The 144179-nt window shown below is 43.7% G+C and overlaps 1 pseudogene; it reads right to left on the bottom strand.

Moving 5' to 3' along the window:
- Positions 1-117091: 117091 nt before the first annotated feature.
- On the bottom strand, positions 117092-118528 carry LOC146775997 (KRAB domain-containing protein 2 pseudogene; annotated as a pseudogene).
- Between the last annotated feature and the right edge of the window lie 25651 nt (positions 118529-144179).

Genomic DNA, 144179 nt, shown 5'->3' with positions numbered 1-144179 from the left:
ATATGGAGGGGAAGGGGAAGACCATGAGGAAGAGGTGCAAACAAAAAGGAAAGCAAAGACTAAATAGGAGAATGAGCCGCAAGAAATGTTGGCCTAACAGGTAACCCGACATTTCAATCATGTTTTAGTTAATTATCAACCGCTCTTTACGCTGCCTATCTCCAGAAGAAGACTCCTTGCTTGGGGTTATCATTTTGTCCCACCACCGACTGGAATCATGTAGATACCCGGATTGACCTCTTTCTTTATGTGAGGAACCTTAAACTTATGAAGCTACATCAAATGCGTTACAAACAAGCTGAGACCAACAGCATCAACAATCGGCAACAAGCTATAAATTCTATGGCAATGTTTTCAGTGGAAGATGCAAATTCCATTATAAGTATCCATGAATTAGAGAACAATTTTGAAGCAACCAATGAAGAGGGTAATATCCTCACTAACCTAGGATTTGTTGTGAATTCAACTTGTAAATGTGGCTTGAAAATAAAATCACGGTATAATCCTAATATACAACATGATAACATTGAGGCATTCCACTCAGTTATGATCCAGGAACTAGTACGTCTAAGGGGCCATCAGAATTACAATATGAGAGACAACTTAACCAAGAACCAACAGACTGCCTTAAATTAACTGCTCGTGGATTACTCCATAGTTTTAAAACCCTCTGATAAGGGGGGGAATGTCATCTTAATGGATGCAAAAGACTACAAATCTGAAACTATGAGACAACTGAATGACTCCAGTTGCTATGAAAGTATCACATGGCAAAGATATGAAAATACCATCACCAGATACCACGAGATGCTTAATAACTGGTGGAACGCAGATCTCTTAGATGCCGACGAACTCAGTTTTCTCAAGAATGACAATCCTCATGTTCCATGTCTATACCTTTTGCCAAAGGTACACAAACATGGAACTAAACCACCGGGGAGACCAATTGTCTCCTCAAATAGGGAACTTCTTGAAAACACCTCTAACTTCCTGGATTACTTTCTGGCACCATATGTCAAGGATCTTAGGTCATACTGCCAAGACAGCACCGATTTCCTCAAATGTATCCATATCGAATGGGAGAAGGATTACCAACTTATAACATTGGACGTTTGTTCTTTGTATAATTGTATCAACCAGGATCAAGGGGTAGAAGTCTGCCGATACCATCTAGGCAGAAGGCCAATTGACCTGTATGACCATACTGTAATGTTGAAACTGATGATGAAATATTGCCTAAATGAAAATATTTTTTTGTTTGACAAGGTGTTATATCGCCAGAAATCCGGTAATGCCATGGGCACCTGCTTCGCCCCCAGCCTGGTGAACTTGTTCCTAGGTTGGTGGGGAGAGCAGGTGGTCTGGCAGTGTTTACTAATCATATACCATTATGGTTAAGATATATTGATGACCTTTTTATCATCTGGGATGGCGAGAAAGAACAAGCCCTGAGGTTAATTTAGTCTTTATCAGGTAATAATATTAATCTCAGCTTCACACACAAAATAAGTCAAACCACATGTGATTTCTTAGATATACGCATCACAGTACAAGAAAACAAACTAGTTACGAGCTTATTCAGAAAAGAGACTGCCGGCAACACCACAGTACATGCTCGTAGTCATCACATCACCTCTCTCCTCAATAGTATCCCTTATGGCGAGCTCCGGTGGGCTCGCAGGAACTGCAGCACTGATCGTGGGTACAGGGAGGAATGTGATGTCATGTTAAAAAGATTCAAAGAAAGAGGATATTCTGGTAAAGATGTCAAACAAGAAGAGGAATTGTTTAACAGGAGTAGTTTACCTCCCCTGAAAAGCTCATCTAACATACCTAGAATGATCATGACCTATGCGGCAGAGGTGGAGGGAACGGCCGGAGCAACGGAGGCGGCAGCTGCGGAGTGGCAGCCCTGGGACTCCCTGGAGATGCAGTTGTGGTCTTGTGCGGCCCGCGAGTTGGGACGCAGACAGAAAGCCACCGCGAGGCTCCCCATCCAGGGCGGGAGAGGCAGGAGCAGCACAGACACCGCTGCTCTTGTGTTGCAGGAATCACGAGAAGTCCTTCAGGGGTTGGAGGAGGATGCGGAGGAGAAAACTGCTATCAACTTCAGTGCAGGAGTAAGCCATAAAGTAAGTTCAATCATGGTGGATGAACCAGGGGGTGTTTGTAGGACTGGGGAGGGCACAGAACGCAGTAGACCCACAGGGATAAGTTCAGGGGGGGAAAAGCCAGATACACATTGAGAAGTGCAAGTTTTAATCCGCCCAATGTAACCTTGCAAACCTGTGATAGCAATCGAAAACAGGGGGTGCAACCTGATAAAAAAACATACTAAAGCGTCACCCCCTCAGAACAAGGTAACAACTGGGGAATGGGTCACTTTCGAAAATAGAATGTAAAAAAAAACAAAATACCCCTCCCTGAAGCAGCATAATTCAAAACTTACCCCCTCACTGAGGAGGTATTTCAAGGTCGCACCCAGTACCTTAATACTAAAACCAATAGGGTGTATTTCAGTTAACAATCCCATGAAGGAACCTGAACCTTCAGAATTCTCAGAAGGTATATTAAGCCCAGATAGGTTCCAACCACTCGAGGGTGAGCCGGAATCACTAGGATTAGAGGTCACAAGGGAATCAGTAAAAGGCGAATGTCAGATATGGCAAAACAGCGGGATCCGGGTCGCCGAGGGCACAAGCCAGGCGGATCAATCTGGTAAGACCGGCTTTGAGTCACCAGAAACCCAAAGAGATGAAGAAGCAGATCTGACCCTTTCTCGATCAATTTCAGATCTCTTGCAAACACTCACAAAAGAAGTTAGAGACAGATTTGTGGTCTCAGAGAACAACCAAGCCAAGATTAAAGTGTCATGCGAGAAAATGGAAGACAAATTAGACTCACTAGCAGCCAGGACCACAGCTCTTGAACTAACTGTTGCGGAGCTAGCTTCTCGCTCAGAAGAAAACTCAAGAGACATAACGTTATTGAAGGAAAGGGAAATGGGTCTTCAAGACAGGCTGGAAACTCTTGAAAATTTCCAAAGGAGGAATAACATTTGCCTGCTTAAAATTCCTGACGGGGCTGAGGGGTGCAATATTTAACAGAATGTGGTTAAACTAATTAACAAGCTATCCAAATTGAAACCTAAGAGCAAGCTCTCATGGCCGATATTCAGAGGGTACATAGGGACCCTGTCAGGTTGAATCCAAATAAATCCAGAACCAGGAAGATTCTGGTCCATTTTCTTTACATACAATCTGAAGGATGAAATCTATAACAAAGCTCTGAAGATGAATTCATTAAGTGCTGAAGGTATAATCTTCCAAATCCGATCTGACGTTTCAACCATACCAGCAACCAGGCAGTGGGAGCTGGGAAAGCTATTAGAACCCTTTAGACACCAGGGCGCAACAGCGCAGCTTAAATCTCCCGCCATGCTAAAAGTGAGGCACAATAATAAAATGCAGTCATTTAGGCGGGTTAAGGAAGCTGAAAATTTCCTGCAGGCTATCTCAGGGGGTACAGAGGGGGTGAGAACCTAAACAAAAGTTTTACCTAGCACTTAGTCCCCCCTGCAAAATTGGCTAAAGGTTAGAACCAGAATGAGGAACATATAAAGATCATTAGATCCATGATATATATTATCCCAGGATAATATACAACAACTTTTTGTCAAAAGGCCTGACTCGAGCGGGAGGGCTAGCTTGGTTCGATGTTTGGAGAGACAAAATGGGGAACAGGAGAGGGTACACTTTTCACAACAATAAATATGGCCATAAGTCCGGGTTACATCTCTTTTTAGTGAGTCTGGATTTAAAAATATGGGTGCGGGATGTAAAACATCTGGGGAAACATCTCTCATATCATTCAGCAGTAACTATATCTTTTAAGATGCCAGCAAAGCTGATCCAAAGGAGATGGACCCTAGATCGTGCCATTCTTTCGAAGGAAGATGTAATTGAGAACCTAATTGTAGAGACAAAAGCTTTCTTTTTAACTAATATGGACACTGCCTCAATAGAAGTTGGGTGGGACATGTATAAAGCTTTTTTTGAGAGGATATATAACGTCACTCCAAATTGCTAGACAGAAAAAATATAGAGCTGAAGTGGGAGAGATAGAGCGTAATATTCAAAAGGCAGAACAAAACCTTATTGCTCAGGGAAGTATTATGTCAGACAGGGATATCCCAGTAAGCCTGCAGTCTCTGAAATCAGATTTGATTGGGTGATTGATTCTAGGTTAAAAAAGAGGTGGCAAGCTAGTAAGCTTGCTCACTTCGAGTATGGGGAAGGCTGTGGAAAGCTGCTGGCATGGAAGACTAAACAAGATATTGCAAGAGGGAATATCAAAGAAGTAAACTGACACCTCAGGGACTCTACTTAAGAGTCCTGTAGAAATTCAAGAGGCCCTCAAAAAACATTTTAAAGAGGTATATTAAGACGACTTAATTGTCCAGAAGGAAGCAATTAGTGCCTGGTTGGGTCAAGATCTCCCGAAAAAATTCTCTGAGAATGAATCTCATAATCTGAATAGTTCAATAACAAGTAATGAGGTCAAGAAAGCATTAGCAGCATCAAAACCAGGAAAAGCTGCAGGACCGGATGGCCTGCCGGTGGAATTATATAAGATGCTAATGGAAGTTCTTGTTCCTGTTATGGAGAAGTTATTTTCCCATATTTTTGAAAAGGGCGGGAAAATGCCTCAATCCTGGAATGAAGCTACGGTAGCCTTGATCCTTAAGCCCTCAAAGTCGCCTCGATCTTGCCATTCATACCGACCTATCTCTCTGCTCAACCTTGACTATAAGATCTTCGCTAAGATTTTGGCAGAGAGACTGAACGTAGTGATAGGGGGTTTATTGCAAAGGGATCAAAAACGTTTGGTCCACCGGAGAGGAATTTGAGACCTTACTCATAACTTAATAGGGGCAATTGATTTAGTAACACTTCATAAGACACCACTGGCTATCATTACGTTGGATGCCACAAAGGCATCCAACAGAGTCAACTGGTCCTATTTAAAGCATATATTGAGACTATGTAATCTGAGTGAAAATTTTTGCAGGACAGTTAATTTGATCTACAAAACTCCTGTAGCCAGAATTTTAGTGAACGGGAACTAGTCTGCCCCAGTTAAAATCCGAAGGGGCAGAAGGCAGGGTTACCCATATCCCCATTGCTTTTTAATTTGTATATTGAGCCCCTGGCTGTAAAGATTAGAAGTCATCCAGGTATACCTCCATTTTAATATAAGACCTGGTAAAGGAGGTCGCTTAATACGCCGATGATTTGATGGTATATGCACCAAATTTAAACACTGCAATACTAATAATTTACAAAGAGGTGTATCAGTTTGGTCAGGTTTCGGGTTATGAAATTAATGCATCAAAGACCGAGTGTATGGCCTGGAACCTAGACACAAATGTACATTTAACATAAAAGTGATAAGGTATCTGGGCATAATGATCACACAAAATATTGAAGACATTACAGATATGAATTTTCATAAAATCAGTAAGGAAATTCAGGATTCTCTATTAAGTTGGGCATATCTACCTCTAACATTAATAGGTACAGTTAATTTAGTAAAAAGGATGGTCCTACCTAGACTTATTTTTTTATCTCAAAATATCCCCCGGCATTTAAAGAGGATGGATTGAAAAAGCTCCAGGCAAAAATAAATAGTTTAAATAAGCCTCTAAAGGTATCAGGATATTATGGAAGAAACTACGCAAAAAGAGTTGTGCCTGCCAGACTTAGTCTGATACGCACAGATATTCTTAATGAGGGCCGGGAAAATGCTTATGAGTGAACCAGATAGCTCAGACATTGGTTTCATGTTCAAGGAGATGTTAATAGACCTAAAGAGTGGGGTCCAGGGCTTTATATATAAATTTGGTGACCCAATATTTTTTTAAAAGGTTTGCTTAAAGATCCTAAATGGGCTTGCTTCTACTTGGTTCAAGGTTAGGAAGTTATTGAAAATCAGCTATTATAGCGCATTGGCGCCCATTTGGGATGCCCCGGGCTCCCCCGAATGGACCAAAGACTCTCTGGTAACCACTTTGAAAATAGCTGGCATTCTACGCTGGGAACAACTGGTACCAGAGGGTTCTCTACTTTCTTTGGCATTTCTGAGCACACTCACGGACAACGAGTTATCCAAATTTAAGTATTGGCAAATCAAGAGCTGGTATCAAGCGGTCGGCATAACAGTTGGCCTGCCTAACGAACTAAAGAAGACTCTGAGGAAAAAAAATGCGAAAAAGAAAGAGGTGGTGATCCTATATTGACTCTTGATGGACCTGGCAGAGGGCAAATTTAAACTTCCATCGGAGTTGAGGGGAGAGTGCTTACCTGGCGCCCATCCAGAACTATGACAAGTATCTTATAACACTTTGTATACCACAGTTCAAGCTGCAAACCTAAGGAGAAATCATATTTTGTGTCTCCACAGGGTGTACTGGTCTCCCTTGAAGCTATCCAAATTCACGAAGGGTCCCACTCCAAAATGTCTGAAATGTTTCCAGGTTAAAGCTGATGATGTCCATATGTTTTTAACTTGTCCAATGTTACACCATTTTTGGATCTCTGTAAGTAGAGGCAAGGAAGCTATCTTTGGGTCTGGTATCCAGGTGAGCACAACTTTGCTATTTTTTGGGATGTCACCATATTATGAGTTTTTTCCCTGGAGGAAAACAAGCTATTTTTTTATTTACTTTTGCTCGCACTGAGAAAAATATGTAAATTTTGGGTTAAAAATACATCTCCAACTTTTCTAGAGTGGTTAATTTCTATTAGATACACAATGAAGCTTTATAGGGCCTTACTAAAAAAGAAGGGCAAGAAAAAAGATTTCTGGGCACCATGTGAGGAATGGCTGAGCACTTTTGACCATTAGGAGGAAAATAGTCCAATGATTATGCCTCTACACTGAGTTACTTTACCCCTCTGGGTGTTTTGCGAGTTGCCCAGAGAGAAGAACAGAAAACACAGTAGATGAGAAAGGGAGGTTCTGTGTAAAGTGCATCCATTCAGATACAGAGCTCCCCAGTCGGTGCTAATCAAGTGGGGACCGCGGAGAAATCTGAATTGCTCTGGGTTTATCTAATGGCCAAAGGAGGTTTAAAAAACAAAACAAAGGTGGAATATCTCCAGAAATCCGGTACTGCCATGGGCACCTGCTTTGCCCCCAGCCTGGTGAACTTGTTCCTAGGCTGGTGGGAGGAGCAGGTGGTCTGGACAGATGCCAATGCTGAGTTTACTAATAATGTACCATTATGGTTAAGATATATTGATGACAGTTTTATCAACTGGGATGGTGAGAAAGAACAATCCCTGAGGTTCATTGAGGCTTTATCAGGTAGTAATCTTAATCTCAGCTTCACACACAAAATAAGTCAAACCACATGTGATTTCCTGGATATACGTGTCAGAGTACAAGAAAACAAACTAGTTACAAGCTTATTCAGAAAAGAGACTGCCGGCAACGTCACGGTACATGCACGTAGTACATCCACCTCTCTCCTCAATAGTATCCCTCATGGTGAGCTCCTGCGGGCTCGCAGGAACTACAGCACTGATCGTGGGTACAGGGATGAATGTGATGTCATGTTAAAAGGATTCAAAGAGATGGGATATTCTGGTAATGTCCTGTCACAGACAACTGTTAAATTAAACAAGAAGAGGTATTGTTTAAAATGAGTAGTTTACCTCCCCTGAAAAGTTCATCTAACATACCTAGAATGATCACTACCAAAATCGACCGATCAGGCAAACTAAAATCAGTGCTGACAAAACATTGGGGTCTCATACCGGCTGAACCCATTATTGGTAAGAGCATGGGCAATTGCCATACTGTCACATGTAGGAGACCTAGTTCACTTTGAGACAAGCTAGTAAAAAGTTATTATCAAACTGAATCCACCACTACGTGGTTACAATCCAATAAAGGGTTTCACGTATGCTATGCTTGCAAGGCATGCAAGAACAGTGACAATTGCAAATCCTATATCACTTTTAGTGGCAAAGAAAGAAAACATTTCCAAGTTCACTACATGCACCACTGACCATGTGGTTTACGCATTGGAGTGCCCATGCGGTCTATGCTATATAGGGAGCACCAAACTACCTGTGAAAAAATGAATACTTGAACACCTAAGGGCGATTACTATTCTGGATTTTAATTACCCTGTAGCCAGACACTTTTATAATCATCATAAAAGTAACAACAAATTTCTCATATATGTAGGGCTTGACAGGGTATACAAACATATCAGAGGCGGTGACAGAGAAAAACAACTCTGGATTCTTGAATCCCGTTATATCATCGACCTCAATACCAGAATGCCCTTTGGCATTAATAGAGAAGATGAGCTAGCCACACACATAGGGGTATAGTTTCCCCCAGTTCTCCCTTGCCTTCCATTATTGGTTTTTAAATTTTACATTGTATAAATGATTTTGTATCTCATTAGTAATGATTAGGGTGCACTTTTTTATGTAATATTTTGAACTATTGTGGTATGTGTGGTTTTCAGCTCTCTGTTGGGTGGACCATTACAGATTCCAATCCTATATTGGAAGGTTATGGGCACTTGCCCTACGGGATTCCCTATCCTGATAATATGTACCTCATATAGCAGTAATTTCAACATCATACTGGAGGACATATCATTGTGATGCTTCTCAGTATATTGCGCCTCTCCGCCCACACAAGGGAATTGTGGTGAGCAGTCACACACATACACAGAGGAATGATTACTTGATACATTTTCACTTTTATTTTATTCACGGTGTCCCTTAGATCACATTTATACGATTATCCCAGAGACACGGTGTTTGGACACCTTACATATGCTTAATTGACGTACATGATACATTTTGATTGCAGAATTTTGCTGCAATAATCAATGACACAATCATTTTTACTTATATATGCTTTGTGTATAATTCATGAATTGTTATGTAACAGTCTGTGTTGCTATGTGTGATTATGTCGAAATATCGTCCATCTCTTATCCTGCCAATATGCGATATATTTAACCTTGATTGGGATACACTGTGGCGTGTAATCAATTGCCGCACAATGTGCCGTTCATGAATTAGGTCTCATGGTGTACATGATCTGTGACTATCACCCTATTGGGTGTTCTGACATATGTCCTGTATTATCTGCATACCCCAGTGAATGATTACGCCCACTGCGGGATATACATTGTCATCAATGAGGTTCAATACGTTGATCTATGATCACTTGATCTTCTATGCATGCATGCAGTAATTGTACTTAGATGTGTTCCATATATATATATATATATATATATATATATATATATTACCTACTGGCGGTCGCCAGTAGGTAGTTATAGTTAGGACCACGTTTCCATAGGAAAACCTCAACATTCTATTTTGAATAACTTTGGCGCCGGTCGACGAATCCTCGCGAATTTCTCAAAATAGGTGGGGCGCTACGCTCCGCTCCTACCCTGAAAGTCTCGGGGGGATCCGTCAAGCGGGGGCTGAGATAAAAGGGGGGTCCCAAAACGCGTTTTTCCCATGCATTTTTCCATAGGACCTTTAGAACGAGCTACAGCCCGAACGGCTGAACAGAATTACTCAAAATTTGGCAGAGAGGTAGTCCCTAGGTCAAGGAAGTGCCTTTTGTAGGTTTGGTGTAAATCTGTTCAGTAGATTCTGAGAAAATAGCCTTTAAATCAATATATATATCTGAGCCCGCTTACGGTACGCTTACCGTACGCTTACGGTAAGCGTACGGTGGCGTGCGCGAGCGCGATTCTGATTGGCTCTTAGATCTTAGTAAACATTCGAATCGGCCGAAACCAGGAAGCGGCGGCCGCCATTTTGTGTATTTCACTCTGAAAAAAAAGAGTGAAAACAAGGAAAGGGGGCAATGAGGAGAGTTACAGACCCCCTAACAATTGTAAGGGGGTCAAAGAAGGTCAGAAAAGTACAAAAAAAACATTTATTGATTTTTAAAAAAATCACGGGGTACGCGTACGGTAAGCTTACGGTAAGCGTACGGTAAAAAAAATAAAAATAAATAAATGAAAAGCAGATTTAAGAGTTTAGAAATTAGGGAGCTCTAAAAAGAGCTGTTGTGTTTATGAAGTCATTTTTTTAGTGGTACCTACAAGTAAGTACCGATGCAGAGTCTAAGGTTCAAGAGGAAGACTCTGTTCCCTTCATCATTGAAGTGCACACCATCTCCTCTATAAATGTCTTGCATGTCATAACGCAAGTTGTTGTGGTAAATGGCACCCATACCATAGTCACGGAGGAAAGCAGAAACAGATTTGTTGACGTGCTTTCTTGCTCTGTCAATCTGTGGACAGAAATGATTGGACCAGTTCCATTTTTGCCTTTGGCATATGTTGGAAAACACAAAGGCAGTTTTAGGGAAAAGTGTAAACAGTTGTGCAAAGGTGTCCTTCATAAGCATTTCCAGACCTACCCCAGTCAAAGTGCCTAGGTCATTGCCACCACAGTGCACTATTATGAGGTCAGGGTGTTGGATTTGAATGAAGGATTTCACCAATGGCATCAATTGGTGCCACTTTAACCCTCTCTGACCAATCCATTTAATGTCTACATTTGGCAAAGCAAGGTCTCTCACCATATCTGTTTTCTCTGCAAACTTTTCACTCCAGAAGACATAGCTGTGCCCTACAATCCACACTGTGAACATCTTCAAAGGAGAACTGGATGCACTCAGGAGGTGTCTTTCAGTAGAATGGCAATATGAAAAGAAAGACAGTTTGGAAATGGAGGCATACATATTTTTTTAAAACAAAAAGAACTGATTGGCTGTTTCATACCATTCCAGAATAAAAACTAGGCTGTATGTGAAAATTAATAGAAGCATGTTTTGTATTGGTACAAAAAAATGTGTAACCAAAGAACAGTACTATGGATTTGCTGTTAGGTTTGAAAAGTCAAGCACTCTTGCTCTGTGGAATTGAAACATTGTGTGTCGAACTTCTGACCTAACTGAACACAGCAGTGTTCCATGAGCTGTTGCTATGGTAGCAGGCAGAAGTCAAGTTGGGGGAAGGGTACTAGGCAGAAGTCAAGTTGGGGGAAGGGTACTTTTGGAAAAGGGTTCGTTTTCAACCAATAGAAATGTGTGAATACATGTGAAAAAAAGGGGGAAGCACTGAGATTTGAAACTTACATGTATATGTGTGGAAAAATAGAGGGAAAGTTTGCCATTATCTGGTTCTGCTGAGAGGAGAGAGGTGAACACAACAGAGATCCTGGCTCTGATAATCTGCTGTTTGAGTGTCACATTTCTTTCACAACTAACTAATTTTAAAGGTGAGTTTACAGTTTGAGAGGGGATGTATGTGGTAACTTAAGAAATGAATAATAGAAATGGGATTTGTTTTTGTTGTAGTTACACATGGTGGTTTCATAATGTGTCAGTGTGTAAAAGTGATTTACACTTGCCCCGAAAAAAAAAAAGAGCAGTAAGTGTGCTTTCAAATTGGCAAAGAAATTTCGTTTTGGGACTAATGTGAAAACATGACTCTGTGTGCATAGAAGAATTATAGGCAGAGATTTATTGCGTCTTGCTCTGGTGATTTTACAGTTGGATTAGATGGAAAGGGGGAGCGAATTATTGGGGGAAGAAGCAGAGGCTTAGCACACACCCATGTCCTTGCCGTGTATAGTCATGCACAGTATTTACAAGCCAGTGGGGTTTTCAGGTTTAAGTCTGTAATGCAAATACATTCAGCATCACTAAGGCTGGTTGCCCTTGCTGGAGTGTAGGCAGTCACAGAGAATGCACATGGTGGTGGTCTGAAAAAAAAACAGCTTGGACACGTGCAATTAAATAAATCAAAAATAGTGGTTTCATAATGTGTCAGTCTGTAAAAGTGATTTCAAATTGTAAAAAGAGATTTTCACTTGGCCCGAAAAAAAAAGAGCAGTAAGTGTGCATTCAAATTGGCAAAGAAATTTCGTTTTGGCACTAATGTGAAAACATGACTCTGTGTGCATAGATGAATTATAGGCAGAGATTTATTGCGTCTTGCTCTGGTGATTTCACAGTTGCATTAGATGGAAAGGGGGAGCGAATTATTGGGGGAAGAAGCAGAGGCTTAGCACACACCCATGTCCTTGCCGTGTATAGTCATGCACAGTATTTACAAGCCAGTGGGGTTTTCAGGTTTAAGTCTGTAATGCAAATACATTCAGCATCACTAAGGCTGGTTGCCCTTGCTGGAGTGTAGGCAGTCACAGAGAATGCACATGGTGGTGGTCTGAAAAAAAAACAGCTTGGACACGTGCAATTAAATAAATCAAAAATAGTGGTTTCATAATGTGTCAGTCTGTAAAAGTGATTTCAAATTGTAAAAAGAGATTTTCACTTGGCCCGAAAAAAAAAGAGCAGTAAGTGTGCTTTGAAATTGGCAAAGAAATTTCGTTTTGGCACTAATGTGAAAACATGACTCTGTGTGCATAGAAGAATTATAGGCAGAGATTTATTGCGTCTTGCTCTGGTGATTTCACAGTTGCATTAGATGGAAAGGGGGAGCGAATTATTGGGGGAAGAAGCAGAGGCTTAGCACACACCCATGTCCTTGCCGTGTATAGTCATGTACAGTATTTACAAGCCAGTGGGGTTTTCAGGTTTAAGTCTGTAATGCAAATACATTCAGCATCACTAAGGCTGGTTGCCCTTGCTGGAGTGTAGGCAGTCACAGAGAATGCACATGGTGGTGGTCTGAAAAAAAAACAGCTTGGACACGTGCAATTAAATAAATCAAAAATAGTGGTTTCATAATGTGTCAGTCTGTAAAAGTGATTTCAAATTGTAAAAAGAGATTTTCACTTGGCCCGAAAAAAAAAGAGCAGTAAGTGTGCTTTGAAATTGGCAAAGAAATTTCGTTTTGGCCTAAAGGAAAGATAACCAATTGTAATGTGGACTTTTTTAATTTTTAATGCAATTTTGAAAAACCAATAATTTATAGATAATCGGTAACTTCTGCACATTTTAAATTTTGGAATGCTATTGGACTGCCATTGGAAATTTTTTCAAAAATGATTTAAAAAATTACTATTTGGCCATGTGGAAAAGTAAGCAATTCTATTGTGGACTAAATAAATTATTCAAAAAATTTTCGTGAACCAAAATGTTACAGAGAATCGGTGAGATCTTGACAGATTAAACTTTAGAATTTTAATGGATTTCCCTTGGAAATTTATTCCAAAAAAAAAAAAAAAAATACTATTTGGCCTAAAGGAAATGAAATCAGATGTATTTTGGAGTTATTTGAGATATAATATTGTGATTATACTTCTGAAACAAACATATCAGACGGTATTTTAAAGAAATAAGTATTGTTTTTAGATGATATTTTTTTAGAATAATATGCATTTCTGTAATGATAAGTTTAAGTGAGAAGAGATTCTGGGCTTTTTTAATACAATCTTTGAGATTGTTATTTTTTTTTGCCCGCTGTAAAATGATGAATGCAATTGCTTTCACAATTTATAGTGAAATGCAATATATTCTGAAAACAGCAAAAATAAGGCAAAAATATTTTTTTGAAAAAAATGTAAATATGTATACTGTATTATAAATTGTTAAAAAAATATTAATACTTTTTTCTTTTTTTTCAGATCGATATAGAAAATTTTCGAAAACTACAACCATTTTTAAAACTATTTTTTAAAAAAACAAATGAATAAATATTTTTTGGAGTGAGTATGGTAAGTCAATAATAATAATTGTAGTCTCTCAAGGACCTTGTAATGTGATAATTGATTTTTAGTGTTTTTTTTTAAAAATAAAAAAAAGGTACGCGCACCGTACGCGTACGGTAAAAAAAAAAAAAAAAAAGGTTTTAAAAAACATATGTAAAAAAAAGATGAAAGATAAGGTTGGCTCTTAAAAGAACCGTTGTGTTCATGCAGGGACAGAGGAAAGGAAGCATGGGAAAATCATTCAAAGCTACAAATGTGCTGATCTATTTTGTTGTTCACTAGGGAAACACTGGTCTCCCTATGACAAATTAGACCTTTACAAAATGTGCAATGAATATCAACCTTCCGAAATCGAAGGTTCATTTCCAGAGGGCCAGCAAAAGGAGATTCTCCCCCCACAGATGAAGGGCTCACCTGACCTGCAGAAGAAGGAGTCAGCCCTGCAGATGATGGTCCAGGCTGAGCTGCTGTGGATGTACTGGCTCGTCTATCTGAAGAGTTACCTCCAAAAAGATGACCATGTGTCCTTCCGTGTACATCCTGGAGGTGCCTCTTCATGGTGTGATTCCCAAAGGAATACTTCCTGTTAGGATTACCTCTAGAAAGTACACGCTTACACAGACAGCAAGTAACTAAGGGTGCATTCACCTTTTGCTGGCCTTCTGGAAAAGTAAAATAATCCCAAACATAAGAAGGCTTTTGTTTCCTCGATCTCTGCCTCAAGACAGTGCTGCTGGTGCTAGGCTCACTCTCAGAAGAGCTCTGCTGTTCTGCCATCGTATCCCAAAGACAAACCAGCTCCTTCTCCCAAGGGATCACAAGCAGAAATGAGGGGAATGGGTGTGGTGTAGGAGAGTTCTAGAACTGAAAGTAGTTTCAACCAATCAAAAGTTGTGTTTCATGATCACATGACCTACCGTACGCTTACGGTACGCTTACGGTACGCTTACGGCAAAAAGTACGCGTGCGCGTAAAAAAGACACGCGCTTCCGCGCATGCGCATAACAGTCACTCCCCGGCACTTCCGCGTAACGTGCGCGTGTGGCGTAAGCGCGCACGCGTCCCACGCGCAGTACGCGCGGCTACGCAAATTACGTAACTATACGCAAGCAGCGTAGATAGATTACGGACGTTGCGTAAACCGTACGCTTACCGTGAGCTTACGGTACGCGTACTAAAAAAAAAATAAAAAAAAAATAAAAAAATCTGGTAATAAATTTTACATGTTTATTTTAAAAAATATATTAAAAAAAAATATTTAAGGATTTTAAAAATTTAAGCATAGTCTTTATATAATGAAAGAAAATTAAATTAAAAATATGTTTGAAAAAAATTAAGAATAAAAAAAAAAATTAGCATTTAAAGAACCTTGCAAATTCACTGAAAAAACCATGGGTTACACACACGTTATAGTAAGGAATTAGCATTTAAAAAACCTTGCAAATTCACTGAAAAAACCATGGGTTTCACACACGTTATAGTTAGGAATTAGCATTTAAAAAACCTTAGAAATTCACTGAAAAAACCATAGGTTTCACACACGTTATAGTTAGGAATTAGCATTTAAAAAACCTTAGAAATTCAGTGAAAAAACCATAGGTTTCACACATGTTATAGTTAGCTGGACATTTTACTCGTAAAAAACCAATGAAATTGCCCCGTTATAGTTAGTTCAGCTAACTATAACTCACGCGCCCGCAATGCACTGCTGATGACGTCACATATTACATCACTCATGACATGGTCAGTGACATCACTCATGACATCACTGATGACATCTCAAATGACATCACTGATGACCTCACTGATGACATCATCCTTGTGATAGAGTGGCAGACCTCCTCTCACCTTAATATAAGCTTTGATACACACATTCAAAAATAGAGACTAAAATTTTCAAAACAATGGACATACCAATACCAGTTACAACAACCTCTTCAGTAATTCTAAGATCCACATACACATCCACTCATTCACCAACAGTCCTATACAGTCACTCATACATGTACTCACTCATCATATGTACTCATACACCTATACATCCTGTTACATAATGCCACTCATCCATAGAGTTACTCACACACATAGTCACTCATGCTAATAAAGAATCAAACATACATTCACCTGCATATACAGTTATACACACACCACCACACTTACTTCTACGGAAACTTACACATACTTAGTCTTTTAAACAATCACTTATAGAAACACATACTTATTCATACAGGAACTCTTTCAATCTGTCCCTCTCACATATACTCACATATATACACCAATAGTCACATATACTAGTTTAAAACATATGTAGTTACTCCTGAAGACACTATTGGGACAGTCATTCACTCACTAACACACCCATACACACACTCATCCACCCATACAGTCCTGCACACATGCTGTCTTCAACACATACAAACAGTGAGTCACTCATTCATGCACCTATGCACTACGTAATACCCCCCACCGAACCATACAGACACTCAGACTGATACTCAAAAAAACAACTACTAACCTATATAGACACCCATGTAGCTACTCACCAACCCATGCAGCCACTTATACACAAAGTGAGAGATACACTTAATCAGTCAGTTACACAATCAATTTTTTAAAAACAAATCATCCATTTAGACACTTATATACCCATTTATTCTTCCATCGACCTTGAGATATACATATATAAAACATATTTAATTTTCAGAAAAACACACATTCACTGGATGATGTCATCAGTGAGGTCATCAGTGATGTCATTTGAGATGTAATCAGTGATGTCATGAGTGATGTCACTGACCATGTCATGAGTGATGTAATATGTGACGTCATCAGCAGTGCATTGCGGGCGCGTGAGTTATAGTTAGCTGAACTAACTATAACGGGGCAATTTCATTGGTTTTTTACGAGTAAAATGTCCAGCTAACTATAACATGTGTGAAACCTATGGTTTTTTCACTGAATTTCTAAGGTTTTTTAAATGCTAATTCCTAACTATAACGTGTGTGAAACCTATGGTTTTTTCAGTGAATATATACTATTTTTTTTGCACAATCTTGCCATACATTAAGATGCAATTGTATCTCACTTCAACCTAAACAAATGAGCAAGGTCTTTCCTTTATGTCTATGGATGGCTCTTCTGAGTGCCGATACTGTGTTTGAAATATTTATTACTCAATCAGTATGTTGTACGTGTTATTGGCATGATGTTAATTTTGTATATCATTGCACAATAATTTCAAAGGCTTATATGGATACATTAATTTATGTTTTATGATTACTAGCACTGACGATAGTGCAGGATTTTTTTCATTTCCATGTACACGTAAGCAGCATTTAATGGAGTGAAATACGAGTGTTTGGTAACTCGACAAAGGCTGTTCCTGGCAAAACACGCTGTCCTGCTCTAATAAATATACCATTGGTTGAATTGGTGTGCTGCCTCCTTCCTGACTGGGATTTGGATATTCGTGGCTTCTGCCGCCATGGCTGGCACCGACGAGTCTTTGGCAGGTTGTCGGCGTGACAGGTAGATTCCTTTGAGCACACACACACACACGTATATATATATATATTACCTACTGGCGGTCGCCAGTAAGTAGTTATAGTTAGGACCTATTATCCATAGGAAATCCACAACATTCTATTTGGAATACCTTTGACGCCGGTTGACGAATCTTCATGAAATTTTCAAAACTCGTGGCCCTCTCCGGTCCGCTCCTATCCTGAAAGTCTCAGGGCGATTTGTCAAGCGGGGGCCGAGAAAAAAGGTGATAGGTACATACAGTTTGTCCAGCATGTCCCTAGGTGTTTCTATAAATATATATTTTTTAAAAATAATAAAAAACAAAGGCTGGCCCGGGGGATGGGGTCCCCGGGGCCATAAGTGGCCTGAGAAGGAGGGCAACGCAGCCCCATCCTAAAGAATTTTTTTTAAAAAGGCCATGCCCTGGGGATTGGGGTCCCCGGGGCCGATTAAGGCCTTGGGAGGGGGGCCACGCGTCCCCCTTCCAATTTTTTTTTTCTAAAAAAAGAATTAAGGGGCTGGCCCTGGGGTATGGGGTCCCCAGGGCCAATAAATTAGAAAAAGAAGGGGGGCCACACAGCCCCCCTTCTTAAAATAATAAATAAATAAAAGACCGGCATCGCACCGGAGGCCACGCCCCCTCCTTGCAGCACTCTGCAAACCCACCCCCTGGCGAGTTGTAAGTTGGGGAATTAATTCCTCTTCAATACTGAGGGTCCCTGAGGGCCAACTAGCCCAACAGGTATCGCCAGGGAGCTGCGTTGCAGACAGGTGTGCTGAGGCCACGCCCCTTTTTACACCTCTCTGCAACACAGCTATGTGGAGCTTACTGGAGGTACCTAGTGGGCTAGTTTGACTCTAGGGACCCTTAGGATTCAAGGGGACTTAATCTCTCAACTCAGAATGGCCACAGGGCGCGTTTACACAGTGGTGAAGGAAGGGGACGGGTCCTGAGGTGACGTGTGCAAACACGCCCTGTGGTGTGTTTTAAGTTGGGGAAATAATTCCCTTTAAATCCTGAGGGACCCTGGGGGCCAACTAGCCCACCAGGTGCTTCCAGTAAGCGCCACTGCGCTGCGTTTCAGAGAGGTGGTCTAGGCCATGCCCCTTTTTACATTTCTCTGCAACGCAGCTCTGTGGCGCTTACTAGAGGTACCTAGTGGGCTAGTTGGACCTTAGGGACCCTCAGGTTTCAAGCAGACTTAATCTCCCAACTTAAAACGGCCACAGGGCGTGTTTACACAGTGGGGAAGGGAGGGGACGGGACTAAGGTGACGTGTGCAAACACGCCCTGTGGCACGTTTTAAGAGGAAGTTTTAATCCCCCTGCCCTATTATATACTAGGGGCTTACAGATGAGGTCATGCTAATCACAGGGGGACCCCAACGCATAGTGTTCCCTAGTGTATGTAGGTGTTTACACTGTTTTCTAAGTGTCTTTTAACATAGCACTGGCTCTAGGACTGGTTAGTCAGACTCAGTTACCACTAGTATCCGACTGAAAAAGTTGAGGGTACAGGATGATTTTGCAACAAGGCTTCTTTCTGCTCTTCTGTTTGTTCTTTCTGCACGTTATCCTTCTTCCTGCACTTTTCTTCGTCTTTGAGGACTTCTGTTGCTTCTTTCTGCATTTCTTTTTTTTCTTTCTGTGCGTTTTTTCTTCTTTCTTCACATGTCCTATCTCTGTAGGCATAGTTAGAAATTAGCATTTAAAAAACCTTTGAAATTCACTGGAAAAAACATAGGTTTCAGGGGCGTTATAGTTAGCTGGACTTTTCACTCATACAAAACCATTGAAATTCCCCCTTTATAGTTAGTTCAGCTAACTATAACTTGCGTGCCTGCAATCCACTGCTGATGACGTCACATATTACATCACTCATGACATGGTCAGTGACATCACTGATGACATCTCAAATTACATCACTGATGACATCACTGATGACATCATCCAGTGAATGTTGTTTGGTTCGTTATTTAAATATGTATTATACATATATAGTAATCTGCCTTGAAGAATGAGTGGATATATAACTATAAATATCTGGATGGAGGATTTAGTAGCAGTGTGATTGACTCTTTACTTGACTAAGTTATAGTGTCTCACTAAATATATTGGATAGTGACTAAACTGTGTGAGTATCTATATCACTTTGTCAGTTGTTGTGTAAACTACTGCACCAGTTGGTTACTAGCTATGTGAAAGTCTATATTAGTTTTTGATTAGTTAACTGAGTATTTGTATGGGAGAGTGAATGTGTGTGTGGTTCGGTGAGCATGAGTGACTGCCCAAAGATGTGTGAATAGTTGATTCAGTAGGTATATGAGGTTAAGACTACATGTTATAACAGTTGTTTGGGTCAGTGAATATCTATATGGGTGTGGTTATGAGCAAATATATCTCTCAATGGTACATGTTCAACAAACTAGAAAAATAAAAGGCAGTGTATGTGACAGTTGTTGTATATAAATAAGTATACATAAGACTGAGTGATTGTATGAGTGACTGTATGGATGCCTGTATAATTGTAATAGTGGTTTTATAACATACTTAGTATGAGTTACTATCTATATGAATAAATGAAGTGGTGTTTGTATAAGTGTGTAGCTGGGTAAATGTAAGTATGATCCATTGTTTGCATAAGTGAGTAGGATGACTGCATACGTGATTAGGATGTGTGCTGGTGTGTAATGGTGATATAGGTGTATAAGTATATTTGATAGTGTTCCATTGATCATTGACAGCATGTATGAGTGAATCTATAGGTAAGTGATTAGATGTGTGTGTAGATCTAGGAATCACTGAGTGGGTTTTTAGAAACTTGTATTGGTGTGTCAATGGATTCAAATATGGTACTCTATATTTTACAGTGAGTGATGAAGGTTATACTAGTGTATGATGAGGTGTATCTGATTGTCACGTGGATGATGTCATCAGTGATGTCATCAGTGATGTCATTTGATATGTCATCAGTGATGTCATCAGTGATGTCACTGACCATGTCATGAATCATGTAATATGAGACATCATCATCAGTGGATTGAGGGCGCGCGAGTTATAGTTTGCAGAACTAACTATAATGGAGGAATTTCAATGGTTTTGTACGAGTAAAATGTCCATCTAACTATAACAGCCCTGAAACCTATTTTTCAATGAATGTATATATATATATATATATATATATATATATATATATATATATATATATATATATATATACATTACCTACTGGCGGTCACCAGTAGGTAGTTATAGTTAGGACCAAGTTTCCATAGGAAGAGCATTTTTTGGGAAGTGAACTACTCACCCCTACTGGTCTGAAGACTCGGGAATTAAATCATGAGCCTAAACCGTGAGCTCATTGCTGTAAAGTGATGTGCTCGGGGCACTGTAGCATACCTGTGGAAGTAGTGTTAGTTTGTGTTTATGCAATAGAGGGATTGGGAAGCGAACTACTCAACCCTATCGGTCTCAAGACTCGTGGATGAAACCATGAGCTCATTGCTGTAAAGTCATGTGCTCTGTGTAGTATTCCAATGTAAGTCATAGTAGAATGTTAGTATGTAATGCTAGTGGAATGTAAGTATGTAATGTTAGAATGTCATGAGGGGAATCTTGGGGAGTTTGTACACGGTGCTGGAGAAGACGGTTGCCTTGCTGTCTGCTCCTGTTGGTGGCTGTGTAAGCTGTCTTCTTTTCCTGCAATAAATCTATTTATCAGATCCACTGCTGTCTACCTCTTCACTACATAAATTTGGCGACGAGCAGGAGAAGGTAAAAAGAAGGCAGCACTCACCAATATTTTGAGCTTTCTTGCTTTCTGCTGAAAACCCGTTTTCTTCATGAAGCTGTTTCTACTCATCCCAGGATCATCGGCTCATCGAATTTTGTCAACCGACCTCTGGTAGGATTTATATTTTTGATTTTGGGCTTCCTCTGCCTCTTCACTACACTCTGGTCACTGTACTACATGTGTGCAAGTAGTGTTAGTATTAAGCCTGGGCAAAGCACTACGCTACGCTCACGTAGTTTGCGAAGTTTGCGCTACTTCGCACTGCGAGAATTGCACGTAGCACAGTGCAAACACTCGTAGCGTAGTGTTCCGTAGTGCAGTGGTCATTTTTTTTGCTTGCTCGCGGTCCTCAACGTCAAGTTGGCGACCGCGAGCAACCAAAATTACATCCCGGCGAGACTTTTTCCTCGTTCGCGATCAGCAACATCAAGTTGGCGATCGCGAGCATGGAAAATAAACCTCCCAGCGAGATTCTCAACGCGAGGAGGTCATGTTTCTCATTGCGAGTGGTTGCGTATGCTCACGACCGCTCGCGATGAGAAACTACCAGTCCGCGTTGAGAAAGCTGCTGCTCGAGTAAAAATCTACTCGAGTAGCAGAAAACTACAGCTCGCACTGTGCAAGATGCCGTTTTCAATGATTGCACAGTGCCGGTTGCTTGTCCGCACTGTGCAATCATTGAAAACGACATCTTGCCCAGTGCGAACAGGGTACTACGCAGTTCGCGAAGTGCTACACGTAGCTCGCGTAGTGCGAAGTGCACTTTGCGTAGCTTCGCATAGTGCTACTTCGCGAACTACGCCCAGGGTTAGTTAGTATGCGTTTAGATTAATTCTGTAGTTATGCAGTAACCAATACATCATGGCCCAATGGAGCGCCACCTCCCAGGTGCAGCTCATACAATGTCCTGGGGTGCGCATCCATGGGACATTTATGTTTGCTATTACAGGGCGAGAGCATGGCTTCCACCCTGTGATAGCAAATCGCTGTTTGCCTCGTTGAACCGTCAGGAGGAAAACCTTGTATCGCTTCAATAAAGCAGATCTGGATGGTAAAAATGGAGAAAAATAAATGAAGCGGGGTCTCACGTGTTCATTTAAATGAGCCCCCTGGTGGGTAATGTTCCGGGGCCAATCCTATTATTATATTGCGGGGTCTCTGAAGCACTGGGGACCTTAATCTCACATGTATATTAGGCGCGGGAGGGCACAGAGACGTTTTGCAGCCTAGGGGATCGCCACCCCCCGGGTATTGTTTACTAATTGTTCGGGGGGCTTCAAGGCCAACTCAAGTCCAGGGATTGCCACCCTCCGGCTTTACTTAAATATGCAGGGTGAAGCCTCGGTGGCCCTAGGCAGTGCCTTATTGGTTCTGTAATCACACGGGCAGTACTCATGGTGTTATAAAGTGATACTCTTATAGAACCCTTGCAGTTGTAGAATTACCCAGGCTTCATTTATGTAATAGTCTGTTGGTTTATATTTGGTAGGTGCACCATAAAATTACAAATGTTTCCCCTCATAACCTCCTATCAACCGCCGATTTTCACAATAAACTACAGACAAGTGTTGTCAGAAAAAGAAGACCCATACACTCACTTATTTCTTGGTAAAAAAATAACCTTTATTAAAACAACACAAATAAATGGAAACACAACTTTATTCGAAGAAACAACAGTATAACATGAAATAAGTGGGTGGGACTCCTCCGGAAGCAGCGTACAAATCCTGCAAGACAAAAAAGAAACATAAGTATGTGTGCCATGTCGAGGGGAAAAGAAAGGTAGTCAAAATGAAAGGAAGAAAGTGAGAATGGGACAGAGAGCGAGTGGGTGGAAGGGAGAAGTGGAGGGAGAGTCAAAAGAACAGAGGGAGGAGGAGACAGAGCGTCGGCCTACTGCACCCAGCCCTCACTGTTCTCCTCCTGTCACCTGTGTGTGTGGGACTCTGGGGTCCGCGAGAAAGAGTGCAGTCCAGCAAGTCCTTAAAATGAAACAGAGATATGAATGAGGCCAGAAATTACATTATTATCTATGGCAACATCGCTTGCCTGCACCTGTGCACCTAGGCTGCTGCACCCCAGCCCCTTCCCCCGCACTGTGCTCAATTGCAGCTCCTGCGCACTGAGGCTTCACTGCTCACCTGCCACCACCGGTGTGTCCAATGATGTGCTGGTGCAAGCTCCGACTTCAGGGTGCCTCTCTCAGGGTGGCACAACAGGTCTCCGGTCGGGGACGGTGTCTTGATACCACGATGGAAGGCGTCAGAATGCTCAGTGTCTGAAAAGGGAGAAATAATATAATGCTGGAGACGTCTTGAGGTAAATGAAGGTTTATTTCAAGCTTAATAGAGAACACCATTTGAGTGCATCCTTCCTTCTTGAAGTACGATCTACCAACTGTTAGTGGTAATCGTGGTTCAAAGAGGAGCTGGAGTGTACGAGAATATACAAGGTTAAATATTAATATGTTATGCCAACGTTCACAGACAAAGGAACAGAGCGCATGCTAGAAGCATAATGTGCGTGTGTAATGCAGTGGCGCAAACCTATGTGCATGTACACTTACTAATCAGCTCATTACAGTGCCCCAAAAGCTAAAGCCACGTGTCTGTAGGGCAGTGCTGCCGTTGGATCAGGCCTACAGTACAGTCCAGCAGGTCCTTAAAATGGGACAGAGATGTGACTGACTGAGGTCAGAGATTACATCATTACGCACGGCAAAATCGCTTGTTCGCACCTGCGCACCCAGGCTGATGCACCCCACCCCTCCCGCAGCACCGTGCTGAATTGCAGCCCCTATGCATCCAGGCCCCACTGCACACCTGCTGTCATTGTTATGTGTCCAAACACGATGGCCAGCAGGCTTCACATTTCAAATGGAGTTTTGATTGCGAGGATGACGTACACCTCATGGATCCCTTTTTTTATTGTGCATTGTGATATGCGACGTGGATGTGGCCATATCACCTAAGGCAGTGTGGAAGAACTGGGACATGTGGCGTCATCGTTGTCATCGTCAAAGTGGGCTTGCATACGCCAGGCCAGCGTAGGGGTGTGAATAATTATTCCGGGGACCTGGGCGTTGTTCAGTTTCGGCCTGGCCAGGAAGTGTACTTATGTGTGTGTCCCTGTTGCAGTATTAACGTCGCACAATCCGCAATTTACATTAATGTAGCATGTACCAGGAGGGCGGCAACTATCGCTAGTGAGATGCTGACCGAAAACATTGAATGGCCAACATCACATGTCGTTTTCAAGCTTGTGGACATGCGCAGACACGCATGTCAATGGTGTGCGATATTATTGAAAGTGTTGCTATCACGAAGCGCACACATGTGAATGTGCTCGGATGGTAGGAGGATCAGCAGTGAGGCTACGTCATACACAGTGATAACGCTCATTACAGTCAAGCAATGCATGTCAAACGTGAATCTGAAAGTCTCACATATGACACACTACTATACTGGTAAAGCCTGACAACAGAGCATACTGCAACACAAATCTACACATTACTCTTTGCTGTTTGTCAAATGTGATCTAGGATGTGCACTTTGCCCGTGGCTGATGATACCCCTTCGAGCCACCAATACCCAGGCCGAAAGGCAGCACAATAATGTGCACACACACACACCAGGGGCATCGTGTAACACACGTGTTTTTTGATGTAACGTTTCGATGCATGGCCCTCACACGTGGAAGGCTACTGTACAGACCATGAATATTGATCAAGATGATGGTTGCATGTTGTGTGTAGTGTCAGATATGTGTACATAGCAAAAAGTTTTCAAAAAAGTTCTCTAAGCAGAAGAGGAGTCTCTCATCAAACGCTCTAGAGAGAATGGCTAAAATAGGTGGGGCCTCCAACTGTTACAATGGGAAATGTTATGAACCAATCAAATGCTTTTCTTTAAGGTCACATGGCAATCGCGCACCGAGCGCGCAAGGAGGCTGCACCCGACACGATTTTCAGAAAATATATTTACCATAATATAAGTTTTTACAATTAGAAATATATAAATGTTTATTATATTTTAGATTATCGCTTGTTCTCATATACACTTTAAACTTATTTAGATATAGTTTTGAGACAAAAATGAGGGAATGGCGTACCCGGCGCGACACCACACGTCTATGACGTAACACAGGCTACATGATTGCATACGCTGGCCACAGCACAATGTAATGTGGTATGGCCCAGGGGCAGTATCATGCATAGATAATGAACACACGGACACAGATAGATAGTGGAAGTGGGTACGGGCACGTGCGCTTGACTCCTTTTTATTACCAGGGTCACATATCCAGTGACGTCTGTGCTGAATGCATGTGGGGTGAGTGTAAACCAGCCCTCAGGGAATGGTTGCTGCTAGCATCAACTACAACAGTAATCATTGGATCACACACGGAGATTCAATATTAAAAGGGTCAATAGTTTGTGCTGCAGTAAGGTAGGGACACTAGATGTGAAATAATACAGAAAAGATTCTATCATAAAAGAACCATAACTTGTGGTATACTGAGAGAAAGGCAGTAGATCTGAAATAATACACAAAAAGATTGTATCATAAAGGGTCTATCAGGTCTAGTGCACTCAGATAGCCACATCAAAAGCATTCAGCATGTGCACAGCCAGCGATAATGCGTGCTGCGGGCGGGCCATACTAGGAACAATGTCTGTTGCGTACAAGACTGCCTCATCTGCAATAGCAACTCGATCTGAATTGTAAACACTGCTGTCTGCAGTGTAAGCCAGAGAGCGGTCAGCAAGAGCCCACAGCCACGTGTGCGGACCCTGCAATGATGCATATGTGTGGTGCGGACAGAGCGCACTGGAGCAATGTCTTTTGCCTACAGGACTGCGTCATCTACAATAGCGCCTCGATCTGAATTGTAGACACTGCTGTCTGCAGTGTAAATGTAAGGCAGTAGTGAGCACAGTCATCCATGAATACTTTTTCTCACTTCCTCTTCACAAAATACAACATAAATTACAAAAAACTCTGCAATAAATAAATCAAAAAATTTGAATTGCGATCTCTGCTGTCCACTGTGTAGACTGTGTTCTTTACCACTACCAAGAAGAATTTGGTCAATGTACTAGACCTATAAGTCATCTAAAAAATGTTCTTCAAGAAAGTATACAAAAAGGCTATTGTGTATATTTTAATAGACGTTGTAGTTAGTTGCCTCCTGGATTCTGTAATTAAACAATCACCACTCGATCTGAATTGTGAGCCCTGCTGACCGCAGTGTAGACCAGAGGCAGTGGTCATTAACGCATCACAGCCACGTGCCATTGGATTCGAAAGCACAGAGTTGGTTGCACCTGGTTGGAGGGGGTACACACAAATCATCACAGACTTTAACTTCTGACATCCTCAATCACAGAATCAAGACCACGTTTCACTGTTCCGACCTGCTGTACTGCGGTGTACTCCACCGACTGCAGTCAGCCAAGCCCAATAATCAAGTGCAGCAGTTAGCTACAGAAGCACAGAGTCTGATGCACCTCAATGGAGGGAGTTCTGTGAAAAACAAGCAGCAGGTAATATCGGACATTGTCTATTTTGGGATCAAGACACCGTTCCACTGTTGGGACCTAGAGTTTGTTGCACCTAGTCGAAGGGAGTACCTTCATCTCTACTCTCAGATGCAGTTCTAACATCGTACATTGTGGGATCAATACTAGGGGTGGGCGGAATTTGCGGAATTAACTTCCGCAAATTATCGCGAGAATGCAGAAAATCTCCGCAAACACGCCGGAAATATCGCGAAGACGCGGAAGTTTTTTGCCGCCTGTTCGCGGTATTTTTTGCGTGATCGCGGGTCGCCATCTTACCCATGCGGTTGCTCACGGGCGCGGCCATCTTGTTTTCACTTGTCCCGCCCTCTGGCGATGTTTACTTCCTGTTCCGGGTCGCGCAATGCATGTTCACGGTCGATATTTCCTGTTCGCGACCGCTATTACTTGATCGCGTTGCTTTTTGCTTGCTCAGGGAGAAAATATCGCGAGAACTTGCGCACGTGGTCGCAATGGGCGCGGCCATCTTGTTTTCCACTCTATTGCATGGTTCTGGGGCCTGATTTTCAATCCTCCCTAAATCTTTTCAATCCTTTGTTTATAGCCACTTTTTTTGGATCTTTATTACTTATTATTTCTCTAACTATTTTCCTGCCTCTATATTTTTGGTTTTTGTCTACTTTTTTTTTGTTTTTTAGCTACTTTTTCTCTTTGTATTGCCCGCTATTTATTTCCTTTACTCCTTTATTTATTTTACCTTTTCTTTCCCGCCCCGTCCCCAGAACCATGTCCAAGGGCAGGGCTGTTCGCCGGCGCAGCCAGAGCCGCGACCGCCTTCCTTGCGGAAGGCGGCGCCCACAAGGGGTGCATGCACGGGCCTTATTTGGGGAGGCGGAGTTGGCTGCACTAATTTTCTTTGTGCAGCGCCACCTCCCCTCAACCCTGGCAGCAGGTGGCAGGCCTGGGTCCGGGTACGGCCTCCGGGAGCGTCGGCAGCGGTGGGGGAAGGTGCGCCGGGCATGTTGCGCATCTCTGGGGTCCGGCGCACCCAGGCACAGCTGACGCACCGGTGGTCCGACATCCTGGACCGTGAGCAGGACCTGCTGGACCTGCTAGGAGTGGAGGTCCCGGGGCTTGGTGAGTACCTATTTAATTATTACAACTTTGTGTCTGTTCTTCTGCTCTATGTTATATATTGCGAATATCTTTTTTTCCTTCCAACCAGCTAGAATGTTGCTGCTTGCAATACATTCCAGGTTAATAACGTTTAAAAGTCTTCTGTGATTATGACACAGGTGCTCTTCTGCGCTACTACTAATCTTACTTGTTTGCAGCTTTGCGTTTGCGCTTGCTTAGCGTGATTCTTTACGAGTTTATTTTAGAGAAATTAAGTTACGTAATGCTACAGTGACTCACGTCCACCTCTTACTTTGTCCTGTCACTAATAGATAGGGGCGGATTGATACTTAGGTTTAGGTACTTTGTATGAGCTTCTAATTGGTTAGTGGTATGCGTGATGCCCCCCCTCACTCAGTTACGTGACGTGCTGCTAGTACGGCAGTCTTTAGAACCTTTTCTAGTTTGTTCAATGAGTGGAGGTAGGCTTTGCAGTTACTTAGCAGTAGCAGATCAGCATCAATCAAACCAAAATTTGGTGTATACAAAAAATGTAGTCATGTTCATGTGTCCTCCATGATTGGATCATACACATTGTTGAGGAATACAGTGGAAATGCATACTTAATGTACAATTGGCATGCCTGGAATAGGTGGGCTAGGTTGGGTGGTACGTTGTACTAATACTTAGGCTTACTTGTAACTTAGTTTTCTGGAATCAGAATGGAAGAATGGATTACTGTTGATAAATAGTAACTTAAGTAGTCGAACTGCGAATCCCACGATATTACATGTTGACCAGATGAGATCGGTCAATGTAGTTATTGCAATTGTTGTTTACATAAGTGTTTTTTGACCGTTGTTGAAAAATATTGTATTTGTTTGACACCATCCATCAATGTTTGTCTCTTTCTTAATTCTTATATCTCTCCTGTCCATCAGCACCCAGGGGCAGACCGACAGGGACTGGACAGTCGGCGGGACAGGAACACCACCAGGAGGACACCGCTGAGGGCTCCTCTGCTGGCCCCAGTAAGTCTTCTTGTTTTTAATAATATTTCTTATTCCATAACTTTTACTGCCCCATTTCTCCCGAACTAGTGTGTTTCCAAATGTGTTTTTTTTACCACCAATTATCCTTCGATCTGTACGGTTTCAAAAAGCTTATCCCTGCCTCCGCTATGATGACTGAGTACTACTACATACTATCAGTCTGTCTGTCTGTACTGTAGTAGCTAGTCTTGCCCAGTTGGCCAGTGCCACTCTTTGGGAAAGGTTGTAATATAAAACTCATATTCACCAGTAGCTCGTACAATCCGTTGGGTCGTTGTCTTGTACTACTTTTTACTCTTATTGATGTTGAGGCTTTGAAAATTCACAGCAACAACAGCCCTACCAGATTTCTTAATATTTTGATATGATACCCTATAGGACATACCACTGTTGTAGGGATCTTGCACATACATTTGCACCAGAAAATAGGATGTTGGTGATGGTAGGTTGGACCTTCCTTGCACACCTCAATCAGAAATTCCGCACCCACCACAATTCCACTGCTTGACTATAGTACTGTCTTGTCATACCTATTAGGTCTCGGAACCCTCCCCCCAAGATAACCAACAAGTAGACAACCCAGAACATAACACACCCAACCTCTGTCGTGGAAGCAATTCACATGCACACCCTTACTTTAATTTGCTCACTCGTGTAAGTTAGTCCACTCCACACCAAATACCACGAAGTCTATGTAAGTTTAAAATGTTTATTTCAATTTGAGAAGGTCTGTACACTGTTTTCTTAGCAGCACCAACCGGCAAATCAATAACATTAAAACAATATACATTGTTACACTTATACAGTTGGGAATTAAATCATGATAACTGAACAGTGGTGGAAGGCAGCTCCACCCTCCCATAGCAATTTAGTTTATATACATTTATAAATGAAGATGTGAGTGAAGGGACCCCTCACCTCAGAAGAACCTAGTACTGGTAGTTGGTGCATCGTTCAGAAGCTCTGGTTCGTAGAAGGGAATCTTGCGTCTGTAATGCGAAAAAAGAAATGGTGTGCGTTAGTATATTGCAACTTGCAAGCATTTCTCAGCCGTGCCAAAAAGTGTAGCATCTATGGATAAGCAATATGGACTAACAGTAACAGTAGTACACCAGTTCTTCCTAAAAAAGTGGCTTTTTAATGTTTGTTGACCGCTTGTACGCAGCGCGTAGACTAGACAGTAGCAGTGTGAGGCAGGTCATGTGGGCTCAAAGGTGTCTTAAGAAGCTGCAAGGTAAAGGTAACGTCACATGTGCATGGCTAGGGCTAATCAAGCAAATGCTACAATGATCATATAACTTAGTGTGTACTCTACTACTACCCGATTTGTACTAGTGATGTATGTTAGTATTAACTCATTTTTCAACCTTGCTACTGATCAATAGGGGGGAGGTGTATATGTCGCCTAATAAATGTGTAATGTTTTCTAGGCGCACTACCGACCACCATTGCTGGGGCCAGCGAAGGCGACGCCGAGGGCGAGGATGCGGCAGTTGCAGATAGCAACGGAGGGGGAGTGGCAGCACCAGTGGCAGGCGGTGGTAAGTTAGATTCATAATCTTTAACTATTGTTGAACTTGACAGCACACTCACTGCAAAGGTGTACTGTATGTATATGTATACTGTACAGTTGTGAATTAGGGCCCCATTAGGATGGTGGGCGTATTGCCCCCGCCGGGCCGGCTGGAATTCACTGCCGTCACCGCAGGGGCAAACCTCCCGCCATCCCTGTAGAAAATATTCAGACATGTCCAGGCGGAAAAGGGTTCAATATGGCGGTGGTGTCTCTCTCACCACACCGGCAGCCATATAATCTGCATTTTGGAATGCCTTTGCGTGGCGGCATTGCCGTCCGCCACGGAAAGGCATGCACACATTGCAGAGTATGCTTGGGGGCCCCCATGGAGGGTACCTACCGATGCTATGGTACCCCCCCGACTTTCAAAGCAAAACGTGACAGGCTCCGTGCGAGGCCCGTCATGTTGTGCTTGGAAAAGCAGCACAACATTTTAGCATTGCTTTCAGCAAAGCCAACCAGAATTTAAATGTAAAAAAACAGGGTGCGCCCGCCACTGTGCCGGGCGCATCATCTTAATTAATTGTCCCCACGGGACCCCCACCCTTTTTAGCAGTCGGATGACGGGCGTACAAAGTCCGCCCGCTATCCGATGTCGTAAGTAAGTATGAGTTCTTGGGGACGTTTGAAGAGTGAACTAGAAGACTAGAATTCCCTTTAATTGGTATAGGACTAGGAGCCGGAGTATTGAGTAACCAATGTCCGTTGATTGGATGGGAAGGGGGATTTTGGGAAAGGTTTGACATAGAAAAACAGTATGGATACATAGACAAAGAAACGACAATCATTGAAGACTACCATACCATATCCATTCCATATGTTAAGGTAGAAAAAGGAAATACATGCATGATGATGAGACCCGGATTACATACACTTCTATTTCTTGTTCTGTTCCGGCCTTAATACTTTAACAGATAGCAAATAGAAATTTTTAATATTGGTAGTGAAGAATCGTAAACACAGAGCAAACGTAATGATGATTGATAATAACAACTCCAAGAACACACTGTTGTAAAGAATGTATACAAGATATTAATCAAATTATTTAAAAGAAGTGAAAAGTGGATACTGTTACTGTGTTACTGTCTTATCCTGGTCAAAAATGTGGACTGGTTTTTTGCATCTCGGCATTCCTCTTGCTCCTCTCGTCCATCAATCTTGGGTGTGTCGCCTCGCCACTCGCCACTGCCCGGCTGGAATAAAAAGGTGATTGATTGGTAAGGTAATTAATATGCATTGTAATGTTTTACAAAGTTTTGGACAAGGCCTGGCCTGTAATTTTAGATTGAAAACCAAAGGGGATATTCAGAAAGAAAGTGAAAACAAATGCACAAGTGATGGTGTAGTGCAACAAGAGCACTTTCCGAGGTGGCATGTATGCATATGCATCATCTCTACTGTAGTCTGTTTCCAGCATAGACCTTCAACAGTAACAGGAGAGATCAGGCCCACAGTGCTTACCATTAGCACATCCTACGTTAACACTTTAGAGTCCTTTTTTTTTCTCTCAAAGAGTTGGACAAACGCAAAGCACATTATCCATTCCAAACATAGCATTTTACAGTTAAAGTTAGTAAAATCAATGCACTGCAGTCATCCCACCGCTACACTCTATTCAACTTCTACACAGACATTTGGGTGTGCTGTGGTTGTTGTTGACGTGTTTACCTTTAGGCTTTTCCGTTTTATGCCACTCATGAAACATCCTCCTGACTTCATCATCAGCTCTGATACTTCTACTGACTAACTGGAGATCGGCCTGCAGTACAAGTGTAATTTTTATAACACAACAACAGTAGAAATATAAATATTACTGACTTGAGTCATTCTTTATTGTGTACAGAAAGATAGATTACCACTAGTACACTTTGACATCACTTTGTGCACAACAAACAACGCAAACACAAAGACCAATAGCTCAGAGTCGGGTGTCCAATGCATGCCATTAATTGTCATCATTCATTACCTGTTCCTTCTCATCTTAAGTTAACGGGCCGTCTCTTTCGCCATCATCATGATGGACGGTGATGTTAAGTCACAGTCATTTGCATTGCGCAGATTGAGTGAGTCCCCTTCCTGTATTGAATTAAAAGCAATGTATCACCAAGATGCAGGAGAAGTACACATTTCTTGTTTGCCAGAAGGGGAAAATTAGTAATTACTAGTGTGTTCTGTAGAAAGTTGATAAGTGGCAGTGCACAATTACATCAATTCATTCATGCGCAACACACACAACAAAATCTACATCATTCAGTCTGCCATTCTGCGGCCAATGCATGGCATCAATCATTACCTGTTGCATCTCATCTCGTTAACGCTGCAGGCCGTCTCTTTCGCCATCATCATGATGGACGGTGCTGTTAAGTCACAGTCATTTGCATTGCGCAGATTGAGTGAGTCCCCTTCCTGTATTGAATTAAATGCAATGTATCACCAAGATACAGGAGAAGTACACATTTCTTGTTTGCAAGAAGGGGAAAATTAGTGTGTTCTGTAGAATGTTGATTAGTGGCAGTGCACAATTACATCAATTCATTCATGCGCAACACACATAACAAAATCTACATCATTCAGTCTGCTATTCTGCGGCCAATGCATGGCATCAATTATTACCTGTTGCATCTCATCTCGTTAACGCTGCAGGCCGTCTCTTTTGCCATCATCATGATGGACGGTGCTGTTAAGTCACAGTCATTTGCATTGCGCAGATTGAGTGAGCCCCTTCCTGTATTGAATTAAAAGCAATGTATCACCAAGATGCAGGAGAAGTACACATTTCTTGTTTGCCAGAAGGGGAAAATTAGTAATTACTAGTGTGTTCTGTAGAAAGTTGATAAGTGGCAGTGCACAATTACATCAATTCATTCATGCGCAACACACACAACAAAATATACATCATTCAGTCTGCCATTCTGCGGCCAATGCATGGCATCAATCATTACCTGTTGCATCTCATCTCGTTAACGCTGCAGGCCGTCTCTTTCGCCATCATCATGATGGACGGTGCTGTTAAGTCACAGTCATTTGCATTGCGCAGATTGAGTGAGTCCCCTTCCTGTATTGAATTAAAAGCAATGTATCACCAAGATGCAGGAGAAGTACACATTTCTTGTTTGCCAGAAGGGGAAAATTAGTAATTACTAGTGTGTTCTGTAGAAAGTTGATAAGTGGCAGTGCACAATTACATCAATTCATTCATGCGCAACACACACAACAAAATCTACATCATTCAGTCTGCTATTCTGCGGCCAATGCATGGCATCAATCATTACCTGTTGCATCTTATTTTGAGTTAATGGCCAGTCTCTCTCGGCTCTGAAGGAGGATAGCTATAGAAGTCATCAGATTCATGGTCCACTTGTTTTGGAAGGACGAGGAAAGTTTGAATTTGTTGTTACCATCATCCAATCATCATTCATGAGGGAAATGGAATTGACCAGGAGATGCAGTATGATCGAGCGGAGGAGCTGGATTCTGAGGACTGTAGTGTCAAATGGCAGACACCTGAAACTTGTATCTTAAATTAGAAGAGTAGAAGACGGTGATAATGCATTGGTTGCGATTCACAAGTTTATAACCGGAACGACAGACACAAACAAAGGGGGAAAAAAGGGAGGAAGACAGTAAGTGCGAGCCTAATTGTCAGGGAAGTATAGCTCGTCCTCAAACTCTGGGGGATCTTCCAGTAGTAGGTAATCATCTGACACAATACTTCCGTCACCTGAGCCGCTGTCCTCATCTTCCTCTGTTGATTCATGCATTGTGTAATTCGGTGGTATGAAGTGCTGATTCATTTTGATCATTGTTAACCTCTCCACGTTTTTGGGAGATAGACTGGTCCTTCTCAAGGTTACAATGGAACCAGCAGCACTGAAAACACGTTCGGAAGAGACACTTGCGACAGGGCAAGCCAGATAGCTTATCGCCAGCCTGCTGAGCTGTGGCCATTCAGACCTTTTCCTATAACAATACTGCACTGGGTTTTGATCAACGTACACCTCTGTTGGGTCGTCCAGATAGGCCTGGACCATCCGCTCAATGTTCAGGGTTGCTGCTGGTAAGCTTTTGTGCATCAGCACTGTGCTTACGGCCCATCTTTACATACCAATCTGATAATGATTGTACTCGGCCGAATGATCCAGTTATTGTTTTTGTAGTCGATGCTGATGGTGAGTGTTGCGATTGTGAGCCAACCGCACTGCCCTCAGCCGACGAAGTTGCACTTGATTCTGCATGGCCTGCTTCAGTATCCGTACTTGTTGTGGGTTGATGTGGCGGGCTTTTAATTAGCAGCCCTTCGTTTTCAAACTTGATGGCTGCTTCAGCTATACAACTTTTGTAGCGGGCAACATCATGGTCGGAAAAAGAAAGGAATAGTCCTAATTTTGCACGTGGATCCAGAATTGTGGCACAAATGTAATGGTCTTGTGACAAAATTTTATTTTGTATCCTTACATTTTCTGATAAGCGCCTGGATAAGCTCTCCACCAAGTCATGGGCTTGCCTTCTGTCCTCTACACCTTTGTAGGATTCAGACACATTATTCAGCTCATGCTCTAGCATTTGCAACAATGGGATAGCTTGGCCCATTGTACAGTCCTCCTTGCTGACTTCACGTGTGAAGACCTCAAAAGGAGACAGCATCTCAGTCAGGCATTGAATTAGGGTCCATTGATCCCTCTCAAGGGTCATGCCTTTAACACTAGCATCACTGCTTCTGTACCAGACATATTCATTGAGTGACCTGTGCTGTTCGTACAGATGACCAAGCATGTAATACGTTGAGTTCCAACGTGTTGCCACCTCCTGGATGAGTGCCTTGACTGGCATCCTACGGTCACGTTGGATGATCCTCAGCTGCTTCCGAGCTTTAAAAGAATGGCTGAAATGAGTGCATATTCTTCGGCAGATGGCCAGTAAATTGCTTACTATGGGTTCTTTTTTCAGAAAGTCTTGCACTATAATGTTTATGCAGTGTGCCAAACACGGAACCCTGAAATAGGAACCAAGTTCCATGGCCTTAAGTACATTACTGCCATTGTCTGTGGCAACAAAACCAATAGCAAGCCCTCTGGGCCGCAGCCATTCCAAAACCTTGGTGCGAAACTCTTCTAAAATGTTTTCAGCCGTATGAGATTTCTCCATGGCGAACATAGCTACAGTTGCATGTTTCCGAGTACCTTCAAAAATCGCAGCTGTGTCAACAACACCTCGTGCAGATAGTTGATCTCTAACCCCCACAAAAGAGATCCAGTGTGCAGTGATGCACATGTAATCTGTGGCTTGGCAACTGGTCCACATGTCTGTTGTCAGGTGGATATTGTGCACAGCACTCTGCTGCAAACCGTGACCAACCAATTCCAGCACATCATGATGTAGTGCCGGAACAGCAATTCTTGCGAAATAGGACCGGCTGGGAACTTTCCATTTCGGGCAGATGGCAGACACAAATTCAAGGAAACCCACCCCTTCCACAAATGAAAAAGGAAGAAGGTCCAGCGCTAACATTTTAGCCAGCTTCGCATTGTACAATCGTGCCGTTGGGTGGTTGCGTTGGAACTGCCCCTCCAACCTAAACATGCTGTCAATGGTAGGCTGGCTTACTTTCCTTAGTGGTGCTGTTTTCATTAACCCACTAAGGCTCAACGACACAGATTGTCTCATTGAGGTACTCGCCGGTCGCCTTGGTGTCTCACCCACACTCTGAGTATGGCTCTTACTGCGGTGCCACTCTGATGTTACTGAGGAGGATGTGGGCGTTACCACTGCAGTGACTGCACTACTGGAGACAGGGCTAGAAATGCCTCCCTGTTCTTCACCTGCCACCACAATAATATCGCTCCCTGATTCCTGACCAACTTCAAAGGGTTTAGTTTTCCTACTTTCTTTTAAATTATGTAGGTGATCCTCCCACACGATATTGTGGTGTATTTTTAGATGACTTGCTTGTCCTCCGGTACCATAGTTTGTACCAAGCTTACCACGCCGAACACCTTGCCGACAAATTGCGCATATAGCAACGTTCTCCTCCTTGGCGCTAACAGAAAAGAAGTCCCAAACTGGGGAGGAGAACTTTCTGGCACTGCTGGATGTGCCACTTTCAACACCAGATGAACTTGAGGGGGTGCTTGAAAATATGTGACCCTGTCCACCTACACTGTGACTTTTACTACCACTTCCTACTGAGATGTTTGAGCTGGATGTAGGTCCCTGCCGGGCCTTGCAAAATATGGCAGCTGGAGGTAGTGGTGGTGTAACCTGTGTTGGTGAGATCCGTGCTACATCCAGCTCAGTAGCAGCCTTTCTGGATAGGGTGAGAATGTCGGTCTCCGAACCCTTTGGGGCGGGAGTAATGTGCGTTATGACTGGCTCGTCTTCATCAACATCATCACCCCCCTCTTCTACATCTACCTCCATAACTCTAAGTTTTTCTGGGACCTTCCTTTTCAGAAGCAATGTCTTGTGGCGTACTTCACTCTCAGACCGAGCAGGTGGGACCCAAGTGTCATCACGATCATCAGAAGCGGGGCTTGAAGAAGAAGATGATGGACTAAGCCTCCTTTTCCTTGCTGGTGGTCTGGAAGACAATTGATCTTCTGAAAAAGTGGTTTGACTTCGCTCCACTTTGTCTGCAGGAAGCTCGATTTCCTGAAATACCCCTACGTCAGGAGCAACAACTACTATGGTTGGCTGTTGCGGCGGCTGCTGCTGTTCTTGTTGCGGTGGCTGCTGCTGCTGTTCTTGTTGCGGTGGCTGCTGCTGCTGTTCTTGTTGCGGCGGCTGCTGCTGCTGTTCTTGTTGCGGCGGCTGCTGCTGCTGCTGCTGTTCTTGTTGCGGCGGCTGCTGCTGTTTTTGTTGCTGCAGCTGCTGCTGCTGTTCTTGTTGCGGCGGCTGCTGCTGTTCTTGTTGCGGCGGCTGCTTCTGCTGTTCTTGTTGTGGCGGCTGCTGCTGCTGTTCTTGTTGCTGCAGCTGCTGCTGCTGTTCCTGTTGCGGCTGCACACTGATCTGCTGAGTGTGCGCCTGCGTTGAACTTGATTGTGTACTACTTTGCGGTAATGACATTTCTTCAACATCGCTGCCCGTTAGTAGACTGGCTACCTCTGCGACAGTAAAGCCCTTGGGCCTAGGTTGGTGGGGTTGCTGGACCGCTGTGCTGCTCCCAGCTTGGTTCCCGGACAACGCTTTGGTGCCAAAAAAAACCTTGGCCGGCACACCACCAGTCGTGGTTAATGGCACTTCCTTTTTCTGTTCCTTCTTCTCACCAGCAACTTTCTTTGTACTGGACCTGGTACCTTTCTTTGGGGCCATCTTCTTCCGATGTCAGGCAGGAGGCAGATGCACAACAAGTTCTGGTCACACGTGGGCGTGATGCGCAGCAGGACTTCTGTCTGGCTGGCAGTACAACGGGTAGCCAGGTGATGCCGATGGCACCTCCTACTCTGTCTTTTGTGCACCTAAAAGCATAGAAGACAGGAGAAGAACATCAGTGAAATGTTGCATTTGTTTTTGTGGTTCAGTTACTTAGTACTGTACTAGTGCAAACAAAAGATAGTCTAGCCATTTATTACTTTTTTTTTAACTAGAGCTATGTTATACTACTAGTACTGTGTACAGCCACACACTACACTCTCAGGAAGGTGATGTCTAAAAATTCAACAGATCACATAGAAAACACTTGATCAATAAAGCTGTGGCTACCTGCTCTGATCCTAGTGGATGAAAAAGCAGGCCTGTTGGCAGACAAGGCCAGGCAAGCTTGTAGGCCTAGGGCTCAAAATGGCCACATGTCCAGGCCCAGCAACATCACAAAGGCCACCCCGAAAAACACACTTCCCCAACTCAATCCAATGCCATCCATGCCCTAAATGATGTCTAAATTCACCAGAGCACACAGAAAACAGTAGATTCCTAAAGCTGTGGCTACCTGCTCTGGTAGCAGTGGAAGAAAGCAGGCCTGTTGGCAGACAAGGCCAGGCAAGCTTGCAGGCCTAGGCCTCAAAATGGCCACCAGCCACATGGCCAGGCCCAACAACATCAGCAAGGCCACCCCAAAAAACACACTTCCCCAACTCAATCCAATGCCATCCATGCCCTAAATGATGTCTAAATTCACCAGAGCACACAGAAAACAGTAGATTACTAAAGCTGTGGCTACCTGCTCTGGTAGCAGTGGATGAAAGCAGGCCTGTTGGCAGACAAGGCCAGGCAAGCTTGCAGGCCTAGGCCTCAAAATGGCCACCAGCCACATGGCCAGGCCCAACAACATCAGCAAGGCCACCCCAAACAACACACTTCCCCAACTCAATCCAATGCCATCCATGCCCTAAATGATGTCTAAATTAGGGGTGGGCGGAATTTGCGGAATTAACCTTCGCAAATTATCGCGAAAATGTTTAAAATTATCGCAAACAAGCAGAAATATTGCGAAGATGCAGAAGTTTTTTTCCGGCATGTTCGCGAGATTTTCTGCATGGTTGCGGGTCGCCAACTTACCCATGTGGTTGCTTGCGGGCGCGGCCATCTTGTTTTGAGTTGTTCTCGCGGTGCATGATCGCGAGAAGAAAGACGTGATCGCGCGACGCATGACGTCACTGCGGGCGCGAACTGTCGCGAGACAGCGCAAATGGCTAAAAACAATACAACATCTCATGGAGAACGCGACCGGATCAAGAAAACTTGTCGGCGAACGCAGGGATTCAGGTAAGGCGATCGCGCGCGCGCGAGAATGTATTATTTTACAGCGCGAGCAAGAAACAAATTATCGCCAAGCTGCGGAAACCGGAATTTTTGACATTTTCGCGCTCTCCGCGGAACGCGAAAATGTCAAATTATCGCAATTTCCGCGAACGGAACGAAATTTTTGCCCAGGCCTAGTCTAAATTCACCAGAGCACACAGAAAACAGTAGATTACTAAAGCTGTGGCTACCTGCTCTGGTAGCAGTGGATGAAAGCAGGCCTGTTGGCAGACAAGGCCAGGCAAGCTTGCAGGCCTAGGCCTCAAAATGGCCACCAGCCACATGGCCAGGCCCAACAACATCAGCAAGGCCACCCCAAAAAACACACTTCCCCAACTCAATCCAATGCCATCCATGCCCTAAATGATGTCTAAATTCACCAGAGCACACAGAAAACAGTAGATTACTAAAGCTGTGGCTACCTGCTCTGGTAGCAGTGGATGAAAGCAGGCCTGTTGGCAGACAAGGCCAGGCAAGCTTGCAGGCCTAGGCCTCAAAATGGCCACCAGCCACATGGCCAGGCCCAACAACATCAGCAAGGCCACCCCAAAAAACACACTTCCCCAACTCAATCCAATGCCATCCATGCCCTAAATGATGTCTAAATTCACCAGAGCACACAGAAAACAGTAGATTACTAAAGCTGTGGCTACCTGCTCTGGTAGCAGTGGATGAAAGCAGGCCTGTTGGCAGACAAGGCCAGGCAAGCTTGCAGGCCTAGGCCTCAAAATGGCCACCAGCCACATGGCCAGGCCCAACAACATCAGCAAGGCCACCCCAAAAAACACACTTCCCCAACTCAATTCAATGCCATCCATGCCCTAAATGATGTCTAATTTCACCAGAGCACACAGAAAACAGTAGATTACTAAAGCTGTGGCTACCTGCTCTGGTAGCAGTGGATGAAAGCAGGCCTGTTGGCAGACAAGGCCAGGCAAGCTTGCAGGCCTAGGCCTCAAAATGGCCACCAGCCACATGGCCAGGCCCAACAACATCAGCAAGGCCACCCCAAAAAACACACTTCCCCAACTCAATCCAATGCCATCCATGCCCTAAATGATGTCTAAATTCACCTGAGCACACAGAAAACAGTAGATTACTAAAGCTGTGGCTACCTGCTCTGGTAGCAGTGGATGAAAGCAGGCCTGTTGTAAGACAAGGCCAGGCAAGCTTGCAGGCCTAGGCCTCAAAATGGCCACCAGCCACATGGCCAGGCCCAGCAACATCAGCAAGGCCACCCCAAAAAACACACTTCCCCAACTCAATCCAATGCCATCCATGCCCTAAATGATGTCTAAATTCACCAGAGCACACAGAAAACAGTAGATTACTAAAGCTGTGGCTACCTGCTCTGGTAGCAGTGGATGAAAGCAGGCCTGTTGGCAGACAAGGCCAGGCAAGCTTGCAGGCCTAGGCCTCAAAATGGCCACCAGCCACATGGCCAGGCCCAACAACATCAGCAAGGCCACCCCAAAAAACACACTTCCCCAACTCAATCCAATGCCATCCATGCCCTAAATGATGTCTAAATTCACCAGAGCACACAGAAAACAGTAGATTACTAAAGCTGTGGCTGCCTGCTCTGGTAGCAGTGGATGAAAGCAGGCCTGTTGGCAGACAAGGCCAGGCAAGCTTGCAGGCCTAGGCCTCAAAATGGCCACCAGCCACATGGCCAGGCCCAACATCAGCAAGGCCACCCCAAAAAACACACTTCCCCAACTCAATCCAATGCCATCCATGCCCTAAATGATGTCTAAATTCACCAGAGCACACAGAAAACAGTAGATTACTAAAGCTGTGGCTACCTGCTCTGGTAGCAGTGGATGAAAGCAGGCCTGTTGGCAGACAAGGCCAGGCAAGCTTGCAGGCCTAGGCCTCAAAATGGCCACCAGCCACATGGCCAGGCCCAACAACATCAGCAAGGCCACCCCAAAAAACACACTTCCCCAACTCAATCCAATGCCATCCATGCCCTAAAGGATGTCTAAATTCACCAGAGCACACAGAAAACAGTAGATTACTAAAGCTGTGGCTACCTGCTCTGGTAGCAGTGGATGAAAGCAGGCCTGTTGGCAGACAAGGCCAGGCAAGCTTGCAGGCCTAGGCCTCAAAATGGCCACCAGCCACATGGCCAGGCCCAACAACATCAGCAAGGCCACCCCAAAAAACACACTTCCCCAACTCAATCCAATGCCATCCATGCCCTAAATGATGTCTAAATTCACCAGAGCACACAGAAAACAGTAGATTACTAAAGCTGTGGCTACCTGCTCTGGTAGCAGTGGATGAAAGCAGGCCTGTTGGCAGACAAGGCCAGGCAAGCTTGCAGGCCTAGGCCTCAAAATGGCCACCAGCCACATAGCCAGGCCGAACAACATCAGCAAGGCCACCCCAAAAAACACACTTCCCCAACTCAATCCAATGCCATCCATGCCCTAAATGATGTCTAAATTCACCAGAGCACACAGAAAACAGTAGATTACTAAAGCTGTGGCTACCTGCTCTGGTAGCAGTGGATGAAAGCAGGCCTGTTGGCAGACAAGGCCAGGCAAGCTTGCAGGCCTAGGCCTCAAAATGGCCACCAGCCACATGGCCAGGCCCAACAACATCAGCAAGGCCACTCCAAAAAACACACTTCCCCAACTCAATCCAATGCCATCCATGCCCTAAATGATGTCTAAATTCACCAGAGCACACAGAAAACAGTAGATTACTAAAGCTGTGGCTACCTGCTCTGGTAGCAGTGGATGAAAGCAGGCCTGTTGGCAGACAAGGCCAGGCAAGCTTGCAGGCCTAGGCCTCAAAATGGCCACCAGCCACATGGCCAGGCCCAACAACATCAGCAAGGCCACCCCAAAAAACACACTTCCCCAACTCAATCCAATGCCATCCATGCCCTAAATGTGCTTGAAAATGAAATATATTCAAAAAACAAAAGGAACAGTTGCTCCATCATGCACACACACACCCATGAGGCCATGCCCATGGCTAGCTCGGGCCTACTACTACAACCCACAAAATTTTAAAAAAATTTTAAAAAAAGGAATGATGATAATTAATTAATTATCAAAAATAAATTGTAGTTACACAACAACTGCAATGCCCACAATCAAACACAACAACCACTTACTTGTAAAATATCCTATTCCAAAAATCCTGAAATCCAATTGCAATGATGCAGCAGACAAAAAGAGTGATCTTTCCAGCTCCAAATCCAAAGGCAGAATGAGCAGGAGATGGACAAAGCACTGGGAGGAGCCTGCTGGACAGGAACAGGAAGTTGGAGATTCTGTGTCACTTCCTCCCGCTCTCCACCTTGTAAAAAAATGACTCCTTGCACAAAAAAGGAAAGCCAAATGTGAATGTAAGGAGTTCTTTTCATTCAAAATCAGTATTTGCAGATGGTTTCATGCTGCTAGAGCCGATATTCCTCTCCAAATTGTAAATTTTACGTTGTTGAGTTCTCGAGCTTCACATTACTTCCGCCGGCGTGTCGAAAACGATATGATCGCGTTCTCTTCTTTGTCCCTGTCGCGTTGGATATGACGTGTTCGCGGTCTCTTTCTCCTGTTCGCGTTCGATTTCACGTGCCCGCGTCCTCATCCTCTGGCTCGCGATGTAGAATGACATGTTCGAGATCTCAATCTTCTCATACTCGCGCGGTGCATGATCGCGAGAAGAAAGACGTGATCACGCGACAAATGACGTGATCGCGTGAAAAATCACTTTAATGCGGCCGCGAACTCTCGCGAGACAGCGCAAAATGGCTACCAAAATCCAACATCTCATGGAGAACGCGACCGGGTCAAGAAAACTTGTCGGAGAACGCAGGGATTCAGGTAAGGCGATCGCGCATGCGCGAGAATGTATTGTTTTACAGCGCGAGCAAGAAAAAAATTATCGCTAAGCTGCGGAATGCGGAAATTTTGACATTTTCGCGCTTTCCGCGGAACGCGAAAATGCCAAAATATCGCAATTTCCGCGAACGGAACGGAATTTTGGCCCAGGCCTAATCAATACCCCGTTTCACTGTTCAGACCTGCTGTACCGCGGTGTACTCCAGCAACTGCAGTCAGCCAAGACCAATGATCATGTGCAGCAATTAGCTACGGAAGCACAGAGTCTGATGCACCTCAGCGGAGGGAGTTCTGTAAAAAACAACAAGCAGCAAGTAATATCGGACATCGTCCATTCTGGGATCAAGACACCGTTCCACTGTTGGGACCTAGAGTTGCTTGCACCTGGTCGAAGGGAGTACCTTCATCTCCACTCTCAGATGTAGTTCTAACATCGTCCATTGTGGGATCAAGACGCCATTCCACTGTTGGGACCTAGAGTTGGTTACACCTGGTCGAAGGGAGTACCTTCATCAGCACTCTCAGATGCAATTCTAACATCATCCATTGTGGGATCAAGACACCGTTCCACTGTTGGTACCTGTTGGACTACTGTATTAGTAGTATACAGAGCACTCCACGGTGCTGGGCCTCAGGCTGGGCGCTGTCTGCCTGTGTTGCAGTAGCCAGCGTTGATCTCAGGAGTCTTCCCAGCACGCAGACCTCGGGCCAAAAGCTTCCGCCGGCACGTGGTGGCCCTCTTTCACATACGGTGGTGTCAAAAGGTGAACTGTGGGGCATATGTGCATCGCAGCGGCCATGCCGGTTTCTGGGTACCAGCAGGCTGAGAGCATTATTCCCACAGCCACCTTCGCTCATGGCGTCAGCCTCGTGGCGGTGTAAGCTGCGCAGACCTGACAGACATGTTTGCCATTCCGGAAGAGAACCACACCCAGAGCAATGTGCCTTTTATTCATACCCCTATGCTAGCCATGCGTACGCCGAGCCAGCCCACTACGCTAAAGATTTGGGGGGGAGGGGGCACGTACGCACAATGTTTTTGTGATCTTCCCTACTGACTGTACTATCATGGTTGTGTCCATTGTCCACTTCACTCCATAGACCATCAGTGTATGTTGACATGTACATGTCTGTGCTCTGCATACTCAAGTCTGTCCGGCACATACCCTCAACACTTTGCATTGTATACTTTTATAATCGAGAATCACTTGCCATCTTCGCGCATACTTTGCTCCCATCTCTCCCCGCATTCTGCATTGTGTGGCAGAGGTGCTATGTTTGGTTTGTGTACATGGCTAGCCACGGTTCCCACAGTACGTAGTGTTGTTGTGTCTGCTAGGTGCACATGTTGTTTGTCATGTTGTATTTGATTATATAAGGTAGCGCGTTTATTTAGGAGCAGTGGTTTCTCCCATTTACAAATCACTGTTTTAAAGAGGATACAGAACTTTCTCATAGGTGAAAAGTGGGACCACAATGGCAATCATTCATTACTATGCAAGAATGTCCAACTGCACAACACTTCTAACCTTGCAGCCCCCAATCTTGTGTACTTTCTTAAAAGCATGCCAACTCCCACAATCAGACCAACATTCACACAGCTTTCTAACGGCTGTTATCTGCTTCTTAATAACATGGACTGCTACGCAATGTGAGCTGGCATACCGTATGTCCTTACTGTTTCAAACCGGATAACTTCCTGTGGCAATCTCTATTCCCACCCACACAAAGTAACTCCCAAAGTTCAACTTGGCCTTCAATACCTACTTTGAAAACAGATTTTATTAAACAGAGCAAACTGAAAGCACTTTTGTTTCAAACAGAAGTGTCCCTCACTTCTCCAAAAGTAATTTATCGACTGCAGATATCACAAACTTCAAGTAAAATACACTCCCTTTTAAATACGAACCTCCTATTACACTTTGTGAATTGTTACACAATTTTCAACACATCTGACAATTAAGCTCTGGCACACTTTTTTAACACTCTCCTCTGGCCTTCTCACAGGCTTTCAAACTGTTTTTGGTATAACACCAGACTTCATTCATTCAATCATCTCTGGAATAACAGGAACAGTGCCCATAATTCTTGCTCTGTTTGTGGCCATCCTACTACTATTTTAGCTTGTAAAAAATGGCTGTGCTCCCTGTGGTAACAAGCATGTCCGACAGAATACGCCTCTACGCGAAGCTACATCAATACCGTGAAAATTTGGAACAACTTATCGGCTGCCTGCCTCTATCTATTATCGGAGTCAGCTACAACATGACATTTATTTACACATATACAATCTGCGTGCAACTATCTTTTTATTGCAAAACTTACCCAATTGACTGGCGAATTGATCTATGCCTTGCCAACATCCCAGCAAACACTCCTGATATCCAGCAGGTAATGGAGTATCTTGAAAACCATGAACTTGATTGTTCGGGCAGTGGAGAAATGGCGGATGCAACACAAAAAGGTATCCTGGCGAAGTGGAATTTCTGCGCAGCGCGAAAGATCTCCTGCAACGTGCGACCTTTGAAAACATTGCAGATTTCCTGCCAATTCAAATTGCAGCTCCAACATTCGAGGAACATTACTGTCCCTTCGAGGATATGAATTAAATTGCTTCACTTTTCTCACACGATGGCAACAATAGCCTCTTGGAACATTACGCATCTCAAGCCGCTAAAGAACTTCCGGACTGCAATCTCCAAGACTTGTAAGAAATTCACTTTATTTTTGGATGGATTTTTTCCAACTTTTTTGACTTTTTCCTATACATTTTTTTAATACACTTCAATTAAACTATTTTCATATAATAACTTTGTAAGTATGCTTAGGCATTTGAACTCTGTTTTCATTATTGCCCCTTTCGTCTCCAGACTAGCCAGGGATGCGTGATGTATGGCCTATGCAAATACGCTAATTACTTGCTAAATTAGCCTAAGCCCGACAATCATTTTGAAACTATGTCTATTCTTTGTACACACGTCTCTCTGCCTGCCTGTTATCCACAAAGCCCTTTCACACAAATTAGCCCATCCTCAGCCTCTGCTCACGAGCTGGTGATCAAGATAAAAAAACACGGTATTGTTTAGGAACTAGTTGGCACAGTGTGGTATCCTACCTTTATTTTCATTCTACAATTTACAGTAATTCATGTCTGATAGGTATTGTTTATGTCACATGGAACTGTAACATGTAATGTGGAATTGACTGATGCAGGAGCTTAGGTTTGAATACAGCAGAAGCGGTTGGAGTTTGCCTCAGCTGTATGCCTTAGCTCTTGCACCAGTGGGTCCATTTATGGCACTTAAATGAAGACACTTTTTATATAACTTGCAGACTCCATCGCTTTATCCCACACAGCCACTTTCTTAAACACACCTGATTTCACTATTTGTCTTCTGTGGCATTGCAACATTCTGCATTATATTCTTCATGATTATTTCTTTATTCCTGCTTGCTAAAACACTCCATTCGAGTCTTCAGACCGGTAGGAGTGAGTAGTTTGCTTCCCACTCCCGCTATAGTCTAAACCCATCCTAATACTACTTGCACAGCTATGCTACAGCGGCCAGTATGCTACAGCGCCCAGAGAACATCAGTTTACAGCAATCAGCTCACGGTTTCATCCCCGAGTGTACCGGCACCTCACCTCAGCCCCATCTCACTCTGGGCAAAACAACACTTTCACACCGGTAGGGGTGAATATATCACTTCACACTCCCTGTATAGCATACCCTAACCACCCCACAGAGTTGACAGCGCTCCTACCCTCCTCTTTCCTACTCTCTTCGCCCTTATTTCCCTTTACTTGTTTCAACAGAATCACAAAATAGCTGCCAACACTTCCTAGTTGCAACTGCTTGCACCGCTCGTAGCCAATAAGCAGCAAGCTCGTGCTCGTAACGCCTCAGCCAATCAGATGACAGAATTCCCAAATGTAGATTTCTGTAAATGTCGACATTTCTCCAAAACTACTAAACAGATTTACACCAAATAAACAAAAGCATACTTTTTAGACCAAGCCCCTTCTCCCTGCCAAATTTTGGGTAATTCTGTTCACCCGTTTGACCTGTAGCCTGGTCTAAAGTTTCCTATGGAAATTAACATAGAGAAAACACGTTTTGGGACTCCCCTTTTTTCTCGGCCCCCCCTTGATAAATCACCCCCAAACTTTCAACATAGGAGCTGATACAAACAAAGAATTAGTTTGGAAAATGTCATGAAGATTCATCAAACGACGCCAAAGTTATAAGCAAATCAAAAAATGCTCTTCCTATGGAAACTTACTATAACGACCTACTGGTGACCGTAATGTATATATTACCTCCAAGGTAGTACTGCCCTTAACGCCGTTCGCCTGCCCAAAGCGCCGGTGCCAGCCCTGGCGGCAGACTGCCACATAAATCAAAGGGTTTGCTTCCACAAGGTCAGGAAGAAGGCGGCACAACCATCCGTAATTTCAGGTACTTTTATTCAGCTACAAGCAACAATGCGTTTCAGCCACGAGCGACCTTTGTCAAGTTGCTTATACATTTCTCTGATCGCCATTTTAAACACAACCTTGTCGTTATGGAAATAGACAAAATACTATTCACAGCTCTATCGAGTTACTGAAATTCATAATTTGCAGTATATTTACCAATTATCCTATTGTACCTGTCATTGAGTACCAAAGATTTTTTTTACAATAAAGAAATGAATTTTGACTGCATCAATATTAAGGTTAAAACCCAATTCATGGACAAAAAAGATAGCTGCTGTTTTCATCAATTGATGTAAAATGAACATGGCATGTATTTATACATATACATTGAATTGCAACAGTCTAGTTAGGATGAATATGGTATCAATCACCATGTGGCGGAAAACATTATTCCACAATTGTGGTTGTTTCAACAATTAGTTACCATGAGTCAAATTCATTGCCGCTTCACTCATAACATCTCCAATGTGCATTTTGATGGACCAATCCTATTCTAAGCACTTTATTCATACTTAGATACAGCTTCTTTGTCCCACTGCTGTGTGTTTTAGATAAAACCGTTTAATTTGGCTAACGAGAAAAGTAAATTCATGACAAGTGTTCTTATAGCAGGATATATAAGGTGAGTTATGTAAAGGTGAAAAATGTGACTTAAGTTGGTGAAACAAAATAAAATAAAATAAAGTTAAAAGGTTATTCTCCACAATTATATTCAATTAATTTCTGTTTTTTAATTATTATTTTTTATTATGTATTTTTTATTTTTTATGGCATTTTAAGATATTTATAATTTTCATTATTGTGTGATTGCGAACGGGCTCGTATCTGGTTGGATGTATAAGGGCATAATTCAGGCTACTCCATAATCCATTCATGAAATATCACTTACATAAGCCTAACAATTCCATATATAGGCTTATGTGGGAAGAGTCCGGGCACCCCAGACTCTTGATTCCATGATTAGCGTAAATAAATGACTTCAGGATGACTAGTTACCCAACCCCTTCTGAAATCCATGTGTCCCTTAACCTCAAGTGCTCTGTAACTAGTTAAAAAAGCCAGGGTTTCTACTCGACCCTGCAATGTGTCAACACCCAAGAGTGGGTAATCACCATTACATGCGGCTCACATCTCTATAAAAAAGACAAAAGTCCATGTTAACTGATATTTTGGACACAGAAATTCTCATGAAATCATGGCAACTTGGAATTCTTAAATACCTATATGGGTACTTAATTCTTCTTCCTTGTTGAGACCATAGGGAGTCCTCGTTTGGAGATCTATGATGTAACGAGACTCCAAAATACGTAGCATCTTCTCCCTGTTACCACCACAGATATACTTGGGTACTTGATCAATGCCACAGAACTTTAGGAGATCCCTGTTGCTATTATGCATGTTATAGAAATGTCGTGCCACAGGATAATTAAAATCTAATTTAGTAATGGCACGTTGGTGTTCCAGATTCAGTTTTTTTAAGGCCAGTTTCATGCTCCCTGTGTAGCGAAGCCCACAGGGGCATTCCAACAGATAGATCACATACTCTGTGGTGCAGGTGATAAATTTGTTAATGATCCTATCATTGCCATTATGAGATTTAAACGTTTTACAACTGGAAATATTTTTACACGCTTTGCATGCATTGCATTTGTGGAATCCCTTAGATTTAGATAACCATGGTGTTGGAGGTACTGGGTTCTGGTAACTCTGTACTAGTTTATCTTTCAGAGATGTGGGTCTTCTATAGGTGACCACGGGAAAAGTAATCACTGATTTACCTATCACGGGGTCTCATTTAATAAAGAGGCCAGTGTTTGTTCATTCGATTTCTCAACCTGCCTACTCTCACATTGTATGTCATAATCATTCTAGCACTCTCCTTTTTGTCTTAATCCACATTCTCTTTAGTGGGGGCAAAAAGGATATCAGTCTGTGAAATCTTCTTAAGTTTGCTACTTGCCTGTTTCAAACGTTTTTCAGAGTACCCACGTTGTTTAAAACGTTTTCAAATAGAAAAATATTCTCTTTCAGACAGTAGAGCATCATTTCTTTAAGCATCATGGTGTGTTCTAGTTTATCCAAACATTGTCTCTTTAGATAATACAAGCATGCTTCCACACCCTTCTCTTGATCTATACATGTGTACAATGAACAGACATCCAAAGATATCATTAAAAAACCTCGCACCCACCTTACATCATGGATGTACTTTAGAAAATCCGTACTGTCCTTACAATATGATCTTAAATCTTTCACATACGGAGCCAAAAAATTATCAAGGAATATGGACATATTCTCTAATAGGCCCCCATTAGATGATACAATGGGCCCCCCTAGTGGTCTGGTGGGGTGCTTATGTACCTTAGGTAAAAAATAGATACATGGTATTTTTGGATTATCGTTCTTCAAAAACCTATACTCATCATCGTCTAGTAGCCCACTCTTCCACCATCCAATCAATTTTTCACAGTACTTTTTCTCTATATCTTCGTAGACTTCCCAGCCAATGATCTCATAACAATTCACATCACTCAGCTGGCATTGCGCTTCCTCTCTATAGCTCTCCACATCCCATATGACGATATTGCCCCCTTTGTGCGAGGGCTTGATAATTACTGTGGAGTCATTCATTATACTTTTTATGGCCTCTCTTTGTCCCTTAGTGAGGGTATCCCGTATTCAATATGATTTTTCTTCCCTCAGCTTAATCAATTCGAAGATCATGGCCTGATGAAAGGCTTCAATGCTATCATAGACTACATTTGGATTGAACCTTGATTTCATTTTAAACCACTTTGGGATGGAATGTCAGTGATAAAACCCAAGTTCCTTAAAGTCTCAGCAGCATTAGTTGAATCTTGTGTATTACTTTTTATTTCCAATTCATTTATTGATAGCATAGATTCCACATCATCCATTGCAAACATTGATGAAACAGTTTGCTGTGTAGATTTTCTATTCATCTGCTGTCTTTGATCCTTACATTTGGTGGCATGTATTTTAATTAATTTAAGTTTTCTTACAAATAGGAACAGATCTATTCGAGTGTCTATATCTTTCCAATCGGTTACAGGACAAAACGTCAAGCCCAGTCTTAACAGTGATTCCTCATCTGTGGACAGGACACGTTTGGATAGATTGATGTTAGATCTGTCCATTTCCATATTGACTGTGTCTACTTCCTTTGGAGACCAATATTTGGCTCTACCCTCTCTCCTAGTTAGTTTGGATATCTATTTTTGTTTGCGGCCTTTCTTCTTGGTCTGCCGCGACCTCTTCCTCCGCTTTCTTTGTTGTTTGTCGCCCCCTGAGCTGCTTGTTCCTTATGTTTTTTTAGTAGTTGAAATTCGTGCAAGAAGGTGAGGGAGCGTATCCCTAAAGGGGTCGGTACAATCTGCCGCTCTGAGTCAGAACTGACATCAGAGCTGGAACCTGTTGATACCTGATCTTGTTTAGCAGATTGTAAGGTTTGGCGGTCACGTTGTGCCCAGTCAAATCGCTTGGCATAAGTTAGAATCCTGCCCTCAGCGTAATCTTTTTTGTCCCTAACACATTTCCGATGTTTCTTGGCTTTAATTGCGTCCTCGTAATTCTTTAGGCAACCTTCCAGATTTTTTAAAGAAATCAATAACTGTTTTGTCGTCTTTGTGTTTATCCAATTCAACACGTAGTTTCGTCAATTCCTGTCTTGTCTTATCCAAATCTATTTTAGCATAATTGATAAGGATTTCTAGCATTCCCTTACAGGTTTTGGCCATGAAATTCGCCCACTCCTCCAGTAAATCCGGGTTGGGATTTTCATATGTGGGAATTATAGCTACTCGTAGACCCCGAGGAACCCGTCCTACTTCAACATAGTTGGTGAGGGAGGCAACCTCCCACCACTTATTTATTTCCCGTTTAGCTAATTTCTCCAAGTTATTCAGTTTTTTGTTTTAGAGGGGGTTCAGTTGAGCCATCCTTTGGAGCCGCTGCAACCGAGGGGTCATGTACATCCGTGTTTTCATCAAACAGTGAAAGTGCTTCTGCTAATCGTTCATTATCCCAGTTGCTCATACTTCTGTGTCCAAAAATGCAAATAAGCTGTTTGTTTCCCTGAAAAAGTCGGAGACTTGGTGCCAGTTAGAGGCTACTGAGTGACGAAGCTCCCGGTAAGTACAAAACATTCAGGTGGGAATGCGATTTCAAAACGCGGGTGAGAGGCACGTATCTCTGGTTATTGAAAACACATTCCGCGGGTCCTCCGAACCACGTGATTATGCCACCCCCCCAAGAGAAAACACTGCAATTCACTCACCGCATTTCTGTTCAACCAGCGATTCTTCCACCGTTTTGATTATCGGAACAATATCCCATCAGGAGCGGCTGGGACGGCGTTTCTCAATGTATTTCCTCCAAGGTAGTACTGCCTTTAACGCCGTTCGCCTGCCCAAAGCGCCGGTGCCAGCCATGGCGGCAGACAGCCTTGTAAATCAAAGGGTTTGCTTCCACAAGGTCAGGGAGAAGGCGGCACAACCATCCGTAATTTCAGGTACTTTTATTCAGCTACAAGCAACAACGCGTTTCAGCCGTGAGCGGCCTTTGTCAAGTTGCTTATAAATTTCTCTGATCGCCATTTTAAACACAACCTCATAATTATGGAAATAGACAAAATACTATTCGCAGCTCTATCGAGTTACTGAAATTCATACTTTGCAGTATATTTACCAATTATCCTATTGTACCAAAGAATATTGTTACAAATAAGAAATGAATTTTGACTGCATCAATATCGACAAGGTTAAAACACAATTCATGGACATAAAAGATAGCTGCTGTTTTCATCAATTGATGTAAAATGAACATGGCATGTATGTATACATATACATCGAATTGCAACAGCCTAGTTAGTATGAATATGGTATCACGTGGTAGAAAACATTATCCCATATATTATCATATATATATATATATATAAGTAAGTATACATGTTTTCTTTATGTCTATACATGTACGTAGGATGATGTCATACACGGGCATAGGCCTGCCCCCAGTTTCATTAATTTTTCTAATTCTTTTTACCACATTACAACAAGATAAAGGTATGAAATTTTGTTTGTTATTTTAAGCAATTTATTTTCGTTTTGGCATATACTTCTCACTATTACAATTGCTTTTTTACATTGTCATGATGAAACAAACACAGTTGTTCTTTATGTCTATGATTTTGTCGGTGAGGTTTCCGTGACAACCAAGTGAAGTATGGTGTATATATGTGTCAATTCAGTGTGAACTAGACGTAGTGACCAAGGCGGTATGCCGCCGAAACGCGTCTAGCTGTTGTTGGATTAAATTACCTTTGTGCCACTATTTCACGGAGTCTGTGCCTGACTGTTCGCCACCACCAGGATTGGACTAGAATATATATATGTATATATATATATATTATCTACTGGCGGTCGCCAGTAGATAGTTATAGTTAGGACCTATTTTCCATAGGAAATCCGCAACATTCTATTCCCAATAAGTCTGGCGCCAGTTGACGAATCTTCGCGAAATTTTCCAAACTTTTGGCCAGCTCCGCTCCGCTCCTACCCTGAAAGTTTCATGGTGATTCGTCAAGCGGGGCCGAGAAAAAAGGGGGGTCCCAAAACACATTTTCCCCATGCAATTTCCCAAAGGATCTGTTGTCGCAGCTATAGCCCGAACCGCTGAACGGAATGACACCAAATTTGTCAAAGAGGTAGTCCTCAGTTCAGACTCGTGCCTTTTGCATAAATGGTGTGAATCTGTTCAGTAGTTCCTGAGAAAATTAGGGTAAAAACACTAGTGATATCAATGGCCGGGGAGTATCCGTGCACTCTACCCGCACCGTAAGTGCATCCTCCCCGAACCGAGCGCGCACCCTCCTGATCGCGCGCTGAATGCTAATTGGCTTTCGAGTGTCTGTCTACATTCAAAACCAGGAACTGTTGGCGGCCATTTTCTGCCTCGGTAGAAGCGAGGCTGAAGAAGCAAGGGGAATAAGTGTGTAAAACCTATAAAGGGGGCAGAGTTTAAATACTCTGAACCTCTAGAGGTGCTTAGGGGGTCCCAGAAGGACCCCCTGGGGAACCCTTTTCTTTTTTTTTTTAAAACAGCGAAATGCGCCCAGGGTGCGCGCATCCTAACGCGTTGGGTGCACGGATTCTCTCGCGTTGGGTGCGCGGATCCAAGGAAAAAAAAAGGAAATTTTTGGGAGATAAAGATCAAGCTTAAGTATTTTGTTCTTGAGTGGCTCTAAAAAGAGCTGTTGTATTCATTGAGAGTTTTTGGTACTTATAAGTAAGTACCTATACAGAGTCTAAAGTTGTTGAGGAAGACTCTGTTTCCTTCATCAGTAAAGTGTACTCCATCTCTCCTATACATCTCTTGCATATGAAAGTGCAGATTGTTATTGTAAATAGACCCCATTCTATAGTCTCGGAGAAAAGCAGAAACAGATTTACTCACATGTTTCCTAGCTTTCTCAATTTGTGGACAAAAATTATCGGACCAGTTCCATTTCTGCCTTTGCATATGTTAGAATACACAAAGGCAGTTTTAGGGAAAAGTGAAATCAGTTCTGCAAAGGTGTCCTTCATAAGGATTTCCAGACCTACCCCAGTCAAAGTGCCTAGGTCATTGCCACCACAGTGCACAATTATGAGGTCAGGGTGTTGGATATGCATGAAGGATGTCACCAATGCATCAATTGGTGCCACTTTAACCCTCTCTGTCCAAACCATTTAATGTCTACATTTTGCAAACCTAGGTTTTTGTGAATGCCTTTGTTTTCTGCATACCTTTGGCTCCACAAAATATAGCTGTGTCCCACAATCCACACTCTAAGCATCTTCAAAGGAGGTCTGGATGCACTCAGATGGTCTCTGTAAATGAAATGGCAGTTTGGAAAGTAAGATGTTTCTAAAATGGTGGCTAAGATGGAGTTTTGAAAAAAGACAAGAAATCATTGGTTGTTTGACAACCTTCTACACTGAAAGGTAGGGTGTATATTTCTTTTTTTTAAACTGATGATTCTTATTGGTTAACAAAAACTGATTGTAAGGAACATTATATATGATAAGCTGATATGTTGAAAAGTCAAGCACACTTGCTGTCTTGATTAGCAACATTGTGTGCTGAACTTGTGACCTGTGTGCTCAGTACAGTGTTCCATGATCTGTTTCTATGGTAACGGGCAGAAGGCAGATTGGGGGAAGGGTTGAAATTTATGTCATTTGGAAAGTGTTGAAATGTTTAACCAATAGAAATGTGTGTTTGCTTTTGAATTTATGTGGGAAGGAATGTGATTTGATGTTTACATGTATATGTGTGGGAAATGAGAGGGAAACTTTGCCATTCTTTTGTTCTGCTGAGAGGTGCACAGTGCAGAGATTCTGTATAAGAAAATCTGGTGTGTGACTGACATACTTCTTAATCTACAAAACAACTTGAAAGGTGAGTTTTTTAATTGTGAGGGGATGTATGTGGTCTATTTTGATTTTATTCAGACTAATGTGTTTCTCCTGCTAAAGTGCAGGGAGTTCTTTTTTTGGTCTAGAATCTTATTGTCAGTGTGTGTGCATTTAGAAACCATTCTGTGATAAGCATTTGTGTGTTTCATGTGTTTGCAGACATAACTGTGCTGTTTTCATGTTTTGGTAGAATCAGAAACCAGTCATTGTTTATGTATTTGCAAAATGAGTCACATTTCTACACTAAAATGCAGTACTCCTTCTAGATTATGAAATGTGTTTTGGTACAGTGCAAGGGATAGTGTTGTTTGTCTAGAATCACACAGTGAGTCTGTGTGCATTTAGGAATCATTTTGAAGGAAACATTTTGGTACTAATGTGTAGTCGAAAATGTTCTGTAATGTGTGCAATCCCCTTACATCTTGTAGACTAGTAAATGTATTTTGTACAAGGGATATTTGTTTGTCTGCAATCACACTGTGAGTCTGTGTGCATTTGGGCAACTATTGTGAGAAAAGCATTTGGTAATATCACGTATTTGCTGGCAGATAACTGCTTTAAAACCTGTTTTGTTGTCAAGTGTTAGTAGCATTAGAGGCCAATCGTTGCTTATGCAATTGCAAAATTAGTCAGACTTTCACAGTAGTGTGCAGTACTGAAATATGTAGAATGTGTGCATTCACCTTACACCTTCTAGACTAGTGATTGTGTCTTGGTAAAGTACAAGGAAGAGTGTTGCTTGTCTAGAATCACACTGTGAGTCTGTGTGCATTTGGGAACCACTGTGAGAGAAGCATTTGGGTACTTCATATCTTTGCATACACATAACTGCTTAAAAACCTTTCCTGTTCTCAAGTTTTGGTAGAATTAGAAGCCAGTTATTGCTTATGTATTCGGAAAATGAGTCAATCTTTGACACAAAAGTGCAGTAGTGAAATATGTAGAATGTGTGCAGTTACTTTACCTCTTCCAGAGTAGTGAATGTGTTTTGGTAAAGTACAGGGGATAGTGGTTGTTGTCTAGAATCACACTGTGAATCTGTCTGCATTTGGGTAAGCATTGTGAAAGAAGAATTGGGAAACATTGTGTATATATAACAGATAACTGTTTTAAAACCTGTCATGTTAAGTTTTAGTAGCATTAGAAGCCTGCCATTGCTTATGCATTCATAAAATGAGTCAGGCTTTGACACTAAAGTGTAGTACTGAAATATGTAGATTGTGTGCAGTCCCCTTACCCCTTCCAGAGTAGTGAATGAGTTTTGGTAAAGTCCAAGGGATAGTGTTAATTGTCTAGAATCACACAGTGAGTCTGTGTGCATTTGGGCACCACGGTGAGAGAAGCATTTGGTACCATCGTGTATTTGCTGACAGATAACTGTTTTAACCCTTTCACTGCCAGGCCTTTATCCCCGCCTGTGCCAAGCCTTTTTTTGGCTATTTGGGGTAGTGCACGCTTAGGCCCCTGTAACTTTTTGACCACATTAATTATCCACGCCAAACTTGCGTCCTTTTCTTCCAACATCATGGGGATTCTAAAGGTACTCAGGGATTGTGGATTCTCTTAGAGGGGTTACAGAAATGAGCCAAAATACAGCAAAATTTTGGTTTTTTTCGGAAAAATGGGAAAAACGGGCTGCAAATGAAAGCATCTGGGTTTTTCCCTGCAAATGTTATCAAAAAAGGGTTTGTGGGGTTGAAATCACCATTTTCCCAGATTTTCGGGGATACCAGACTTTTGTCAGAAACCCAACATTTTTTACACAGTTTTGGCATTTTTCTGGGACATAGCCTATGTTTGCTATTTTTTGTGCTTTTGACCTCCTTCCAGTTAATGGCAGAAATGGGTACAAAAGCAATAATGGATCCTGGAAAGCTATACATTTTCAAAAAGAAGACAAAATTCTGAATTCAGCAAGGGGTCATTTGTGTAGATCCATCAAGGTTTTCTTATAGAAACTAACAGTTAAATATAGGATAAATTGAAAATTAGTTGAAAAAAACAGCATTTTGTGTCACAGTTTTCACCTGTAACTTCATCTAATTATGACAGCTCTTTGAAAGCAATATACCATTACATCCGCTGGACATTACTGCTTGTGGGGATATATAGGACTTGTAGGTTTACCAAGAACCCGACGAACCCAGAGCCAAAAACTGAGCAACAACTTGCAATGTTTTTTTATTATGTACCGGGTATATAGTAATTATTCTGTAAAAATGTGTACATGGAAAAATCGGTATGAAAGACACCTATGTATTTCTGAAATGGGAACAAAATATAGAGTTTAGAAACAATAGATATTTGCACATTTCTGAAATTGGGAATACTCATACTAGCATGAGAATTATCAGTCATTTTTTAGAATGACTTCTTTTTTACACAATATCTTTCATTTGGAAGGCAGAAATGCATCGAAAGTCGATAGATAATAACAGTTCCTTTACAAATCTGAATTACCCTAAGTGCCCCGATAAAAATGGTACCTCACTTGTGTGGGTAGGCATAGTGCCCGTGACAGGAAACGGTGCAAAACGCAACGTGGTCCCAACTCAATATCGCAGAGAAAATGTACCCTTTTTTGGCAAAATGCCTAGCTCTAGTTTTTGAACCCTAGCTCTGCGGGCACCTTGGGAAACCTAGCAAACCTATACATTTTTGAAAACTAGACACCCAGGGGAATCCAGGATGGGGTGACATGACTGCCTCCCACCAGGGTCTGTTACCCAGAATCCCTTGCAAACCTAAAAAATTGTCAAAAAAACCACATTTTCCCCACATTTCTGTTGTGGAAAGTTCCTGAATCTGCGTGGATCCACAAATTTCCACCCACCCCGCGTTCCCCAAAGTCGTACGAGAAAAACGGTACTTCACTTGTGTGGGTCGGCCTAGTGGCCGCGACAGGAAACGGCGCAAAACGCAACGTGGTCACACCTCAATTTCGCAGTGAAAAATTACCCTTTTTTGGCAAAATGACTAGCTGTAGTTTTTGAACCCTAGCTCTGCGGGCACCTTGGGAAACCTAGCAAACCTATACATTTTTGAAAACTAGACACCCAGGGGAATCAAGGATGGGGTGACTTGACTGCCTCCCACCAGGGTCTGTTACCCAGAATCCCTTGCAAACCTAAAACATTGTCAAAAAAAACACATTTTCCCCACATTTCTGTGGTGGAAAGTTCCGGAATCTGCGTGGATCCACAAATTTCCACCCACCCCGTGTTCCCCAAAGTCTTACGAGAAAAACGGTACCTCACTTGTGTGGGTCGGCCTAGTGCCCGCGACAGGAAACGGCGCATAACGCAACGTGGTCACACCTCAATTTCGCAGTGAAAAATGACCCTTTTTTGGCAAAATGTCTAGCTGTAGTTTTTGAACCCTAGCTCTGCGGGCACCTTGGGAAACCTAGCAAACCTATACATTTTTGAAAACTAGACACCAAGGGGAATCCAGGAGTGGGTGACTTGACTGCCTCACACCAGGGTCTGTTACCCAGAATCCCTTGCAAAACTAAAAAATTGTAAACAAAAACACATTTCCCCACATTTCTGTGGTGGAAAGTTCCGGAATCTGCGTGGATCCACAAATTTCCACCCACCCCTCGGTCCCCAAAGTCTTACGAGAAAAACGTACCTCACTTGTGTGGGTCGGCCTAGTGCCCGCGACAGGAAACGGCGCAAAACGCAACGTGGTCACACCTCAATTTCGCAGTGAAAAATGACCCTTTTTTGGCAAAATGTCTAGCTGTAGTTTTTGAACCCTAGCTCTGCGGGCACCTTGGGAAACCTAGCAAACTGTAGTATATGCTTAATGCTCTCTACGCTGGTGGAATGTTTATTCACCTATGTTCTCTATTGCCTTGTGAATTCTAGGTTCTCTTCCACGGCAGTTGCTGTTGGCTTCTGTCGTGGAGAGTCCGCTCTTGTGCTTGCTCTGTACTTTAATAAATCACTCTGTAAGAAGATGCCTGTCTGCCTCAGTCTATTTACTACAATTTTGGCGACGACTACTGTTTAACAACCCACGCTGGATATCCAAGGGACACAGCAGTCTCACCACAAGAGCGGAAGATCTTCACCCTCCACACCCACGTCGGTCCTTTGAAAATTACTTCCTGGTCTTCCGATTTATGCTCTCATCAGTCCAAGGTGAGCCCACGGCACGAAATAACTGCATGATATCGGCGCTAAAGAACTGGTTTGCTAACCCTGACGCTTTTGTTCGTAAAGCAAGATTTGGCCACTGGATGGAAGATTTAGTGGTGTGTGAGGCTGAGCCAAGTTCTGGGGATCTTCAGCTATAAGTGACTTCTTCATGCTACTCACCGTTACTTGCTGGTTAGCCTCCTGTTGGGACTGGTGTTGAGGTGGCAGTTGATGCGGGAGGAGCTCCATCGCTCTCGATGTCTGCATCCTGAGTAGGGACGTCGTAGAACCCTCCCACCTCCCACCGCATAGCCGAACCTTCGTCAACGAGAACTTGATGTCGGGTGAGATCTTGTCAAGCGTCCTCACGCTCTGACGTCCACAAGTCCTGTACGTGGCAGCCATCTTTGTTTACCAAGACTCTTGCCTTGACTACATCCACAGCTTGTCGTGTGTTCTCGATTCTGCTTGGAATAACGCGGTGGTAACAGCGGCGATACACACGCCATTGTGTATTATTTAAAAGGCACACATGTACTGTTATTTCTTCTGTTTTGTGTGTATTTTTCTTGTGCTTTAACTTGTTTTCAACTTACGCACGCAAGTTTCGTTTGGGCCAAAATGACGAATGAAAATCCGTCTATAGTTCTTCCTCCAAGTTTCCTGGCTAGTCCTGGACAACCCAGTATTTCTTGGGATGATTGGTTCCCAATGTTTGAGAACTATTTAGACGCTTTGGATGCACAAGAATATTCTGCAAAAAGGAAGAAAGCGCTTCTACTAGGTTCTTTGGGCAAGGAAGGTCAACGGATTTTTCGCTATTTACCACAAGCTTTACAAGCAAATGGTCAACCTGTCCCAGATGAGTACAAGGAAGAAATTTGTCGTCTAGAAGTTAGGTATGCAAAAGAAGAGAATTTGGTCATGAATAGGTATAGGTTTTATACCAAGAGTCAAAAAATGGGTGAATCAATTGATGACTTTGTGGCAAGACAAAGGGAAATGTCTGTGAAATGCAAGTTTGGCAATATGACTGATGAGCTCATTAGAGATCAACTTATAGTGCAATGTAACAACAAGAAAGTCCAAGAGCGTCTTTGGGCGGCTAAAAATCCTAACTTGCAAACTGCTATTGAGTTAGCGAAAATTGTAGAAGAATCACAAGGATATATGAAAGAATTGGAAAAGAAGCCTTCTAGTGATGTCAACGAAATTTCGAGTCAAGAGTGTTCAGAACAAACTCTTGTTTCTGGTGAACTAACTGATGTTGCTGCAGTAAAGAACAAAAGTGTCTTAAAAAAGAACTCTTCTCCCAAACCCCTTAGTATACAAAGGTTGCCTTCGCCTCACATGTGTAACAGATGCGGTAGTTTTGTTCATTCTTCTGACCATAAATTTTGTTTTGCAGCTAAACAAGAGTGCCTAAAGTGTGGTCGTATGGGCCATTATGCGAGAGTCTGTCGTGGCAAATCTCGCTCTTCTGTTGCTACTGTCGAAGACTCTATATTGTTTGATGAGGAGGGTCACAAAATTTTAGTCATTGATGATGACTCTGCAGGGAAGGTAGATGATAGGCGCAAGATTAGGCCCAAGGCGCTTTTCACCATAGATAGTAAGGAGTTGTACTTAATGGTGGACACGGGTTCGAGGTACACTATTATTCCTTATGAGCTTTTTAAGGACAAGTGGGGTTCCAAGTGTCTTTTACCCAAGGACATCTCTCCGGGTGGTTATCAAGGCGAGACAATAGACATTGTTGGGTATTTCACAGCGAACATTGTCTTTTCTTATAGGAACATACATGGCAAGGTTTATGTTTCAAAGGCGGGTCCGGCGATACTTGGTTGGGTCCATCAGTATGATTTAGGGATAATTGTCAATCCCCGGGCTTCCCCACAAGTAATGGTAATTGAAGATAGTGGTTTACAAGATATTCTAGAGAAGGCCAACTCGGTTTTCAGGGAGGGTTTGGGCCAGCTCAGAGGATATTCTCATCAAATTGTTTTGAAGGAAAATTCTGTTCCAGTACAACATAAAGCCAGATGCATTCCAATAGTGGTCAGGCAAGAGGTTAAAAATATGATTGATGACATGCTTGCTTCTGGTGTCATTGAACCCGTGGAAGCTTCACCATGGGTTTCTCCCATTGTCGTTACAAAAAAATCGTATGGCAAGCTCCGCTTCTGTGTTGATTTGAGATCTTTGAATGATTGTGTGATTGCAGACACCTTTCCCCTCCCTAATATATCAGAGCTGGTCACTACTCTACATGGTGCTAGGGTGTTTTCTAAGTTGGATCTTAGAAGCGCTTATCACCAAATTAATCTTCACAAAGACTCCAAACACTTGACAGCATTCATCACACCTTTTGGCACGTTCCAATTCACACGTTTGCCCTTTGGTCTCATTTCGGCTGCCAGTGTGTTTCAAAGGATGGTGACTGATCTCTTCGAAGGTGTGGGCAATACGTTTTTTTTTCAAGACGATATCTTGATCTATGGTAATTCTGAGGAGCAACATAATGTCACACTCAGGATTGTTTTGGATAGACTTTCATCTGCTGGGCTGACTTTGCGCAGAAACAAGTGTAAGTTTTTGACTAAACAGATAGATTATCTAGGATACACTATCAGTGCAAGTGGTGTACGTCCAAAACAAGATTTATGTCGTGCTATTCATTCTGCTCCTCGGCCTAAAGACAAAGATCAGTTGCGTTCCTTTATGGGACTTATTGAATACTACTCTAAGTTTGTAAAAAGAAATTCTGACAAGACTGTGTGTATGAGGTCACTCTTAAAGAGGGCTGTTAGTTTTGTATGGTCTACTCAGTTGCAAGAGTCTTTTGAGGCCATCAAAAGAGAGATATGTGATGCAAAGGTCCTTACCCCTTTTGACATAAAAAAATGTTCGGTGGTGACGGTGGATGCCAGTGCTACTGGTTTGGGAGCTATGCTATCTCAAATTTCTGGTCAGTCTGAGTGTACAGTTGCTTTTGCCTCTAGAACTTTGACTGATGCGGAAAGGAACTACTCGGTGATTGAGAGAGAGGCGCTAGCTGCTGCTTGGGCGGTGGAGTATTTTAGAACCTACCTGTGGGGTTTGAAGTTTGTACTGAAAACTGACCATGAACCTCTCATAAAAGTTCTCTCTCCTGGGGGGACGGGCAAAGGTTCTGCCAGACTGGCAAGGCTTGCCTCTAAGCTCCAAGAACTCCAATACACTGTTCAATACATCCAAGGCTGGAAGAATACTCAAGCTGATTGTCTTTCGAGGTTGTCGTTAGATTGGAGGACAGTTATTGATCCGTCTACTTCTAGTACCTCTGATGATATTGCAGTAGCTTCTGTGGAGGATGCTGTGTTTGTTGGTGAAGGGGCTTTCCAAGCATGTGATTGGGAGCGAGAAATGGTTGCGGATGCAACGTTGCAAGATGTTATCAAACTTATTTCTCTTGGCTCTAGAAGGGAGAGTGCGGTGTCAGTTTCTGTGCATCCTTTCCTTAAGGTATTAGAAGATCTCTCGCTTGTTGGTGACAATCTCATTGCAAAAGGAGAAAAATTCATACCCCCTTGTGGTCTAAGAAGTAAACTTTTGGCCTTAGCACATGAAGGGCATTTGGGTCAAACTCTCACTCAACGTCGTCTTAAAGATCATTTCTGGTGGCCTGGAATGGATTCTCAGGTGGTGGATTGGGTGGAGAACTGTCCTACATGTAGGGAGGGGGAAAAGAGACTCAAAATTTGTCCTGGCACTTCGCAGGGGCATCTGCCTAACCCTGGTTCACCTTGTCACACTATTTGTTTAGATTTTATCGGTCCCATGGGTGAACTACATGAGAGAGATAGATTTGCCATTGTGGTGGTTGATGTGTACTCAAAATGGTTAGTTGTAGAATTCACCAACAATATTACTACTGACACTACTATCAGATTTTTGGGGAATTTGTTCAAGGATGAGGGTCTTCCTTCTGCAATCATTACTGATAATGGTACCCAACTCATCTCTTCTGACATGCAATCCTTTCTCAAGGGGTGTGGAATATCTCATCATCGCACATCCTTATACAACCCACAAGGTAATGGGATCTGTGAAAGGGCCAATAGGGTTGTGAAGGGCATCATACAAATGGCTTTTACAGATGGTTCTATTGTAAGGAAAATGGTGAATGAAATGTTATGGGCGTATCGCACTACACCCTTAATTGATGGCCAGCTGTCTCCTTTTCAAATCATGAGGGGGCGAGCTCCGGGTTCTAAATTGATTCCTGCCTGGATGAAGAGGGTGGTCTCTGTGCAAAAGAATCCTTCTGCACTGCTGCCTACTTCTCCTGTGCGTCCTTTTCGTGTGGGGGATTTGGTCAAGGTCACGAGGGGCAGGATTACCAAAGGGTTATCGAAGTTCAAGGGACCTTTTACAGTAAAGAAAGTTTTGGACCATTGTGTTATTCTTAATAATGGGGAGTGTTGGAATTTCAGGCGAGTAGCTCTGTATAGAAGAGGTGTATCTCTGGAAAGTGTTAGAGAATCTCCTTCTTCGGAGGAGGAGAGCAGTGAGTATCTTTTGGCTTCAGTGCCATTGGAGTCTAACTCTGTAGTGGCCTCACCTCAGGTTGTTGGGGGTGGTGGGGATTCGTGCACATCTGGTGTTCGGTGTATTCCTAATTCTATTTCCTTACCGATGCCTTTGGTCTCTAATCGCACTCCACGATTTAGGAGGGCTCCAGCTTATTTGCAAGACTTTGTATGTTGATTTTGTTTTTTGTTTTTTTGCTTTGTTTTGTTTGTTTTCATTAGAAAGGAAGAAGATGTGTAGTATATGCTTAATGCTCTCTACGCTGGTGGAATGTTTATTCACCTATGTTCTCTATTGCTTTGTGAATTCTAGGTTCTCTTCCACGGCAGTTGCTGTTGGCTTCTGTCGTGGAGAGTCCGCTCTTGTGCTTGCTCTGTACTTTAATAAATCACTCTGTAAGAAGATGCCTGTCTGCCTCAGTCTATTTACTACACAAACCTATACATTTTTGAAAACTAGACACCCAGGGGAATCAAGGACGGGGTGACTTGACTGCCTCCCACCAGGGTCTGTTACCCAGAATCCCTTGCAAACCTAAAAGATTGTCAAAAAAACCACATTTTCCCCACATTTCTGTGGTGGAAAGTTCCGGAATCTGCGTGGATCCACAAATTTCCACCCACCCCGCGTTCCCCAAAGTCTTATGAGAAAAATGGTACCTCACTTGCGTGGGTAGGCCTAGTGTCCGCGTCAGGCAAGGGCCCAAAACCAATTGAGGAGACATCAAAATTACCTATCACAAAACAACCTGGTTTTGCAAAGGGGGTCCAATGAGTTTTTGGCCCCGGGCTTGGCGGCTATCTAGGGAAACCTACCAAACCCACACATTTCTGAAAACTAGACACCCGGGGGATTTCAGGGAGGTATGGCTTGCGTGGATCCCCCAACGTTTCCTTACCCAGAATGCCCTGCAAACCTCAAATTTAGCTGAAAAAATCACCTTTTTCACACATTTTTGTGTGGGAAAGTTGTGACATCACCGGGCTGACACAAATTTCCTACCACCCAGCATTCCCCCGGGTCTCCCGATAAAAACGGTGCCTCACTCGTGTGGGAGGCCCAAGTACCCGCGACAGGCAAGGGCCCAAAACGTAGTGAGGCGACATGAAAATTGCCTATCTCCAAACGACATGGTTTTGCATGGGGGGTCACTTGGGTTTTTGGCCCGGTGCTCGGCGGCCACCTAGGGAAACCTACCAAACCCACACATTTCTGAAAACTAGACACCCGGGGGATTCCAGGGAGGTATGGCTCGCGTGGATCCCCCAACGTTTCCTTACCCAGAATGCCCTGCAAACCTCAAATTTAGCTGAAAAAATCATATTTTTCACACATTTTTGTGTGGGAAAGTTGTGGCATCATCGGGCTGACACAAATTTCCTACCACCCAGCGTTCCCCCGGGTCTCCCAATAAAAATGGTGCCTCACTCGTGTGGGAGGCCCAAGTACCCGCGACAGGCAAGGGCCCAAACCAAAGTGAGGCGACATGAAAATTGCCTATCTCCAAACAACCTGGTTTTGCAAGGGGGTCACTTGGGTTCTTGGCCCGGTGCTCGGCGGCTACCTAGGGAAACCTACCAAACCCACACATTTCTAAAAACTAGACACCCGGGGGATTCCAGGGAGGTATGGCTTGCGTGGATCCCCCAACGTTTCCTTACCCAGAATGCCCTGCAAACCTCAAATTTAGCTGAAAAAATCATATTTTTCACACATTTTTGTGTGGGAAAGTTGTGGCATCACTGGGCTGACACAAATTTCCTACCACCCAGCGTTCCCCCGGGTCTCCCGATAAAAACGGTGCCTCACTCGTGTGGGAGGCCCAAGTACCCGCGACAGGCAAGGGTCCAAAACGTAGTGCGCCCCAAAAGGAAAGGGTCCTAAACGTAGCGCGCCTCACTACGTTTTGGACCCTTGCCCGTGGCGGGTCCTTAGGCCTCCCACACGAGTGAGGCACCGTTTTTATCAGAAGACCCGGGGGAACGCTGGGTGGTAGGAAATTTGTGTCAGCCCAGTGATGCCACAACTTTCCCACACAAAAATGTGTGAAAAAGGTGATTTTTTCAGCTAAATTTGAGATTTGCAGGGCATTCTGGGTAAGGAAACGTTGGGGGATCCACGCAATCCATACCTCCCTGGAATCCCCCGGGTGTCTAGTTTTCAGAAATGTGTGGGTTTGGTAGGTTTCCCTAGGTGGCCGCCGAGCACCGGGCCAAAAACCCAAGTGACCCCCCTTGCAAAACCAGGTCGTTTTGAGATAGGCAATTTTCATGTCGCCTCACTACGTTTTGGGTCCTTGCCTGTCGCGGGTACTTGGGCCTCCCACAGGAGTGAGGCACCATTTTTATCGGGAGACCCGGGGGAACGCTGGGTGGTAGGAAATTTGTGTCAGCCCGGTGATGCCACAACTTTCCCACACAAAAATGTGTGAAAAAGGTGATTTTTTCATCTAAATTTGAGGTTTGCAGGGCATTCTGGGTAAGGAAACGTTGGGGGATCCACGCAACCCATACCTCCCTGGAATCCCCCGGGTGTCTAGTTTTCAGAAATGTGTGGGTTTGGTAGGTTTCCCTAGGTGGCCGCCGAGCACCGGGCCAAAAACCCAAGTGACCCCCTTGCAAAACCAGGTCGTTTTGAGATAGGCAATTTTCATGTCGCCTCACTACGTTTTGGGTCCTTGCCTGTCGCGGGTACTTGGGCCTCCCACACGAGTGAGGCAACGTTTTTATTGGGAGACCCGGGGAAACACTGGGTGGTAGGAAATTTGTGTCAGCCCGGTGATGCCACAACTTTCCCACACAAAAATGTGTGAAAAAGGTGATTTTATCAGCTAAATTTGAGGTTTGCAGGGCATTCTGGGTAAGGAAACTTTGGGGGATCCACGCAAGCCATCCCTCCCTGGAATCCCCCGGGTGTCTAGTTTTCAGAAATGTGTGGGTTTGGTAGGTTTCCCTAGGTGGCCGCCGAGCACCGGGCCAAAAACCCAAGTGACCCCCCTTGCAAAACCAGGTCGTTTTGAGATAGGCAATTTTCATGTCGCCTCACTACGTTTTGGGTCCTTGCCTGTCGTGGGTACTTGGGCCTCCCACACGAGTGAGGCACCATTTTTATCGGGAGACCTAGGGGAACGCTGGGTGGTACGAAATTTGTGTCAGCCCGGTGATGCCACAACTTTCCCACACAAAAATGTTTGAAAAAGGTGGTTTTTCAGCTAAATTTGAGGTTTGCAGGGCATTCTGGGTAAGGAAACGTTAGGGGATCCACGCAAGCCATACCTCCCTGGAATCCCCCGGGTGTCTAGTTTTCAGAAATGTGTGGGTTTGGTAGGTTTCCCTAGGTGGCCGACGAGCACCGGGCCAAAAACCCAAGTCACCCCCCTTGCAAAACCAGGTCGTTTTGAGATAGGCAATTTTCATGTCGCCTCACTACATTTTGGGTCCTTGCCTGTCACGGGTACTTGGGCCTCCCACATGAGTGAGGCACCGTTTTTATCGGGAGACCCGGGGGAACGCTGGGTGGTAGGAAATTTGTGTCAGCCCAGTGATGCCACAACTTTCCCACACAAAAATGTTTGAAAAAGGTGATTTTTTCAGCTAAATTTGAGGTTTGCAGGGCATTCTGGGTAAGGAAACGTTGGGGGATCCACATAAGCCATACCTCCCTGGAATCCCCCGGGTGTCTAGTTTTCAGAAATGTGTGGGTTTGGTAGGTTTCCCTAGGTGGCCGCCGAGCACCGGGCCAAAAACCCAAGTGACCCCCCTTGCAAAACCAGGTCGTTTTGAGATAGGCAATTTTCATGTCGCCTCACTACGTTTTGGGTCCTTGCCTGTCGTGGGTACTTGGGCCTCCCACACTAGTGAGGCACCGTTTTTATCGGGAGACCCGGGGGAACGCTGGGTGGTAGGAAATTTGTGTCAGCCCGGTGATGCCACAACTTTCCCACACAAAAATGTGTGAAAAAGGTGATTTTTCCAGCTAAATTTGAGGTTTGCAGGGCATTCTGGGTAAGGAAACGTTGGGGGATCCACGCAAGCCATACCTCCCTGGAATCTTCCGGGTGTCTAGTTTTCAGAAATGTGTGGGTTTGGTAGGTTTCCCTAGGTGGCCGCCGAGCACCGGGCCAAAAACCCAAGTGATCCCCCTTGCAAAACCAGGTCGTTTTGAGATAGGCAATTTTCATGTCGCCTCACTACGTTTTGGGTCCTTGCCTGTCGCGGGTACTTGGGCCTCCCACACAAGTGAGGCACCATTTTTACCGGGAGACCCAGGGGAACGCTGGGAGGTGGGAAATTTGAGTGAGCCCGGTGATGCCACAACTTTCCCACACAAAAATGTGTGAAAAAAGTGATTTGTTCAGCTAAAATTGAGGTTTGCAGGGGATTCTGGGTAAGGAAACGTTGGGGGATCCATGCAAGCCATCCCTCCCTGGAAGCCTCCGGGTGTCTAGTTTTCAGAAATGTATGGGTTTGGTAGGTTTCCCTAGATGGCCGCCGAGCACCGGGCCAAAAACCCAGGTGACCCCCCTTGCAAAACCAGGTGGTTTTGAGATAGGCAATTTTGATGTCACCTCACTACGTTTTGGGTCCTTGCCTGTCGCGGGTACTTGGGACTCCCACACAAGTGAGGCACCATTTTTACTGGGAGACCCAGGGGATCGCTGGGAGGTGGGAAATTTGAGGGAGCCCGGTGATGCCACAACTTTCCCACACAAAAATGTGTGAAAAAAGTGATTTTTTCAGCTAAAATTGAGGTTTGCAGGGGATTCTGGGTAAGGAAACGTTGGGGGATCCATGCAAGTCATAACTCCCTGGAAGCCCCCGGGTGTCTAGTTTTCAGAAATATATGGGTGTGGTAGGTTTCCCTCGATGGCCGCCGAGCACCGGGCCAAAAACCCAGGTGACCCCCTTGCAAAACCAGGTGGTTTTGAGATAGGCAATTTTGATGTCACCTCACTACGTTTTGGGCCCTTGCCTGTCGCGGGTACTCGGGCCTCCCACACAAATGAGGCACCATTTTTACCGGGAGACCCAGGGAAACGCTGGGAGGTGGGAAATTTGAGTGAGCCCGGTGATGCCACAACTTTCCCACACAAAAATGTGTGAAAAAAGTAATTTTTTCAGCTAAAATTGAGATCTGCAGGGGATTCTGGGTAAGGAAACGTTAGGGGATCCACGCAAGCCATACCTCCCTGGAAGCCCCTGGGTGTCTAGTTTTCAGAAATATATGGGTTTGGTAGGTTTCCCTAGATGGCCGCCGAGCACCGGGCCAAAAACCCAGGTGACCCCCCTTGCAAAACCAGGTGGTTTTGAGATAGGCAATTTTGATGTCACCTCACTACGTTTTGGGCCCTTGTCTCTCACGGGTACTTGGGCCTTCCACACAAGTGAGGCACCATTTTTACCGGGAGACCCAAGGGAACGCTGGGAGGTGGGAAATTTGAGATGGACTTCAGTATGGATTGTGGTGGACAGGCCTTCAAGGTTAACCCACAATTGACACCACTAGGGTACACCTGCTTGTGCTAAGACATCAAGCCTTCTAAGGTCTAGTGGGGCCTTCTACGGTCTAGCATGGGAATGTGCTCTCTCAGTACAGTGGTGTGGTGGACTGGTCATGAATGCGGAACCCGGTTCCCCAGTTCCAAATTCCACAGCTCTGGCCATAGTGCCACATCCCCACTGAACACCATACTTGCCCACTGAAACTCGCACTGCCTTCAGCTGTAACCTAATGGTGCCCGCTATAAACACTTGGATGTGGCTCAATTCAAATTATGCACTTGATAAGAGTAATATGCTACCTAAAAAAAAAAAAAAAGCAACCACTCATAGAGAATGCAAAGCATGTGAAATGTAAGCAGAAACAACATGGTTACCTAAACGATCTCTCACTAACTATTCAGAAATCAGCGAGTGGTTTCACCTGAAAAGTTATGGACATGACTAGAGGGCCCTGAAGGGAACCGTTTCACTGTCCATTGCTTACATCCTTACAAAACGTAAGCAGTATGGTATAAAAAGACCACATCCATAAACACAGAGCCATGGTACACATTGTGTTTTCCAATCGACCCATCAACCAGGTATTGCAGTACCTCCAGGAATGGTACACTCTCCCAACCTGGAAACAACAATGCTCTTCAAAGAAAGACGAGAAAATGAAAGTAGCACTTCACTGGCAAACTCTGTAAAGTGATGCTGGTGTATTTGGATGTAAAAAAAAAACAATCTGGCCACTTTGCAACCCCTCTGTCTTGCTATTAGTTAGGTATCATATAAGAAATTCTATTTCTCTACATGCTGCTGCACTTTGGATTTGAAAAACTAAAAAGAAGGGCATTTCTCGGATCCATTTCACAGGGAAGCAACTAGAAAGACGAGCGTTTTTCAAATTTGGATCCATTTCACAGGGAAGCAACAACAGGCACACACGAACAAAGCCGAGCCTCGTGGCATGCCTGGGCATACCAAAGTGCCCCCACCCTAACCCAAACCCACCAATGCAAAAATCATGCTGCTGCACTTTGGATTTGAAAAATTACAAGGAAGGGCATTTCTCTGCATTTTTGGATCCATTTCACAGGGAAGCAACTAGAAAGACGAGCGTTTTTCAAATTTGGATCCATTTCACAGGGAAGCGACAACAGGCACACACGAACGAAGCCGAGCCTCATGGCATGCCAAAGTGCCCCCACCCTAACCCAAACCCACCGAGGCAAAAATCATGCTGCTGCACTTTGAATTCGATAAATTACAAAGAAGGGCATTTCTTGGCATTTTTAGATCCATTTCACACGGAAGCAACTTGAAAGACAAGCATTTTTCAACTTGGGAAACAATTTAGAGGGAAGCAACAACAGGCACACACGAACGAAGCCGAGCCTCGTGGCATGCCTTAAAAGACCAAAGTCCCCCCACCCTAACCCAAACCCACCGATGCAAAAAAAACCCTTCCCAGCTCCAAAACTCACCTTTACTCTCCGTGGCGCAGGAAGCAAATGGCTTCCTGCGCCTCGGAGAGCAAAGGGAAACCTCCAATGACGTCAGCGCGGCTCGCGCGCTGACGTCATTGATGACGTGGGGGGTTCGGGGGGAGGCAGGGGAAGGTCTTCCCCTGCCTTCCCAGTAAAAAAACCCAAAGATCGACCACTCACGGGGGGAGCGCCAGCGCTTCCCCCGTGGGTGGGTGTCAGGACGAGATGGTCTCGTCATGGGCACAGCGCGACTGTGCTCCATGACGAGACCATCTCGTCATGGGCACAGAAGGGGTTAAAGCCTGTCATGTTGTCAAGTTTTAGTAGCTAGAAGCCAGTCTTTGATTATGCATTGATAAAATGAGTCATGCTTTGACACTAATGTGTTGTACTTTAATATGTAGATTGTGAGTAGTCTCCTTACCCCTTGCACAGTAGTGAATGAGTTTTGGTAAGCTGCTAGGGATAGTGTTGCTTGTCTAGAATCACACTGTGAGTCTGTGTGCATTTGGGAATCACTGTGAGAGAAGCATTTGGTAACATCATGTATTTGTTGACAGATAACTGTTTTAAAACCTGTCTTGTTGTCAAGTTTTAGTAGCATTAGAAGGCAGTTTTTGCTTATGCTTTGATTAAATGAGTCAGGCTTTGACACAAAAGTGCAGTCCTGAAATATGTAGATTGTGTGCAGTTCCCTTACCAGTTCCACTGTAGTGAATGAGTTTTGGTAAACTCCTAGGGATTGTGGTGCTTGTCTAGAATCACACTGTAAGTCTGTGTGCATTTGGGAACCACTGTGAGAGAAGTATTTGGTAACATCGTTTATTTTCTGACAGATAACTCTTTTAAAACCTGTCATGTTGTCAAGTTTTAGTAGCATGAGAAGCCAGACTTTGCTTATGCGTTGGTTAAATGAGTTAGGCTTTGACACAAAAGTGCAGTCCTGAAATATGTAGATTGTGTGCAGTTCCCTTACCACTTCCACAGTAGTGAATGAGTTTTGGTAAACTCCTAGGGATAGGGTTGCTTGTCTAGAATCACACTGTGAGTCTGTGTGCATTTGGGAACCACTGTGAGAGAAGCATTTGGTAACATCATGTATTTGTTGACAGATAACTGTTTTAAAACCTGTCTTGTTGTCAAGTTTTAGTAGCATTAGAAGGCAGTTTTTGCTTATGCTTTGATTAAATGAGTCAGGCTTTGACACAAAAGTGCAGTCCTGAAATATGTAGATTGTGTGCAGTTCCCTTACCAGTTCCACTGTAGTGAATGAGTTTTGGTAAGCTGCTAGGGATAGTGTTGCTTGTCTAAAATCACACTGTGAGTCTGTGTGCATTTGGGAACCACTGTGGGAGAAGCATTTGGTAACATCATGTATTTGCTGACAGATAACTGTTTTAAAACCTGTCTTGTTGTCAAGTTTTAGTAGCATTAGAAGGCAGTTTTTGCTTAAGCTTTGATTAAATGAGTCAGGCTTTGACACAAAAGTGCAGTCCTGAAATATGTAGATTGTGTGCAGTTCCCGCTACCAGTTCCACTGTAGTGAATGAGTTTTGGTAAACTCCTAGGGATAGTGGTGCTTGTCTAGAATCACACAGTGAGTCTGTGTGCATTTGGGAACCACTGTGAGAGAAGTATTTGGTAACATCGTTTATTTTCTGACGGATAACTCTTTTAAAACCTGTCATGTTGTCAAGTTTTAGTAGCATTAGAAGCCAGACTTTGCTTATGCGTTGATTAAATGAGTTAGGCTTTGACACAAAAGTGCAGTCCTGAAATATGTAGATTGTGTGCAGTTCCCTTACCACTTCCACAGTAGTGAATGAGTTTTGGTAAGTTCCTAGGGATAGTGGTTGTTGTCTAGAATCACACTGTGAGTCTGTGTGCATTTGGGAACCACTGTGAGAGAAGCATTTGGTAACATCGTGTATTTGCTGACAGATAACTGTTTTAAAACCTGTCATGTTGTCAAGTTTTAGTAGCATTAGAAGCTAGTCTTTGATTATGCATTGATAAAATGAGTCATGCTTTGACACTAATCGTCTGTACTTTAATATGTAGATTGTGTGTAGTCTCCTTACCCCTTGCACAGTAGTGAATGAGTTTTGGTAAGCTGCTAGGGATAGTGTTGCTTGTCTAGAATCACACTGTGAGTCTGTGTGCATTTGGGAACCACTGTGTGAGAAGCATTTGATAACATCGTGTATTTGCTGACAGATAACTGTTTTAAAACCTGTCTTGTTGTCAAGTTTTAGTAGCATTAGAAGCCAGTCTTTGCTTATGTATTGATAAAATGAGTCAGGCTTTGACACTAAAGTGCAGTACTTAAATATGTAAATTGTGTACAGTACCCTTACCTCTTCTAGACTAGTGAATGAGTTTTGGTAAAATCCTAGGATAGTGTTGCTTGTCTAAAATCACACTGTGAGTCTGTGTGCATTTGGGTAAGGATTGTGAGAGATGCATTTGGTAACATCGTGTATTTGCTGACAGATAACTGTTGTAAAACCGGTCATGTTGTCAAGTTTTAGTAGCATTAGAAGCTAGTCTTTGCTTATGCATTTATAAAATGAGTCAGGGTTTGACACTAAAGTGCAGCACCATGTACTATTCTCTTCACTGCGCCAGAACTGAAAATGTAAAAGTTTTACCCAGGCACTTTCCTAGCAGTAGTCTGAGGATTTAGTCAGTTTCCAAGAACTCATGTTGTGAACCATACATTACAACATAGACTGCTTCAAATGTCTATGCAGTATGCATGCAGTCTTCTAATATGCTATACACTTGTCTTTCACACCTTCAATTCCCTAGTCAGTATCCATACAGTCCAGCAAACATCCTGTCACTCCCTTTGCACTCCTCTAGTGACCCATTCAGTACCAAGTACTAATCCATTCACTGTGCCAAAAGCCAACCACTTACAAATTCACCCAGGCACTCTCCTTGCTGTACTCTAATCATTCAGTCAGTACCCAAGTACTCATGCAGTGAGCCAGGCCTTAGCACATGGACTGCTTCAAATGCCTATCCACTATGTATGCAGTCCTCTTAACCACCTACACAGTTGTCTTTCACACCTTCAATTCCCCAGTCAGTATTCATACACTTCTAGCAAACATCCTGTTACTCACCCAGTGTGTCTCCTTATAGTACTGTAATCATTCAGTCATTTAGCATGTAGTCTTTTAGGGCCTCATGTAGGTAGCCAAATACCGGTCGGTAACGACCGATTTTCGGTAAATATGCCGTTACCGACCGGTATACAGACAAGTGAGATGTAGGAGTCCAAAAACCACTGTTCGGTAAATATGAGGCGGTAAAAACCGATTCATAGTTACCGAATACATAATTAACGAATCGGTAAAGATGAAGTGGTAAATATGAAGTGGTAAAAATCAAAATGACATGTAGGAGCACTCGGTAATTAAGAAATCCAAGAAAATCGGTAAATAAGAGTCGGTAATTAACACGGATTGAAAGCAGGTGGTAACCAACAACAGTGCAGCTGAGCAATCCCAAAATGCAACAGCGTGGACACCCTGGCTGCTATTGACGTCATTGCAAGGCGCCTACGTCTACAGGCAGCAGGACTGAGGGTTTGTCGACGGAAGGAACGCATCCACAGACAGCGCATCACACTATTCCAGCTGACTGATGCAGAGATACATGAGAGGCACAGGCTACACCCCGAAACCATCATGGACTCAATCAGGGACCCGCACCCACTCCTGGACCAGCCAATAAGAAGGGCGCACGCCATATCCCCACATGTGCAGGTGCTCTGCAGCCCACATCTGCTGGCATCCGGCATTTCTCAGGTGGTGACAGCTGCGGTGGGTGGTGTATCCCAGAGTTGCCTGTCCCGTTCCTTCAGGAACTTCTACCACCATTATATTGGCAGCATGGATGGGACACACATCCCACTCTGTCCACCAGCTGACACAGAGCACATCTACAGGATCAGGAAGTCCACCCACTCCATCAATGTGCATACCGAATGGAATGATGTTGTGAATGGTCCCGTGGGTGGCAGAACCAAAAGGTGCGCGTATGCTAATTACAACGAGGTCTGCAAGTTGTCGCACAGTGAGGCGGCTTCCAGACTGAGAGCTATTGCCCAAGCAAACATGGTGAAGGCCTAAGCCGTTATAGATATTAGCTCTAGCACTCTCACTTCTAGGATTCATACATGAGACAATAGGCACATGCAAGTACACGGCGCATGCAATGTACAAGCCCCGATTTTGGCGTGCGTCCTACGAGGTATCCCAGTGCCTGTGATTACACCTTCTTTCACTGTGCTTGCAAACGGTATTCATTTAATTATGAGTAATGCAGTTTGCTGCGGGATGTGAGTGGTAATCCCGTACATAACTGTCTCGCATGCAGTTGTCTGCTGCTATACTGTTCTATTTCCACCCCCGCATGGGCGCCGGGATCTTTCCTTCTGGCCTTCGATTCCAACCTTGAAGGCAGAGTCCAACAAGTTGAGCTGAATAGAGCGCCATTGTCCCACAAAGAGGTGCCTTTGACTTCCTATCGTGAAATATTTGTCCTTCACGTTGCTACTTCGCGCACTGAGGAACAGGCGCCTCTGAATACTGACCTCCCCCTGCATTTCGGCTCTTTGATCCAAAGTATTATCAATGCCTCGTCCACGACCGGCCTGGCTCAATTTTTTTGAACATGTGGGGCTCGGGTCTCGTGACCTCTTTCCAAACTATTTGTGGTGTAATTCCGGCATTTGTACATTCACTGTGCTCGAGCATCTTTGGAGGTGTTCCGCTGCTACTGGCGCTGGTGGCAGGTGTGCTGCTTATACTTTTCATACTCCGGAATGGCTGCTCCTTCTGTGCCACACGAGCACCTGTCCCGTCTGCATCTTCTTCGTGAGAGGATGCTTGACTACTATGGTACTTTGCCATTGGCGACTTTAAGCCTGGCATATGGATTATCCTTCAGGTATTCCTACTTCACCTGCGTGCAACCTGTATTTCACTGCCTGGATTGTCCCTTTGAATGGCCTCTGGATTTGTGCTTGACCAACATGGTGTCTCCGGTGCCGGATTTCGATCGACTGATGCGGCCCTTAGTGGCTCACGAGTTGTCCTGTTCTGGTGTCCGGATCATGGCGTGTGGAGCGGCGCATGGTATCCTGGGTAATTGGGACATCTCAGCGGCAGCCTACGACTTCTTGTCCATGAGCTATTTGGAGGAACATTCCGGGTGCCCTCTGATTGTGCTGGAGGCTCCGTTGGTTGGAGAACACGTATGTTCCTTTTCTTTACTCAATTGGATGGCTGAGACTTTTAGTGGCCCTGACAACGATTGCTTGTTGGAAGCCGTGGCCACATATGCTGCCTATACATTCATGGATTAACTGGATTGTCGTCCATTGTGCCTGTGCTACTGGACAGCACCCTGGCGCAACATTTATTTCTATTATTTCTCGTGTTTCTCTTCCTGATGGTCTGCTTGAGTATTGTACTATACTTGCATTGTGTTTTTTGGAATTGTATGCTGCAATGAATTGGACTGTAGGACTTTGGCGCTGCATTGGTTACGCCCTGTTCTGCTCTGACGAAACTGAACTCTGCGCACTCTCTTTTCTTGCCTATTTCATATTGCTTCGCTGCAGGGGGCGTGTAGTGAGTTCTCCCTGAATACGTACATGCATTGTTCAGTTGGCATTACCACGTTGAATGTTATGTAGCCATGTTTGTGTCTTTGCACGCGACACTGCGTTTACATGTTCTTTCTTGAATAAACTGCTGACTCGAGACTTCCTTCAGACGAGTGCATTCTGTTGTTCCCATCCCAAGCTCTGCGCAGCGACCTTGGTCTGTACATGCTGTGACACACAGTCTGGTATGTTACACAATGCATGTTTTCCACTATCGGTTGTTCGACCCACGATTTAGCCATGGCACACGCGCAGCTGCACATACCTGACAGTTGGTGCTTTTCATAGCTCAGTCATCATGTTAATTATTCAGACCGAACACGAGCCTTCCTGCGAGGAGACTCCTGTTGCTCCTGTGATGTGATTTCACTAAGCTGATCTTTGTGGTATGGGGTCCCCTATTCGAGCCTGAGAGACCTTCTGTACTGACATGATTGTGATATTGGCTACTTAGTTAAGGGGAGGTGGTAGTATCCTCGGTATTTTCCGATTCGCTAAATTCCACCTCGGTATTTACCGATTCGGTGGATACCACCTCGGTATTCACCGAATCGGTGGATACCACCTCGGTATTTACCGAATCGGTGAATTCCGATTCGTATTTACCGACTGTTACCGAATCGGTAACTGTTACCGAATTTTTACCTACATATAACTTACCGGTTCTACTTTACCGATTCGGTACGGCTCGGTATTTATGAACCGGTAAAATTTATTTACCTACATGAGGCCCCTAGTGAGGTAGGCTTCAGGGCAGGAACTGCTTCAACGTAGTATGCACTATGTATGTAGTGTTTTAACCATTGTCACATGTGTGGTTCAGGGCTATAGTTTCTTAGTCAGTTTTTATATAAAATGTGTTTGCACAGTAATGGAATAGTATAAATTTGAAAGTTATTAATATACATTTATTTGTGATTCTTTTTTACAGATACTGTTTTTCAACGTTAAAATAGAGAAATCATGGCAGAAAAAAAAAGAAAAAGAAAAGAAACTCAGAAAGGCGCAGGAGCAGGAGTGTCTCTCATCCGCCGGCATTCTTCTCGTGCAAGATTGTTCGGATGAAGAGTCCTTAGGTGCTTCATCATACTTGCCGTGCCGCACGAGTATTTCTTGTTAGGAATAGGATCCCCCCGCGACAGCACTCCTTTGCAAGTCTTGCACGTGACCAAGGTGGTATTGGTCTTTGTTTGCCCCTCAGGAAAAGTAAAAAATGTCCACACCACTGAAGAAAAACGTTGTGGGCGTGGTGCCTCCTCCAAAAATTCATCCTTAGATTCAGTGAATATTTTTAAGCGACAACATTTACAGTTTTTGTAAGTTAAACTTATAAACTTTTGTTAGCCATAAGCATTTGATATATGTGTGATTTGTATCTTGTGGTATTTTACTGAGAATAGCATGTTGTTGTTTTTTTAACAATCTTTCTGATTGTCTTTTTTTTTGCCCGCTGTTAAGTGATGAGTACGATTGAAATCACTTCTAGTGAAATTCAATATATTCTGAGAACAGCAAAAAAGGCAAACACATTACTTTGTGGAAATGATGCTGAGTTGTAAAAAATGTATTATTACATGTTATATATTTTTTTTCTTTTCTTTCACAGATCCAAATTTTAAAATAATCAATTTATATGAATTTAGATTGCAATGAAAATCTGAAAACAATGTATACCATTTTTTATTCCTATTATTGTGAAGTTAAGTTTAATTAAGTCTCAATATGCAGACTGAGGAGGTCTGCAAGAAGCTACAAAGTTGAAACACGTTTCTAAAAACACTCTGTTTATACCTATGTAGTTTTGAAATCTGACCATAATCAGATATCATGTGACCTGCAAAAAAAGAGATTTGAGGGGTTCATAATATTTCCCATTGTAGCTATTGAAGGACCGCAATCATTTCAATCATTCTTCTTTGAACATCTTTGCAGACAAAACTCTGGGCCCGATTCACAGAACTAACTTAAGACAAAATCCTAAACTTACTACCATTTTGGTATTCACAGAAGGCACTTACTCATTTCGGTATTCACAGAAGTTAGGAGTCCTAACTTTAGGACTCCTAAATGCCTTCTGTGAATACGGAAAGTCTTAAAATTAGGATTGTTCTCAGTTTAGGAGTCCTAAAGTTAGGACTCCTAACTTTACTACTACTAAACTGAGAAAAATCCTAATTTTAAGGCTTTCGGTATTCACAGAAGACATTTAGGAGTCCTAAAGTTAGGAGTCCTAACTTTACTACTACTAAATTGAGAAAAATCCTAATTTTAAGACTTTCGTAATTCACAGAAGGCATTTAGGAGTCCTAAAGTTAGGCCTCCTAACTTCTGTGAATACCGAAATGAGTAAGTGCCTTCTGTGAATACCAAAATGAGTAAGTGCCTTCTGTGAATACCAAAATGGTAGTAAGTTTAGGATTTTGTCTTAAGTTAGTTCTGTGAATCGGGCCCTCTGTGTTTACCTTCTATCATTCGCAAGGAATTTTAAAACCGAAAATATGTCACTTTTTGTAACATAGTAATTGCACAAGACACTCTTTCATATTTACAAAGAGAGGAAAAGGCACTCTGTGCGCTTTTTATACTCCATGTAAATACAACCTCATTATACACACCACTTTGCGTTGAAAGGGTGTTCTATAAGTGTTGTTGTGCATGATTGCACTGAATACTCATAGAACAAGACACATGTCTAGATTTATCAGAAATGATAAATATCGATATGTGTGAATGCTGCACCATTCTAAAATTGGTGTAAGAAAGCACAACAAGGAGAATTGTTTTCATTTCTCCACATTTTTATATCTTCAATGCATGCTGAAATTTTCAGCATACATTGAAGGAGAAAAATGCATTTTCTCATTGTTTTTGTGCAGGAAGGTGTGTCTTCCTGCAGAAAAACAAACAGCACATGACACGGATATCCTTGCACTATGGTGTAAGGGTGCCTGTGTCACCACATGGCTGCAGTTTAAGCAGCCGTGCAGAGAGAAGCATAGATTTGCAACATATTTAAGTACATATGTTGCATCCCTGTGCTTCAGAAGTACTACAGCACACTGCAGTTAACGAGGTTACTGTGTGATGCTGCAGCACTTCCTCATAGTTCTGCACTTATACATTCACCATACGCTACTAATGCATTCATCTAAACTTTCACACACTAACAAAGAAATGTAGCTCTTTTTATAAACCAGGAAAGTTAGTTCTTACAAGAACTTTTTTTTCTTCTTTTTTTTTATATTTTTGGGGGGGTTTTCTGAACAATTTTTAATTTTTTTTGGTTTTTCTGCACAAAAAACCCCCAAAAAACAGGAGGAACCAAACAATGAACAAATGTGACTTTCTTGTCGGCGGCAGATCAGATCGATCGACTGCTCACCGTAGCACAAAGTCGCATTGCACTTAGTGCAGTGCACTTTTAAAAATTGAAATTGAGGACGGATGTCCAAATTTTGGGCTGATGGATGCACTCTGGAAGTGCTCGGCTGCGATGAGGTGGAAGGTGCAGGAGCAGGAGTGTCTCTCATCCGTCGGCATTCTTCTCATGCAAGATTGTTTGGATGAAGGGTCCTTAGGTGCTTCATCATACTCCTTCAATGTATGCTGAGCATTGTAGCATGCATTGAAGATATACAAATGTGGAGAAATGAAAACAATTCTCCTTGTTGTGCTTTCCTACACCAATTTTAGAATGGTGCAGCATTCCCACACATATTGAGATTTATGATTTCTGACAAATCTAGACATGTTACTTGTTCTATGAGTATTCAGTGCAATCATGCACAACAACTCTTAAAGAACACCCTTTCAACGCAAACTGGTGTGCATAATGAGGTTGTATTTACATGGAGTAGAAAAAGTGCACAGAGTGCCGTTTCCTCTCTTTGTAAATATGAAAGATTGTCTTGCGCAATAACTATGTAACAAAAAGTGACATATTTCCAGTTTTAAAATTCCTTGCGAACGATAGAAGGTAAGCACAGAGTTTTGTCTGCAAAGTTGTTCAAAGAAGAATGATTGAAATGATTGCGGTCCTTCAATAGCTACAATGGGAAATATTATGAACCCCTCAAATCTCTTTTTTTGCAGGTCACATGATATCTGATTATGGTTAGATTTCAAAACTACATAGGTATAAACACAGTGTTTTTAGAAACGTGTTTCAACTTTGTAGCTTCTTGCAGACCTCCTCATTCTGCATATTGAGACTTAGTTAAACTTACCTTCACAGTAATACCAATAAAAAATGGTATACATTTTTTTCAGATTTTCATTGCAATCTGAATTCATATAAATTGCTTATTTTTAAATTTGGATCTGTGAAAGAAAAGGAAAAAAAAATTATAACATGTAATAATACACAGCATAATTTCCACTAAATAATTTGTTTGCCTTTTATGCTGTTCTCAGAATATATTGAATTTCACTAAAAATAGTGATTTCATCGTACTCATCACTTAACAGCGGGTAAAAAAAAATAATCAGAAAGATTGTGAAAAAGAAACCAACATGCTATTCTCAGCAAAATACCACAAGAAACAAATCACAGATATATAAAATGCTTACGGCTAACAAAATTTTATAAATTTAACTTACAAAAACTGTAAATATTGTCGCTTTAAAATATTCAATGAATCTAAGGATGAATTTTTGGAGGAGGCACCACGCCCACAACGTTTTTCTTTAGTGGTGTGAAAATGTATTACTTTTCCCGAGGGGCAAGCAAAGATCAATGCCACCTTGGTCACGTGCAAGATTTGCAAAAGAGTGCTGTTGCGAGGGGATCCTAACAAGAAATACTCGTACGGCACGGCAAGTATGATGAAACACCCAATAATCTTGCATGAGAAGAGTGCAAACGGATGAGAAACACTCCTGTTCTGTATCTGTAAAAAAGAATCACAAATACATGTATATTAATAAATTTCAAATTTATACTATTCCATTACTGTACAAACACATTTTATATAAAAACTGACTAAGAAACTATAGCCCTGAACCACAAGTGTGACGATGGTTAAAACACTACATGCATAGTGCATACTACTTTGAAGCAGTTCATGCCCTAAAGCCTACCTCACTAAAAGACAACATGCTAACTGACTGAATGATTACAGTACTATAAGGAGACACACTGGGTGAGTAACAGGGTGTTTGCTAGAAGTGTATGAATACTGTCTGGGGAATTGAAGGTGTGAAAGACAACTGTGTAGGTGATTAGATGCCTGCATGCATAGTGAATAGGCATTTGAAGCAGTCTATGTGCTAAGGCCTGGCTCACATGAGTACTTGGGAACTGACGGAATGATTAGAGTACAGCAAAGAGAGTGCCTGGGTGAATTTATAAGTGGTTGGCTTTTGACACAGTGAATGGATTAGTACTTGGTACTGAATGGGTCACTAGAGGAGTGCAAAGGGAGGGACAGTATATGTTTGCTGGACTGTATGGATACTGACTATGGAATTGAAGATGTGAAAGACAAGTGTATAGTATGTTAGAAGACTGCATGCATACTGCATAGACATTTGAAGCAGTCTATGTGGTAATGTATGGTTCACAACATGAGTACTTGGAAACTGACTAAATCATCAGACTACTGCTAGGACAGTGCCTGGGTAAAACCTTTTAATTTTCAGTTCCGGCACAGTGAAGAGAATAGTACATGGCACTGCACTTTAGTGTCAAACCCTGACTCATTTTATCAATGCATAAGCAAAGAATATCTTCTAAAGCTACTAAAACTTGACAACGTGACCGGTTTTAAAACAGTTATCTGTCAGCAAATACACAATGTTACCAAATGTTTCTATCACAATCCTTACCCAAACGCACACAGACTCACAGTGTGATTTTAGACAAGCAACACTATCCTAGGAGTTTACCAAAACTCATTCACTAGTCTAGAAGAGGTAAGGGTACTGCACACAATCTACATATTTAAGTACAGCACATTAGTGTCAAAGCATGACACATTTAATCAACGCATAAGCAAAGACTGGCTTCTAATGCTAATAAAACTTGACAACATGACGGGTTTTAAAAGAGTTATCTGCCAGAAAATACACGATGTTACCAAATGCTTCTCTCACAGTGGTTCCCAAATGCATACAGACACACAGTGTGATTCTAGACAACAACCACTATACCTAGGAGTTTACCAAAAATCATTCACTACTGTGGAAGTGATAAGGGAACTGCACACAATCTACATATTTCAGGACTGCACTTTTGTGTCAAAGCCTGACTCATTTAATCAAAGCATCAGCAAAAACTGGCTTCCAATGCTACTAAAACTTGACAACAAGACAGGTTTTAAAACAATTATCTTTCAGCAAATACACGATGTTACCAAATGCTTCTCTCACAGTGGTTCCCAAATGCACACAGACTCACAGTGTGATTCTAGACAAGCAACACTATCCCTAGCAGCTTACCAAAACTCATTCACTACTGTGCAAGGGGTAAGGAGACTACACACAATCTACATATTAAAGTACAGCACATTAGTGTCAAAGCATGAATCATTGTATCAATGCATAAGCAAAGACTGGCTTCTAATGCTAATAAAACTTGACAACATGACAGGTTTTAAAACAGTTATCTGTCACCAAATACACAATGTTACCAAATGCTTCTCTCACAGTGGTTCCCAAATGCACACAGACACACAGTGTGATTCTAGACAACAACCACTATACCTAGGAGTTTACCAAAAATCATTCACTACTGTGGAAGTGGTAAGGGAACTGCACACAATCTACATATTTCAGGACTGCACTTTTGTGTCAAAGCCTAACCCATTTAATCAATGCATAAGCAAAACTGGCTTCTAATGCTACTAAAACTTGACAACATGACAGGTTTTAAAGATGTTATCTGTCAGAAAATACACGAAGTTACCAAATGCTTCTCTCACAGTGGTTCCCAAATGCACACTTACTCACTGTGTGATTCTAGACAAACAACACTATCCCTTGCACTATACCAAAACACATTTCTTCATCTAGAAGGTGTACTACATTTTAGTATAGAAACATAATTCATTTCACAAATTCATAAACAATTACTGGTTTCTAATTCTACCAAAATATAAAAACAGCACAGTTATCTGTCTGCAAACACATCAAAAACACAAATGCTTATCACAGAATGGTTTCTACATGCACACACACTGTCAATAAGATTATAGAGAAAAAAAGTACTCCCTACACTTTAGCAGGAGAAATACATTAGTCTGATTAAAATCAAAATAGTCTACATACATCCCCTCACAATTAAATAACTCACCTTTCAAGTTGTTTTGTAGATTAAGAAGTATATCAGTCACACACCAGATTTTCTTTTACAGAATCTCTGTACTATGCTCCTCTTAGCAAAAACAAAGAATGGCAAAGTTTCCCTTTCATTTTCCACACATATACATGTAAACATCAAATCACAATCCTTCACACATACATTCAAAAGCAAAGACACATTTCTATTGGTTAAACATTTCAACCCTTTCCAAATGAAATACATTTCAACCCTTCCCCCAATCTGCCTTCTGCCTGTTACCATAGAAACAGGTCATGGAACACTGCACTGAGCACACAGGTCACAAGTTCAGCACACAATGTTGCTAAACAAGACAGCAAGTGTGCTTGACTTTTCAACATATCAGCTTATCATATATAATGTTCCTTACAATCAGTTTTTGTTAACCAATAAGAATCATGCCTTTAAAAAACAGAAATATACACCCTACCTTTCAATGTAGAAAGTTGTCATACAACCAATGATTTCTTGTCTTTTTTCAATTTTTTTTCCTTGGATCTGTGCACCCAACGCGAGAGGATCCGTGCACCAAACGCTATAGGATGCACGCACCCTGCGCGCATTTCGCCGTTTTTTTTTTTAAGGTGGGCCCCAGGGGGCCCTTCTGGGACCCCCTAAGCACCTCTAGAGGGTCAGAGTATTTCCACTCAGCCCCCATTATATGTTTTACACACTTATCCCCCTTGCTTCATCAGCTTTGCTTCTACCAAGGCAGAAAATGGCCGCCAACAGTTCCTAGTGACACTCGACAGCCAATTAGCATTCAGCACGCGATCGGGAGGGTGTGCACTCAATTCGGGGAGGGTGCGCTTACGGTGCGGGTAGGGTCCACGGATCCTCCCCGGCCATAGATATCACTAACTTTTTTACCCTAATTTTCTCAGGAACTAATGAACAGATTCACACCATTTATGCAAAAGGCACGAGTCTGAACTGAGCACTACCTCTTTGCCAAATTTGATGTAATTCCGTTCAGCGGTTCGGGCTGTAGCTGCGACAACAGATCCTATGGGAAATTGCATGGCTTAAACGCATTTTGGGACACACCTTTTTTCTCGGCCCCCGCTTTATGAATCACCACGAAACTTTCAGGGTAGGAGCGGAGCGGAGTTGGCCAAAAGTTTGGACAATTTCGCGAGGATTCATCAACCAGTACCAGACTTATTGGCAATAGAATGTTGCAGATTTCCTATGGAAAATAGGTCCTAACTATAACTATCTACTGGCGACCGCCAGTAGATAATATATATATATTTTGTTGGAGCATACAAGTTCCAAAGCATCCAATTCTAGAACTAAAGAAGCTACAAAGCAACCTTTCCCACCTGCAGCCGTCAGAATTCATAACCCTTGAACTTCGAGCTTTTTTACCTCCTGTCAATTGGTCCTTCTGCAAAAATCTCTCAACTTTTTCTCTTTTTTAAAGACCATACAGTGTGATATTACTGTTCCTTAGGTGGTCACCATTTTATAGTCACCCGTATATTTCTCACTATTTATTTTAAGTACATTTCCACTAGTATGTTGTACGTGTGCTTTTGTATGCAAATTTGATTAAATAGAATAAATGGTTGGAAAGCTCACTTGCCCATCAGCATCAATGTTGCTCTGTTGTATGGTGTCAATATTTGCTTCTGTACATTAGTTATGCCTTTCACATCACCCGCTACTAGACACAAACTGGCTTTTCCACTACCTATTTTGGTCAAGGTGTGATATAGAGATGACCTTGCGTTCCAAAGAAATTTGACCCCAAAACAAAAATTGGGAGCCTATACAAGTAAGGGAAAATATGCTCTCTGAATTCTTTAAAGTAGAATTTGGGCCTATAGAGACATAAGTATGCAGATAAATACAGATGAGCCATTGAGTGTCACATTCCCTGATTAAGAAAGAAGCCAATACGCTGATCTGGAACACACTCCTGCATTACGTAAAGAAATTGACTAATTCCTCCCATTTTGGTACACTCTGAACACCATTGCCTTTGAGTAATTATTGCGAGAGGGATGTAAAATAACATAACATAACACAACATTACATAACATAACATTACATAACATACATAATAGCCAGTAGGTTATCTGACTGGGAAAGAAGCACTATACTAGAGAGAATATTCCAGACGCTGTTGTAGAACTCCCCATGGCACACATTATGGGCGCTGTAAAATAAGTCACTGTTGGCCACAAAACTGATAAGTAAGGGGCTCTAGGTAGCCAAACCTGCAGTGGACCGTTATGAGAGTGCATAACACAGCTCAAAAATATTCATACCCAACATAAAGGCACTACTTGCTATGGAGAAACATATCATGCAATAGCATTTTGCTTTAAATATTCAAACTGCATAAGGGAACAATCATTTGTGTTCCTCTCTAAAGACTGCAGGGCACTCTTGTGTCCCAATTTTTGAGGGCCCTGAGAATTATGCGTATAGAGGTGAGCCACTTGAGGGGTACTGAGGTCCAATTAATTGGACAGAGGTGCTTAGTTAAATTACACAATTGTAAACAACAATTTGAAGCACTCACGCTATTAGAATTCTTGACCCTGAACCCTGCTGGGGACATGGTCCGAAGTACAGTGCATATGTGTGTTGTGGATCTCATCTGTTGTGAAAATGTGGAAGGGAGCGTTAAGGTATAGACTCTTACGTTGTTCTTTAAGGCTGAGAATGGAATACATTTGAACGCCTATATGTTATATTGTGTCACTTGAGCAAAACAATACATCATTGCTTAAACCATACATTTTAAACATTTGACTATGTTATGCTTTATTATACTCTAATGCCTTCTGTCTAACAGATTCACACAAAACTGTCATATATTTAATACTTAAACCAGTAAATATGCAAATAAGAGCATCTTTCTTCACGTTAGTAGTGACTGTTTAAAATATTCAAATATTATTTTTGAATTGCTATCTGACAGTCGTACAGTAGTTCTTTTTTGAAAACTGGCTTTACTTCTTTGTCAAGCTATTGAGTGATGTTTGATGGTCCATGTCAAGTGTTAATATTTGAATTTTTGGCAGTTTTAATTTGTATGAGATGCTATTAATATCATGTTTTTGTCTTCCTATTTGAGTGTTTGCATATTTATAAAGCTGTGCTGGTATCATGTTGAATCTCTTAGACTAGGTGTAGAATTAAATAAGAACCTTGTTCTGCAACATCAATGTACCCTAGTCTCTTATACTATCCAGCCTTATCTAATCTGGTGTCAGGAGGGCTTTGACTAGACTAGACTTAGGTTCGACATCTTCTTTCGTCTAGTCACTTTTCCCGCAGTAAATGACTGGGCTAGAAATCTTTGTAACTGCCCGTGTGATAACTTGTCTTCCCAATCAACTCTGCATGTAATTTGTTTTTGTAAATTTTATTCGTTGGAACGATCAAGATGGATCAAGCCACTCTTAAAAAAACATGGTTCATGGAGACAATGTCGCCCTGCCTTATTGTTTTTAGTCTCTTTAAGTGATGAATACTGTGTATCAATTATGCTGGGCTTTTTAAAAAGTATTTTAAGGAAAAGTAAAAGTTTAATTAATTTTTAGGATACTTCGCATGTTTTTATAATAACTGCTCTGTGGTTTACCTTTGTCTTTGTAATGAACTTGTTGCTTTTATGACTTCATGAATTTTGAACTCGAATAAAGTATATTACAGTATTAAGCTGTGTAGACTGCCAATTAAAAAAGGACTGATTTTAAAACCTGAAAAACAACCTTGTTATAAATTAGTTGAAATGTAACATCTTCGAAAATATCTTACACAATTTGTGTCTCAATGTCAAATTGTCTCATAAATAGTTGAGAAAACGTTGTTATTATAATAAAGACTGTATTCATCATAACATCCATAGCTTCCATTGATTGGATCACCACATTGCTAAACTATGTGATGTAAGACAAAGTGAAGCCAGATTTGGGTTTCCATGTATGTTTATTCCATACAAGAGAGGAACAGCTTAGACAACCACAACTGGAAAGTGCCAAGCCAAAGTAACCGCCCTTGACCAGTGGAACTTGGAACCACACCTGACTCATAACATTCTAACATGGGAATACTACACACCTTTCCCCTCAAAATTAAAAAAAAAAAAAACATTAGTGTAATCAAAGAAATTTACAAACTTGACATGTTGAATTAATATTTAACAAAATCATTCATTTTAACTGGTAATTTCCTGATGCGGGTACTCCTTCTTGGAATCAAAACCTCCTCATTTTGTACAGGCACACTTTCCCCAGATGCTACATTGCTTGTTGGCACATCACTTGGAATTACAGTTGAATCTACAGTAGCCTCACAAGTTTCTTGAACATTGGAAAAAGGAGCATTAAAATTTTGTCCAGAAGGGCTCTCAAAAGCATCAAGAAAATTTTGAAAATCATCTACATTCTCATTACCAACCATATCCCTTTGAGGCATAGCACTCAATTTGCTAGAAACATTATTAGACCTATACATAGACACCCTTCTAAAGTTCCAGATCTTCCCACCTTGTACTCTGACAGCTTTGCTAAAAACCTCCATTACTTCGAGAGGATCTGACCACTTTGACCACTTACTATCTGGACACCCAAACTTAACACGTACTAAGTCGCCCACCTTGATTTTATAATTGGAACTCCTATTCTTACAGTTTCCTTTTTGCATCTTGTCTTGATATTTTTGTACACGTTCTCTGACAGCTTTGAGATCCACTAAAGTGTCCTTGAAATCATTAGATTTTAACCACCAAGGCCTGAGCTTCGAACTAGCTTTCCTTCCTCTCAACATTTCAAATGGAGAACACCCCGTTACAGAGTGAGGGGAGGTTCGATATGTAAGCAAAGTGGCTCTCAAAGCTTTCCTCCAATCTATGTTACTCTTAATAGCCAGCTGTATAGATTCTTTGACTACTTTGTTAAACCGTTCAACTTGACCGTTGGCCATGGGATTATAATTTGACACTCTCTTGTGGACAATACCACATTTATTAACAAACAATACTAGCTCTTTACTAATAAACTGTGGACCATTGTTGGAAACAAGTTCGGCAGGCAAGCTATCTCTACTAAAAACATTGTCCAAAAATTCTATAACTTGAGAAGATGTAATTTTATCTACAATTTTGATTTCTGGCCATTTCGAAAAGTAATCTACCAAAACTAAAACAAAAACATTTTTCACCGGTGTAAGGCACAAAGGACCAATTATATCGATACCAAGTTTTTCCCAAGGTCCTTGGGAATATTCAATCGGAGAAACTCCCACCGATAAGGGTTTAACTGTCTTGTCACTTTTAGAGCAATGAACACAGTTTCTAACCCATTTGTCCACCATGCTGTCAATGCACGGCCACCAATAAAATTCCCTCAAATGTCTTTTAGTACAGGACATACCCATATGACCTTCATGAGATAAATTGATTAGATTGTTTCTAATACCTTGCGGGGGAACTATCTTATCACCCCTTGTCACAAACCCATGTGAGAACATAAGTTCATCCTTAATTTTAAAAAACAAACTCATATCTCCACTCAACTTCCTTTCTTCTGGCCACCCAACACGCAGATAATTTATCACACTGTTAAGTGTTACATCCTTGGACATTTCTTTTACCCACTTTTCTTCAGAAATACTGTCCGAACCCATATTGTGATTGATATCCTCCATAGTATATGCTACGTCACATTCTTCTTTGTTCCTACCTAATTCTTGAATATCAGACAAAGGCAAAGAAAGTTGTGACATACAATCAGCATGTACATTCATTCGGCCAGGAATATACACAACATAACACTGAAATTCTTGCAGTTTAGCAGCTAGTCTTGCCAACCGTGCTGTAAGCATCCTTCCACCACCAGCTGCTAGCATGTTGATTAGGGGTTTATGGTCTGTCCTCAATTGAAACTTCGTTCCCCACAAAAATTGTCTAAAGTGTTGGGCAGCCCAAGTACAAGCAAGCAACTCCCTTTCAATTGTGGAGTACTTAAATTCTGCTCCATGCAGAGATCTAGAAGCATATGATACTACATACTCTTCTCCAGAATTCTTTTGCATCAGTACGGCCCCTAAACCTGTGCTACTAGCATCCACTGCTACTATGCATTCTCCACCAATCTGGAATGGTCTCAAGAAAGGAGTGGAACCGATGTCGTTTTTCAGAATTCCAAAAGCTAAATTCTGTTGCTCACCCCAGACAAACTTTGCATTTTTTTTTAATAATTCACGCAAAGGGAAAACTTTTGAAGAATGTTTTTTTACAAATTTACTGTAAAATTCAGTTAATCCTAGGAAAGATAGCAACTGCTCTTTAGTGGTTGGTGCCGGTGCTTTCAAAATGCTTCGCACATGGTCTAACTTAGGCTTAATTCCTTCACTTGATATTTCATGGCCTAAATATTCCACACTGTTTTCCCTGAACTTACATTTGGAGAATTTTAGTGTTAGACCTTTCTTTTGTATAGCATCTAAAACTCTATTTAAATTAGAATCATGTTCCTCAAAGTCTCCCCCAAAGATCAAGATATCATCTTGAAACGCAATTGCACCTGGACAATTCTCCAACACCTCCTTCATGATCCTCTGAAAAACCGAAGCTGCACTAGCTAGCCCAAAAGGCATTCTTAGAAATTGGAACATACCCTCAGGTGTTATGAATGCCGTTAACGATTTGGACTCCTCGTGTAACACAATTTGATGATATGCACTAGCCAAGTCCACTGTAGAAAACACACGTGCACCTGAAAGAGTTGAGATCAACTCATGTATGTTCGGCAGAGGATGTCTATCGATCCAAATTTCTTTATTAAGGCTGCGTAAGTCGACACATAAACGCAGATCGCCATTACTCTTGAGAGAAAGAACCACCGGAGAAACCCAAGGGGAGGATTCTATTGGTTCAATCACATTTCTAGACACAAGATCAGCTAATATGTCTTTCAATTTGGTGTGGTAAGCTAAAGGTACATTACGGACCTTGTGTCTTACTGGTATTGCAGAGTCTTTAAGGATAATCCTATGTTTGAAATTTATGTACTCCCCAAGTGTATCTTGAAATACTTTGGGATACGAACTTTTTATGGTTTGAACAAATGCCTCATTATCTGCAGAAATACTGTACACAGGTGGCGAGGCATTGGGATCCAATTTGATCCCCAACGCTTGTCGATGTGGCCATCCTAATATGGATACACCTTTAGTTGCAATGTACAATTTCCCTTTGCTTTCTTTTCTTTTAAATGCGAAATTTACCCAAATGAAACCGCGTGGGTTCGTATCCCATCCTCGTCGCCAATGTGATGTAAGACAAAGTGAAGCCAGATTTGGGTTTCCATGTATGTTTATTCCATACAAGAGAGGAACAGCTTAGACAACCACAACTGGAAAGTGCCAAGCCAAAGTAACCGCCCTTGACCAGTGGAACTTGGAACCACACCTGACTCATAACATTCTAACATGGGAATACTACACTATGTACCCTCTACAGTAACCTAAAGCTTGTAGAGTTCTGCTTCTTAATATGCTCCAGTCCCAGGTTAGCCAATCACTTAACCAAGTTATGCAATACCAAAATCAGATTATCTTGAGAATCAAGCCCAAGATGTACTAAGAATCCATTCCCCAAAAGTCATTGGAAATTACGCACTGACGTGTTATGAACACCTCTAATTTTGTGAAGTGCCTTATGTACTAGTAGGTCACGTCAAGAAATCTTACATGGGTCACAGAATATCCTCACTAATGAATATTGATTTGTGACTCCCTGTCGTTGTCTGCAAAGGGACGGTGGCTTGCAAGGAACAGCAGACCACTATCCCTGCATTTCCATTCCTAAATGTGAATCTTTTTTTATTTAAAAGCAGTTATGGTCCTTAAGGGTCTCAGTGCTGCTTTAAAAAAAAAAGGTTTGCCATATGGGAAAACATCACCGCCCCCCTTTCAAACCTTATTGCAGTATGGGTCGCATATCCATTTATGAGTCATAAAATGGGTTTTGTACGATAGAAACTTGCATTTTGTGGATGCAAAACTAGTGATTTTGTGAAGTAAATGGTTTGCGATTGCAAAATCCTTTTATACATCTTGACCAAACTCATTTTTCAATATTGAAGTTTAATTTTTAGTTGTTGGAATCTGAAAATGTAAAGCCTCACCTTGAAAGCATAGACATCAGTGCAATATGAAAGTAGAATTCCAACCATTGGACTGAGTCACCTTTTTCTATGAGTTATGTGAAGAGCATTTTGCACATTATGTGAATTTGGGATAGGGAACCCTTGTTAAATTTGGGAGTTTTGGACAAGCAACCAGATTTTTTTATTTTTATTTTTTATTTTTATTTAGGAGAGCACATTTAAAAAAAATAATACGTGTACGTTATATCTGCAATATCATGACCGGTCTAAATTTCACACCAAGGAATATAAAAGATACTGGTTGACCTGTCAATAAAGATCATATGTGTTTCAAAAGATGACAACACAAACTCTTATCAGAATCAAAGTCAGATATTGCACATTTCCTGGAGCGGACTTTAAATTTCGAAAACCATCAATTGATGTCATAAGAGCAAATCTTGCACATTTTCCCAGATAAGTCACAAGACATCTATCACAGATCTTAACAGAGTCAGAGTCAAGTATTGCACATTTACCCCAATAGGCTTAAAAGTATAGGACTTTAAGTACAGAACATGAGCAGATGCTCAAGACAGGCAACCCGATGTATGGATAATATGGTTCCAGAATCTCTGCTGAATCTCTCCATAAAGTTGTTAAAAAGAGATTGTTTAGATGTTGAAAGAGCCCACGTTGTCCACATGCCGTGGCAATATCCCAACCAACTACAAAGGCATGTAAAATGATCCTCTTTTTGGCTAAAAAAATTGCCAGGTGAATGCCAAAGGTATATTGTATCATCTTTTCAATTAAGAATTGCTTAGTAGAGAACCATATGTTTTTTCAAACATTTCTTAATCATTGATACATAATTTAATTTGCAGACAACATGGTACTTGCCAACAGTGATTTGAAATAGAGGAGATTGTGAAGAGACATATTATGAGGGTCTTGCCCATATGCAATTTACACCCACAAAACTTACCACTACGCCAACTACAGTTTCAGTTCAGCAAATGGTTTTATTCACATTGTGACAATGTACTGCGTTTTAATATTAAAAACTGAGGGGCATATTCACAAGGACTTATCTCCGATTTATCTCCACCTTAACTCCTCAAAAGTGGAGATAGACCCAGCACCCCATTCACAAGCTGGTGCAAACTGCAGACATCACCAGTATTCCCGCGATAACTGCTCCAAAATTTATCACCACGGTGGACACCACCAACTAACCCTATTGAGATGCAGAGTAGGCGTTCCCTTGCAAAAACACACAAAAAAACACAACACCACTTTCACAATAAACTGCCAGATCTGCGAAGCGAACCAAAAACAGGCGATGAGCCGCAGTAGCCGCAGGTATTTAACACCTGCCTCAAGCAGGTGTAAAGACGGATGACTACCTGCAGTAGGCAACAGAGCCCCGCACACTGCCACACCCCAAGAACAAACAACGCCATGGTGCTACTCATCATGCAGCTCAGAGCCACAACAGGACCCTAACACCCACCACCCCCAGGACCGCCACCACCCCCAGGACCCAGACACACCCCCCGGACCACCACAGAGGCAGCGCAGAGTAAGACAGCGGACCTACCGAAAACGAATCACTCTCACAGACCTAAAGCCCGAGGAAGTCATTGCCCACTACAGGCTCAAAAGGGCAACTATCCTCCCACAGGCTGACTTTCCCAACACAGTGGAGAACCAACATCCCTCCGCAGACAAATCTACTGGCTGTGCTGCACCTGCTGGCCTCTGGTACCTTCCAACCAACAACTGCCAGAGTTGGAGGGGTCTCACAGCCAGCCCTATCAAAGTTTGTCACACCTGTCCTGGATGCCATCCTGAGCTTCACACCCCAGTACCTTCACTTCCCCAACACTGCGCAGGAACAGCTGGTGACAAAGCAAGGCTTCTACGCCATAGCCTTATTCCCGGCCGTGTTGGGGGCATTCGACTGCACACATGTCCCACTTGTGCCCTCTGCGGATAGTGCACACCACTACCGCAACAGAAAGCATCAGCATTCCATCAATGTGCAGGCAATAGTGGACCACCGGGGACTCTTCACCAATGTCGTCGCCAACTACCCAGGCAGTGTGCATGATTCCTTCATCTTCCGACAGTCCATCATCAACCAGCGCTTCCAAGATGGCACATATGGAACGGGACTGCTCGTTGGTAAGTGCCAAATCAACACATCACACACCCCAAAGCCACCAACACACAGTGCACAACTGTGGGAATGCACATATGATCAAACCACATACAATATGTCAAACTACACGACCACCTACCAGACATAACAACACCATCCATGGTCATCCTGGGCTACCTCTGCACCCAATACAGACATTTCATGGCACCACAGCCACACAACAGCTGAACGTGTGGAGATGCAGAATGCAGCCATGTGCGAGGATGCAAGTGGCCCGTGTGTTGGAATGTACACAACAAGAAGTGAGGCGTGGATGTGCCTGACAGACATGGCTATGCAAACCACTGATATGTCCATGCAGACCACAACTGCTGGAGACTGGAGAGTAGTGAGCAGTGGACACAACCATGTCACCCCATGCCATGTGTGCTTGAGCTTAGTGGGTTGGCTCTGAGTATGCCAGGGCTGCGCAGGGGTGTGCTGAAAAACCCCGTTGCGCAGGACGTGGTTCACTCCCGGGAAGGCCAACGTCACTGACAGTGCAGTGCCGCGCAGCCTGCCACGAGGCCGACACTGTGAGCAGCGGGGCCTGCGACCATGTGCGCCTACTGCACCCCAGGACGCTGATGCACAAACCAGGCCTGCCCGCCCCAGTGCACCAGGGCCGCACTGCTCACCTTCTGACACCGTTGTGTGTCAAAGAGGGGCCAACACATGCCGGTGCAAGCTCCAAGCCCCAGTCCTGCGGGGTCCATATCACTCCTTACTTATTTATATGCTCCACCGGCGTCCTCTTCGGCCCATTAGGTCCCACATGCGGAACAGTGTCCTGAGTCCTGAATGGCAGTGACCCCAAGTCCGTGGCAGCGGCCACAGCACCAGACTCCCTTCGATCAATGAGGCATAATTCCGTATCGCAGGCCTGTGACACTTGGTGCCACTAACCCTGTGCGTCATGAGTGACCGTCATCCTCCGGCGGAACATCGTTGGTGTCTGAGACTGTGGCCTGGGGTTTATCATCAGCAACAGACAGGTACGGACTTGGTGTCTGGCCTGGGTCTGTGGCATTCATATCCACCATGTTGCCGGACACAGCTGGCAAGTTCCCTCTGCATCATGCCTTGGGGGTCGGCCTCCCATTCTCCCCCATGACACTCCATGGAAGGCACCTATGACACATGCGAGGCCCTGCTCTGCCCAAATGACCCTACCCCAGTCTACCGCAGGTCAGCGTCCCGTGGCGGTAGGCCCGTGTCAGCTGCTGCGCATCCAGAGCCACTAGCCCTGTGCGACTCGAGTCATTCCCCTTGTTGTACTGACATTGCATTTCTGAGCGCCTGATGACTGTTGGAGTTGTTGCCAGCACCAGCTACTTCCTGAGGGCTGGCTTACACTCACCCCACACACAGCCAGCACAGGCATCACTGGATTAGTGGGCCTTCCATCACATCCTGCCGAACCAAGTATTGACTCTTTCCTCCCTGCACTGTCACTGGTGATCAAGGATATGCACTCTGCACTTGGATGATGACACCCCTCTGAGACCTGGACACACACGCCCAGAGGCAGTAAAATGCGGCCCACATACGCACCAGGGGCATCGTTGAACACACATTTGGCATGTTGAAGTCACGTCTCAGGTACCTGGACAGCACAGGTGGAAAGCTCCTGTACAGCCCGGACATCGTGTGCAAGATGATCGTTGCATGTTGTGTGTTGCACAACATCTGTGTTCACACCAATGCCCAATGGATCCCAGTTCTAGAGGTACCAGATGATGATGGTGACAATGGGGCAAGTGGCCCACATCCCACTGCAGCTGCGACAGGAATGGCCCGTAAGAACTCCATCATTGACACTTACTTCTCATGAGCACGTCACATTGTGGTCGTCCATGGCAATCAAGGGACAATGGAAGATGTCCAATTGCACTGCATGTGTGATTAAAACATATTTGCAGGTTACAGGTTGTACTTGTACATTGTCATGTTACATTTTCCTACGGTTTCAGATGTGATTTGCCATGTTGTGCATATTTGCAGAGCCAGTTGTGTCCTGTGTTCTGTTTGGAGGGGTTGCTGTTTGTACCGGGATGTTGTCAATGTCGAGGTGCACTTATGCTTAGCATATGCTGCACGGTGGGCGAGTTGCTCCTGCAGCTCTGATTTGTCTGCCATTGGTGTCTTTCATGTCCGTTCTGTTCTTCCACAGTGCTTGGATGTTGTGGTGTATGTGTTGTCCTCTGCAGTCGGTCAGGGTGCATCCGTGGTACTCCGCTGTTGATGTATTTTTTTCTGTGGCAATTTCCGTATGCTGTTCTTGTGCTTTTTCCCGCTTTACGCATGAGTATTGATGCCCTTGCGCTGGTTGTCACTGTTTTCTTATCGCGCTTTGGCCCATCACAGGTTTTTTGGTGCTGGGGTTTGTGTTTTTATCACTATCGAAGTGGTTGTATCGCGGGCATTGGCCGCGGTTTCAGCAAACTATTGCATGGGGCTGCCTTGTTGTGAATTCCACGTTGACACAGGGTTATTTTCCCATGATAGGCTGCGATGTTGAGAGTTGTGTTAAGCTACTCTTGCAGTAGTTATCACATGTTCTTGTGAATATACCACTGCGTCTTTTTCAAGGACTATTCACAGTATTATAGGATTTCAAAATATAAAATTGTCATTACACATGATACAATTAACCTATTGTTTAAAGTAGTGGGTGAAGATACATGAGGACAATGAGAAACAATGCTCACTTCCCTGTGTGATATTTGTACTTGAGGTAAGATCTTGCTTAATGCAGCCTTTAGTCTAGTAATTTAAACAAGCACTTTTATGCACTCCACACATTGTTTGCTTCAAAATATCTCACACAAATCTCCAGAGACACAATGGTGCTGCTTTTTCGCATCAGAATTTAAATGAAAAAGTTCAGCTCTCTTCCCTCCTCACCATTTGCCTCTGACATGACATCTTTGTGGAGAAATAATCCATATTTGTTAGCTTCTGACTTTGATTTTCAAATAAACAGCAACTTATTGTCCCATTTCGATGAGCTGCCAAGCAATTCTATTTTAATCAATAGTCTGGCCTCAACTAATATGGTCATCATTCAGTTCTACATCCACATTCTTCGCTCCCATAGCTCCTGGAGGCAGGACAAGTGGTCTGAGAAAACCCAGAAGCCTCTTCAGCACATCCAATCTTCAACAATATTACACAAGTGTACTTCTCCGTGGCTCAAGGAGCTGAAACATTTCACAAATAATGTACTCAAAACCAGCAAATTGTTTCCTGCCAACAAGACTGCAGTGCATAAAGTCACTTTGCTCCCTGTATCAGCAAATATAACGAGTCATCTATTGCTCAGTATGTTAAGGAACCAAATTGACTTGTAACTGATCTCAGAGTAGCAAAATCTGTAATTTGCAAATTGAGCATACACTGTGGGGAATATTCTCAACACCGTGTGATAAGTATCGCAAAATTAGCTTAATGCAACTTTGCCCATCACAGTATATCGGTGGAAAATACCGCTGCGTTAACGTTGTATTCTCAACATGGCAAACGCGTCAAATGACCGCGATAAAATTACCGTGACGGCAAACAAACGCGAAACACGAACGCGAAAAAGTTGTGATGTGGCCAACCGCGATCGAAAAATCAGCAATAATCAGCGACGGGCCTGCAATTACCACGTATCATGTGGGAAAATGCACTATAAAAGCACCGAAAAACACAAACAAGATAATTTAAACTGCGTAGCACCATGGTGGAAGCCAGAACAAGTACAGAGGATGACCAGAAGTCCACAAGCCCCCCGGAGGACCAGCCTGGGACCTCAGGCTCACGGAAGGGCAAGGAGAAGAAGATGAGGAAGACGAGGTTCAATCCAGAGGAAAACAGGATCCTCATCACGGAGGTGATAGAACACCACCAACAACTGTTTGTCACCTCCATCGTGTCATTAGCAAATATAAAATGCAATATGGCAGGCCATCCTGGACAAGGTGAATGCAGTCGCAGTGAGGAAGAGGACAATTGGAGAGGTCAAGAGGCGCTGGAATGATGAACCAAGAAGAAACTCGCTGACAACCATCAGGCAGAAATGCAGACTGGAGGTGGCAGTCCAGCGGAACACCAGAAGCTGGATGAGATGAAGATAATGGTGTCCACAGTCCTCAGTGGGGAGACGGTGGTAGGAGCTGGGGGTCCAGACACTGCTTGACATGACCTGACACAATAGCACCAGGGTGAGTACCGAACAGAGACTGGGGGGACGGGTGGAGATGGGCACAATTGCACATATGCACAATTAAGTAGAGCACACTGCACACCCACAATGACTCAGGATCATGTCCCTGATCCCCTTAGCACACATACAAACACCAAATAGGCCCCCTTCCACAATGGGCACAAAGGGATCCCACCCCGCACAGCACCAATCTCACAACCAACCCATGCACATGTGTTAAAACCAGCAAAGCTGCGTGTTTGTGAGCCACACTGACAATGCAAGTGACACTGCATGACGAATAGCATGGCTGCAGTCCAATTATCATAACATGGTGCACACCACGACATAGAGGTGGCTGAGTGTGGAACACATCCGGAAAGGAGCAGGTCACACTCTGACAAATTCACGTGCGCATACAACCCCTGACGGCAACAACACATCTGCGCATAAACCATGCCCTAGAGTCCCAACTCCCACCAAGAGCCAAAATGAGCCTAGTCTGCAACATCTCAGCACTATAGAAGCACAGACGTCAAAGCGATAAGGGGCAGCAAAATCACAGCTGCAGGGGCGACTCACCCACAATGCAGCACATACACATAGCAACAACAGCACATCAACATTGACAACAATGTGGTACAAAGTGCAACACTTTCACTACAGAACAGAGGACACAACTGGTTCCGCTTGTGCGTTGAAACTGTCCAATCACATCTGGAACAGCAGTAAACTGTGAGATGCGGATGTCTGTGTACAACCTCACATCCGTGATGTAGTTCAAATGACCACTGTCCCGCATCAAATAGTTAGCTCCCCACAAACAGTCACAATGTACATTGAAATGCAGTCTTTTTCTTAAACTTGAACAATGTGTCAACATACATGTCAACACAATGTTAAAATGCACCTCCCCTTCGCATTGCAGAGGGACAATCAACACCTCCTGCAGAGCAGACCAGACAACTCATCAGTGATGATGAAAAGGACCTCCACACATTCGACACCGACACCCTACAACAGCTCATAGACAGCTATGGCAAACCACCTCCAGGATCAGGGCAGCCCAGCTGCATCGAGGAGACCCCACCCCCTGCACAGACCACACAGCAGGAAGCACCCACCACCACGGCTGGCTCCCAGCACCTCACCGAAGAACACATTGCATTCCAAGGACATGTGTTAGACTGCCAGAAGGAGGTGGCTGAACAGGTGCGGGTGGGGTTCGACTACATGGCAGCCAAACTAGATGACATAAGTGGGTGTCTAAGTCACATCAGGGACCACTTACACTCCCTAACGGACATCCACAGTTTGCTCCATGATGTCCAACAATCCATGCCCGACACCGCTGAAGTAATGCCTCTGAGAGGAGAACAGCTGTCTAGTCAGAGTGGCCTCAGCGATGTCAGCCGAGAGTTGGCACAGATGCTGAGGATAATGGAGAACATGGAGCGTATGCATGCGGAAAGAATGGCTGCCACATATGCACACCAGCGAAAAGTTGTTGTATCTTCCATGCCCTGCAGATCCTCATCACTGCATTGCTGCCACTAAGGCAGTCGTTGATGAATGCTGCTGGCACTTCCACACACACATCTCTGGCCCCTGATGTGTCAGTGGCACACAGTGCTGCAGACCAAACATCAGCACCCACATGTCAGACAGATGACATAGAGGACGAAGATGCGGGTGATTCCACCTGTGTATTAAGAAGGAGCCACCAGCAATCTTCTCCGCCATATGCCCTGTTTCAGCTTGGTTCTGCCCCCTGCATCATGCTCTGTAACAATACCTCCCACTGTCCCCCGAAAACACTCTCCGACACTCACCTTGGACCTCGACATGACACAGCAATCACACTGCGGACTGTACTCTTCCTCTTCCGATGTACCCTAAATGACTCTGGCTGGCCCTCTACAGGGCTACAATGTAATGTGGGGTTTGCATGGCCATGTACTGCTCCAGCTCCAACACTCCACTGAATGTGAATAAATCATTCAAATACACATAGATGTGTCATGCCCATAATCGATCAAGTATGAAAGTATGGATGAATGTAAGGACATTGATTGCACAAAAAGGTACACCCTGGGAAATGAAAGCAATGCGCATGTGAGATGACTGGGAATGTGTGCACTAGTTGTGGCCTCATTGCTCTGAAACAACAATTGCCCAATTTCTCAACTTTGCCCCACGCAATGTTAGATAGTCGTTGGCAGACCTAAAGTAGTGTCCCCATCACATTTGACAACAGAACATCTCTTCGCATACCTACTTACACTCAACTGGATGGACACAGCATGTAGTCATGGATCACATTGATCCACATGGCAAGAAGTTGGACACCATACTCACATTGCTGAAGATACGTAAGGTCTATCAGCATCTATCGCAACCACAATGTCTGGCTCACAGAGGTGGAGCTAGCAAAAGAGGACTCACCCCTAAGTGAAATACGTCAGTCAGTCCCTCACTGTGTATGGACAATGCTCATTGAGACACACGATTTGCCATTCTAATCAACACTCATCACATTTGAACACTAGTGAAGTTGGGTAGACTTAATTAGCATGTGTGTGTCAGTATGGGCAAAACAAGGGCCACAACATGCAGACCAATGCATCAGACACTAACAGGCAGCATTCGGTCATGGTACAGTTCCACGTGACTGGCGTTGTGTATGTGCCCGGGATGTTCTGCCATTTCGTTGGTGGTTCTCGTAGAACTGGCACTCTTCTGACCTGCGGCAGTTATGTGGATGATATGTCACAGCTCGCAGCAATGATTTGTATGTGTGTGCAATGTTTGGACATATGGGTTGTTGTGTACGTAAGTGTCAAGGGCATTCCATGCAAGAGTACCTCGAGCAAGGACTTCTGTGTGTGGGCTGTGGATATGTTGCTCTTTCATTAGCGCTGTGCGTAGTGTGGGAGCCGTCATCATCTGCTATGGTATCTCTCTCAGGGGGTGCCTGCCGCATGCAAGACCAAGGTCAGAGGTGCAGATGTCCTTCCGCCTTATGTATTGAGACAAAGGTGCTTTCATCCCTAATGTTAGTCTGACTACTGCTTGCATTCTGTAAATGTGATGTGGCTTTCGCGCTGCAAATGAGGCTAGGCTTTAGGCTTATGGTGCACCAATAGCGATACACACACAACAGTTGAGCCAAGAGCTCGAATGGTCTTGCGCTCCTTGTACAATTTGTTCATGCGCGGCCGCCCTCCGGGTGCATGCAACATTGTCGATTGCGGGCCGTGTGGCGCCGACACTGCGACAGAGACACACGCATCAGTTGTTTTCCTGTCCAGCCAAGAAATCAACCACGCCCAGAGCCCAGGGATAATTATTCACACTCCTACGCTGGCCTGGCTTACGCCAACCCAGCCCACTCGGCTTACGTATAAAGGGGGGACGACATCGCTACGTGTCCCAGTTCTTCCCCACTGCCAAAGGTGACATGGCTGCATCCGCCTGGCACATCATGAGGCTCAATCATAAAGGGTCCATGACTTGCGTTGCACAGACTTGGTGGCACCGGATATACTGCAGCTGGCACGGCCCTACTGCCACGGGACGGTGACTTTCGGTGCACTGAGGTAGGGGCACCTTAAGTGCTGAGCGGGTGTGCAGCCTGCGATGATGCGCCATCCTGGCCATCCGGACTGGTAAGGTTTAGTGTGAGCCCTGCTGGACCGCAGTGTAGGCCAGAGCCAGCAGGCCGCGCGGGCCTACCGCCACGTGGCGTTGCCTCGTGGTTCACAGAGTTAGTGGCACCTAAGGAGCTAGGCGGGTGTGCAGCCTGCGATGATGCTGTGTGCACTGATATGATCTCTGCCAATGCAAAAATCAAGACCCAGAATCATGTGTGTGACCTTGTGGCTCGCGGTGTGGGGTTGCATGATGTGCAGGTTGCCAAGGATTCGGGCTCTGGGCTTGGAGCTTGCACCGGCACGTGGTCGGCCCTCTTGGAGACACGCCAGTGGTGGAAGGTGAGCAGTGAGTCCTGGGTGCGCAGGGGAGGGCAATCACTACTGGGTGTCGGGAGGGGCTGGGTGCAGCAGCCTGTGTGCGCAGGGGCGGGCAATGACATAAACTCTGCCATTCATAAATTTGGACTTTATTTCAGATAAGGGACCTGGTGGACTGCAGTGTATACCGGCATGTGGTTGGAGACACACCGGTGGCAGCAGGTGTGCAGTGAGGCCTGGGTCCGTAGTGTTGGCACTCTCTCTCCCTCTCCCTCTCCCCCTTTCACTCTCTCTCTCCTTCTCTCTCTTTCTCTCTCTCTACCTCTCTTCCTTTCACTCTCTCTCTCTCTCCCTTTCTTGCTCTCTCTCTTTCTCTATCTCTCTGTCCTTTGATGAGCGCATGACACACCTTCTTATCTTGAATTATGTCTTGCAGGCCAGAGAAGACCCGCCATGAGTCTTCCAAATAGTTTTATTGAGTTAAATTTGAATAAAATATGTTGTTTGGAAATTCAAAGATGAATGAATGATTCTCCTTTTTCTGACCTCACATCAATGTTAATTGTTGTAATTGTGCGACGTCAGGTGAATTGTTTTGTTCATGATTGCGTAAAGTGTCATCTGTTGTTCTTCAGGTGTGGCTCTGGGCTGGGCTCCCTTATATGGTGCAGGTTGCCGTCCGACTTAACACCAGGTAACAACAGGTGTTAAATTCATGCTGCTAACGCGCCTTATCGCATGTTTTGGGATCTTATCGCTGATCTGGCTGGTCGTTGGGAATGTTGCGAAGTGGTGTTGTTGTGGCTTTTTGCACATGAAACGCCTACTCTGCATATCATTAGCGTTAGTTGCCGATGTCATCTGTGGCAATGTATTTTGCGGCTGCTATCGCAGGTAGGCTGGTGATATCGGCTGTTAGCACCAGCTTGTGAATAGGGCGATACATTTATCGCCACTTTGGCTGCAATAAAGTGCCGCTAACTCGGCGATAAGTCCTTGAGAATATGTCCCTGTAAGTGTTAAGAAATAATAGATTTGAGATAAAATGCACCTATGCTGATGAGTCTACACATCAATGGTGACTTGGCTGGCAGCAGCTACTTTTCCAACTCCAGGCAAGTGCTTAATTATTGTTTTTGAAGGAGAATGTGCATTTATAATTTCATTCAGTTAAACGATAATGGGTTGTAAATATTTCTAAACCTGTTATAGTACCAGGGGAATCCTTAAAATGTATTTAACGATGCAAGGAGTTACAATGTTGCTAAAGAATACCTGTTCATGGTAAACATATATTGTATTTTTTTAAATTCCAAATACATTTTAAAATGCGCCCTAAACAAGAATAATAATCCCTTCTTTATGACTCATTATCATGTTACTGGTCCGGTCCATTTAAGTAACTCATTAGTTCTGCAACAATGGCTCTGAGTTCAATGCAGAATTGTTTATTAGACTTTGACTGGCAGGCTAATCTACTAATTCAGATTATAGAAAGCATTAGCATTTGCAATTTAGCATCTTTGACATATATGACTGTCAGTCACACATTAATCTATCCTCACTAAAATAAAAACCATTACTTCATGACGGACATGAGTTTAATAAAAGAATATATGTATTCTTTCTACACTGGGTCCAGAGACAGCCAAACTCAAAAACAGAACATTTAACATTTTCAGGCACATAATGCACACAATTACTGTGAATAATATGACAACCATGTGTGCCTTCTATTATTCATTCTGCCTTGTTGTTTGTACAACTATGTTGTCTAATCCCAAGTGGAAATCAGTTGAAACAAAATCGAATTACAAATATTTTGGATCGATTTGAAATTTTGTCCAATTCATTTGTTTTTTAATAGCTGGAAAGTAGTGCTACTTGACTTCTATGTAATTCAGCGTTCGCGGCCAGGGTAGCATGAATAATCAAGATGTATTCATATATAATAAATCACAGTTAATAACAATCAAAGTGGATAGTGCTATAAGCGTTCTAGGAAATTCTACCTCAAAATTACACCGGTGCCGACAAACCTGAAAAACAATTTGCCTCCGACTAGTTGTTTGTCTAGGAATATAGAAAACATAAAGATCCACCCTCATATAGATGTTGAGCCGTGTCCTCCCAGACTACGAGTTTTTCCTACAGTGGTGGAAAACACTGTTTTGTTAAAATACCCCTCACACACCAAAAGGGCCCTTGGTGTCATGCTTTATCATAGGGCTCTTCCCGCCCCGCTGCGGGACAGGGCGTGCGGCGACCTACGACTATGTGGGAGCACTATTTCTGAAAAAACAAGACTATGTGTGAATGGGAGAGTGAATTTAAAAAATACCTGGCTCTTTGGACTAAAAGACTTTAATACTCCTTTGAGCTGGTATTACTAAAAAAAAAGTAGTGTATATACATGTAGCACTTACTACGTAATGAGCATGCCAAATGATCATGCACAGTATACAATACCTAAATAGGTATACTATTTTGTAATCTGGAAGAAAAACAACAAAATATATAAATATAAAAAAACACACACAATATTAAAAAGCAGGACATACCCTCCATCTACCATAATTGATGATAACCTGTAAGGAAGGTGATATATGATAATATATTCTTATCCATAATAGTGATGCCAAAATTTGTGCTCTATCCTGCTGTTGGAACAAATGACAGTACAAAGACAAACACACACTGAACAAAAAGCAAACACTCTATATAAACGGACCGGTATTGGTGAGTCCAAAAGATGTCAAGTGCATCCTTAGAAAAGGATGGTATCATTTAAGTAAACGTTGTGTCAGGAAAAACTAGTACAATTTGTATTGAGGTTGTCTACGTACATGATCCCTAAGGAGATAATGCCCCATGAGCCATAGAATGGATGGGAAGGGTGCCTATAGTCACATACTGGGAAAAAAAGAAAAAAGCTGGCTTAATTGAAGTTCTGGTTGTTACGAGATTCCATCGATCGTTGTCTAGTCCCCAACTACACTGCTGGTGTTTAGGCAGCTATGCCTTACTTACTACTCCAAGGACACTGCCTCTCCTATGTCAGGCCTCCCCGCGGCTCCGTTGAACAATGGGACTGCGTAGGGAGTGTCCTTAAGTAGCGAGGTTAATTAGAATTACTGCCGCCAAAACTGTACTCAATTGTGTGCACCTGTTGAAAGTCCCCCGGAAGTGGTTCAGATGAACCACTTCCTGTTACAGGGCTGCGTTTAGTGTTTCGAAGGCTAGAATGCCAACCTTGCTGGTGTCGGTAAAGAGAGACTACTCTCTATCACAACCATTGCTCAATTGTCCCGTCGCAGCTGGTGAAAACAGACTGACCCTCATTATTAGGACGAACGGTGAAAAGCATGGACTTGATTGTAGTCCACATTCGAACAGTACTGATGTGTCCCAGTGCTGATGTGTGCCAAAAAACCACATAGAAGACTGATAGAATAGATATAATGTCCACTAGTCAATCACCAAGGACGAGACACCACGAGTCTCCACAAAGAGTATGACGGGCGCATCAAACAACCAGCCATCAACCAGTAGGAGAGGAACCTAGTAGTGATCTGATAAACTACGAGTTGACACAGGCACTGGAACGTGTCTGGGAAGGAGGTCTAGGATTTTTACCGACAAACAGAATGGACAAATTCAAATTGTGCACAGAGATGAAGGAGTTCATCCGCAAACTGAAGTTAAGAGCTTTCTTCAAAGACAAGGAAACACCAAAAGGAGACGGTGATGACACAGCTCTACGAGTGAAGTCCACCTTCGAGAAAGCAGTTATAGAAGAAATGGGGATCATCTTGACGCAGGAGAACACGATTTTCCAGAATACAACCAGAGAGGAGAAGGAGGCAATACGTTAACTGTCAATCAATGGCGATATCATAATCAAGCCAGCCGACAAAGGTGCGGCTATAGTTATTCAGACTACCACCGCCTACGACAATGAGTGTAGGAAACTCCTCGAAGACCGCAGGAATTATGAGATCATGCGTGACGACCCTACAGAAGCCATCCAGATTCGGATAGCCAAAGCTTTGGCTCATGATTGGATTTCCAAGAGTTTCTTATTAAAAAATCTCCGGGGAACCCCATACTTTTACACTATTCACAAGAATCTTGGGCAACCGCCGGGTCGCCCCATTGTCTCGGGTATAGATTCCATTCTGGAACTTCTATCAAAGTTCGCTGACGCGTTCCTCTGCCCCTTGGTCCAAACAACTGGGACTCACTTAAAAGACACGAAACCAGTTCTTCAACTACTTCGAGACATTAATTTTGACCCTGACAAAGACCTCCTCATGGGACTCGATGTGGAGAGTCTGTACACAAGTCTTCCTCATGATGAGACTTTGACCATAATTGAGGAGATCCTTTTTTCCACCACATGGAAATATCAAACACCACGTAATGTGGTGATGGAATGTGTGTCTCTGGCACTCACAAAGAATTTCTTAAAGTATGAGGACACATACTACTTACTGAAGCACGGGGCCAGCATGGGGTGCACCTTTGCTCCCAGCCTAGCTGGTCTCTACATGCACCATCTGGAGCCAAACAAAATCCTGCACCCCAGCAACCCATTATTTTACCATATAAAAACTTGGAAATGGTACGTTGATGACATTCTTGCGATATGAGAAGGGGACAATCCTTCCACAGAAGCCTTTATGATCTGGCTCAACCAACAGAATGCCTTTCTTCAATTCACGAACACAACCTCACGGGACAACCTGGTTTTTCTGGATCTTAATATTTACCCACACGAAGGTACTCTGAAGACCACGCATTTCAAAACCACGGCTACGAATTGCTTACTTGTGTACAATAGTTTCCACCCTCGCCACCTCCGGGACAATCTCCCTTACGGACAATTCCTCCGCCTCCGGAGGAACTGTACGGAACTGAGGGATTTCAAGATTTAAGCGTCCGACCTACAAACTAAACTAAAGAACCACAATTTCCCCACAGGAATCATCAACAAAGCTATGATGGCTCAGTGGACTAATGCGTCTACTGCAGAGGCCTGCATTTGACCTCATGGTCACAGGTTCAAATCCCAGCGGGCCCACTCAGCCTTTCATCCATCTGATGTCGATAAAATGAGTACCATTGAGTTGGGTAACAACAAACATCTGTTATTCAGCGCCAAGATACCCGTAGTGGTGAACATGCGCTTTACAAATACACGTTATGTTATGTTGTTATGTTACGAAAAAAGCACGGAATAATAACAGGGATGCCCTATTGGAGGACAAGGTACCCATAGAACAAGAAGAAAGGCCAATATGTGTCACCACGTTTAGCACCCACTCTAACCAGGCATCAAATATTGCGAACAAACATTGGAGACTCATTAATTGTTGCAACCTCAACCTGCCAAAACCTATGTTCGCACAAAAGAGGGGAAGGAATTTGAAGGACATGCTTGCCCACACAAGACCACGAACAGGACTACCAATATCACCTGAGGGTCTACTTCTCCCGCCTGTGCAGGGCCACCACCCCTGTGGTAACTGCAGTACATGCCACCTCACAAGGAAGAGTAGGCACAAAAGATTCAGAAATGGTACAGAATGGGAACAGAGAAGATTCACCAATTGCAACAGCAAGAATGTAGTGTATGTGGTCACCTGCCCATGCGGCCTGGAATACATACATAGGCATGACAACGAGAGCAGTCAAGGTTCGCATTGGGGAACACAGAAGCAATGTTCGCTTCAAGAAAAGCACAATGAAGAGGGCAACCCACTACCTGACCACTCAACATACTGTGGATGATTTACAATGGACTGCAATTGAACCACTCAATGGCGAAAAAGGTCTCTTTGAAAAGAAACAGTGGTGGGTGTTCCATCTGGGGACACACATCGACAGCCTAAATGACGACATACCCCGGGTCAATTCATCTGAACCCCCCTAGTTGTAAAAACCTTCGTCTGAAAGAATCAACAACAGTTTATCTGAGCAATGGTCCCAAAAAACTGCCTGATGACACCCTACGCATGCAATTTAGTGGCCCTACGGGCTGAAACTTAATTTTAATTCTCTACTTTTCTATCATAACAAATTGGCAAGCTGAGGGAGACCTCCTGAGCTTGTTGCCTACACCTATTTTTGCCTACGTGTACACCATTCATACTACCCCCATTAGGCTGGAGAAAGAAATTAATTTATTGTTTTTCTTTTTTCTCCCTCTTTTTTTGACCAGTTAACAATGGTGACATACTATTCTTATGATCAAACATGACCACGTAATATTTTTCAGTGACAGTTGTTCCCACTATACTTTTCACGTGGCTCCTATAACAACTGAGGAAGCGCTTTTATTAGGACCCTGTACAGTACACTCTGGCTGATTAATCCAGTGATTTTATCAAAAATTAATATATATTGTTTTTGGAAATTATACTGGTCTTTCCCCTTACGTAGCCCCCGTTTTCTATGTGGTTTTTTGGCACACATCAGTACTGGGACACATCAGTACTGTACGAGTGTGAACTACAATCAAGTTCATTTTTTCATTGTTCGTCCTAATAACGGGGTTCAGTCTGTTTTCACCAGCTTAGACGGGACGATTGAGCAATGGATGTGATAGAGAGTAGTCTCTCTTCACCGGCACCAGTAAGGTTGGCATTCTAGCATTCAAAACCCTCTTTACAGCCCTGTAACAGGAAGTGGCTCGTCTGAACCACTTCCGGGGAACTTTCAACAGGTGCACACAATTGAGTACGGTTTTGACGGCAGTAATTTTAATTAACCTCGCTACGCAGTCCCATTGTTCAATGGAGCCTCGGGGAGGCCTGACATAGGAGAGGCAGTGTCCTTGGAGTAGTAAGTACGGCATAGCCGCCTAAACACCAGCAGTGTAGTTGGGGACTTGACAACGATCGATGGAATCTCGTAACAACCAGGATTTCATGAAAACCAGCTTTTCTTTCTTTGTATTCCCAGTGTGTGACTATAGGCTCCCTTCCCACCTGTTTTAAGACTCATGAGGCATTATCTCCTTAGGTATCATGTATGTAGACAACCTCAATAAAGATTGTACTTGTTTCTCCTGACACAATGTTTACTTAAATGATACCTTGCTTTTCTAAGGATTCACTTTTCAACTTTTGGACTCACCAATACCGGTCCGTTTATAAAGAGTGTGTGCTTTTTGTTAAGTGTGTGTTTGTCTTTGTACTGTAATTTTTACAACCAGCGGGATAGAGCACTAACTTTGGCATCACTATTATGGATAATAATATATTATCACATATCACCTTCCTTACAGGTTATCACCAATTACGGGTATGTTCTGCTTTTTAATACTGTGTGTGTTTTAAAGAAAATATCTATATATTTTGTTGTTTTTCTTCCAGATTACAAAATAGTATACCTATTTAGGTATTGTATACTGTGCATGATTATTTGGCATGCTCATCACGTAATAAGTGCTACATGTATATACATTACTTTTTTAGACATTTAGGGGCACATGCATCAACCATTTTTGCGAGCACAAATGGTGCGATTTGCAAAAATCGGCCGTTTATGCCCGCAAAAAGTGCATTTGCGATGCATGAAGGGTCAAGGCACTCGCAATTTGAGAATTCGCAATTAATTGAGAGTTCTCAAATTGCGGTTGCATTTAAGGAATCGCAAATTGAGATTCCTTAAATGCAATGCATTAAAGTAAAATAATTAGCGATTTCGCTGATAGGGGGCGCAAATTACCATGAAGATGAACTTCATGGTAATTTGCAAAAACTTTGAAAAATGCACAAAAGTGCATTTTTCAAAGTGGTAGGTTACACACACATGTCCTTTGGACATGTGTGTGCGCAACATTTGTACACAGATCGATTTCAGGGGTGCAACAGGGTGTTGTTTTGACACCCTTGCACCCTTGAAATTGCATTCTCAATTTGCGATTCTCTAATTGAGAATCGCAAATTGAGAACGTCCTCCCATTCATTCCTATGGGCCTCTAGGCCCATAGGAGTGAATGGGGAGGTATTCCTTAATTGCGACTCGCAATTTGCGACTTGCAATTAAGAAATATTTAGAAATCGCTATTTTGTTAGCGATTTCTACATGCATAGGCTTTTGCGATTCCTTATTAGCGAATCCTAATTTTTCGCTAATAAGGAATCGCAAATGCCATTTTTTATGCATGTGCTAGATAGACACCTTATTGACATCGCTCCATAGTATATGGTGAGTGTAGAAGGAATCCTCTTGGTCCTGAAGAAGAATCCAGAGGAGGGGTCCGAAACATGTTGACAGACAAAAGAGGGCCTTTTAATTGAGGCAATATACCTTCAACCCCTCTTCCCCATTTTTAGTAACACCAGCTCAAAGGAGTATTTAACGTCTTTTAGTCCAAAGAGCCAGGTATTTTTTAAATTCACTCTCCCATTCACTCCTGACCCTTCCACTCACACTCCTACATGACACATAGTCTTTTTTTCAGAAATAGTGCTCCCACGTAGTCGTAGGTCGCAGCACGCCCCGTCCCGCAGCAGGGCGGGAAGATCCCTATGATGAAGCATGACACCAAGGGCCCTTTTGGTGTGTGAGGAGTATTTTAACAGAAATATGTGTTTTCCACCACTGTAGGTAACACTCGCAGTCTGGGAGGACACGGCTCAACATCTATCTGAGGGTGGATCTTTATGTTTTCTATATATTGACTAGAGGAGGGTGCATCCACCTTCATTGCTCCTATGAGCATTACTTCTTCACTCCCCTTTTTGTGCTTCTTGTTTGTCTAGGAATGTCACCTATGCTAATTTAGTTGTCTGACAATGTCAAAATGGGTTTAATTTTGCAAGAACAGAACAATCAGAGGGTGATGCTGGAAACCATTTTTCACTGCGTTCCATTTGCAATTTTTCGGTATAATATGAAGCCAGCAATAGAATGACATATGTAATGGGCCTCATATGTTATGGGCGGCTGGACCAATGGTGTGTGGGCTCTTTCTTAGTTCCTCTATCTTGAAGACCATATTCAAAAGTAAACGATTGGTTGGGATTATATGATAACTGGGTATGCACTGGAAATCAGCTGTATGTACTTCAACTCAACTATAATTCTTGTGTGCATGTCGTGCTAACACGTATCACATCTTTCAGAAATGTGTGTCTGTATGAGTGTATCTCATTTCTAGAAGCCTTTTTCCACCAGAGTACTTACAATTTGGGCCCAAAAATATAAAATAAGGGCTGGATACACTCACCTTTAAAATTAGAATTCCCATCACCTCAGATCAAACACAGATTAAAATAAAACTGAATGTTAAATCAATTATGTGAAGACAAGGCAAAGAGATGGATGGTGCTACACAGAGAAGGAAATGTATAACATGGATAGTTGAGGCACAAAGCCTAGAACACTTTGGGCCCATTTTAGAATTTGCCCATAAGAACTCCGACACAAAAGTGAAGTATGTCCTGTCCGCCTTATTACAAGCCTCACTTTTGTGATGGAAAAAACAGGTCTACCAAAGTCTAAATTAGACCCTTCGTAAGATCTGAGAATGTGTCAGAGACAACAAGAGATCATCTATAAACACTTTTGTAGGCTAGTTGACAATACCTTTGATATATTAATCTAAAATTTATTTGCAAATTATAACGTATTAAACACTGAACAAGAAATAATAAGTCGCATTTTTATGTTGTCATTATTTTTTTAAAACAGGACGATGCTTGGTTTGAAGTTGATCTCAATTTGTATTACAGAGTTTCAGAAATCTGTTGAAATGCCAGAGTCCAAAATGTCTGCGGAAATAACAGACACTATATATATGCAGACTATTAGGGTTTCATGTGGAGCTATTTGACAGATTCCATTCATTGCATTTCATTTTGGCACTTGACATAGCATTGATATTAACGATGCAGAAACAAATACTTCTGAATATCTGCCTGTGGTGTTCTGGGCCCTCGACCCACTTGCTAAAGGAAGAACGACACGGACACTAGTATCGGGGTAGAGAAGTGGCCACAAGCACATATGCCCTTGTATTGCCAGGGTCACCTGGCCAGTGACGCCTGTGTTGGATGGGTGTGGGATGGGTGTACGACGAGCCCTCAAGGAGGTGCTGAAACAGTTATGTGTCTAGCAAGAGCCTATTCCACCCGAAATCCAAATGAAGGGACAGTGAGTCCAACCTGTGAAAGTAAACAAACAAAACTAGACATCACTGAATCTCTCAGCCTCTAGAGGCAATTTGCAGGACAGCACTGGAAAAGTGGACAGCCCATCAGAGCCAGTCCGCGACCCGACCGTGACCAGCGCCAGGAACCCTGGACCGCCGCAACGCCTACACTACGATCCAGCGGCACTCCACGCTCTCAACCCAGGACACAACAACAACAACAATAGCAAACTAGCAACACCAGCTGACACCCATGGACCCTTCAGCTGTCACCGCTGATCCCCTGGCCCTGCAGACTTTTCGCTAACTCCATCACGGAAATCATCTCCCTGCATGCCATCGCGTCCAGCAACTACACCCTACTGGGAGACCTCAACTTCCACCTCGACAACCAACTGGACCCCAGCACCACATCCCTCCTGGACAACCTCCACAACATTGGACTCTGCCAGATTGTGGCCAAACCCACGCATTCAGCAGGACACAGCCTCGACCCCGTCTTCACAACAGTTAACTCTATCAGCTTCAGCCACACCACCGAACTCCCATGGACTGACCATCGATGCGTCCACTTCACCTTCACAACACCCACCATCCACAGACACCTGCACCTGCTCCCACGAAGAAAATGGATCAGAATCACCAACGACCAGCTGACCTCCTCACTCAGCAACTCCACTCCAACCACAGCAGAAAACAACGACCCCAACACCGCAGCCCAAACCCTGCATAGATGGATCTCCGACAGCGCCAACACCAAAGCCCCCTCAAGAAAAACAACAACACCCAAGCCAAGAAAGCCAGTTGGTTTACCACCGAACTTCGAGAGCCCAGAAGTACTTGCCACCACCTCGAAACGGCCTGGAGGAACACCAAATCCACAGAAGCCTACATCAACTTCAGAGCCGCCACCGACGCTCACCACCAACTCATCAAAAAAATTAGGAAAAAAGCGATTGAAGACAGACTCTCCACTGACGCACACAACAGCAAAGAACTCTACAACATCATCAAGGAGTTCACCCAACCCACCAGCAAATCCACCGACATCCCTCCCTCACAAGACCTCTGTGACAAACTCAGCACCTTTTTTTACCACAAAATCAAAAGCAACTATGACAACTTCGACAAAGACAACCAACACACTGAACCCTCACCAACCACCCCCGACACCCTGAAGCCAGCGATCGACAACTGGACAACTGGACAGCCCTCACCACCGAAGACACACTGAAGACAATGAATTCAATCCACTACAGGGCCCCCACGGACCCCTGCCCCACCACATTTTCAGAGCCGCCAACACCATCGCAACCATGCGCTGCCACGCCATCAACCGCTCCTTGGCAACCGCCATGGTCCCCGATGACTGGAAACATGCCAAGGTCAACCCCCTCCTGAAGAAACCCTCGGCGGACCCCACTGACCTCACAAACTACAGACCCATCCCCCTGCTCCCGTTCCCAGCTAAAGTCATCAAGAAAGCCATCAACAGCCAACTCGCCACATTCATCGAAGAGCACAACAGCCTCAACTCCTCCCAATCCGGCTTCAGAAAAAACCACCGCACGGAAACCACCGCCTCGCTGCAACAGACGACATCCGCACCCTACTGGACAAAGGAGAAACAGCAGCCCTCATCCTCCTCGACCTCTCAGCGGTGTTCGACAAAGTCTCTCACCGCACCCTAATACGCAGACTCCACAACGCAGGGATCCAAGACAAGGCCCTCATCTGGATCCACTCCTTCCTCTCTGGCAGATCGCAGTGGGTCCTTTCCTCTAGGACCCTACACCTACCACCTGCGGAGTCCCCCAGGGGTCCTCATCAGCCCTACACTCTTCAACATCTCCATGGCTCCGCGCGCCCCCATCGTCAGAACCTATGGACTCAACATTGTGTCATACGCAGGAGACACCCAACTCATCCTCTCCCTATCCAACAAACCCAATACCGCCAGACACAATTTTCGAGAAGGCATGGAACTTGAAGCCGTCGCCAAATGGATGAAAGACAGCTGCCTACAACTAAACACCAACAAAACAGAAGTACTCATCATGGGCCCAAACTCCAAAGCCTGGAACGACACCTGGTGGCCCCCCGCCCTTCGAAGCCCTCCCACCCCCACGGACCACGCACGCAACCAGGGAATCATCCTGGACTCCAAGCTCAAAATGGACCGCCATATCAACTCCGTCTTGTCCTCCTGCTTCCACACCCTCCGCCTCTTACGTAAGACCTTAAAATGGATCCCCCTCGAACACAGAAAGACCGTCACTCACACCCTGGTCACCAGCAGACTCGACTACGGCAACGCACTCTACGCCGGAATAAGCAAAAACCTCCCCCGCAAGCTACAGAACATCCAGAACGCCACCGCAAGACTGGTCTTCGACCTGTCAAGACACTGCCACATCTCCCATTACCTGCGCACACTCCACTGGTTCCCCATCGAAGCTAGAGTCACCTTCAAGATGCTCACCCACGCCCACAAGGCCCTCCACGACACAGGATCAGCATACCTGAACAGCCGACTCAAATTCCACGCACCCCAGAGGACCCTACGATCAGCCCAGCTCTCCTTCGTCATGGTTCCCTGCACTAGAAAGACCAGATTGGGAGGCCGCTCCTTCTCCTTTCTCGCATCCCAAGCATGGAACGCCCTATCGCTCCACCTCAGACAGACAACATTGCTCACCATCTTTGCAAGAAACCTCAAAACCTGGCTCTTTGACAGACCCCCGCTGATGGACTGGATCCTGCTGACCCCCTCAGCGTATTGAGACCCTTACGGGTGAGTAGTTGAGCTTAACTAACAACTGATTGATTGAGAGAACAGGGGTTCAGGGAAAAACGCACACAGAGTGAAGGTCCTGAGATGAGAGTGCTGCATTAGCTGAGATGTGGAACATTCACCTATGCATGCTAAGGTATGGAGTCCACCACTAAACCCAGAAATCTATACTGTATAACCAAATTGTTTCAGTAGTGCAGGAGGGGTTTGCAGATCTGTGAGATAACATGACAGGGCTTTTCATACTAAATGGTTTATTAACCATGTTGATGACATTATTGATGTCTATTTGTTGTCTAAATGTGGTGCAATTGTTGCATATTAGATCACAATAGTTTAAATAAATGTTGTAAAATTTAGGGCCTCCTTACGATGACATCCAGCTCATCGTTCCGGCAGCTGGATTATATTACTGGCAGTTGGAGTGCAGATGTTGGAGAGAAAGACCTTCGTCTCTGACAGGAATCAAGGTCCCGTTGGGCTGCGGTCATATGCCTATCCCTACAATGGAGGTGGTGCCTGTACAGGCAACGCCATAGCATTTAAAATGTCCCTTTCTGACTGCATTTTAATGGTGGTCCTACCACCAAGAAAGGCAGATGGAAATGGACTTTAGGGGCCCCAAGTAGAACCCCTGACCCCGTCGGACACTTCAAAGTGGCCTGGGGGCACATGAAGTGTACCCCACACATCAATCCACTGTGTGCCAGCCATCACATGATGCCTGGCACACAGTGAATGGATGTTCACAAAATGCCTTCTTCTACTGTGGCTTGTGCTGTGCCCCTTTTCCTGGAATGCAGCACAAGCTGCAATAGAAAAAAACATTTTACAAAAGCCTGCACAGCTGTCCTATCCTAATTAGGTAGGTGGGACAGCTGGCTCATTGTTGGATAGTCACATGCCAGAAACAAGGGCGATTGGTGGTCCACCTCACTACATGCCTCTTTCTTATCTTATTGTGGACAAGCACGAGTAAGAGAGTGAAAGGGTCTTCCTGTTATCACAATCCCTGAGAGGATCAAGATTGTTGTGTTCTGGGGTGCCAAATCACTTGTCTCTCTGTAAAGGTTAGGAGGGCATGTGAGGCACTATAGCTAGTCAGACTTGGGCTCATAGATACTGAGGTGGTATGGTGACTCAGTCCCTACAGGCTGATGTTCTATGGTCCCAAGCATGTTACAAGCATAGAATCCCTGCAACATGATGCCATTGAAGTTGGGTCAGGTACTTATTTGTGGGAACACTGAGTAGTGCTCGTCCACAATACCCTTGCACCTTTTATGGAAGACGTCTGTGCTGTTGGGGTAGTATCCTCAACAGTGCTTAGGGAGTACCTAATTCTGTTGGTTTTGTTCAAGCTTGAAAATTAGAAGGCTAGAACCCAGTTTGTCTTACACTTTGAATCCATCACTGTTTCTTCATGGCACAACCAGTAAATATTGTAGTCAGATGCCGACTTGCGGTCTATGCACATTTAACACAGCATGGAGTCTCTAATGCGGGTGCTCCTGTAATCTTTATAATAGAAGTTGAAGCTGCATACCGCTTTGAGGTTTTTTATTCTTTGGCCACAGCAGGGAAGGCTAGAGTGACATTTTGAATTGCACTTAATTTTCTTTTTCACACAAAGGCACCTCATATTTTGGCATTTCGTCTGGCATTTCGTCTTGCACATACACCTGACAAATCCTTGGCCGCTTCCTGTGGACTGAGAAGTAGCTGCAGATTGGAGACGTATTTCGTGGTCAGGAACGTCTTCAATTCTCATTAAGTTCTTTGGACATACGGTGAATTGTGATCTGGCGTAGAGTTGCTTCAAGATTCCTTGTGCAGTTCCAAGTCGGTAAAAGCCATCTTCTGTCACGTTCATAACAACTGCCAAGAGATTGCGTGAGTCACCCCGCCCTTTGTCGACGTTGGGAATCGGAACTCGCACAGTGGCACCCAAAGGCACAGGAGGAATTTTTTTGTCAGAATCACTTTTCATTTTTTTGACCTGAATCTCAAGGTTCGATTTCGATTCCATTTTACTTTGGATAGCTTTCTCAATATTGAAGCAAACATTGCACAAAATGCTAGCTCCATAACCTTTTACTTCGTCGCCGTCATCGTCTTTAGGAGAATGTCCACAGATTGCATGAATGTTTCGCCACACTTTTGACATGTACGAGCACCGCTGGTTTCTTTTAAGCAGACGCAACAGATAGCGGAAGAAGAAGGATTTTCGGTAACCATGGAAATGGAAGGCTCTTTGATAACCATGGCTTCATCACTGTTTTGCTTTCCTCTATCATGGATTGCATTCTCAGCTATGTCTTCTGCAGGGAGCTGTGCCTCTTGCATTGATTCATCTCGTCTTTCTTCCTGCAGTTGTGTTGTTTGTACGCTCTCTATTATTTTTTCAAGCTCTTCCTCAGTCTCTACGTCTTGTAAAACATCGTCAGGCAGGGACGACGTCGAGAGACCTTCTACAGCTTTGCAGCCGAACAGAGCTTCGTATGGTGACCTCTTAATCCCAGAATGAAAAGCTCTGTTCTTCATAAGTTGGACGAACCGCAATCCCTCACTCCAGCAGCTAGTTTTTTTATCTTGCATCCAAGCACACAGCATATTTTCAATGTCCTGATTAGCTCTTTTGACGCTCCCCTGACTTTGTGAGTGGCGCGGCTTACCATGGACGATCTTCAAGGTGGGCCAATACTCCTTTAAGCTGCTTACCACATTGTTTGCAAATTGCCTGCCATTATCGGACGGTAGAATCGTTGGAGCACCAAGCAACGTAAATATGTTGACGAGCTTGTAGGCTACTTCTTCCGCTCTCTTTGATTTCAGAGCCCTGAGAACTACAAACTTAGTGAGATGATCTTGGAACACCATTATAAACTTGTACTCTCTGTCAGGATGGGACTGAAAATCGATGAGCTCGACCTGACAACGGGAGTTGAATTCAGAAAAAAACATTGGCTTGACAACAACACCTTTTTTAACACCTTTTTGCTTCTTCTGGCAAGTCTCACAAAGGTGAATGTACAGCTCAATATCATGACGGGTAATGTTCTTATACTTGGGTGAAAGTTCTTTCAACATCCTGTCCCGTCCTCCATGACCAATAGCCAAATGGGCCTTATGGAGTACGTCAAATAACTCGGAGTCCGCGACGTAAAACTGAATAGCACTCTTACCTTCTTTAACAGGATAGATCAACTTTGTCGTATTCTCGACCATCATTACGTCATAGTGTTTCACCAGACAATAGTCCCGTGGTTCCTTCTTAATGGTCGTCTCAGCCTTTTTCACATTGTCCACTAACTTTTGGTAACTGGTTTCGGTTAGGAAAACACCGTTTTTAGCAGCATTGGCTCTTACTTGAGATAATTCATCGCAGAACCGTTGTTGCATGTCAGCATGGCGTGATTCCTGTCTTGGCACTACACTCCATTCTGACATGGTGATACAAGAACCACGGGAAAGGGTGATGGCAGAGCGTCTGTGGAACCTCAGCCGGATGCTATACACGACCTCTGACATTGCTTGCAGGCAGGTCGCTCCCCACACCACCGCACGTCTGCCACCTGCTCTTTGCCTGGTTAGTTGTGCTGTCTCTGCCCCTCGCTTGCTGCCAACTTGTGCTGTCTCTGCCCCTCGCTGGCTGGCAACTTGTGCTGTCTCTGCCCCTTGCTTGCTGATAACTTAAGCTGTCTCTGCCCATTGCTTGCTGATAACTTGTGATGTCTCTGGGATTAGGTCTATTATATACTTTGCCGGCAGACAATCCGGCAAAGTATACAATGCCTAGGCAATGTATAAAATATCAATAATTTCATACTTTGACGTTCGATTTTCAGGCATTCTATACATTACCTAGCCATTCTATAGAATGCCGGATTTCACACATTGCCGGGCGGGAATAAAATGGCGGGATTAGGCGTATTATATACTTTGCCGGCAGACAATCCGGCAAAGTATACAATGCCTAGGCAATGTATAAAATATCAATCATTTCATACTTGGACGTTCGATTTTCAGGCATTTTCAGGCATTCTATACATTACCTAGGCATTCCATAGAATGCGGGATTTCACACTTTGACTGTAACATATATACTTATTTAGGAAGCAATCATGTGGGAACAAGACCTTCCACACCACTACTTGGCAAGCCTAATATTGGCAAGGATGCCAGACCAGCTAAAATCCATAGGATAAATCAAAACAAAAACAGAAAGGCAAAACTTGCGGAGGTTCTCCACCTCCCGAGTCCTCTTAGAGGCGGTGCGATTTTCATCATCCCACTAAAATCAAGACTCTGAATATGTTCCTGATACATAATCTTCTTGTACCTTTCAGGAATGATCTGACCAGCAATATGAGAGATGCAGGCTAACTGAACATAAACAGGAAGAGTAAGTGCAACTGAAAAGGGAGACACAATTCTCGTCTGACAATGATGCTAAAGAAGGAGGAGAAGACACTCTATACAAAGCGCCATTTCAGAAAAAAAAGTTGCTGCTTTCACTGCTAAATATGCCAGAAACAGTGAGAACCCTCCTCCGAAAAAGGAATTGGGTGGTGATTCTCTTTGACAGCGCTGCAGAAGTCACCATAGTGTACTGGAATCTCTAGGAGTTTCTGGTAGTCAAAGCAACTGATACCTTTGTTACAGTTGAAACTGAGGATACATGCGTGGCCCCTCCATATAGATTATATTACATAAATAATCATTTGAAGGTGATGTTAAACTCGCTATTAAAGCAATATTCTGGGAAAATTTAACTTTGTCCAAGGACATCCTCTTGGCGGAGGTCGATTGCCCCTCACAATTTGTTCTCACAACCCCCCAAGGAGAGGATATGATTCTTCCTATCTTTTCTCCCATTGTCCCTGACGAGGTAAAAGAAGCTCATGCAGATGAATGAGTCTTCGCATTGGCCCCTGCACTTTACCACAATCATGTTGGCTGGGATAAGTATTCCCCTTATCATATTATACCTACACGATCCAACCCCCAGTTGGAGCCACAATATCCCATTAAACCAGTAGCAGAGGTAAGTATACAAATACATGAATAAAACAAATTTTGTTGCGTGCGCTGCATCACCAAATACGATGCAGCACATGCAATTAATTTTGTTTTATTTATTTATTTGTATACTTACCTGCGTTTGGCCATAATCGGAGTTTACTACCTCCCACACTGCCCCTCCCCTGCCCTGCATCACTGCCAGGCAGCACTCCCTCCAGAAGCCGCTACTGCATTAAACTGGATGCTAAAGCACCCATTAAAGAAATTCTCTCCCAATTTGAGTACGAGGGTATAATTGAAGCCTAAATATCTTAAATTAATAATTCTCTTTCTCCTGTTGTAAAACTGGATCATTCCTATTGTATTAGACTATAGACATCTAAATAATCTTACATGCACATTTGCATCGCAAAATGCACACAGTACAGCACTCATTAACAATGTAGTCCGTAAAAAATACAAAACCACATTGGATATTTCCTGTGGCTTTTTCAGTCACAATTTGGCTCCTGACAGCTTTGACTAGACCACATTTAGCACCCTTGTGTTTCAAATGTGTTATGCACAACCTCCTATGAGCTATGATTTTTCACAACACGTACTGAGTCAATTCTCCATGATAATGACCCTGACGTGCTGTCCTATGTAGATGATATCTAGTTAATGAACGATGAATTAAATCCCCACTTGGTCAGAATAGATTGCATCATTTTGAGATTTGCTGAACTTGGCCACAAGCTCAACTTTAAAAAGTCATATATAGCTTTTCTAAGTGGTCTTTTCCAAGGGTATGAACTTATGCATGAGGGAAAGAGACTTGCCCTTCATTTTTGGGAGAAAAGTGCACAATCGCAACCTTAAAGCACACTCATTAATTGCTGTCCCTGATAGGATTTTTGAACTGTGGCACAACATACATACCTGAATATGCGCAACGCATGAAACCACTTTATACATTGATACGTCCTGATTTGTCTTCTGCATGCTGGTCACCATAACATACAGATGCACTCAAATCTTTACAATCTGATTTACTTGAATTACATCACTTACATACACATGTCAATACCACAAACCTGGTCATCCTTATTTTGCCAGATGCGTTTGGATTTACATACATCACCTTTAACAAAGGTAAAACAGTGCCTATAGCATATAAATCACATTTAGTTGTCCCAGATGGCTATCCTTAAAGATTTGTGCTGGACTGTTCCCATGAGGCACAGGGTCAAGAATGATTTGCATATGGCCATGTCTGAACTGGGGTGGCGTGGTGAGCAAAATAACGATGGACTAAACCCAGATCGGTGACTGGGGTGAATGTTTTGCCAATGTGCAACATTCCATCCATCATCTTGTGTGTTTTGCTGTTCGTCCTATGTGGGAAGGGGATGCCCAGACGTGGGTCCCGTGCTCACTACGCCACTGGAGTCAAGCTATCCTGGCTGAAGAGAGGTGAAACCCTGAAACAGGTCCTAGGATGCTTGATTCCAGTCCAGGGAAGACATGGCTTGACAGTTCGGGCTAGACTGTTCCCATGAGGCACAGGGTAAAGACTGATTTGCATATGGCCATGACTGAACTGGGGTGGCGTGGTGAGCAAAATAACAATGGATTAAACCCAGATTTGTAACTGGGGTTGAATGTTTTGCCAATGTGCAACATTCCATCCATCATCTTATGTGTTTTGCTGTTCGCCCTATGTTGAAGGGTATGACCAGACATGGGTCCCGTGCTCACATCGCAACTGGAGTCAAGCTATCCTGGCTGAAGAGGGGTGAAACCCCGAAACCGTTCCTAGGATGCTTGATTCCGGTCCAGGGAAGACATGGCTTGGCATTTCGGGCTGGACTGTTCCCATGAGGCACAGGGTCAAGACTGATTTGCATATGGCCATGTCTGAACTGAGGTGGCGTGATGAGCAAAATAACGATGGATTAAACCCAGATCTGTCACTGGGGGTGAATGTTTTGCCAATGTGCAACATTCCATCCATCATCTTGCATGTTTTTCTATCCTTAAAGAAAGGCCACTTGCTCAAAGGAATCGCAGTATTGTCGTTACTCCTGTGCCAGCCTTAGAGGCTGTAACCAAAGCTAGCGTCCTGAATGCTAAAGCCCTCTATCCTAGATGGATACAATGGGCTACATCCTTGACAGCTGTTTATGTATGACCCCTCTTTGCAGACACAAGAACTTCTACAGTATGAACAGCTTTATCCTTTGACATCTACTGTTCTGCCATTTGATCAGTTTAAATATGTTATTTACACCGACGGTTCAGCTCAACCTGCTATAGGTTCTAAGCAGCAATACTCAGCCACATGTGCCATTCTACTTGGTGTTATGGTGGATGGCATGTTCCAACCTTAAACAACTGGTATGCAGTCTTTATGAGACTACACTGCATAGGTGGCTGAACTGAAGGCTTTCCATCTTGCACTTAAAAATACAGTTCCCAAATTCCCAACTTTTATTGTGTGTGATTTGCATTACTGTGTACAGACCTTTCATGATAATCTAGATTGCCAGCAACAAAATTGATTCAGAGATTCAAAGGGTAACACAATCAAACATAAATGTCTTTGGGGTAAAGTGGCAGACCTTAAAGATAGGTTGCCAAAGACTCATGTAATATACGCGTTGAGTCATCAGCATGTGGGAGCACACATTGTAGGGAATTCTCTGGCTGATGAAGCAGCTAAATCTGCAGTTGTCACAGCTACGGTAGCAGTGGTTATGTGCTCTAAAACCATTATAGCTAACTAAATCTTGGCTGCCGTGAATGCTAAAAAAAAGATGACACACCCCTTGCCAATAGGCTTTCTTTCTAAATATTCATCATTTAAAGGACCAGTATGTTCCTTTCATAACAATTCCTGGGGTTGGCAATCACTTGATTACTAACCAAGACCAGAGACTCACTTTGATTATAGTGGCACATAAAGGTGTGGCTTTGGCGCATGCGGAAGTGACAGCCACAAATTTGCTGCTTGTCGGGTTCTGTCGGGATTCCTGGTTCCAGACCAGCAAAACCAATATCCACGGGCGCGAAGAATGTGTCTAAGCGCTCCTGAAGGGTATCTCCACCTCTAGTCGCTAAGACCAGAGAGAGTAGAATGATAACCTCAGGGAGCGGAGAGACCAAAAAGAACCACCAGGACGTCCGGCATTAAGAGGGACTACAGACAGGGTAAATCTGCAGGGAAGAAACAGAAGCATAAGTTTCAGGAAAAGGAGGGATAAAGATAGAGGCTTAGAAAACGTGTGTGTCGTGAGGTGTATGCTTTCCCAAACTCACCAAGACAATGTCCGTAGAGGGTATTAAGCATGTCTCTCTCTCTACGTATGAGGAACCAATGATGGGGTAAAGCTGATTCTTTTCAGGGGTGCTTACATTCCACAAAAGGTACCGAGAGTAAGTGTAGTTCAAGTTTTCATCATGGTGTCAGAAGTCCTCGGTTGGAGAGAGGATAACCAATGAAAGCAATCAGGGGAAGAAACGTGGTCCTCAAAACGACAGATCCTTGAAGTGATAACGGAAAAGAAAGAACAGTCCTATAATAATGAGTAGCTCGTTGCGCACTGTTTTCTGACTTCAGTTACGAAGAAAACTGCTTTTAGTCTTGTGAGTGCACAGTGGTAGTTCTTTGACCAAAAATAACAATTGGCACGACTCTGCGCTTCCAACACAGCACATCGTGACTTCACGTGATCACAAAAAAAGGGGTATTAAGCTTAGTGCTCCGTTTATCCTGAGCGCGCCTTATAGTATGTCCTTACTGGTAGCGCGTTACAGCGCGGCAAGTCCAATAAACGAAATCAAGATTCAGCGCGACCTGGTGCTTTGTTCCGGGAACTCCGGAATCCGTCTGACGTCCGTAGAAGGGGGAGGAGGAAGGCAATCTGCAGCGCGACCTCTAACAGCTGCGAGGCCGAAGGAGAGACAGAATCCTGCGTGGTGTCCACCAAACAGAGAGAGAAAAAGAAAAAAGGTTTTCCAGTTTGATGGAAATGCGACCCAGGTAGGACAAGTTCCCCCAGGAAGAGGGAAGCTCAGATACCAAAAAACGTCCAGACAGGGGAGCTTCTATATCCAGGCTCGAACAAGCAGCAAACGGGGCGTGGTTCTACTAACGAGGAAAGCCAAGCACCTGATATCGGGTATGGGCAGCCTTTATACTCTGTGGAGTCAGCTGACATGTATTCAGGGCAGCATGGGAAAGCATACCGGGTGGGAACCATCGCAATGCATTGTGGGGAAGGTAGTCCTTTGAGTGTAGGTAGAACATCATGAAAGGATACAGGAAGCCTGGTGGTTGACACTGCTACAGCAACCTTATTGGTAGAAAGGCTTATACCAGCAAGCTGAAAAATACGTCCTGTGTAAAGATGTAAAGCTCCACCGTGGCTCATCCACCGCAAACACACCTCTTAGTGTTCAACAAGCCTTTTGGCAGAATTTCGCTTAGATCATTGTGGTCAACTGATTTCAGATAGGGAGTTCAAATTTATTTTGGTTGCAGTTGATTCTTCCTCTAGACTTTTCTGGGTTTGGCCGCAGTTTCCTGCTGACACTCAAACTGATATTAAAGAATTGCACGTCTTTATCAGAACTTTCCATTCAAACCAGGGACTGGCTGTCGCTTCGAAAGCGTATTGAGATTCAATGATGTCTCTGGGTGTACAGGTACATTACTCTCCTCCATATAGGTCAGAGGGCAATTCCGTTGTGGAAAGAATGAACCATGACTTGAAGCAGTCCTTGACAGCCAGAGTATTAGGTGCTGGGCGTAGTTGGTTCAACCACCTTTCCGGGGTCCGTAAGTTCTCAATACACTTTGTAAAAGATCTCTGGGTGTGCAGACATCTTACAAAGTACTTTTTGGCATCAAGATGTATGTTCCAGACATTGACAGTCCAGACATAGTGGTGGCTGCTGCTACCTTTGACGTAGATTACAATTGTGCTATCTTGCAGGACCTACAAACGTTCCATGACACTCAATCAAGCAAACAATTGCACTCATCTCACTTTTTCCAAGTGTAGATGCAAATACTGATGTTTCCGGCTGGATTTAAAAAAGTTGGAGATCTCGTTTGAGAAATGTGGCAATTAAAAAGGAGTTCTGCCCATACTACCATGCTCCTGTGCCCGTCAATGGGGTCCAGGGTACAAAAACATTAATCCTACTGCTGCTTCCTGGTTCTAGAGACAAACACTTTGTCTCCATCAAACATGTCAAACTACACCATGTGGCCGATTCTGAATAGTAAGCCGCAGGTTGTACGTGTTCCTCCAAGAGACATTCCTTTGCAGCCCAAGCACCTCCGATGCTGATACTCACTAACTTGGGGCGGGAGGCTAAATCCTCCACCAACAACATGACCAAAATGATGGCTGTTTCTACTACTGTGTCTTCTATAGCTCAATTCATTTATACTGAACCCCATTGGTGGATCTACCTTTGTTGGATTTTCCGAGTCCTCTGATTGAACCCGGTCTCCGGTTTTTCAACTAAGTTCCTCCGGGTCTTACATGGATCAAGATAAATTTTCTTCAGACAGTTTTTGGGTTTTGCATCTGCCTCCAGCATGGATTTGTGATTTTATTTCATGGCTGAAACACACTTATCTAGTCCCGCCTTAGATATATGTTTGGATCATACTCTTCTTGGTTTTCATGTTCATGTGGATTAGATTTGTGACTATTTTTTTCCTATTGATCAATGGCCACTACCTCAAATAATGCTCTGCTGTGGAACAGGTCGACATGGTGTTGCCCCCCCCCACTCTTTTTTGCATCAACTGAAAAGACATGCCCCTCATCAACATTTCAGCCATTCCAGTGACCAATGAAATTGTTTTGGATAAAGTTCCTTTAGATATATCCGGCCCTACAGAGATCCTGCAGATACCATACGAGTTCAAAGTTTCTATGGGTGACGTAATAGTCCCTTGGTTACAATCAGATGATTGGAATGTTGAAACTGTAAATTTTATGCTGACACAATTGGAATATTATACTGTTTTTGAATCAGAAGACCTATACTTTAATTCTGCTAACTATGCTGATATGTTCTGTTTACACCATTATGGACATCAACTCATACAGAGAACAAGTAGTCAACGTCCACCTTTTCTTTATACACAATGGGAACATTGTCAGATTCCCCCACAAGGGAGTCCTAATGCACATAAAGACAAATTTCACAAATTTCACAGGATATGATTCTGAAGACAATGTGTCATATTACTTCAAATGAGCCCCAGCCCTACCAAACCAATATATGCTTACACAGACCAAGCTCATATATAGAGCTTTGTTTGTCAACGAGTTACCCTTTAAAGGCTATGATTACCGGAAAAATACATTTGATTTGAAATCAAATTGGGGAATGAAATGTTGGCAGGTGCAGTGAATAAAAACCTTATTTCAAGCCTGTTTAATTCACACACAAATGATTTTCTTAAATGACATCATCCAGCAGACGACATATCTCGGATTGGCTGAAATGAAAGAACTGAATGTCTAAACAATTCCCTCCATTACCCGCTTTGATAATTGGCAAAATGGATAAATTACACCGAAGAACAACTCAATAGCATGGTGCAGAATGGTACATTGAATTCCAATCTTTCAGGTCCTAACAAGTGGTTATTGTGGCCAGTAGACAGTAATGGTTGTCATGCTCATTTTCTCAATGCCACATCTGGGTTCAAATCAAGCGGACACGATCCTCTATGCTCTAAATCACAACATTCTGGTATTGTTGCTACCTTTTTAGTGGGAAAATTGTGTCAACAATGGTTGGAACATTCTACACCATCTGCACTGAAACAATATCTTCGTCTCCTGACCGAAGAAATTAAATTGTCAGATTTTTTTTTGGGTCCTAAATCTCCACGTTCCAAAAGATTTACTTGTCCCAAATGGAAGCAGACGCAAGTTTAAGATAAATTGACCAAGATAATTTGGAAAAAGTTCTTGCTGTTGTTGACATCAGTATTATTGATATTATGCAAAGTGACATGTCAGCATTGCATCATGGGCAAAGTCAGCTTCAATCTATCATGCAATTTAGCTAGACACTGCAAACACTTAAGAATGTGTGTGTAACATGGCGCTTTCTGAATTCCAGTAGTTTATTTCTGCTTTTATTTAACAAGCAAAAAACAACCTACACAATGCTGCACATAGAGAAGTTAGAACAACTTCCATTCACTATAGCTAAAACATATTCAGCTGTGTGGTTAATACACAGCGTTATCTAATTTATCTATTTCAACATTTCAATTCACGACTTGCATGAAGCATTTTCCTGTTGGTAGATATGAACCCCTAGAGGCGGATGTATGTCGTTACAACGCACACTTTTACAACGCATGCACTTACAACGCATTTTTTACAACGCACAATCCATTACAACGCATGACATTACAACGCAGGACACTACAACGCATTTTTAAAAACTACCTTTACAACGCATTTCCATTACAACGCATACTACCTTTACAACGCATACCATTACAACGCATAATATTAAATTGCATTTAAGGTAAGTATTAGATAGTATAGGGGTAAACATTACTATTCTAACTCCAGGGGGTGCAACAGTAGGGTAAGTGTTGGATAGTATAGGGTTAAAAATTACTATTCTAACTCCAGGGGGTGCAACAGTAGGGTAAATGTTGGATAGTATAGGGGTAAAAATTACTATTCTAACTCCAGGGGGTGCAACAGTAGGGAAAGTGTTGGATAGTATAGGGGTAAAAATTACTATTCTAACTCCAGGGGGTGCAACAGTAGGGTAAGTGTTGGATAGTATAGGGGTAAAAATTACTATTCTAACTCCAGGGGGTGCAACAGTAGGGTAAGTGTTGGATAGTATAGGGGTAAAAATTACTATTCTAACTCCAGGGGGTGCAACAGTAGGGTAAGTGTTGGATAGTATAGGGGTAAAAATCACTATTCTAACTCCAGGGGGTGCAACAGTAGAGTAAGTGTTGGATAGTATAGGGGTAAAAATTACTATTCTAACTCCAGGGGGTGCAACAGTAGGGTAAGTGTTGGATAGTATAGGGGTAAAAATTACTATTCTAACTCCAGGGGGTGCAACAGTAGGGTAAGTGTTGGATAGTATAGGGGTAAAAATTACTATTCTAACTCCAGGGGGTGCAACAGTAGGGTAAGTGTTGGATAGTATAGGGGTAAAAATTACCATTCTAACTCCAGGGGGTGCAACAGTAGGGTAAGTGTTGGATAGTATAGGGGTAAAAATTACTATATTATGCGTTGTAATGGTATGCGTTGTAATGGTAGTATGCGTTGTAATGGAATGCGTTGTAAAGGTAGTTTCTAAAAATGCGTTGTAGTGTCATGCGTTGTAATGACATGCGTTGTAATGGATTGTGCGTTGTAAAAAATGCGTTGTAAGTGTAGTGCGTTGTAAAAGTTGCGTTGTAAAGGTTGTTCCCCCCTAGAGGCAGCTTCATTCATGAGTTATGGTCACTTACCTTCTCCTATTGTTGTGAATGTGAAAATATGGAAGTTTTCCTTACTGGAGAAGAATGCAACTCTTCTGTTGGACATTCACTCATTTACAAACATGTTAAAATCCACAGTGCAAGTTATGCCTCAGCACCTAACTTGGCCTGTTATTTAAAAGGAATACCAGTTCCCATAGTTTGTCCACTTTTTACAGAACTTTCAAATCAAAGTTTTTAATGGTTAGCGATCAAGATTGCTGCGGAATATGAATGGGAGTTCCCTATATCTTTTCCATTTCCAAGCTTGTCACTTATTGCAACAACGTCCTATTCACCTCAATGCATGGGAATACAGATAGCTCATTGTGACCTTCCATTCCAACTTTGAACACAGATTTCAACAAGGTAAACAGAGTCAAAGCATTACAGTTTCAAAAAGAGTTAGCTCTTACATCTGCTTGCAGAACCTTCAAACAACAGGTGGCTAGAAATTCAAGTTAAATAGAGTAACTGTTAAATACCAATCTCCCCATGCATTTCAGTGAACTAATGCATCAAATTGTTAATGCCTCTAACATGGCCGTCTCTCAAACTGTCTTTGGAATAATACCATCTTTTATTCATTTCATTTTTCCAGTGTATTCGGAGGATTTCCATTGCTGTTATTCCTCATTTGCGGCATTCTCATCCTATTTCAGCATCTCCTCAATGTATGTTCCTTTTGCAAGCCCTCTGGAACTACAATCGCTCCAACACTATCATGAGTGCCTGCTTCAGATTTTTGGAAACAATTCTACAAGAAGGGCTGGATCTTGACTGGTTCTTAATATTCCGACCAGTCTGGTTTACCTGCTTACAACCTGTGCTCCACTGCCTCTGGTGCCCCTTTGAAGGGGCACCGGATATTTGCCTGGCTTTGCAGACACCCACTGCCATGGATATTGAACTGCTAATGAGTCCCTTCACGACCCATTTTCAGGACTGTCCCCTAAGTGTGCGGCTTCTCCACAATGCAAGGTTTGAGCCACTCACCTTCAGGGAAATATGTACATCGGAACATGGATATCGGAATACAGTCTCTACTAACATTGATGCAGGTTGCCCAGTAACTATCTCAGCACTGGCTCAGACCGAGGATCACATCTGTACTTTAGAACTTATGACTTCAGCTGTTGATCAATCATCTTTAATTGAGTTGACTCCTTTATGGAGTCCATGGCCTATGGATTTGCGAGTAACACAATGGATTCCTCCGATGCACCATAATTTGACTATTTTTCTACATTGACAATTGATTTCTAAGTTTTTTAATTATAATTTTGTGAATTGAGCTTTAATTTGTTTATCTTTTGATTATATTTATATTTTTAGTGCTTTATAGTGCTATTATCGTGACCAAATGGAGGGTGTTTTGTGTTTCTCACATGGCCATACTATATAACCAAATTGATTTAGCAGTACGGGAGGGGTTTGGAAGATCCGTCAGATAACATGACAGGGCTTTTTATGGTGTATAGTTTATTAACCATGCTGATGATATTATTGAATTGTATTTGTTATCTAATTGTGGCACAATTATTGCATCTTAGAACATGATAGCTTAAATAAACATTGTAAACTTCCTATGTGTCTCTTTCATATCTTACTGTGGACAAGTACAAGTGAGAGAGTGAAAGGGTGTGTCCAGTTACCACGATCCCTGAGAGGATTGAGAGTTTGGTGTTCTGGGGTGCCAAATCTCTTGTCTCTCTGGAAAATTTAGTAGGGCAAGTGAGGCACTATAGCAAGTCAGACTTGGGCTCATAGATACTGAGGTGCTATAGTGACTCAGTCCCTACAGGCTGATGTTCTATGGTCCCAAGCATAGTTCTGTTCCCAAGCAGAGTCCCTGCAACAGAATGTGGCGACAGTTCAGGTTCGTTTTTGTCCATTCCACATTCTACCAGTGTCAGCAGTTCTGAGATGAAGCATGAGCCTTGAGCCTCCCAGACCGATCTTACTCACTATCGCTGCCATTATAGGCCGTGTGTGCATTGCAGGCATAATTCACCAGCTTCCTGCGGTACTGTGTGGCAATCTCAGGTGTGCCTCTCTGGGTGCTTGCCTAGTGAGCCACGTGCTCTATCTCCCCAGGCCATGTGCAGTGCAGTGAGCAACCATTAGTCGGAGCTGCAGCCACTCCTCCCAAGCCGCAGCAGTCTCCCTGATCTTTCGGGTATTTTCGCCCATGCGGGCCATGCATAGGCATGTATGTGAGGGGGCACTCAGTGCAGGTGTGGCCTTGGGAGGTGAGCCTTACAAGTTTTGGTGAGGCGCTGCAACCGACTGCTGGCAAATGGCATGCACAGCAGAGCACCGCTTGCTAGGCCACTGTACCTCTTCCATGCAGTGCGCAGGTAGTTGGGGCAGAGCGTGCAGACATGTGAGGTTGGTAGATGGAGGTTAGCAGCTGCTCTGTGATGTGTGTTAGGCCGGGGCCTTGCCTTACCTTGAGGTGTCAGGGCTCATCCATCATCGGTGTCCTGCCAATAGCACTGTTTCTCTTCTCCACCCTACTGTCAACTTCCACTGTCTCTCAGAAAGTGGATTGCAGCTAAAACAATCAGGTATTGGATTGAAAGGGTCTCTGCTTCCTCCTTCAGGTGAGGAAAGAGTTCACCCTTTTCCTGGGACGAGGTCATCTCTTTCCCAGGCAGGCAGCTGAGGCGTGCCGATCTAGATAGCCTCTTCATTCACTGCGGAGAACTGGGGGGCAGCAAAGCAAGTGGGGGAGGACCCCTTGTCGCAAATGTGGTGGTCTGGGCCCTAGGCTCACATACTAGATGAAGAACGACACAGACACTAGTACCAGGGTACACAGCTGACCACAAGAACATGTGCCTGGGCCCTTTTTTTGCTAGGGTCACCTGACCAGTGGTGTCTGTGTTGGATGGGTGTGGGTTGGGTGCAAATCCGGCCCTCAAAGAGGGGATGAAACAGTTATGTGTCCTGCAGCACACAACACTGCCATCCGATAATAATAAATAATACTTTGTAATAATAGTCATTGTTTAATGGTATCAGGCAATATTAAGCAGCTTTGAAAACTATTCTGTAGCTTATGTACCCCAGAATTAGGCGCAGAGCTCTCATATTGCCCAGGTCTGTGTCACGTCCAGTCCATGTTTATAAGTTACATTCTAGGGTTTATCGTTCTGCTCTTCTAATGGGTTAAGCAGGACTAAAAAACCCACAATGATGAAAAAAAATGTTTTGCATGCATGGACCTGGATAACTTGATAGCTCAGTAGATGTTGCCTAGGAGGCAAAAAGTGAAATTCTAAAATACATTGTTTCTCGAGAAGCAATCCTGGTCTCCGAGACAAACTGATTCGATTGTGGTCCCTTCAAACATATTCCCCAAAACACAGATCCCAACATTTTCATCGTTTGAAAAAGTATGTTTGTAATATGGGGAAACACTATGGGGGATATTCTCAAGAACGTGTGATAACCATCGCAGAAGTTACTTAACGCAACCCTCAACATCGCAGTCCATCGCCGGAAATTTACGCCGTGTTAACCAGGTATTCACAACACGGCAGTACCATGCGATAGTCACCATATAACGCGTTAACTGACCTCATTAAAATCAACCCCACGCCGCCAAAATGCGAAACACGAACACAAAAAAAGCTTCGATGAGGCCAATCGCGATACAAAAAGCAGCTAAAACCAGTGGCAGGCCTGCAAATCCCACACGACTGGTTGGAAAATGCACAATAAAAGCAACAAAAACAACACACCAGAAAGAAGCCAAAGTGCGTAGCAACATGCATGCACCCTGACCGAGCGCAGAGGCCAATGCGAACCCCACAAGCCCCACAGACCACCAGCAAGGAACAACAGGGTCTGGGAAGGCCAAGGAGAAGAGGGAGAGGAAGACGGGTTGCAGTCCGCAGGAAAACAAGACCAGCGTCATAGAGGTGACAGAACACAACCAGCAACTGACCCACAATCAGACTACCTTGAATGCAGCCGGAGTGTCGAGGAGGCCAATGGAGGAGGCCAAGAGGCGCTTGCATGACGTGAAAATCTAAACCAGGCACACAGCCGCTGCCAACAGGAAGGCAGCAATGGCGACAGAATTTGGGAGTCCTGTGCCACAGGAGGAGCTGGAGGAAACGGAGGCCACAGTCAACAGTGCAGAGACAGTGCAAGGAGTCGGGAGTGCGGACACAGCTCGGGAGGACCTGACACAACATCAACAGGGTGAGTAATGACCAGGGACTGGGGGGACGGGGGAGATGGGCACAATGGCACACATACACAAATAGGCAGAGCACACGGCACACCCACAATGACCCTGGATCATGTCCCTCATCCCCGTGGAACACTGCAGCACACACACATATAGCAATAACAGCACATCCACATTGACGACAATGTGGTACAATGTGCAACCCCGACACTGCAGAACAGTGGACATAACTGGCTCTGCAACTGCGCAGAAACAGGCCCACTATATCTGACAGAGCTGGAAACTGTGAAATGGAAATGAACGAGAAAAACCTCACACCGTCATGTAGTCCAAATGTACCCTGTCCCGCATCCAGATCCTGCACCTCCAAAACAGTCACAATGTACATTGTCATACAGTCTGCATGTAAACAAGAACAATGCGCCAACACACATGTTAACACAATGTCAACATGCATCTCCCCTCCACAATGCAGAGGAACACACAAAACCTCCAGCAGAGCACAGAGGACCACACATCAGTGATGCTGGAGAGGACCACCACACCTTCGACACCAATGCCCTACAACAGCCCATGGACATCCCACGCACCACACAACCAGAACCAGGGCAGCCAAGCTACTCAGAGGAGAACCCAGCCCCTGCAACAGACCACACAGCATGAAGCACCCACAAGCACGGCAGGCTCACAACATTTCACCGACCCACACATGGCACACCAATGCCAGGTGTCAGAACGCCAAAAGGAGGTGACCCAACAGGTGCGGGTGTGTTCCGAACCCATGGAAGGCGAACTAGATCACATACATGGGTATCTATTACCCTTCAGGGACCACCTACACCCCACAAAGGAGACCCACACTGCCATAGAGACACATGCAGATGCACATTCCCAATACAGAACCACGCCCAGGGGCATGCACATATCAGTCACACACCCACGTTGGCTCTGCATACAACGACCCAGTCCACTCCCCTTATGAATTGAGTGGGTGACGGCAAAGCTACATGTCTAAGCTCTAACACGCTGCCTGCGGTGATATGTCTGCGACCGCTGACACAGCACAATGTAATGTCCTAGGGCCCAGGGCCCTAATGCATACAACAAGACGACAAGGGACACACGCAGATATCATGTTAAACTGGCTAAGGGCATGTGCACCCGGCCCCTTTATAGGCAGGGCCACAGGTACAGTGACGCCTGTGCTGGATGTGTGTGGGGTGAGTATAAGGCAGCCCGCACGGAGTACTTGGTGCTGGCAACAAATTGAAAAGTGGACACCAGTGCAATGGAAACAGAAAACACCTGCATAACAGAGTCAACTGCTGAGCAACATGGAGGGAGCCGGAGAAAGTACAGCGGTCACCCAACATACAAACAGAAGTGTCCGTGAGTTTCAGCGCGCAGTGGTTTGGTCCCCAGAGCTGAGCGTGCTCATGTGAACAAAATGTCTTGGATTGTGTCCCTTCTGGACATTCCTGATGCAGCTCCACTGGGGGGGGTGTCACACCTGCATCATCTTCCTCATCGCTGTCCCAGGTCTCCCACACTGCCTGAGGTGACATTGCTGCGTGAGCTCTCCACAGCACATAACAAAAACAGTAATGAACAATGATTCATGGTGCACAGAGGGGATCAGGCAGAAGATGGCATCCACGACAAGTGTGGGCAAATCTGTCATTCTGCCAGTATGACCGTTTCGACACTGGCAGTTGGCGGTTAGAGTTGGTCCTGGAGGTGGTGGCGTGTGCCTCCTGCAGTGATGTGACGTCCGGGCCGGTCAGGACTGGATTTGATGTGTGAGCCCTGGTGGGCCGCATTTGAAGCTGGAGGCAGCAGACAGCGCAGGGCCACAGACACATGGCGTTGATGACCCCAAAGCCATCGCCACAGAGGCCATCCAACATCTCAGAAGAAGTGGTCCCGGACCTGACCAACACAGAGTCAGTGGCCCCGGATGCACTGCAGCCGGCACAGACACCCCACCACAGGATGGTGACTTGCAGTGCAGTCAGATTGGCCATGCGAGCTGAGCGGGTCCTCATTAATGTCCGAGGTTCACGTGGCAGAGGGTTGAGGGGGACAGTGGAAGGTGTCCTCCAGGGCATGATACAGAGGGTGGAAGCTGTCCGGAAGCAGTAAATGGAGGAGTGAAATGCCACGGCATTGTTTTAACCACAAAGTCAGTATCACCAACATGATGGCAACGACAACCCCAAGTCCATACACTCAGTCGCCACCAAAGTTCCACCAGAAAGTGTCCATGGGTCTCGGGGATCAGACTTAGTGACACCGGGGCTGAAAGGGGATGCAGTCTGTGTTGAGGCCTGTACAATGACATCAAGTCAGCCATAAATAAATCAAGACTGAATTTGAATAGTGTGACCTACTCAACCGCAGTGGTGGCCTGAGGCAGCGGTCAGCGCGGGCCAGATGCGGTTCAGTGAGGTCCTCCTGGAACTCCAATGCACAACGTTGACATGACATTTGGGGGTGACTTGTGGTTGACAGAGGCAAAAGCACCAGAGCCGAGGGGGTGTTCAGTCAGCGGCAAGGATGTGTCCTGCCTGGTACGGACTGGATTGGATTGGCGTGAGGCCTGCTGGACCACAGTGTAGGCCGACGGCGTCGTCATCAAGGGCCCACAGACACGTGCGGTTGAGACGCCAGGCACATACTTGGTGTCACCACATCGAAGGGAGTACAGTGATGTAAACTCTGCATTAATGTGCGTACTCGGACAATGTATGATCAAGACTCAAATGTGTGACCTATTCGCCTGCAGCGTAGGCCGGAGGCAGCAGTCAGCAAGGGCCCACAGTCACGTGTCATTGTCTTGCGAATCACAGAGTTAGTGACACCAGGGCAGTTGTCGGTAATGATGATTCTTTTACCCTCCGGACTGAAACGCGTCATCCTCTTACACCTCTCCTTGCGTGCAATGATATGTACTCTGCCATTGACAAATCAAGACTCAGTCCCACATGTGCGAATGACTCGAACGCAGTGTGGCCCGAGGGCAGTAGCCCGCGTGGGCCCACGGACACCTGTGGATGGACTGCTTTGCACAGACTTGGTGGCACCACATTGATGTATAGTGAGATAAAATCTGCCATAATTGATGTTCTCTGCCATAGTGTAATCAAGACTCAGTTCCAAATGTGTGACCTACATTTCTGCTGTGCATGCAGGTGGAGTACCTCAACGAGAAGTGAGTACAGCAGGCCAGTGTCGCTGAGACCATGTCAGTCTGAGAAGGCTGCCAGGTTCGCGGCACTTGAGCTTGGAGCTTGCACCGGCATGCGGTGGGCCCTCATCGACACACACCAATGTCGGCAGGTGTGCATTGAGGCCTGGCAGGACTGGTATTGGGCCCTGTGACCTGGGGTGCAGCAGGCGCACAGGAACGCAGGCAACAACGCTCACGGCAACTGCATCGGCCTCGTGGCGGGGTGAGGGGCACCGCCCTGGCAGAGTCATTGGGCATTATGGAAGAGGACCACGCCCAGAGCTACTTGCTTTTTATTCACACCCCTACGCTGGCCCGACCACTCCGCTCACGCTTACAGGGGGGACATAACAAGCTACATTTCTGGGATCTTCCCAACTGGCTGGGGTGACATGGTTGTGTCCACTGTCCACTGCACTCCATACACCAGCGGTGTATGTTGACATGGATATGTGTGTGGTCTGCATACTGCAGTCTGGCCATCGCTTCAACGCCACACTTGGCATTGTGTACATTGTCATTCATTGGTCAGTTGCCTCCTTCGCACATGCCTGGTCCCCACCTCTTACCACAATCTGCTATTGTGTGGCTGAGGTGCCATGCAGTTGATGGCTTATGTGCATGGCTGGCCCAGGTTGCCAGAGTGAGTTATGCTGTCGTGTCTGGTGGATGGGAATGTTGTTTGGCATTTTGTATGTGAGTTTGTGACATGTGCATTCCCAGTGTTGTGAGTGGCATGGTTGTGGAGTTTAGGTGTTTGGTGTGCTCATTTGGTACTTGCCAACGAGCAGCGCATTTACGTAGGTGCCAGCCAGGAAGCGCCGGGTGGTGATGGGCTGTCGGAAGATGTAGGACACATGCACTTGGAATGGGTGGTTGGCGTCGAGGTTGGTGGAGATTCCCAGGTGGTCCACTATTGCCTGCACAGTGATGGTATGTGTGTGCTTTTGGTAGCAGATATTGTGTGCAGTGTCACACGGGGGCAGAAGTAGGACATGTTTGCATTCAATTCCCCCCTGACACGTGAGGGAATCCAGCTATGGCTTTGATGCCTTGCTTGGTCACCAGCTGTTCCTGCGCTGTGTGGGGGAAGGTTAGGTAATGTGGTACCAAGCTGATGATGGCATCCAAGACAGTTGGGGGGGGCTTGGATGTGGCTGGCTGTGAGACTCCTCGGACTCTACCGGTTGTTGGTTGGCAGGTCCCAGAGGCCAACAGGTGAGACACAGCCATCAGCTTTGTCTGCGGAGGGATGTTGGTTGTCCGCTGTGTTGGTACCGTCGGCCTGTGGACAATGGTGGTCAGGATGCGTAGGATGGTTGTCCTTTTGAGCCTGTGGTGGGCAATGACGTTCCCAGGTGTTAGGTCTGTGAGGTTGGTGCATTTTCAGCAGGTCGCTGTCTTTGTCTGTGCTGCCTCAGTGTTGGTCCAGGCGGGGGGGTCGAGGGGGTCCTTGGGGTGGTGGCGGTGGGTGTTGTTGCCCTATTGGGGCTCCGGGCTGCATGTTCAGTTGCCCGGGTGCATCTGTTATTTTTCATGTTTGGCTCTGGGCTGTGCTCCCTTGTCTGTTGCCGGTTGTTGTCTGACTTTGCACCAGGTCAGAGCAGGTGTTAATTTACTGCTGCTAACGCACCTTATTGCATGTTTTGTGATCTTATAGCCAATCTGGCTGGTCGTTGAGAATGTTGTGGAGTAGTGTCACAGCTTTTTGCACGGGAACGCCTACTCTGCATCTCATTAGCGATAGTTGCCGGGGTCATCTGTGGCGATGTTTTTTGCGGCTGCTATCGCAGGTAAATTGGTGCTGTGGGCTGGTAGCACTAGCTTGTAAATGGCGTTATACATTTATCGACACTTTGGCTGCGCTAAAGTGCCGTTATCTCGGTGGTAGCTCCTTGAGAATATGCCCCTATATTTGGCAAACGCGGGGTATACGTTGGAACTTGAAGGACTCTTGAATATTTTGCGCAAACAAATATTATTGGGCAAAATGCTAACTGGGATATTAGCTGTATTTTACATATTGAAAAGGAGGACGGAATTTTTCCTGTAGTTCAGAGTTTGTAAAACAGTTAAAGTAATGTGAAATAGTTAGGACACTGAAATAGGCAATGCAAATATCAAATCAGTGTTTTTTTAGTCCAAATTAGATTTTAGTAGGATTTCGTTTAATCTAACTAGACATGATTAAACTTAAAGATCTAACCTGCAAAATTTCTGTTTTTAAACATTTTCTATTTTTTCCAATGTGGATGGTTTTCTATAGGGGTGGGCGGAATTTGCGAAATTCACTTTCGCAAATTATCGCGAAAATGTTAAAAATCTCCGCAAACACGCGGAAATATCTCGAAGATGCGGAAGTTTTTTTCCCGCCCGTTCGCGGTATTTTCTGCGTGGTCGCGGCTCGCCAACTTACCCATGCGGTTGCTCGCGGGCGCGGCCATCTTGTTTTCACTTGTCTCGCGGTGCATGATCGCGAGAAGAAAGACGTGATCGCGCGACGCATGACGTTACTGCGGGCGCGAACTGTCTCGTGGAGAACGCGACCGGATCGGGAAAACTTATCGGCGAACACGGGGATTCAGGTAAGGCGATCGCGCGCACGCGAGAATGTATTATTTTACAGCGCGAGCAAGAAACAAATTATCGCTAAGCTGCGGAATGCGGAAATTTTGACATTTTCACGCTATCCGCGGAACGCGAAAATGCCAAGTTATCGCAATTTCCACGAACGGAACGGAATTTTGGCCCAGGCCTAGTTTTCTACCAGGCACAACATTTTGAAGAATGTTGCTGCAAAAAATAAAATAAAATAAAATATTATAAAATAAAATAAAATAATCTGTGTAAGTTAAAACATCTTAAAAATATTGTTATAGGTGTTTGTACAGTTCTTCAGACATTAGATTAAAGTTGCAAGTTTTATAATTATGGTTTCCATAAACCCTCAGATAACATACCTTAATAGAGGTAAGTACATTCAGTCATCCAGTTGCAGTCTACAGAAAGACCTTGGTATACAAATAACAACAGCAAATCCTTCCTTTGCCACCTGACCAATAACTAATTATTCTGAAGTCACAACATCAAAAAAAATCTTTTAGCTGTTAATCTGGATCAGTCCCTGCACAAAGGGTCACATGTACTCTAAATTACATTAAGATAGAGCTAATCGGCCCTTTATGGTGTTTGCAATAGGAGTGCCTTCCTGTTGACACAGCTCAACTACAAACATACATGCAAACATATAGCCCACTGAGAACAAGTGAAACTAAAACAAAAACTGTCATAGGTTATTATCACTTTATATAGGCTAAAACTCCAACCATGATGATTCACAGGTAGGATTGTTCATCCTGTACCACTGATCCTGTATCTTCCCTGCTGGTGTATTAAAATATTTAGTTACAGTCCACATTTATTGAACTTGCTGGAACCAGCAGTTGAAAGCAGATATTCCTGTTGGAGTCATGTAAAAAGTTTAAACGCTGAAGACATTGGTCAGGGGTTCTGAATGATGAGGATAAAAGCACAGTTCTGGGAATCTTGGGCCATATGTATGAAACGTTTTTGCCTTCACAAATGGGCAGATTTACAAAATTGGGCCAACAGCAAAAATGCTTTTGCAAATGAACAAACATCCAAACTGCGATCCTCCAGATTAGCAGGGTGGGTGTAGAACTCGCTATTTGGAATGGGAGTGTTTAGGGTGTCCCTTCCAAATAGTGATTTCTAGTCTTATATCTCAATGTTTTGCGATGGTAAAACCTTGATATTTTACCACCTACTCAAGGTGAAGTGAATGTTGGAAAAGTATTGAGAGGAGGCAGTGGTCCCACAGACCACTGACTGCTCTTAAACAAATTAAAACAAAATGTTTTATTTTTATTGTTGAAATGCATCCTATTTTCCTTAAGGAAAACAAGTTGCATTAAAAGAACAAAAAGACCTTTATTCAAAAACAATCACAGAAATGGTGGTCTGCTGACTTCAGCAGGCCACCATCCCTGTTATCGCAGGCATTCCTAATGGGTTGCAAACTGCGACCTACCTCATTAATATTCAAGAGGTCGATTTGCGGCTCCCTAGGAATCGCAAGTATGAAACAAAAACTTTCATACATATGGGACTGCGGTTTCCAGGAAGCGATAAGGATAAAATTGCTATTTGGAAATTGGTATTCCCATTCTTTATACATCTGTCCCTTGAAAAGGTTTTATTTTGACAAAATGGCAAAAGTAAAAGTGAGGCAACAAACACTAATAAATGAACCCCCCCCCCAAATAAGTGTCTGCTAAAAAAAAGACCAGAAAAGCTGGGAAGATGCTGCGAAGTAACCTGACATGAACAAGAAAGTAGACAAGAGGGCTCAACTTAGCAATGATTCAGTGCAGTTAAAATGTTGAAATGTATGAGAAGTATTACATGCATGGATGCAAGAAGGTCATGTTCTTTTGGCAGACATACATTTCATTGCTCTGATATGAGAGTGCAGCAAACCAAGAATGTAATGAATGTTCAATAAAATTCTCAAGAAGGTTTTAACAGATTTTAGACAGTCTACTCCGATCAAGGGTGTAAAAATTGTTAGACAAAGTATCAGGCCTAATTCAATAGATCAGGAAGGCATATTCATTTTCATCATTACAGTACAACATGGTGGGGGTGGCATTTATATAGAAAAGAGCCAATATGGCAAATTCTGATGATGCAAATATTTTTGCTGCTGAATATAAATATGTTTTTTGTGATCCTCACTACCTTTAAGATCACTCAGTAGTGTTTTTTGGCACTGCTAGCAGGACAACACGTCATGAACATAGCCTACTAGACAGTCTTCTGACTGCTTGCTGTTAACAGATTCTGAATATGCAAATTATTTCACCTGTAAGGCAGATGTGATGTGGGTGACACTCTTGAATTAACAGTTATCGCAGTAGTACAGAATACTTTAACACCAATAATTAAAGTATTTTACCAAGGTGTAGAATATGCAGATAAGTTATGATGTTGAGGGAAACTAGGATGTTAACTGTAGCAATTTTTAAGAAGGCAGCTGATTCTTGAGCAGGTTGGAGAGGCTTGTCTAAATGGGATAAATGTGGGATGGTAAAAATTGCCTTGCAGAATTCTATTCATAGAAGAGTACAAACTGTCCAACAAACATGCTACAAATGTCATGAGAATAGTACACGTTTGCAGGGAAGAGATGGGTTAATAGATATCATTGATCAGGACAGATGTTACAAAGCTCAGGACTAATGAGGGACTATATATGAGGCATTTTGGAAGCATTCTGAGGTCGTTTAAATCTCTTTATGTTATCATTCCATACTTTTTGAACAACATATTAGAAAATATGGGGGCATATTATCAAGCCAGGCGATAAAATTATCGCCACTTTAGCGGCAGAAAACTGCCGCTAAAACGGCGATAATGGACTTGATAATATGCTCTATGGAATTCCAATTGAAGCCCATGTTAGACGTCCTTCACATTTAACATGGGCTTCAATTGGAATTCCATAGAGCATATTATCAAGCCCATTATCGCCGTTTTAGCGGCAGTTTTCTGTCGCTAAAGCGGCGATAATGTTATCGCCTGGCTTAATAATATGCCCCATGGTTCTCTAAATATTGAATTTTCATGGCTCATTAAAGCTGGATGAAAAGGTCCTCTCAGAAGCTCTAGAAAAAAAATGCATAATGAAAAGGGAGCGTGATCTGATGATGTGTCAATCAAAACATATAAGGTATTGCAAGTAGAAATTAGAGCTCCATTGTTAGTCGTATGCTGTGGCACATTTAACGCAGTTCATGTGTGACTTACAGCTTAGAATCTATCCGTTGCAAGTCAATATCCAATATGAAAGAGAGACATTGCAAAGCTACATAAAAGATTCTAACATGAAACCCTAAACCATGCCAAAAAGTCATGAATCTGAAATTAAAAACAAGGCTCAAAATCAAATACAGGACATTTTCAACTTTCGCAATTAATTTACCAACCAACAAGCTTTATTTAAAATGTTGTCGCAACCCGATTCCTCAGGATCACTTTGTTGCCAGAATGTTACACCTCCAGGCAGCTTCAAGTCTGCACACTCTAATAGCAGGAAATATTGAAGTGGCCAGGTGAGGGGAGGGGTTTTGGGAAAGGAACTGCAGGGAGGGAGACCTAAAAGGAAAAAGCCACAGATTGCCTTAGTGATTCAGGCAATTGCCTTTATGTTAATATGTTCTAATTTTCTCAAGATTTACCTGAACATCCTTGGCAGTGAATGTTGTATTGATGTATGAATAGGAGTTGTTACTATTATATGTTAATTTCCCCTAGAAGAATAATATATATTACCACATTGTAGTCATATGAACAAATCTTATAGCACATTTAACACAACATATGTATCTAACACTGTGCGTTTTTACACCTACCAGGTCTTATACTCTGGATGTCATAGACCTTCAGGGTAAAACTGGAAAACAGGATGCAATGATAGTTAACTCACTATCAAGCTGTGACACTCCTTTCTTATATTTCAGTCTAAGATCGTATATTTGTTATCCCAATAAAGTCATAAGGGTGCAGGACCTGCCTAGCACCTACATCATATAAGAAGTCTTTCCAAAGATTACGCTCTAAACGTTATATCAGGGTGTTTTTGCACAAAGCTCTCTTACCGCCCAAGATTTAGGCCAATCTCTGTTCTATTCATAACACTGGACCTTAATTCCTGCAGATATGTCCTCCACGTTGCAGCGCGATGACGAGACATGCTCCCGATGTCACTGTCGCCAACCAAGGAGAAATCCGGAAGTCCGCTCTCAAAAATGTGATCAGCGGAGAGCAGCCACGAACCCTCTGGAACGGCAGGCAGGCAAATAGAGAGCACGCCGGTAAGCGCGAGCTCCGTTTTATACTCTTGAGCCATGCCCAGCCACGCCCTGTATGGCCGCCGTGTGCCGATTTTTCGTTATGCACAGCGCTACACTGCAAGCAGCTGTACCTTCAGACCAGGCAGAGAAAGTAAAAAGGCAAAGATGCGCCAGTGGAAACAACACCAAGAAGATAGCATTAAATAAAATTGTACATATTAGGAACTATATGGAACAGAACAGCAACAGAATGAATAATAAGGTTCCAAATACCAATAAAGAGTCAGTGCAGAACATAAGGGCAATGCCACCAATATTTCCTCAAAGCATAAGAGGCATGGATCCTGCCACATCTCTTACAGGGACACACACGGCGAAAGGCTATAGAGGGTGGCAGTGTCCTAGAGTCTAATTCACATACCTTACAAGGAAGGGTTCCTTGTTTGGTGAGGGGCCGAGAGGAACTCTATGAGGGATTACACCCTCTCATGGGTTAACACTGTGTCACTGTAAGTACACCCTTGATTGACCAGTCTGCCATAAAAAGGTGTGGCTAACTAGAACAGTATGTTGATGGTGGAATGATGGTATGCCCTATTTGAAGTGTATACCACCACCTAAGATTGGGAACTCCATGCGCACAAGTGGAGCTGATGAGTAAGAACGTTATATTGACAAACTGGCAACGTTAGCAACTTTCTTACCTTTCAGTAGAACAATTGGATCATGTGGTACAATGTAACCCAAATTATCACTGCACGCACAGGGCTTAAAACATAAATAGAGTTTAGAAATTGAACCATGATCTCCAGGTGCATACATAAAACTAGGAAATAAGAATGTTTTTTTCCTGATAACGTTTAAACGACGGGAGTTCGCAACACCCGCAACTACAATTCCCAGACTTCCATATGTGGAACACACAAAGTACGTGCATCCGGTAATGGGCGGGGTCATTCACTCCTGGAAGCAGGCGGGAGAGTTCACCAAGGCTCCGTACATGAGTTATAAGCCATGACCGGAGACACAGCAATGACTCCAAGCTGTGGGAACCACAACCGAATAGGTTTCTCTATGGGGCAGAACCCTTGGTGGCGTGAGTAATCTGAATGTGTGTTGCGAACCAAGAAGGTATGTGATGGGACATGGTTAAGGCACAGACCCGTAACAGCTGTGTTTTTTCCTTCTGGGTGTTCTTCCCTTCCTTCCCCTTTGTTTCCCCTACTGCATCTTGGGCTCAACATCACTGATGTAACCACAACTTACGAAAAATCAATTGCGTGCATTTGGATATACCTATCTTGGAATTCTCGTGTGTTGTCGAC

This window comes from Triturus cristatus, chromosome 12 (genome assembly GCF_964204655.1).
Source record: "Triturus cristatus chromosome 12, aTriCri1.1, whole genome shotgun sequence".
Classification (NCBI taxonomy): domain Eukaryota; kingdom Metazoa; phylum Chordata; class Amphibia; order Caudata; family Salamandridae; genus Triturus; species Triturus cristatus.
The sequence above is the reverse complement of the archived record's forward strand: the minus strand, read 5'-3'. Positions and strand labels throughout refer to the sequence as shown.